Source organism: Carex rostrata, chromosome 18 (assembly GCF_964058835.1).
Source record: "Carex rostrata chromosome 18, lpCarRost1.2, whole genome shotgun sequence".
NCBI lineage: Eukaryota > Viridiplantae > Streptophyta > Magnoliopsida > Poales > Cyperaceae > Carex > Carex rostrata.
In genome coordinates this window covers 5417933-5521955 of record NC_135935.1, presented here as the reverse complement: position 1 = coordinate 5521955, position 104023 = coordinate 5417933, and the positions used below count along the sequence as shown (strand labels likewise).

Here is a 104023-nt window from a genome sequence, read left to right as displayed (position 1 = left end):
ATTAGAACCTGGTGGAAGTAGGAGCCGAGGTAGGCTCTTACGAAATATCTTTTTCTTACAAAAAATAGAGATAATACCAAATGACGACTAATCAATTGAGTCCTCGTTCTAATCATTTCTAGATGGATATTTGATCTCTTTCAAGTTTAAAGCCTTCAAAACGCCAACTAAATGTATTTAATGAATCGTTTTTTTTTTTTTTTTAAATCTTGACAGTGACTGTTAAATACAGATGCACTAAATACTAACATTTAACTCATTTAGCAATCTTAAATTTAAATTGGGGATATGTTCTATGCCTTTTTGTACTGTTGTGTTTCCATGTAGCAAATCTGATTCATTTGACAAATAATTAGTTTACCATCGAATAAACTAGAAAAAATATATAACAGTGTTTTATCGATACTTGATACAACTTGTATCTAAATTATATATCGAATCGAGAAATTTACAAAGTGCCCTTTTATCGATACTTGATACAACTTGTATCTAAATTATATATCGAATCGAGAAATTTACAAAGTGCCCTTTCTTTTTTATGAGTATTTTGGGCTATGGAATTGTGTTTTGATTATCTCTCCTTCTTATTAAGGAGCTTAATGTCTGTTTTTTTTTCGGAATGATACTCAGCCGTTGAATTTTCAGATCGCACGTAGATGAATTTTCCAAATTACGAGCTTCAACACTTAGGTATGCACTGGTCGCGCCGCATATGATCCCAGTGTGGCACCACATATGATCCCAGTGCCCGTAGACCGCGCGCCGCACCCGTGGAACGCGCCTCTGAACTACGCACGGCACCTGCGGACCGAGCCTGTGCACCGCGCACCATTTTTCTTTTTTTTCTGCTGAAGGCGGGATTTTGTTGGTGCCAAAATTCTTACCACTACACTAGAGTTCACATGTGTTATCTTGTAGATAATTATAGTATTTAACTATTTTTCACTACAAATTTGATTTAAATTATCTCTCCTCCTTATTAAGGAGCTTAATGATTTCTACTACATAATTTGCTCCCGTTGATGTGCACGGACATGATTACTAGTATTCTTTTATGTCTTTAAATTTATTACCTTCAATACCCAAAGAAAGGTTTGTTGCAAGCGCACAACCTATCGATGTAGTACTTAGAGTGTCGAACCACAAGGAGTACGTTTAGATACTATTATTAAACTGTAACAATTAATTTCAGGAAATGAAATAAAGTAAAGTAAAATTGGGGGGTTTTGTTCTATCAATCATAAAGTTGGGTTCAATACCCGAAGAAAGGAGTTTTAAAACAATAAATAAGAATAAAAACAAGTAAAATAAATGTTGGTTTGCTTCCAAGTTTAGGAGATCTAGGGGCATTCGGTCTACAATCCCTTGATAATTTTATCTATTTAATATTGTTTAAATTCATGTATGATTTGATGAGGTTTCTAACCTAAATTGTTAAAAATGGTCACTTTCGTGAATTAATAACGTGCCTAGATAGTTTCGGACTTCACCGTCGTTCATCATCCTAGCTATCTAGACCCATTAAGCTCTTGTTAGCCTATTTCAACTAATTATTGATACAAGTATTTGTTAATGTAATAATCTAGAAGTCAATAATACGATAAATTATCATAAAGTTTTGTTCATGAATTGAATGTTTATATCATTTTGTTGCCTTGAGTATTATTGCATTTATGGATCATTTCGAGTTCATGACTGAAATTGTGAAACTCCATAATATAGATGATATATACTCTTAAAAGGTCACTGACCAAGGTAATTAGCAGGAACACTAATTACCGCTATAAGGTTAGTATGTAGATTAAAAGATGGTTAAACAAACCACCTCACACGAGATGTCATTTTAATCACATAGATACATGTTCTAGGAACATGGTATTTGACAGACCCCGAATGAGACATTAAATAGAATTGTGTTCGTGTCATTTATGTTTTCATTCAGTGTCACGTTCTAAAGTATGAGGTATTTATCGTTCCCACTGAGAAATATGTATGTGTGATTGCTATCTACCGCTGTCCGTAAAAAACAGTCATAACGGTAGCATTTCCATATGTATAGCTGAGCTGAGGAAGTGATAGTCTGCCAAGAATACTATTTGTCCCTCGTATCTTTATACGAGCTATAGCATCACTGGGCCCCTTGGTAGAGTTAGATTATCTGCATGCGGTATAATTACAAGAGTAATTATATTTGATAATCTACTCAAGATCAAGAAAAGATTCAGTTAGCAAGGATGACACACATCTACCTTGAAACTGATCTGATATCTATGAGACAGAAGAACAGACACAAGTAAATAGTTTACTGGATCGTGATATTGTACAGTACAGCATCATCTGTGTAATTGGATGGTCATGATGTGTTGCCAGATACCACTCATGATTATAGAAGTTAAAACAATTTTAACTCTGTTTACCAACATAACACAGATCCTATTGGCTCACACCATATAGGAGCTACTAGGAGAATCTTACTGATTAATTATAAATTGATTATAATTAATATTAAGATGGTTATAATTAATTATACGTGATATAATTAAATTATAAATGTCATTTAGAATGACAAGCAGAAACAACGGTTAATTTATAAACGTACACGTTACGTTGTATAAAAGTTACTGAACAACAACCGAAAAGAAATATAATTGTCTATGACAATTATATATATTTGATTTGGATTTTAATTTGTTAATTATGGATTTGAATTATGGGTTTAAAAGCCCAAAAATAATCAAAGCCTTAATTAAAATTAAAAGCCCAAAGTCAAAGCCCAAAGTCAAAGCCCAAAATCAAAGCCTTTTACTATTCATGCCTTAATGGGCCAAGGGCAAAATGATCATTTCACACCTATGCCACCTTGCATGACACCTTAGGGTGTAGAAGCATGAAGAAGAGTGTGGAAGGGGTATTTTGGTCATTTCACATATTAAAGCGTGAGGTGTCAAGGTATTTTGGTAAATAGATTTGTTTTGAGGGGTATTTTGGTCTTTTACGAACCTCCTCAAAACACTATAAATAGAGGGGTGAGGGTAGAGAGAAAACTTACTAATTCACGTGTTAATCTGATTACTTCGTTAATCGGTTTTTCTCTCTTCCCCGATTTCGTTTATTACGAGATTCGAAAAAATATATTGTTGCAAACTCTATGGTATTTCTTGTTTTTCTTTTAAGTGAAACGGAATAACTTGGAGTCTTAAATATATTTAATCTGTCCCTATTTCGGTGAATAGTGTTTCTGCAGAATTTCGCGGTTTATAGTATTTCTGGCAGAAGAAATAAACCGCTCTCCGGTTAGTCCTGGTGGATAACCGATAGAGGTATCACACGTGTGATACTCCGAGTCGATTCCTTCCCTGGTGTAGCTCTTCTCGCTCGGTCTGCATTCCAACTGTGATTTGGAAACAAGGTATAAACATGTTATATTAATCTATTTAATTGATAAATAGATTTAAAGCTTTAGAAAATCAATTATGGAGTAGATCTGTAAATAGGATTAAATGGATCTTCCTGATTCATTTAATCCGTAGCTTAAAGTAGATGTAAAAATTTTTGTTTTACTCTTTCCGCACCTTAAGCTAAATCAATGGGTTTGAATCGTCAAAAACCCAACAGTATTTGGGTAAGGTGGGTTAATGTTCCTCGAATTTTAGGTGTTGTCACCGTCCTAAAGGGATATTTAACAATCTTTTGCACACAAAATACATATCAATACTTAGTCAATCTAGGTGTCCCAAGTAGGGGTTTGACTTCACTTTCGTTCATCACCAAACTCTAACCCTTAATTTCTATAGTTCCAGATATGGATATCAAAGTACGGTCGCTTCTAATCCAAATCCTAAGGTATTTGTGTTCATAATTTGGTACTTTCCTCTCATCCTAACTTCTTTGGATCATTTGCATAACAAAGCGATTCCAAAGCGGGACTACTGCGATTTTAAGTACTAAACTATGTAATCAACACAAATGATAAATCACAGAAATTAACAATCATAATAAAAACAAATAACCGAATAAGATACAATTAAACAAGTTCATACATTGACCTAAACCCCTAGAGAGAGATTTACTCCCTCGTAGAGAGATCCATTACAAAAATTGGCAAAAATAAGAAGAAATAGAATAAAGAAATGATTACACCCTTTATCGAATTAAAAACCTCAATCTTGTCGAAAATCTTGGAAAGATCTTCTCCTTCTCCTTCCTAGAAAAGCCTCCGGAACTCTGAGAATTGCTACAGATTTATCGCAGTATTTTATGGAAATGGACATGCACCAAGGGTGAGAGAGAGATGAGTTGTGTGTTTGAATGGGAATGAACCTCATCTTTTATAGCCAAGGGCTATGACCAATTAGGATGCTAGGAAGTGAAGTTAGTGGGTGCTATATTTGGATTGTTTCTCATATTGTCTTGTCCACATTTGACTGTCAAAGCACGTCCTTGGTGCGCTAAAAATAGAAACCATGTTGAAAACGTGTAATTTTGGCTGTCTGCGGGTCCAGTGCGTCCACACTGGTGGTGAGTGCGGATGGATGACCCACATTGGATCCAATCTTTCCTTTTTTTAACTCTTGCAATTTCTGCGAAAATATCCTTAGTGCGTTCGCACTGGATTTTAGTGCGGGTGGATCACCCGTATAGGATGATTTTCTATGTTGTTCCAAAGTTCTTGAAATCGGTTTAAGTCTTGAGTGCGGATGGATAACCTACACTGGAGAATGAGTGCGGACGCATTACGCTCGGACTTTTTCTTCTGAGGCTCTGTGATGCTGGAAATTTGGCTAAGTGCTGAGTGTGTCCGCATTGGTGGTAAGTGCCGATGGATGATTCGCACTAAGAGTCTTTTTCTTTATTTTTCATCTTTTCATGCATTTTAAAGTCAAACAACTGCAGTAACTTGATTCTAGGTGTATTCTAATCACTTTTTATTCAAAATACATGATATTTGGTATTGCTTTTATAATAAAATCTAGATCGAATGTGTATATATTTTATACTTATCACTTTTCAAAACATAGAACAAAATATCCTCCTTCCAAAATTCTTAACAAATGCTCTTGTGGACCCCATTTGTTTCCTCTCTTTCCATTCCTCTCCCTTCTCCCTATTTACTCTCATCTATTATTTACTTATGTAAACTTTACAATTGTGATTTTATTTAAGTTTTGAATAACTTTTATTTTTTTATGTGTATCAATGATTTAGAATAAAAAATTAAGTGTGCAATTTTATTTGCTAAAATCAGAAAGTATAGTATATATTAGTGTATATGTAGAATATTTTTAACATATGAGTCTTTTAAAAAATATCATAAGCCATTGGTATTAACTTATTTTATAAAATCTAACATATAAATATTTTTAACATGCGACATTTTACCTAGTTTATTCGGTATAAAATTTCATATTCATGGCTTTCACAATTATAAGAATTTTATCAATCACATGTTAAGAATAATTTAGTGAGATACTTATGCTTCAATAAAAATATACTAATTATGTATATGACATAATCTTAAGAAATTAAGAAATAAATAACCAATGCAAAAAAATTTGAGTTCGAATACTATAACAATGAGTGGTGTAGACGGTTTGGGATATATTTTTTACGCCTTCGAAGTGTATATCTGGTCCGATTAATTACCATATTCAGCAAAGTTTAGTTTTTAATTTTTCACTGTAATGTATTTACTGGCGAGTCGTATTACTTCCATTTTAATTGATTCAAAGCTGTTGGCATTATTTCTTGCATTGGTTATTTATATTCTTAATTTTTTAAGATTATGTCGTATACATAATAAGTATATTTTTATTGAAGCATAAGTATCTCACTAAATTATTTTTAACATGTGATAGATAAAATTCTTATAATTGTGAAAACCAGAAATATGAAATTTTAGGCCGAATAAACTAAATAAGATGTCGTATGTTAAAAATATTTATATGTTAGATTTTATAAAATAAGTTAATATCATGTTTCTAGTACGTGTCTTTTTTATAGAGAGGTATAATCTATCCTAATTTGTATTTAGACCCATCACCGTCTATAACAATGCCCTACCTGATATGAAACTTTTATTGATAAACTTTGTATTATAAAATAATTATAAAAACTATAGATTTTTTTTTTTTTTAGCTCACGTCAATCGTCCATCCTGCCCAACTACCAATTCAGACTCATTAAAAATCAATTATATTTTGAATATTTATTGGAATTTAAGAACTAACTTTTCACGATTAATTATTCCCAAACCAAATATCAAGAAGAGAAAAAGGTTGCACAATTACCCCAATTATGATTATTTAGGCAATTTTAAAAGTAATATTAAAAAAATATTACTGTCCTATTTAACTCGGCAGAGATTACAAATATCTTGTTTTTTTTTTAAAACTTGGTAGTAGCCACCAAGGTTCGTGAGGAGGAATCGAACTCTCGACCTTTAGATATAACAACTCTATGACATTTTTCAAGCCAATTATGTTACCTCCCATTTCTCGAGATTACAAAGATGTTGAAATCCAACTCTCTTCAAAGATGTTATCTAAAAAATACTCTTTTTTTCAAGGATGACCTTTGGTCGTAATTTTATTTAGCAAAAGTAAGATCAAAATTTGCGATTTTTATAACTCAGAAAAGTAAAAGTCAGTAATTATAAGTGAAATCTTTAGTCTAGTGCGCACTAGATGCCGTGTTTAGGGGTGGCAACGAGCTGGCTCAGTCTGGATTAGGCCCTGGCTCAACTCGTTAATTATGGACCGAGCTGGATTTAGGACATCCTTGAAATCGTGACAAGTTAGTACAAGTTGGTTCATGAGCTAACTAGCTGGCTCGCTAGATTTGGCTTGATCTTGTTTTAAAAAGAAAATAAATTCTACAAATTTTTTAAATCGAGCTGAACTGAGTTGGACCGAACTAGACAGTATAAAATGCACACACAACTATAACAAATTCATTAATTGATGCCTAGCCGAACTAGCTACGAGCTGATGAGCAAGCTAGGTCCCATCTTGAATTCGTTAATTTTGAACCGAACGAATCAAGAGTGAGTCACGATCAAGTCACGAGCTACGATGTTTTTCAGTTTTTTGCCACTCCTAGACGCGTTATATTTACTACGAATACAATAACTTGTTTTTATTGGATTCGATTTCGAATCTAATTTGAGTTTGAACTGTTATATTCGGTTTTTGACTAATTCAGGCTCGATATGGGTTCGGGTTTTATTGGAGGTAATTTTTTTCATCTAGTGTTCTTCTTACTCTATTAAGATTAAGAATTCCAATGAATAAATAAATTTTTCCTTTTTAATACTGAATACTCAATATTAAAAACAAAAAAAAAATCGAGTTCGAAGTGGATTTTGCATAAAATCATTCAGATTACTTGGGATTTTCTTTTATTTTATTTTTTGAACTTGTTATACGATCGATATCATAATCTTGAGTTTTTTTGTTGCTGACCTAAAATAATCTCTTTCTAGACCATTCAGTATAATATTTATAGGTTTACCTGTATTTTTTTGCATAAATATCTGCAATTGTGTTACAAAAATTCAAACATATATTGGCAAAAGGTCCATGTTTGATCCTCGACTCATTTCTCAAGTTCAGGTTCATCCCTATCCTTTGGACGAGTTAATGTGGTGGGATCACGGGTGTCCACATCATCGTCGGGCTCAGTGGCAGTGGTCAGATCTCATGATATCATTGCAAAGGCGAGAGAGAAAAGAATTTGTCGTTGTGGCAACAAAAATAAGTTCAATAGAATTTCAATAGGTAGAACGTCTCGACACAAACTCTCCGGTGATATCGAATGAGTGAGTTCATCACTAGCACCGAGAAATTCCTTACAGAGGCTAGAGGAGAAACCTTTCTCTTTGCACTTCCAGAAAACCGTTCAATTAGGAGAGAAAATGAATAAATGAAAATAATAAAATAATAAACTTAAGAAACTAAGCAGCTAGGGTAGAATGGTAAAAAAAAAAATAGAGACTTTTTTGGGCTCTAAAAAGACACTAAAAAGTCAATTATCTAATTAAGGAGAGAAGATACTCGCCTTAAATTTTTGGTTTAAGGAGAAACCTTAAGCTTGTTTAAGATAGTGTTGTTTAGTTTAATTAAAGAGTTAAAAAATTATAGGAAGCTAAAACTGAGGTGTCGAAACGTATACAATAGTTTGATTATTTTTTAATTCCATTAGAGCATCTCCATCCCAGTAACTCAAATGAGTTTCTAAATAACTGTTAATCATTTTTTAGAAATTATGATATGTAAGATTTATAACTCTCATATCTCTGAAATTAAGTTTGGAATTTTTGTTAAGCCACGTCAGCAATAAATTAAAAATTAGAAGTAATTTGAGCTAATTATTTGACCATCATAGAGTTTATAAATAGTTTCTTATTTTTGTATAATTTTTAAATAAAAAATCTAATCCGTTAAAAACTCTCACAAGTCGACCGGGTAGATATAAAACCTGATCTGTTTGTATCTATGTTAATTATAAAATAATTCATATCACTAAGTAATAATATTCTTTTTACATCCGAACTGTCGAATCAGAATGCAGAGATATTAAAAGTGTATTTTAAAAAAAAAATTGACTGATGCAATCAAGGCTAAGATATTAAAAGTGTTTTTTTAAAAAAAAAAAAACTTGATTGATGCAGTCAAGGCTAAGATATTAAAAGGGAAACAGAGTAGGTCCGATGGACATCGGATCTACTTTGGTTCTAATGAGTTCACTCACCGTTGGATTGACTTTAGGATTCGCGCCAAAACTTTTGCGTCTACTTTAATATTCGTGCGCACAAATTCTGAAATAAATTAGACGGCATATCTGCCCATTGAAACCAAATTAGATCCGACGGGCATCGGACCTACACCTTTCTCTGTTAAAAGTGTCATGTGCATTCCACTCGAACTGGATTGATTGATCGAGATTATGATAGAGCACGATCCGGATCTAAAACAGAACTATTCTGTTACCTCAGACGATATGGACTCATTATAAAATGCTCAAAGTCCCTGCGGCAGTCAGCCGGAAGGTCGCGATTCGACCACGGCTTTCTTCGTTGGAAAGACGCACAAGCTTCTCTCCTTCCCCCTCTAAAAAAAGACTTCCCAAATTCGCGCCTCTAATTTTACTTCCTCTTTCGTCAATTGTTTCGCCAAATCATTTATAGTTTATACATCCCGTGCGTAGCTAGGCTTGCTACAGCCTTAAATTGCAATTCAAACCGCAGTTTCCGAATTCAAGCATTCTTTTCTCCGTCAATTTCGAGCACCGTTGTTTATGCGAAAGTCCCGTGTTTTACAATGCCTCCTTTTCTTTCCTCTTGCAAGGCCTGTATGAGGCTGTTATCTGGCAAAAATTGCGGCGTGCAATTGAAAGAAGGATTAGGGTTAGGGTTATTGCGGAGAGGAGGAGAGGTCGGAGTTAGATTGGATCGGTTCTCCCATTCTAGGGTTTTGAGTAGCCGTGTTAGAACTGGAGGTGTTGATTTTGGTAATTCGATTGGTACAACGAAGGAGATTGAACATAATGCTGGAAATTTACAAAGGAATTCTCAAATTAGGAGATTTCTTGGATGTGGAGATGGAGATGAGGGCAGTGTTCTATCAAAGACTTATGAAGAGAAGCGTGTAATTGGGTATGCGACAACTCTTTTTCCTTCTTCCAAATAGATCTTTTGGCTTGTAGATGCATTCCTGTAGGGGAAAAAACAAACAAAAAGTTATCAAATCTCGCATATTTATCCTTGAAACGCTTGTGGTACAGTTAATAGTAGGTTTTCTAGTTTTGCATTTTATGAAGAGTAAATTACAGAATAATCCCAGAAGTATCACCCTTGTTTTATTTTCAACTTTCCAATGTCTCAAAATCCCCAATCTTTTATTGTACCTTACTGATACCACTGTGCTATAATTTGAAAAATCGGATTGCGTCTTTTTCTACTAAAATGACACCAGGGGCTGAATGGCATGCACCTGAATATTCCAGGACTAGAAGGAAGCTTATAGAGTTGGCCACTGCTAATAAGGATTGTTTATGTAATACCAACATATATGATGCAATTTAAGCTCCAATACTAACATATATCATGCAAATTAATGCTCCAATAACAGGTACGCTCCTGAGCAACTGTTTGCAGTTGTAGAGGCAGTTGATTTGTATGAGGATTTTGTGCCTTGGTGCCAGCGTTCAAGAATACTTAGGCGAAATGAGGATGGATCATTTGATGCAGAATTGGAAATAGGTTTTAAACTTCTGGTTGAGAGTTATATCTCTCATGTAGAAATGGAGAAGCCCAAGTACATCAAGGTTATTTGTTCATTACATTTCTTGAGTTCATTAATTTCCAAAATTTTTGGCTAGCAATTACTCTGCCTATTTTGAGAAGGTGATTTGAGGCATTAATTTTGCTCAATTCGATCTCTAATCCCCAATGTAATTAAGCCACAAACTAACTTCACATAGACCCTTTACAAAGAAATCCAAACCAGTGCTCAAATGTCATGGCCTAAATACATATAACTACCTTACCAGTAATAAAATTGCGGCTGTTATTTGCGCAATTTTTGTCTCTTAGTTCATTGATTTATCTTTTTCTAAAAGAAGGATTAAGAATATATAAGATTAGCTTGGCTCGTATTCTAGCGGGAGCCACTCCTGTTTGGGATTTTTTTTTTCCTTTTTCTCCTGGAACTTTTTTGGATTATAATTATGAAGAAATTTTACGATAATATTTAGTGTTTCTTCAGGTTAATATTTTATTTAAGCTTTTTCTGGCTGGTTGTCATGTTTCTAAAGTTGTAAATGATTAGTCACTGTTTCTAAGACCAAAATGCTCTTAATGTGTTGTTGGAAAACTTGTTTTAAATTCAGAAGAAACCAGTTATTTGAGAGAGATTCTTTGGTCACAAAATTTTGGAAGTTGTGGTCTTCCTGGATGCCTTTTTACATGCTGTATAATTTTTATCTTGGGTTAATTTTCTATTTACCCTAAAAAAATTCTTTGGTATCCTATTTACCCTTACACTTCTATAATATTTAATATATCCCTTAATTATATTTATATTTTTTTATATTTAACCATACAGTTAATTATCAATAGTTTAAGTATTGTTAGAATTTATATTTTCCAATTATACCCTTGCTCTTAACTCTCAAATTATTTATTTCCTTCTCTCTGCACTCCGATCAACATCTTCCCTCTGGAACAAGAAGGAAGCTCAGCTACCCCTCCTTGGATTGTCTTAGAAACATTTTGCACAGGGATAATTGCTCCCAGTTTCCTCTTTCCATGGTCATGACCTTCATGTACATTTCCTTCTAGAACTTTTAGAAACGAGAAATGATCGAAGAACTCTATCCTCCTAGAAGGCTAAAATGCATATATCTTGGGATTGGGTTCTTAAATTTGAACTTAATCTCCATTTCTCTCTGTTTGTCTCTCTATCTGTTTCTCTATTTCTTTCTTTTTTTTGTCCTAGGACTATGTCTCTATGCTATGCAAAAAAAGGAGAGATATCAACTCTTAACAAGAGTGGACATTTTATTCTTTATTATTTTAACCAGAGATTTAACTATGGTTATATTCAGAATTATTGTGTAATGGGTAAAGAGGAAAGACTTTTAAGAGTTAAGAGACAAATTAGATATATTTAACTGTTTAGGGGAATATAAGATATTAGAGAAGTCGATAAGGGTATACAGAAAATTAACCTTTTTATCTTGTATGGAAGCTCGCTCATATATATATTAACTCACACACACACACACACACACATTATAATAAAGCTAATATATCTTTATGTTTTTTTTTTTATTGTTTTCAGACAACTGCATCACAGAGTAATCTTTTTGATCACCTGATAAATATATGGGAATTTAATCCGGGTCCAATTCCCGGCACATGTGACCTTCATTTCTTTGTGGATTTTAAATTTGAATCACCACTGTACCGTCAGGTAAATTTATCATTGTTATTCTCACTTTATTTTTTGTCTCTGTTGTGTTCATTTCTTACTATTACATTGTTTGCTTGTTCGTGTCGTATGTGGACCAAACATCTGGGTGTGGCATGTTATTCCAGTATCGCATAGTGCCCTGTGGTAAAATTATCCTACTTATTAGTTGGGTTCAAAACATATTAGTACATGCATTGTCTTTTTCTTTGGTTTCAAAGAATAATTACTTTTTTGGCTTAAGTTTAAAAGATAAAATATGCGAATCTAGAGTTTTCATTTTTTTTTTTTTTAAATTGGCCTGCCCATTCCTATAGTAGAATAAAAAATTGTTTCTATTAAGACCCCTTTTTGTTCAATTAAACTCCTGCCTATTATGTTTTGTTGAATTAGACCTAGCATCAGTTGCCTAATAAAATGTCTTGCAATTTTATTTCTGAACAAGTCCCTACACTTTTGGTGTCTGAAAAAGCTTTACCTGCTTTCAGACTTGAAATCGTCAAATTGGTGACACAAATTTTTGTTTGTAACTACACCTTATTCAATTCACCCTTGATTGTGTCAGCTGGCAATAGAAAGCTGTAGGGCTATTAATAAGGCTTAGAGGATCTTGTTATGAGTTACTTGCTGTAAGACTCAATTGTATCGTTGGTGTGCTTGAGGACAAAACATCACCATTCGATGAAAACCATTTAAAAGGAGCTCAATAAATAATAGAAATCGTAGGGACTTCAATACAAAACTCCATTTCTGCCTGCTGGAGTCCATCTGCCAGAGTAGTGAATTTGGGTGCCCCCCTGGTACTTCCGGAGGAGGGTACAATTACTAAATCCAGACCATTCTTTTAACTCTCGCATGAATCTCAAAACAGACTCTCTTGTTCTTTCCTAATTGTACCCTCTGGTACCTGAGAGGATCAGATTCCAGAGTAGTAACATATCACTTTGCTTCGTGATTCATAATTTATCTTATATGATTGTCTCAGTCAAAATTTATAACGACCTTATTATATTTTGCAATTTTATTATAATTAGTTTCTTTTGTTTGTATGTCTTACTTGGTTGTGGGTTTCAATGACAGGTGGCCTCAATGTTTTTTAAAGATGTTGTCTCACGGCTTGTCGGTTCCTTTGATGATCGCTGTCAAAGAATCTATGGCCCAGCGAAACCTGTTATTGAGCAAACCTATGGTAAGAGCAGCCAAAGATGATTCTCACACTTTTCTAAGCATAACAGGATCTGTATGACCAAACAGTTCATTCGCATTCTCTCTTATTTCTCTTTGTTCGATTAGTGTGGATTATATCCCACCATATTGGAACCTGACTGGATCTCATGTCCCTGGTTATTTTTTTTTTATTATTTTTTCTTAGGAGAATTGTCTTGGAATTTGGTTGGCGGGAAATTTTTTGAAGTTATTTTGTCATAGAAATAAAATATGTGCTCTGTTTATGATTGATTCAATTGGCATGTGAAAATTGGGCCTCGGAATTTTTTTTTTCTTCCTTTTGGATTCAAAGCCCGTAGGCAATAAAGGGGTAATTGTTGTCGACTAACAAAGTGTACCCAACCAACCCAAACGTAATGGAGAAAAACAGGAGTTCGGATCTCCTAAAGTAACCTAATTTTGAGTTAAATCGGACCGTCAGATTCGAAGCGGATTGACTCGGATTTGACGGTCCGGATCTAAACTCAAAAATTGGAATACTTTCGGGGAAACGAGTCTGGTTTGAAAAATCATTTGTTTCCCGCGAGCATCCTTTCTAAGATAATTATTGATATAATACTGATTAGTCAAGTGTTAAGTAAACTATTTAACGAGAATGATGATAACAAAGATGACGTCTATAAAAATTTCTCCTATAGTAATTCATTAACATTTGCTCTTAATTTTCTATATACCTCTTATTATGCACTAATATTGTTTCTAAAAAAGGAAATCATTAAAAGAAGTGGAATGGCAGCTTATGAAAAAACAGATCATATTAAACCAAAAAAATAGAGTTTGAACATGGTGGGGTTTTTGCCCAAATAGCTTTGGACAAAGTCTTATCCAAAGTCTGATCTAAACCGTTCAATTTGTATCAAAATTCATATAAATATTTAGATTCAAGGAGCCATTTAAATTTATTAGGGTTTTAATATGTTTGCACAAATCTCAATGCAAATCAGACGTTTAATCTTGACTTTAAATAAGGCTTTATTCAAAGCCCTTTAACAAAACCCAATCAGTCGAATACAGAATTAGTATACTCTTAAAAGTATTCCAAATAGTCTTTGGAATCCGAACAGTTCGACCAAAATTCAAATCAATCTAGTCCAAATTATAATTCAAAAAAATCAAGGAACCTTTTTAATAATCGTATTGATACTGTCCAAATTATGTTAGTATCGAATCATGAAATACACTCTTTTATTTTATTTTATTTTTGAACTAAAAGTTAAAGGTCAAGATACATAATTATTTCCCTTGTATTATTATTTTTTTAAATAAATTTTTAATTTAGACTTATAATAAGATCGTTGATTGACGAAACGGGTCCATAAGGTTTTCTCCTTTACTATCTCAAATTTTCAGTTTATAAAGTCGGCCGGAAAATATTGTTTGGTGTCTTTTCGGAACCAGTATTATTATGCTTTGAGATTCGTGCAGATATGATTTGAACGGTCCGGATTTTCCACAGTTCTAAACTCAAAATTTGAGATAGCTCAGGTATGCGAATTTTATGTTAACTCAAAATTCTCCCGGACCTCAATGAATTCACATCCCCTCAGTCGGCCTGAGTACAATTAAATCGGACGGTCTCTTTTGAACATAGCACGAATCTCAAAGCACAAATAATACTGCCCCTGCGCCATCCCGAGCAAGTATCGAACTCGCATCCTCTGAGATATCTCATATTTTGCGTGACTTTTTGGAAAATCTCAAACGTTCAAATATGTTCTACACGAATCTCAAAACTCAAATAATACTGGCCCCTGCCCCCATCCCCGAATAGGCACTGGACACGTCGGTCACGCAAAATATGAGATATCTCAGAGGATACACAGTCGCAAGTATCGACGTCAATGCTCTCAAGTCTCAAGTCTTAAACCTTCGTATCCAGACGAACCCATTAATCAATGAAAAGAGGTTGTGAGGTTCCATCTATTCGCTTCCGCGTCTAAATCAATGAAACGAGAAACCCTTACCTATGAACAATTTCTACGTCAATGGGCGAGCCAAGTTCTACCTTACTTGTCCCCACGCGACCTGGCCTCAGCCGCCTGTGCTTGCCGTACTCTCAGCCGCATCGCTGCGAGCGTCACCTCGCGCCGAACCGCTGACGCAGCTCGCGGCCTTGAGCGTTATCAGATCCCGTTTCTCGACAGCACCATCTCTCCTGACCCTTATTCCCACTTCATCTACACTCGTCATACCATCATTTCTTCCCCTCCTCCTCAATCGTGGGGAGGTGAAGCATCAAAAGGAATTGCGACAGATCGTGAGAGATTGCAAGGTTCGAGCTCGTGTTTTGGTGGGATTGAGGTGGGATGTGACTGTGATAGCTGTAAGGAAGGGAGATGTTCTTGCTGGAGCGGTATGGAATTGGGGGTTTTCAAAGAATGCGGAGAGAGTTGCAGATGTGGTTTGATGTGTGAGAACAGAAGAACTCAAGCAGGGATCAGAATTAGGTTAAAAATTGTTAGAAATGAGAGGAAAGGATGGGGCCTTCATGCTATTGAGGCTATAAGGAAAGGAGATTTTGTTTGTGAATATGCTGGTACAATATTTCTTCATCAGTTCCATTTTATACATATTTCTTTAGCTATGTGTATTAATGAGTAGAATTAGGGTGTTCTTAAGTTCACCAAGAGGCTTGGTGAACTCAAGTCTAAAACCCATCGAATCAGCTTTAAATGACGAATCTGAGCCGTTGAAACGTGCCTACTTTACCTGTGATGTGTGTCTACATGTAAAAAAAAAAAAAATTTGAAATTAATTTTGTACATAGTCAAGTGGTAATAAAAAAAAGTTCAAAAAATGAATGCATTAAAATTAATTTATTAACCTTCTAATTTTGTAATTTTGACCGCTTGACTTTATACTAAATTAATTCGAATGTTTAAAATTCTCACATGTAGATGCATCACTCGTAAGGTAGGCAGGTTTTAACAGTTCAGATTCGTCATTTGAAGGAGAGTTGACGTGTTTAGACTTGAGTTCACCAAGGGACTTGGTGAACTTAAGAACACCCTAGTTCTACTCTGTGTATTAAGTATGATCAATTGCCAATCTATTGAACTTTCTTATTGACCAAGCACTTATCATGTGCGCCCTCCATTATGGAATTCAAGTACTATATGAAATTAGTTTATTGATTATTTACTGCATGCCCTTGAAAAAAATTGAAGAAGAACATCCTGACATCTTATCGCATCATATCAAGGATGAAAAGGAGAGTACCCTTTATGTTTCCTGAGATATAGCGATTATGTACTATAGGGTTTGGAGGTGTACATAATGTATTCTTGTCCCTATTTCGATGTTTCGGGCCCGTATGAAACTAGTCCTGCTTATTGTCTCTTAAAATAACAATTACCATCTTTTGTAGGGGAATATCTGACAACAGAAGAAGCAAGGATTCGACTAAAGACCTATGATGAACTTTCCTCAAAAGGAAGAATTTCACCAGCTCTTCTAGTAGTGAGAGAGCACCTTCCCTCTGGTAAGGTGTGCCTAAGAATAAATATTGATGCGACCAAAATTGGAAACGTGTCACGGTTTATTAACCACTCCTGCGATGGTGGCAATCTAAAGGCAGTTTTGGTTAGAAATTCTGGGTCACTGCTTCCGAGGCTTTGTTTCTTTGCATCAATGGATATATCAGAAGATGAAGAGCTTAGTTTTAGCTATGGTGAGTCGAAAATCAAAGAAAATGGGCTTCCTTGCTTTTGTGGAAGTGCCAATTGTTTAGGTGTCCTTCCTTCAGAGGAAACTTGAGACGAACTGTATGAATTCTTCTTCTTCAAAGCCTTTATTCCCAAACAAGTTGGGGTAGGCTAGAAATGAAACCCAACCGGAATCAGCAACACGGGGACTTCCCAAGAGGTCACCCATCCTAGTACTACTTCTGTCCAATTTGTGAGGGTTTCATTTCCATAAAGAGGCTGTTTTTTTACCACTGGCTCGCCAAGCCTATCACGAACCCTTCTCCTTTTCCTGGCTTGGGATAGGCTGCTGACGAACTGTATGAATTGATTCAAATTTTTAATTCTGGTCATGTTTATGCTGACAAAACTTGAGACCGATCTGTATGAATTGATTAATATTTTTTATCATTTTGTTTCATCTCTTATTTTAAGTATGTCATGTCAAAATGATCGACTTTATATTAGATCTTTAGCATGAAGTGGCTACTTAGGACATACAATAAGAGAAAGTTGATAACTCTGGTAATAATGTTATTTGCCGGAAACATAATAGTTAGGGTATACAGTCACTGTTAATTAATTGCTTATATATTTTTTTTTATTAAAGAAGCATGTATGTATACCTCCATTTTTTTTTTACATTTGAAGCACTTGGGGGTTTTATTGTTTGTGGTGCTCCTTTTCTTTTCTATTTATGTGGTAAAGCTATCAAATTTGATTCCTCTTCTTCTTCAGACAGCTTCAGCTCTTCTGTGATGGGAAGATCAAAGGCAGGTGTCAATAAGCTAAGATTAGTTGCATTATTTGATGCAGAGGTGGTGTTTGAGTAAGACGATGGTATGAAAACAAACTTCTGAGAGTTTTGGTGGGACCCCGCCATGGCCAGTCGGCTGTGTATCAGTTGAGACTGCACAATTGAGAGCTCAGCTTGGAGCAACGTCACCTTGGTTCATATAAACAATAAGTTAGCAAAGGATAGGTAAGCTGGTAAACAGGTCCAATAAATTGAATGCGTATCCTCTGTATTAACTCAAAAGATAATTTTTGAGTTAATGATTCTCAACCGTCTGATTTTAAACGGAGCCAATCCAGTTTATGCCTATAACATAGAGATGCATTAACTCAAAAGATGGTCGAGATGCATTAACTCAAAAGATTTATTAATATTAGTGCGGATCTAGTTGGCACAAATCTTAAAACAAATTAGATGGTCGAGATGCATTAACTCAAAAGATTCCCTTTTGAGTTAATGCAGAGGATACAAATTCCAATAAATTGTGTAATGAGTCTTTATACTGCCTTTATAATTATATTGTTAGCATGCATGAACAATCACAAGCATCGGAATGAATTGTGATGATAATTTATGTAACTTCTTTAATATCAAAGTCCCTTCTGTTTCAGCCGTGATTATTACAAAACCATTTATTCTCTGATTTAAAAAGTACAGAGAAGACCTCTCTAAGTGTTTTAACCAAATGCAAGAATATATTAATTATTTTGAACAGAATGAAGATGTCATGTTATGCAAATAAAGGAACAAAGGATTCCAACTTAGAAAAGCTGTAGTCAGCTTGTGTCTCTACTTTCTTTCTCATTCAGTTGAATTACAATCCAATTAAAGGTGCATATTCAGAATATTACAAGACATATATATTATACAGAGAGAAACCTGGTGCTGGAGGGCCAGCACAGCAGCGACGCATCCATACACCGGGTCTGCTAGCCGTGCCTGTGCCTCATAGCATATTGTCATAACTGCCTCCGCTCGACGTGCTACTGGGACTCGTGCCAGCATCTTAGCCGCATTGCTGGCCCCGAACACTCTGTGCACAGATGCGAAACGGGCTGCACCTCCCTGTTCTGCCAGGAAGTGCGGAGCAAACACACAATCTGCCATGCATTTTCGCCGGAGAAACTTGCACGCGCCACATGGAGAGGAGGACCCCTTAGGGTCCATTGTCAGGTGAGAGAAGGGGAGAGAGAAAGAGTGTTTGTGGTGAAGTTGGTTTTAAGTAGAGTGATTGGGAAGATACATGCAAGACTTATGCTTCCCGCTGCTCCAGGGATTCACACCATGAGAGCTGAGCTTGGCAAAGGATGTTTGGTGTGGTGTTTTTGCTGCAGTGAATCGTATAATAGGTATATAATTCTCTCTGGTTTGTCAATGCCTAATAGCAGTTGTATCCTTTTTGGTGCAGCAGATCGTTGTTCATAGTTTAATTATAAATTTAGTTATTTACTATTATGCGCGTGTGATTTTTTTTTTTTTTCCTTTTTTTACAAAACATTATTTCTTGAGTTTAGTTTGACAAGTACATTCCAAACTTATGATCAATCAATCATTTAACCAATTCCGACACGAAATCTGACTATCATTTTTAACTATTTAATAGAAAATAATAATAAATTTTCTATACTTCGTATGTTTTCTATTTTTACATGTGTACTATTTTATAAGAACAATCATTTAATTTAAAAAACGATGAAATCTAATATAAGTTTTACTCTTCCTCGTGTGATTTTAAATTTATAACATATTGTATTTCATGGCATGTGATGGAATATCAAGTGATATCCAAATTTTACGAAAATAATACACTACTTATTTGTAAGATTGACAACGTGTCTATGAATTTTACTTAATTTACGAAAAATGTTATAAATTTTATAATGTGTTGTCCACCAATCCTATCTTTCTCAAAAACTTGTGGAAGTAGCAAAATGTTTTGTTTCATTTCCAATAGTTGAAAAGAATTCAGAGATAAATTATTCATTATTTTTTATTTTTAAAGAAAAGTCATTGAACAATAGCATTATGATCGATAACATAAATTTAACAAAAATAAAGATTAGAAATATTATAATTATAACAGCGGATAAAATATTTATAGTAGAGCACGGGCTTTTTAAATAGGGAAAATTTCCCTAAATATTTATTAGTAGAGGAACATTTTTTATACAAATTAATTTAAGATTAGATTTTTCTTAAAATCATATTTTTTTTCTTAAACTTTTGCAGAGGCTGCGAAGTTGTGAGGAAAAATCGAACTCTCGACTTTTAGGTAACCAACAATTATAAGACTTATTTCCTAGTCCTTAAAATAAAATATTAATTATAACAATGTTAGTTTGTATTTTACTAGTAACTTACATGGTTACCAAAATGATTGATAGCCACATATGCCATAATTAAAAGAGGGGGAAATATTCTTGTCATTCATAATTTGTAGTGAATCACGTATTAAATATATTTTGCAATTTCAAATTTAAACATGAAATCTATATAAATTTCTATCAAATATAAAGTCTGAATAATATTAATTACAAATGTCCCGATTATCTCACTCCTCTGTCATGCCACAGCGAAATAATATATTTTGTTATGTGATTCCTCTGACAAAACAAATCATATAATTTTCGATTTTAATTTTTCAATTGGCAGCCGCTGTCAAATTTTCAAAAAAAAAGAAGTTAAAAAAATCAACATTTACAATTTAACCACATCATTGTATTTTTGCAAATTCTTAATACTAATTAAAACTAAAACAAAATCAAAATGCCACGATCTTCTACGTAAGTATAGAGAAAACAATATAGATCATATCTAACTGTTTTATTTTGATATTTAAGTTTTAAATTTTAAATTATTTTAATTTATAAAAAAATGAAAACAAGGCTCCTTTTTTATTTCACAAGAGAAAATTTAAATTTGTAATCTATAAATCATAGCTCAATTAAATGATAGAAAAAAAAATGCAATAGCTGGCCAACAGAACTACAGAACTTAAAAATACCTCCAAAAAAAATTGAAAATTGCACCTTTTTTTCCTCAGTAGACTATTTATTAACCATCGGATCAGATCCCCACCGATAGACGAGTACGCATCGTCTGCATTAACGCAAAAGAGCATCTTTTGAGTTGATGCATCTCGGCCGTCTGATTTTAATCGGAGCCAATCCGGTCACAGCCTACAATTCAGGGTTCCTTTAATATTAGTGCGGATCTAGTGAGCACGAATCTTGAAGGTAATCGAACGGTCCAGATGCATAAACTCAAAAGATTCTTTTTTGAGTTAATGCAGAGGATGCGGGGTCTTTTTTAAGAGCATCTTTTGAGTTGATGCATCTCGAACGTCTGATTTTAATCGGAGCCAATCTGGTCACATCCTATAATTCAGGGTCCCTTTAATATTAGTGCGGATCTAGTCAGCACGAATCTTCAAGCGAATCGGACAGTTCAGATGCATAGACTCAAAAGATTCTTGTTTGAGTTAATGCAGAGGATACGAGTTCTGAACGCATCTGGCCATCTCCTTCCTCCTCAATTACCGAAACAAAACTTCGCTACCCCCAAATCTCTCTTGCGAATTGCGATCATTAATCCCAGCCTCCTTTGAAGAATCGCTAAAAGATCAGATCTGAAGAATCAGTTAGTCACAGATAAGCTACAAGGAAGAATCGGCGTAATTGGCACGGTGAGTCTCTCAGATCAAGCGTTTCTCACCCAAAACGCGTCCAGTCTGTTCTCAAATTCACCATATGACCGGATCGTGGGCTGTTAGTAGATTTTTTAAACCATGGTAGCAACAATTGATTATTGCTTGGTACGATAGAAGATCCTAATTTTAAGTAAGCCAATGCTCCTTCTTTGGTCGTGAGAACAGCTAAATTTTGAACTGAATCTCTTTAGTTATTGTTATCTCCCTGGGAAATGCATTTTTATTTTTTATTTTGTTGATTATATTAACATTCTTTCAGTTTTGAATTTTAGTGATATTCTATGTTTCTGTTTCTATTACCTCAATCATGCAGGTGCTGTAATATCTCTTGCCAATTTCTTCTCTAGAGAGGAAAAAAATAAAGAAAAAATGGTGAAGCTGACAATGATAGCACGTGTCACTGATGGCCTACCATTGGCTGAAGGTTTGGATGATGGCCGCGACCTAAAAGATGCAGATTTCTATAAACAACAAGCCAAGCTTTTGTTCAAGAATCTTTCTAAGGGGCAAAATGATGCTTCCAGGATGTCTATTGAAACCGGTCCCTACTTTTTTCAGTAATGTTTTGCTCTTAGCCTTTCAATTCATTTTATTTATATTACTTTTAGCCCGGTATTGTGATAGGCGTGGCGAGCCAATGTAAAATACAGCCTTTTTATGGAAATGAAACCCTCATGGAGGTTTTGTGACTCTGGTTGGGTTTCATTACTAGCATACCCAAAATTGTTTGGAACTAACTTCTTTCTTGTTGTTGTTGTACTTTTAGCCCGGTCTTGTCTGATTGAGATTTTGGTTTTCTGATAATAATGTGGTATATGGGACTAAAATCCCATGATCAGTATAGTATGAATTTTTTAATGGACCATCACTGTATTTGATTTGTTTTCTGGTGCAAATTAGTGCTTTTGTTGCTTCCTTTTACATACTTCTACCGAACTGATGAGCATTTACTTTTGTCCTTGACTTGACAGTTATATAATTGAAGGGCGTGTATGCTATCTTACAATGTGCGACCGCTCTTATCCAAAGAAGCTTGCCTTTCAGTACCTGGAGGATCTCAAAAATGAATTTGAGAAAGTAAATGGCAGTCAGATAGAAACCGCAGCAAGGCCATATGCCTTCATTAAGTTCGGTAATTTATTAGGAAAACAAAACTCTACTTACTGTTTCATTACTAGATTTTTACACATTAAACCAAATTTTCACTTGCTTGTTGAAAAGTTAGATGCATTCTAATTGCTTTTTTGCATTATTTCTTAGTCAAGGCTATTTTAGATTTTTTTAAATGTAAGGAATAAATCCATCCAAACTGGTACTGAACCTGTGAGGTTTTGCTTCCACTTATGAGCATATACCGGCTAAAATTGCTACCCTTCGCATTTTACTTTGTAATTTTGTTCTCTTCTTTCTTGCTTTTGTGAAGATACCTTTATACAGAAGACAAGGAAGCTGTATTTGGATACAAGAACACAGAGGAATATGGCAAAGTTGAATGATGAACTTTATGAAGTTCACCAAATTATGACCCGTAACGTGCAAGAAGTTCTTGGAGTTGGTGAAAAACTAGATCGTGAGTTGATCTCTTCCCTGTAAAATAAGCAGTAATACATTTGGTACATGAAATTTCTTTTATGCAATTTGTCACTAGTAGCCATCCCTTTTGAGAACTTCTTAAATCCCAGTGAGAGGAAAAATGCTCTTTTATTCAAGGTGCAAATATATTTTTAAAAACGTTCTTTTGTTGAAGGTGCATATATATTTTTAAGCTGTAGATTTATTTGATTGATTATAGATGCGTTACTTTGTTCTAAGCTATTTTTAAGCTAATAAGAGGTTGTTTTCATGCAAATTCCTTTTATTCCATATATCTTTTACATCTGTTTTAATTTCATGTACGCATCATGTCTAAGATTTTAACTTTATATAAAAATTGTTTCCAGAGGTGAGTGAAATGTCAAGTAGGCTGACATCAGAATCTCGCATATATGCTGACAAGGCTAAGGATCTCAACAGACAGGTGAGTTCTCGTGTAGTAAAGAAGTGTTCTGTCACTAGTATCTTTTATACAAGTGAAAAAAGTATCCCGTCTTCTGTGGAAACTTCAAATTGTATGAGATATTACCCTTTGAAATAACAAATATCAGGTATATTTCCACAAATTTTTGTGAAATGTCGCAAATATCCTAAAAAAACTTTGGAAATTGTACCTGCACAGCTTGCTAAAATTTTCTTTGACAAATTATGGAGGGCAAATGGAACACTTCTGAAAAAAGATGAGTAGGAGGTGCATGGTAGATATATCCCTAGCAGCTTTGTAGTTTGACCTTTGATTTGGTGATTTGAGCTTCCAAAATTCACATCTTAAGTGTCAATCAATTAACCTTTTGATTTCTCATATACCTGATTCTGGAAGATGCTAAATTCCGTCTACTGTTACCATAATATAGATTTAACTCTTCTCCTTTACTTGTTTTCATGTAGGCATTGATCAGGAAGTGGGCCCCCGTGGCAATCGTGCTAGGGGTGGTCATGATTCTCTTCTGGTTAAAAGCCAAGATTTGGTGATCGATCTTTCTTCCCCCGGGCAGCATCAATGACGGACTTTAAAATTTAGATCTCGAATGCTTGTTGGTGCTTTTCATTGGCAGTAATGAGGTGTTTTTGCTCGTAGATTCAGTATTATATTCTCTTCTCATTTTGAGAAATGAAGATTCTTTTGTTATAGTTTACTGTATTGAGTTCATCTAATTAGACTCGTCCCAATATGAACAGTTGAACCCATTGGAATTTTGGTGCTTTATTAATGGTAAATTGTGATCATATATAGAGGCGGTATCAATAACAAATTTCTTTGACAGCCACAGGACGGTCAAAATGATTATTAGAATAAAAAAAAATAATATTATAGATATCAGATGAAGTTAGTATGTTAAGTATAATTTAAAAAATTGATAATTTCGATGTAGTATGTTTAGTATAATTTAAAAATTGATTAGTTGTCATCGATCAGTTTGAAAATTTAGAAGCTTCTTATTGACACGTGTTAGTGTCTAGTGACCAAATAATTTTTATATGACAATAAATTTTAGCGACAATTATCTACGTATAGATAAATAACTATTTATGATTTCATTTTTGTTTAATTTGACGATTATCGCCTTATCGGTTGTGACCATTATATATTACTCAGAAGTTCGGATGTTAATAATGAGATGTAAAGTCAACTCGAGTTGAACTATATAGAAAACTCTAAACCCTAAATCGTAAACTATTAGACAGCTGTCTCCTCCAATGATATAGTATGAACAGCTGGAACCTTTTTGAGTGCTTTTTAAAAAGCACTCCGGATCTGCAACAACTATCAATGGCTGTCTCCTCAAATAACTAAAGAAACTCAACTGCCAAGCTGCTCAAGCGTCAAGCCCAATATTTCTCAAGCTGGGACGGGACCGATTATTATTATTATTTTTTTTTTCAGCTTAGCGAAATTTGTAGTTTAGATTAGCGATGATTAATCCGGACGGAAATGTTTGTACCGTCTGTGTCGTTTTACCTATATTTCGATTTCACCTTAAAACAACATCCTTTTCCGATATTTTTTGGTTTTATTTTCGATTAAGAGTAATGAATTCACATCCCTTCTTACCTGGCCGAGTACAATTAAATCGGACGAATCTCAAAGCACAAATAATACCGCCCCCTCCATCCTGAACAGGCACCGGCTGATATTAAATCTGGGCCGTCCGTTTTAATTTTTTTGAGTCAGGTACCTGGGAGGATACGGATCCAAGACTAATGGTGTTATGATGTAGTATAAATTTTGATGTGCAGTTGGTTACTTCTGCATTTATTACTCCCAGCACACATCTGCATGATCGTGGAGAGAGAATTCAAAACTTGATTGTCATGCAAAAACTACTGATGCAAAAAGATCGGTCATTTTTTGCATGACTAAAGAATATTCTACTTGTAATTTTCTTTTGAGAGCGGCAGCCAGAGGCAACGAGTTCCTCGTGTGTTCATAGTTCGTACATTCATGAAAGAAGCTCCGGATTCGTTCGCCGTATCGACGAATTACGGAAGGAACCAGTCAAGCCAGTCAAAAATTTTCAACCGTCCGATTTGGATTTTATAGTTCTAATTAAAAATTTTAGTGACGGTCCAGATTCCGAGACCAGTGAGAGTATTCCTCTGAAGTAGCTCAATATTTGAATTTATATCCGGACCAATCCGGCCCGAGTTAGAATTCGGAGACTTTAATATTCGTGTCAGAACAAATCTGACGGTCCAGATCTAAACGTAAAATTTGAGTTACTTTAGGTGATATGAATTCACTCGGAGAAACCCCTTCGTATTTTTTTGTTCCCTTCGAAAAGTTTAAATGACCGGTAAACCTCAGTAGCTCTTCTCCTCTCGACTTGCGAGATAAAAAAGGGATCCGTATCCGCTGTTTTTCTTCTAGAAAAGGCAAGAAAAGAGAGAATAGCTGGGGGAGAGCAGAGATTTGAAGAGCACCGATCTCATTCCATAAAAAAAAAAAACGAGTTAAGGAGACTGTGACTGTGATCATTTAGCTCTGTAGTTGACACCATGAACAAGACGATATTACAGGAACTTTGCCAGAAACGGCGGTGGGAACTGCCGCAGTACACAAACCGGAGGGTGGAGACCGGCCGCGAACCCCGCTTCGTCGCCACTGTGACAGTTAACGGCTTGGTGTTCGAATCGCCGGACGCCGAGTCTATTTCAGTCAAGGAAGCGCAAAACAAGGCCGCTACGGTCGCCTTTGAAGCACTTTCCGCCTCTCCAGCGGTCGACGCTGTCCCCTCGCCGCTTCTGCTTCCGGCGGTTGAGTCTCTCTCGCCTCGATCATCAACCACCGGTGAGATGAGAGCGTACGATTTTGTTATACTTCTAATTCTTTTATTTGCAGTGCTGTGGGAATAATAGATCGGAGTTGGAGTTCAACGAATTGGAATAATTTGTTTTTGTTGTTTTGTTGGGAAAGTGTAACTTCGTTCTGAATTGGGGATTTCTAATATTGATTAAGAGGATTGAAATCTGAAGTTGGTAAAGAAATAACTTTAAACACATTCCCAATTTCAGTAGCATTGGATACAAATTGGTATGAAGTATGAACTAACAAGATGCAAAGTGTTTCAATATAAAGATGACAATAAAAATGTGTACAGCAAACCTCCCAATTTATCAAAGTTTGTAAAAAAATTGGGGTTCAACATGCAAAACGTCATAATTTGTTTGCAATTGTATTCTGACACACTAAAAAATAATTCTCTAGTTTAGTATATGATATAGTTGTGTCTTTTCAGCATTTTTTTATTTGTTTTGTTTTGAAAATGAATTAAGGTAAAATATACTGTCAAAAGGAAACAAATTTTTGTAATTGACTATTTGAGGTTCATAAGAGAGATGAGAGAGGTATGCAATAAAATTACTAGAGAAATGCTTTTTAGTTGTGTTTGTTTCAAACTTACAAGGGCTAAGAAGAGATTTTCCCGAGTATTATCTTAGGGCTGAAACGAAAAGAGGGAAAACATAGCAAAATGAGATAGGATAGTGGATGGTCGTTATATCTAGTGTTTCTTTTTTTAAAATGTTTACCGGTATGTATATTTTTCTCGGTAAAAAGGATAATGCTTCTTAGAGTGCAGTGTGGTGTGCCGACGGTGAGTGAGATGTGTTACCAGATAAGCATGACTTGGACAATGAAGCATTATATGCTATCTATAGGATAAGGCCATTTTCCAACCTTATTCTTGCTGAGTAATACCTTTTGTTTTTTATAAAATATGAAATTAATTATTGAATGTGCTGTGCACCTTTTCTGCATAAGTTAATTTCATTAGTGCTGAATGGTCTATAATTTACTTTCAAAACAGTCATTGGTCTTCTCCGTTTTCATTTTTGTATTAAATTACAGTCTTGCAGTTTTTATGTTATTTTATTGAGTTATTTATGTTAAACTGTACATTACTTTCTATAGAGAGCAATGCAACTTACAAGAGCCAGCTCCTGGTTTATGCACAAAGGAGAAGTAAACAGCTACCAGAATATACTACTGTACGTGTCGGCTCACCTCATGCACCTCAATTCAAGGCTGCTGTTGTAATTGATGGGCTAACTTTTGAGTGCCCACACTTTTTTAAAACGGTGAGAGAGGCTGAGCATGCGGCAGCTGAGGTTGCGCTGGCAAATTTGCCAAAAGAGGAAAGTTCCCCACATAATTTACAGGTTTGTTTTATATTGGATTTGGCTAAAATTCCAATTGTTTTGCTAACTTTGCAAATTGGAGACTTTATTTTAAATATATTTGGAAACACCAGATCTCAAGCTTGCACTAACAGTCACTATTGATATATTTGCAAACAAAACGGAACAATTTGTTGAGCCAATAAGGTCTAGGGATATATTTATTCATTTTTCACTTGGATTTATCGTTGGTCCTAAAATGAAAATAACCTAGACATGTTGGTCTTTCTGTTACCCAGATATGCCTCTAAAGCCTCCGTATCTATATCTGATACAGTATCATATACCATTAGCACGTAATAATATCAAATATGCCAACATGGCATATGCATTAAAATAAACTATTTTGACCGAGTGTGTGGATACGCGTATCCACACATGGACATCTGCAGAAACACAGCCTCAGGGAATTTCCTTCTGCTGAGAGTGAGTTTCCAGTAAGGGGACCTTGTTTTATATAAGAGAGAGAGAGCGCTTCATTCTTTTTCTTGGGGACTTGTGGGACAAAGCGACTGATGGTATTATGGTAAAAACCGGACTACCTTTTAACCAGAAAATGGAGGGTCACACGGCACACTGCATGGTCACGTGGTGCAAGTAATGTAACGTGTATAGAAAAAATTAAACCCATGCCTATCTATATATTAATAATCAATGATTCTTTTCTACGCAGTGCACTGTCACATGGCACATGCACATGTCCTCATAAAACCAGACTTTTCTTTCTCTATTTTATTTTTTGTAGAAAAACAAGTAACAGACAGGTTGATTAACTTAAATATTTCATGTGTAAGAAACAATGAGTACGATATGCGTGTTCCTAAAACAAATAAAAAAAATTGGAAATTATGTGTACAAGTATAAAAGTTGATAAAATAATATTTACCAAAAACGTATCTTATTTTAAGTTTTAAAAAAAATGGTGTATCATCGTATCATTATCACATTGGATACAATATCCATACCCATATCCGTGCAACATCTATTGGTATTTACCATTTGTTGGAAGTGCAAGAAATATTGGATGCTATTGCAATGCACCAAATTTTTTGGTATATTTCTCAGACTGTCCCAAGTATAAATATTATCTGTCAAGTTCCTGTTATTCCTCCAATCTGTTCTTGACTGTGGTTAGTGACCAAGATATTTCCTGATTCAATTGTATTATTTCCTTCTGTGTTGCACGGATATGCATACAGGTATCACAGTTGATTTGGATATGACAACAATTTCCAAAATCTCAAGATATGATATTTTTTATATATTTTGTTTTCTTAGAGAGCTGTGAATACATGTGTTGAAGATTAAGCCACAGAAAATCTGGCCATGAATATCTTGTGAAATCTGACCGGAATTGGGAACTTCTTGCGTTGGATAGTGGGTCTAATACTATTCTTTCATTAGTGGGCTCATCAGTAGCCTGTGCTGAAAACAAAGTATTCAAAAAAATTTGGGTGGGAGTGAAGAAACAAGTGTACCTCACTGAAACCAGAAGTAAAAAAAATATTCAAGTATAAATACACCCAGTGAGGGTATCAGATACTCTTGGCAGTATCCTTCTCATCATTTTTTCTAAAAGAATAAAATAAATCCAATGGCTTCGATTTCTTCTCTGAAACCCTGGCAGTATTTTCCTTATCTAGTATTCCAACAATTAAGAATTTTTGTTTCATTAACTTATTATTTTTATTGTTTTTCTCCAGGATGAGTTGACGGTCCCATATAAGACCCTTCTACAAGAGTATACGCAGAAAAGTAAACAACTCCTTCCAGTTTACACAACTGTCAAGGACCCTGATAGTTCACTGATTCTCTTTTTATCAACGGTGGAAGTATGTGGTAGGACATTTATAGGAGTTGCTGCCAAGACCAAGAAACAAGCCGAGGCGAGTGCTGCTAAAGTCGCTTTCGATCATTTCAATGAGCGTAAGTGACATTAAATGAAGAAAAATAAATATTTGTGTGCAAAAAGTCGATCTTCATCTGTATCCTTGCAAAATTAGAAATATTGGAAGATGTTGGAGATTATTTTGGAGAGTGCATAAGATAAGGGGTATGTGATACTTTTGTGAGTGTAGAAGTTATACCTTGTCTGAAAGATTCATAAAAATCCTCTTTATTAGATTCATGCTCCTCTTTGTATTGCTCTATTATGCCATATTGTTGCTAACATTGAGGTGGCATAAATTTGTTTCAGGAAAACAAAGTCCAGGTTCTTCTTGTGGTTCAGCGAATCTTCCCATGAATGACGCACATAGTTCTTGTTCCCCTAATATGAAAACAAAGCTTACTGTTCCACCTGTTTCTCTGTCTCCACCCATTCTGACAAAAGATCAAGTTCTACCTGGTAATTGTCATGGTTTTCTGAGTTTAATTACACGTAGCAAGGTACACACATGTCCAATGAGCAATTCAACAACTAATATGCATGGTTAAGGTATTGACTGTAGTTGGTTTGTGAAATTTCCAAAGTAAAAATAAATAGGTATGCATGTGCAGAAGCACTGTTATTTGAAAACACAAGCACAAATAAAATCAATTTGTAGCAACTAAGGCCAAAAGCAGGTCATTGCCAACTAGGTATCAAACAGTTTTGCACATACTACATGCTGGAGCAGTAACCAAGAAAAGATTGGAATAAATTTGCATAACAGCAAGCCGATAGATAAAGATAAATAAACAACGATTAACTTTTAAATTATTGTTGTAATCAGGAAATCAAACATCAGCTGCCCAAGAATCCGAGCCACTTCTTGCCAATCCTAAAAGTGAACAAATGGAGGTCACCAAAGACTGCAACTTGGATCCTGCTGCTCAGTCAAACCTGGGACTGACCACTGACTCAGTCTCCTCTGAGGAGCCCGTGTTGGCAGCAACCAAGGACAATGGTAACGAAGGGATCGAACAACCACTGCTGTGCAACAAAATCCAAGTGTACCCCCACAATCCTGGTTCAGCAGTCCCACCTGGTGCAATCTCTCTCCCTTTTAGTGACAAGACATGGGTGGCTGTCAGCTTAGATTTCCTGTAACATGGTAGGTTGAAATATTGTTTCTTTGCTTATTATACTATCTGCTCAAATACCTGGTATGAGCTCTAGTAATGACTGATGGCCTTGTGAAAAAACTGTCTATGAACTTGCGTTTGTTTTTTTTTTTTTTTTGAGGTGAAAAAACTGTCTGTGACGGATTATAAAATGATTTAGTGGAATTAAAAATAATTTATCAGCAATATAATAAAGAAGAGAAATTTTAGAAAAAATATATTTGATTCAACTACTCTCCATGTCATATCATTTTCTCCTTATATAACATATTACATCCAATAGATATCATTTTCTCCTTATATAACATATTACATGCAATATTGGGAATATTATAACATTAATTGCAACATAGAAAAATATACAAACATAAATATTATAGAAATCATAAATTACTTGGGCAATGGAAAAGGCTATTAATACTATCTTGGAAATGCAAAGACTATTAATACTATCTTGGAAATGCAACTCATTATAACATCTTGGAAACATCTTCAAGTGGGTCCCCTCTTCATTAGCAGCAAAACATTTCAACAAATTTTTGGATCAGGATTATCGGTTGAAATGAAATGATACAGAAAAACATAATACACATTATTTTTTTTTGGAGGAGGGTTAAAATGCACCCTTCCTTTTGTGCTCTAACGTGCACTCTCTCCTCATATCTTCATTTTCAAAGTTCAAATAGTCGATTCGAACCTTCCAACGTGTTCTTCATATTAAAATGTGCTTGGAGACCAAATTTTACATTTTTTGAAATTTTTTTACTATTTTTTCAGAATTTTTGAAAATCATCACTTTCAAATTTAGTATATGAACTACATCATTTTTTGAGTGATTAAGGGTGCATTTAGTATATAAACTACATCATTTATTTTACTTTCAAATTTGTCTAAATTCATCATTTTTACTTTCAATTGAATTTATTTTCATTTTTTGTGCCTTCATCATGCCTCTATTTTTAAAAACTATAATAACTCAAAATTTAAATCTTAAAATTTAAAATAAAATTGTTAGATATGAACTACATCATTTTATCTATGCACGTGTAAAAAATTATGGCATTTCAACTTTGTTTTGGTTGTCATCTTAAGCTTGTAAAAATATATACTAATATGAATAATTTTTAGACGTTGATTTTTCAACTTATTAATTCATATAAAAGCAGAATCAAAATATGATAATTTTTTATTGATACATAAAAAAAATAATATAGATTACATCTAACGATTTTATTTTGATATTTAAGTTACAAATTTTGAATTATATAAGTTTTTAAAAGTAAAAATATGATAGAAGAAAAATAAAATAAAGACATTTGAACTATCCTCGAGAGTCGAGATATATATATAATTTTGAGCAAAGACACTCATTCCTTTATGGTTGGTGGCGGTTTCTAAGTGGTAATGATAGTCTCCAGTACGTATTGAACAACTGCTGCTGTTCTTTTCCGAGGAAAGTGGTCCCACGGGGTCGTTCGTTCATTGCTTCATTATGCCTCAACAGCTAACAGGAAATGCCAAAATGGAGTCGTACAGTACACGACAGAATGGAGAGGAGACAGAGTCGCTGACTGCGCTTGACACTTGGCGCTCAAAGACCGAGCTTGGTGACGAACACTAATCAACAGGTGGCAGAGTAACGGCTCTATATATTCTGTTTGACCGTAATTACCTACTCTCACCGCACCGAATTCGTATCCTCTGAGATATCTCAAACTTTGCGTGACTTTATGGAAAATTCCGACCGTTTAAATACGTTCTGCGCGAATCTCAAAGCACACATAATACTGAGTTACTGACCCCCTACATCACTCCGAATAGGCACCGGACATGTCGGTCACGCAAAAGTTGAGATTTCTCAGAGGATACGCACCCCACCGCACCGGATCCATATCCACCCAGGTACTTGACTCAACACAATTGAAATGGACGGCCCAGATTTACTCTCAGCCAGTCCTTACTCGGGATGACAGAGGGAGCAGTATTATTTGTGCTTTGAGATTCGTGCCAAGTTAGAAAGACAATTTTGGATCATCCGATTCAATTGTACTGAGTCCGTAACCTGAGAGGATGTGAATTCACTCTCACCTCCCCTTAAATTTCCCACTTGAAGTTGAAGCGTCCGAGCTCTCCAAGTAAATCTCTCTCTGGAGTTCTCATCTCGCCATTGGAAAGGTATATTGATCTTTACTTTCACATTCATTTTTTTTTAAAAGCTTGGCAGATGCTGCCTGTTCAAGATGATCTTAATTAGAGCATCTACATCCTAACAACATAAGTGAGCTTTTAAATATTTGTTAACAACTTTTTATAAATTAAGATCTCTAAATTTTTTTTAACTCTTATATCTCTGAAATTGATTTTAAATTTTCTATTAAGCTACATCAGTAATAAATTAAAAAGAAGAAATAATTTGAGCAAGTCATTTAGCCAGCATAAAGTTTATAAACAGTTTCTTAATAATAAATTTTCTTGCATAATTTCTAAATAAGAAACTCTTCCACATTTCTAAAACTGAATTAGAAATTACCACATCAGATTAGAAACTCTTATAATACCAGAGATGCAGATGCTCTTACACACACTCACTCACTCTCTAGCTCTTCTTCACCTCTGTTTTTTTTCGAGATAGGTTTAATTTTAAAATTCAACTGATCTCTATAAGAACTTCAAGGTACGGAATTCGCCCTTTAAGTTTTAGCAAATCTACCCTCATTCTTTAAAAATAACTACTTAATCTTTATGTCAAAAAAAATGGTAATTTGGTCACTTTTTACAACAATTTTCTAGATCATATATATATTTTTTTATTGCATAATTTCTGGTGTAGCCAGAAAAAAAGACCGCTTGTTTAGAGAGATCAAGACACGAGCACTTATACGTCTGTTCTAACTGGGTATGATAAAAGCTAGGGAAAATTAGTTCTATGCCACCCCAAAATACTTAAATTAGAAAAATGCCACCTCAAACTTTCTCTTTTGCTAAATGCCATCCCAAATCACATTTATTAAGAAAAATGCCACAAATACTATATTAATCTATAATTTTAACTTAACAATTTACAGTATACATGAACGGACGGAAATAGCCTTGATCTTCATCTCTTCTAACGCGAGGTATTTGCTGAGTTTCCTCTGTTTTTTTTTTCTAAACACTAATGAAACCTGGTTCATTATTCTCCATCTTCCCGTCTCCCACTTTTCTTTCTCGCACCAAAAACAAAGGAGAAACTCACCTTCGCATGGTCACAGTCCACTGGCGGTGCTCTCCTCTTCACTTTATCCCTGCTCGATCCCACCAGTGGTTCTCTCCTCGTGCCTACTCCGAGACACCCCTTCAAATCTCCTCTCTTAGCGTTGCCTTCTCCACCGACACCCACTCCTCTCCTTCTCCAGCGACAATCGCCAAGACTAGGGATTCTGTAAGCTCTCTCCCTTAGAAGTTGTTCTCTCTAATTTTCTTAGAATTCGTACCAAAAACTTCTAATTTCGGAATGGTTTGCTAAAATTTTGTTGAAATTGGTTTGATATTTAATCTTACGTTTCTGGTAGTTGGTGGTTGGTGGTGCTCAATTTAGACTAGTGTTCAATTTTTACTGATGTTGAAGATTTCTTCTTTTCATGTTGCTGATTAGACCATATTATTTAGCTAACTTTTTTGTTGATTCAAATTAAAATTGTCATTAATTTAACCTAATGATGTATTAACTATTCTCAAGAACAAGTTTTGTAACTAACAAGCAACTCTCCATTCTTCCGTTTTCTCAATTTTCACCAAATTCCAGATTCTTTGATCTCCAATCAACTCAATTTGAGTTCGATTAGCTGCTGGAATCTAAGATCATAGCATATACACAGACTCAAAGATTATTGGACAGATTCAAAGTTTATTCAAGAGGGAAGATATATGAGTGAAAGTCAGTGGGATTCAATGTTTATTCAAATATAAGAGGGCAGATATATGAGGGCAGATATAATGGCCGAATGGATCATTCAGGAAGCCAAGCTGTGGAACAAGTACTGTAGGGGTAATGGTACCGGCCGAGTTGTCACTGCTACAGCGACTGGTACCAACGGAGTTGTCACTGGTACATGAATAACAGGTGCTATCTTGTTGGAAGTTTTATTTCCTGTTTTTTGAGGGGTCTAAGGTGATATGAGGTGTTTCTTGTAAACGGTTGTAATTAGACCCGTTAAGCTTTTAATATAGTCCTGGCAGTGAAGACGAAGAGAGGAGACAGTATGGCGGAGACGAAGAGAGGAGACGAACAGAATTCCCCAAATGTATATAATCGGACCCACTAAGGTTTAGGTTGAGGGTATTTTTGGAATATATGAAAATACTACTCAAAATACAACATATTTTGTTTATTTTTTTATTACAAATATATAATAATTTGTGTATTGTGGCATTTTTCTTAATAAATGTGATTTGGGGTGGCATTTAGCAAAAAAGAAAATTTGGAGTGGCATTTTTCTAATTTAAGCATTTTGGGGTGGCATGGAACCAATTTTCCCTAAAAGCTATGTTGCTGCACCAAAAACTAAAGTCTTAACTCAAGTATAAATTAAATACAATAGTTATTAGTATATTTCATAAGATACACTAGTACAATGGCAAAGGGTTTTAGGTCCGAACCAAATGAAAATGGGTTCGAAACATGCAAGGAGCAAACAATTTGGGAATTCAAATCTAGCGTGTCGGGCGCAAATCGTTGCAAATTAACCTGGCATATCGATCGGGGTGTATCGAGGTGTATCGAAGACCGTATCAGGAGGTATAGGATATGCTACATAAGTCGATTTCGTTTATGTATCGGGCGTGTATCGAAGATCATATCGGGAGATATAGAATACACTACATAAGTCGATATCAGATACGTACGTATCAGTATCATATCGAGCGTGCACCGCTATCCGATACGTGTCCGCTACAGATACAAATCCTATATTAAAGTATCAAAATAACATAGAATAAAAGTTATCAGCAAGATCCAAAGTCTAGTAGTTTTTCTACAAACAAGTTGCAACAATTAGAAATGGGAAAAATAATTAATGATCCACAAAATCTTTAATTTTCTCAAAAAAATTATTGATTAAAAAAAATGCAAACATTTATGTTTGAAACCATTTACAAATCTGTTTCGCAAACAATGCCGACGGGAATATTTGAAGTAATATTTAGATTTTAAATGTATATTAAGTCATAAAAAAAGATGAATGCAATTATGCAAGCAGTCGAACATCTTAAATAAACGAACCTTTTCTATAAAATTATATTTCCTTCCTATCAAAAGCAATTATACTTCTTAAGAGATAGAGGTAAAGTCAGACTTTTAAACTATGAAAATCAAACACATAATGAAAATCAATCATATATTAAGAATGAGATCAATTTACTCTAAATTATATAAAAAGTGGTACATAAATACAAAAAAAATAAAAAAAATAGAGGTCAATTACTCAATTGACCCCATTCATCCCATTTAACTCGGTCTCTATCTGTTAAGACTTAACCCTACTTGTGAGAAATTATTAGACATCTTTAATGGGTAATTAATTAATTTACTTGTTAACAAGGCCAGGTTACTTGATGTTACTCGGCAAGCATGGATAAGCAGTTTGAGTCTCCATATAAGAAACAAAGGCCAACTGGTCCAAACACAAGTGATCAAAATCCATCTGGTACTTTCCTTGCTTTTCTGACAGTACATTTATTCACTTAAGGCATGCAGGTCATAGTAGTACTAATTTCTAGCGTTATTTAATATATAAACATGACATATAAATTGTACATTTGGAGCATATTCAAGTAAACCCCATTGATATATTAACAGTCTAACAGAATTGACCACATTGAATAACTAGAAAATGAGACGTAAAAAGAGAAAATACACCCTCATATATTTAGTATCTGTATCCTCCCAGGTATCTGACTCAACACAATTGAAACAGACGGTCCAGATTTACTCTCAGCCGGTGTGTGTTCGGGATGATATAGGGGGCAGTATTATTTGTGCTTTGAGATTCGTACCAAGTTAAAAAGAACAATTTTGAATGGTCCGATTCAATTCTACTCAGTCCGGTAACCTGAGGGGATGTGAATTCCATATATTTACTGCATTTTTTTTCAAATATTCAGGAAACAACATCTCTGCTTCTGAATATTCTGGCAAGGCTCTTTCGGGCATTCCTACAACTAAGCCAATCCGACTGACCGTGGAGGCACTTAACCTCTGTGATGCACCTATGCTACCGGGGATGGGATCGGGACTACATCAGGATCGCATCCAAGTGCTTCCGCGCCAACAACCCATCATGGTGCTGCCCCCCAACGCAACCTTTCTCCCGTTTACCGACAACAAGTGGGTGGCCGTCAGCCTTCCTAGGCAGTAGGTATGCTTGTAAGAAGATATGTTAATTACCAGTAGATGTCTTGTTTAATAATATTTGATTTATGAAAAGATTAGTATAATATGTTAATTACCAGTATATGCAGCATTACCTGGAGAGTTTGGTTTGGACTTTGTGGTGGCTGTTTGAGATGATCTTCTTATGAGTGTTTCTTTCCCCTTGCATGAATGCATGGTTTTAATTTGTTTTATTACGGGTAGAATTGGTTTCTGTTTTGGGTACTTTATGTTAGTTTAATTAAGGGGTTGGAGCAGCTGTTATTCTGTTGTTTAATTAAATGGTATATTAGTATATTAGCTAGCTAGACAGTTGTACTGATTTAAGTTTGATCTTATGCTTAAATTAAGTGGATATTGCATGACTTGGTGATTTTCATTTTCATTATAATTATTTTCTGTTCTTTCTGCCGTATTAGAATTTAGAAGTCTTTGATCCCCGTATTAGTAGTTCATTGGAGCTTAATTTGTAGAACATGTAAAATGTAAATTTTTTTTTTTTTTCCTTTTTTCTCAATGAGAGAGTTGGAGTTCAAACCATTCAACACCTTTTTCAAACTTATGTTATAACAAGTTTACAACAAATGATTTCTCCTATTCAGATAACCTCCGGCATCTGAGACATGTACATTTACCACTAGACCAAAAATTAGTTCTTAATATATTTTTTTTGACATAAGAATTTCGGTTAACTCCAAACATTTATCTTTGTTAGATATTTTTTGTGAACATTAATTGAATCTATATCTCTTTTTAAAAATATAATTAAAGTTTAGATCATCATTTTAAAAATATAATTAAAGGTTTAGGAGATGTGGATGCTAATTAACGCAAAGTAATAATTAAGGGAGCAAAACTAGGGTGTTATGTGCTCACCAAGAGGGATTGGTGAGCACACCTCCAAAAAACGATCGGATTGACTTCAAACTGTGAATTCAAACCGTTAAAGTCCATATACTTTGTAAGTGATGCATATGCATGCAAAATTTATAAATACATGCACTTTTATATACTTCTGAACACATCGTTCAAAAACTATACATAATATATCAAATATTTAAAAATAAAATTAAAGTTCGAGATGCACAAAAAAGTTCTATCTTATCATCTTACTAATCTTCAACAATATAATCTCATGCCTACGGGTTTCTCTCTCTCTAAAAAAAAGTTCTATCTTATCATCGTTCTAAGTTTTGTTTGTATTTTGAAGTTTTGTTTTACTTGTTCAATATAAGAAAGGAGAAAGTTTAGAGTTTGCAATGTAGGGTATAATTATCAATTTAATTTTTAAGATAATTAAATAAAATACTTAATAATAAAAAAGAAATATCATATAAAATGTTAAGTTTTAGTAAGCTATTGAATATTATGGTGTTTTTATGGAAAAATTGACTATTTTAGAAGTTTTACATGGATCCGTATTTCCCAGGTACCTGAGGTGCAAGTGATGAATCTGGACCGTTCATTTCACTTGGCACGAATATCAAAGCAGACCACAACCTCAACAGCAACCGGTTTGTCTTTGACGTGAATGGGATTAATCTGGACCATCCATTTATGTCAATTGCACCTCAGCTACCTGGCGGACACGGACTCTTTTACATGGGCTGAAACTTGGGCTTAAATGGGCTCGTATGATGCTCATTCAAAATCCGATCCGCGACGCCGCTAAGTCGCAGACTAAGCGGGAAGAGGCAGTGGCATGCCTTCGTTCTTTCTCAGAGTGACCTTTACCAAACCTCTCTTCGCATCCATATCCGAGTAAGCTCCCATGGAGATCGACTCAAATCTGACCTCTCTTCTCCAAACCCTAACAATGGCGGACCCCTTGACTGCTTCTAGATCCTGGGAATCCATCCCCTCCGAGGGCGGCTTGTTTCGACCCGCAAACGTCCCCACCAACTCTGGCGATCCGATCCACCAACCATCTTCGGTTACTGTAGGTTTTACAATGCTTTCAGTTATTTTATACAATTATGCTAATCTCAGATAGATTTACATATTAATTTTACTCTTTTGTAGGAATCTGCGCTGGTTCATCTGGCTTTACATGCCTTGCAGGGTGTGAAGGCATCGCTAGTGGAGCTTGAAGAAATATCAGATACATTTTGTTCAATTCCAGCTGATAGAACTAATAGAAGCATTCCTAATCTATGGTGCCGTGGCTCAAGTACCAGTGCACTGGGCCACTTACTCAGATCCATTCACTCAACGGGTTTGAAAGTCTTTTTCCTTCAAGAGTTCATAAATTTCTACCTTTACCCCACCAAAAATGAAAATGAGGGTAAATCCCCTTTTAGCCTAGTCAACCAGGCATTCACAGTATCGATAAGTAAGCTTCTAGAAGGATACCTTTGTGCATTGAACTCCTTGTCAGCATCGGTTGAGTTGCGGCGATCAAGCAATCAAAATCATTGTTCTGATATAAGCCTGTTGGAGGTTTATTTGCATACAGAGGAATCAAGGAGATTGGTGGAATCAATTGGAAATATATGTTTTCCTAACCGTTTGGGTCTTGATTTGGCTAGAGAGGATTTGAATACAGAAACTGTCATGGATTTCCATAAATTTTTTAAGGGGGGCAAGCTTCTTTCTTATTTGTATGTGCAGCTCCGAGTAAGCTATCTTCTTCATTATGTGTTGCTACAACTTTTATTCTATTTTATTTTTACTGAGGACTGCAATTTTAGCTGGCATAATATTGTATGTATCAGCTTTGGGTTCTCTTTATCTTTCAATAGGTTGTTGGCCATAAAATATAATATAAAGCATCATACAACTTTGTCTCAATTTTTATTTTGACAGAAAATAAGTGCAAGGAAAATAGACCGTGGGTCAATAAAATTATGCATCTAAACAATTTCTTTCTATTATACACTATGAGACTTTAGATGGTCAGGATTCTCGAGAAAGATGTTTTTTGAAGTATTTTGCTAAGTAAACTCAGAGACTGAAGCTGTTTTTTTTCTCTTTATATTTGTAATTTTCTGATGATTTAAATTCTAGGATGCTGATCCTGTGCACTACGGACTCCTGAAATATCTCTTTGTCCGAGCTTTTGAACCATATTGGGAGTTTATTAAGTCATGGATCTACCAAGCTAATTTAAACGATCCTTATGAGGAGTTTTTTCTAGCTTGGTCAGATGGTGTAGCTGTCTCCAATTCTTTTCCAGCTTCAGAGGATGAATTTTCACAATTTGTCAAGGTATCCTTTGATTTCTTAAAATTTTGGCCTCCCTTGTCAAGTTAGATATATGGATGACCATAATATTAGAACATCACACATACATAAAACACCCCTGATAAATGACAAGTATTTATATTACAAGTTTACACACACGTGCACATGCCGCTCTCCTGTCTTCAAGAGCACATAGCCCTCCCTCTCATATTCATCAGTTGCCTACAGAGAACCAGTGAGCACAGAGGCTGTTTGGGAGTGGTTCTCAGTTGTGTGGGTTTGGGTTGGGGGGGTTGGGGGCGGGATTACAGAAGATGTTTAGTGTCTGTATATCATTTTATCTGCTTCTATAAATGTATTCATGATTCAATGAATCTTCCATGTCCTTGCAATAAAAAAGATTTATCACAAAGTTTGCATCTCAAGTACCATTATAGTAAGCAGTGCTTGTGGGGTTTACTGTTGCAGGCTTCAGTGACACTTATTTTTGTCGGCTTTCAACTTTTAACTTTGTTTTTTCTAATGAAATATAACCACAAAAAAATTCTTAGGAAAGGAGTAATGTACCTCTACCTTGCTTTTTGGGTGATGTTTCTGGGCCAATACTCTGCACTGGTGAACAGCTTCATGTTCTTGTTAAGCTTCTCAGTTTCTGTAACTTCTCCTTTGCTGAAAAAGGGCCAAATTCAGAGAGTATTCTTCCTTGTTGGTTTAGTGGGACCTACAGTCAAAACTCTTCATTTCTGCTGAATTCACTAATTTTCTCAGAAAAGAGCATTGAGACATTGGTTTCAAAAAGGGAAGCTTTGTACAAGACCTTGATGGAGAAACTTCAAGACATACAATTAAAATTTGATGTCCGTTTTAAATGGGTAAGACTTTTGTTCCTTTGTTTATGTTTTGTGGATATAGTTAAGTATTGGGTTTTAGCACCACACCACTTATGACTGGCATCAGAAAGAAATAAGTTTTTTTGCCATTTCGTTTAGCTTATGCATTTCTGGGGTTTTATTATTATCTTAGAATGTTCTTTATAATGCTCTGTTATTTAATTTGATCTACTTCATTTTATTTTACAAAAATGGTCAACTGGTTTCAATACATTATCATTAAATCTAGTCTAAAGACTATGTATTCTAATAAAACTGTGGTTACTAATATTCCCTTTCAGACCAAGCATGGTTCTCAGCACAGGATTCGAGACACTCATTATTCAAATTCTGACTCAATGGATATGGAAGCAGATCTGAATATGTAAATTTCTTTATTATTAAAGGGCATCTACTTCTGCATTTACTACATTTAATGATCTAGACATAGGCAATTATACTCTTTTGCATAATCTGCCTTTTTTACAGCTAAAATTCCGTGATATATAAAGGTAGCGCCTAATATTTCTCACATTTGCATCCAATATCATCTTTTTGGTTTACTGCAAACTGCACCCTACCTGTATGTTACTGTGATGGAAAAGCAATTTTTTTTCTCCTTTTAATGTATACCTTTTCTCTAAAGTCCAATCTAAATAAAATCAAACAACCAGGGCCTACGTTGCATTCAAAGTAACCAAATGCTAGTTGGATACCAATTTGTTTCTGTCAAGATGACAAAACCATGGGCAATCTAGTCATTTTCCCTTACTTTTGGCCTTCAATATTGGGTGCTATTTGCAGATAACCAAAAAGCTGTAAAGTGTTTGTTGTAAATTTGATATGTTCTTTGTGGAATTAAAAGTGAATGTTTTTATTCTTTTGGCAAATAGAAACCCTAGAAAATAGCCTCCCATAATTGTGAGTTCCATGACTATCATACTACAAGGGTTTGGCAGAACTTGCTGTTTTTTAAAGGGACTGACTTGACACCTCTAAAAATCTAATGGCAACAAAAGGAGTGATACTATATAATAGCAGCAAAGCATAAAACTCAACTCACAGATGCATATAGAAGAAGTATCAAGAATATCTTTTTCACCCATTGGCCTTTGCCCATCTTGTTGAAAAAATTGCCTATCCATCCATCCTTCCTCATTTTTGCTTTATTTCGGAAGACATTCCTCACTTTTTCTTTATTAGACGAGGAAGAACGAATGGGTAGCTTAGCTACTTTTCTACTGGAGGGATCCTAACAATGTAGTTGCTATATCTCATATTATAGTGGTATGCTAGATATATCTTGTTTTTGAGTGATATAGGTGATATTGTGAGATTTTGCCTTAATACAAGTAAAATTTCTTCCTTTAAAAATGTGAAATGTATCGCACAGTGCAATTGCTTTTCTTTTTCTCCGTATATCTTAACCAGCTATGAAAATTTTGTAAAATATTTTGTACTGTAAAGTGTAAACCTTGAGGTGGCACCAACTTGCCCTTATTGATTTATTTATTTTTTACTTTATTGTAATAAAAGTTCATCCCAAAAGTCATGTAGGTGCAGAAAATAATGATGCTACTTACACATCTGATGAATCGTTGAACGGAGAACAACTTGAGAAAGCCTCCATGTTTTCTTCGTCGTATGATTCTGAAGAAGAAGAGAAAGAAGAAGAAGAAGAAGAACTTGCTGCTCTTGATGTCTCCATTTCATCTCCAAAGTGCGCAAATGCTTATGAAAGGCTTTTCTCTTCACAAATATCTTCAAACTTGGACGATCAAGCTGTACATGTTAACGATTTCATCCAAGAAAATAGGGAGCATGAAGAGCTGCATCATGAGATTGGTGCAATTAGTGACTCTCTGATAGAGAATGAACAAAATTTTAGTTGCTGGCCACTTGGATCGCTTCTGAAAAACCCTTTTGTTTCTAATAGGATTTGTTTAGTACTAGAAGAAGTGCAATCAATTGTGGATAAAAGTGAGCCAATTTTAAGTGAAGGTTTTGAACCATTTCTAGTCATGGATGGGTTACATGGAGTCCAATCCGAGGGCAAATCGAGTTTTATGGGTAGAAACTATAACCTAGGTGCTAACCCCATTCTAACAAAAGCCATATTGCCTCATAATGATGCATCTGGAGATGAAATGTGCATAAGAAAGCAAGGATTCCTTGGTTCTTTCTTTAACTTTTCTTCCGTGATAACTCCATCTGGCAACTTTTCCGAGAAGTTCTCCAGTGTCACAGATAGTTCTTTAATGAAAAAACCTTTGGCTGTAACATATCCTACTGAGGCGAAGCACCTTCTCAAAGCTAATGTGAGAAGTTGTACTAAAACAGAGCTTAATTCATGGCCATCAAGAGAAGTACAAATGAAAGAGAGTGCCAGGCTTGATGTGTCTGGTGGGGCCCGGTGGACAGGATCGTTGGGTTATTCGAGTAAAGATGTAGAACGTACTGACGATGGCGACTGCTGGTATGGTTCAGATCCTGCATGTGAGATGCCACTTGATTTAGTTATGTATAAATGCATCGTGCAAGAAGTTTTGCTTCAGTATCCTTTAAATTCGGAATAATTTATATATATAAATCTGCCAAAGGATCATAATATAATTTATATCTTACACAAGGAGAAATATCTGATATGTGTTCTCTGAAACATGAAATGTCTTGTGGCCCTCTTATAATTTAATTAGAAGTTCAAAATTACGTCTCCTCCATCATTTATACAAAGACAAGGAAGTTGGTTGGGCATGTTTTCCAATAATTGGGAAGAGTACACATAGAGGACACTTTCATGTTTTTAAGGTTGTGCCTAATATTTTTTGCATATTCTCATTTTGTAGGGTGTAAGTTATATTTGAACACTTTGCAGGGTTATATAAAATAGCCACTTTAGGATATTATGGCCTTTTTTTCCTTTCCCCTTTCCCCTTCCATAACTCTTTTTAAATGTCACAAGTCTAGCTGTTGCTGGTACAGTACAGGAGAATAATTTTAGAGTTCTTTATTTGCCAAAATTTATTCCTTTATTTATACTATAGCTTGAACTGAAAATGCTTAGAAGGCTTTACAGATTGAGTTGGCCAAAACTTGTTATATTTTCGAACTTCTCCTTAATCCAGAATAGATACAAGTATGTTAGCAGTTTTACCATAAAATTGCTAAAGGAGGGGTTTGATCTGGGTGACCATTTCCTGGCACTCAGGCGCTACCATTTTATGGAAACGGCTGATTGGGCTGATAATTTAGTTGCTTCTCTTTTTAATCAGGTTCTTTTTCTCATAATTTATTGTAAACCTTGGGAATTGTCACTACCATAGAATCTGGTTTCATCACAGGATTGTGGCAGTCATATAATTTAATATGTAAAAACTAGCCACTGTGATTCCATGAGCAAGTGAAAAAACTAATGACCCCGAGAAAAAAAAAATCAGAACTTAGAATCCTTGATGAAACTGTTTCAACATCAGTATGTTTGAAGTCTGAATCCATCTCTACTCACATTCATTTTTTTTATTGTAGAGATGGTCTAATATACAAGTTGAGCGGAATATAGCAGAGGTGCAAGGGCTCCTTGACTTAGCTTTGAAGAGATCTTCATGTGAATCAGATCCATACAGGGAGAGGCTTTTTGTATACTTTAAAGAAGAAGATAAAGTTTCCTTCTCAGGATTTGCATCTGGTATTACCCTGTTCTTTCGGGTTATTATTTGTTATTTTATTTTTACAGAATCAATTCCACATATGACCATACATGAACAAAGTGCTTAGATCCGGCAAAAATGTGGTTCTTTTGGATCAGGGCAGGCTTTTGTTGGGTCCAATAGTTTGGTTCAGGCTTGTATTGTTTTTATATGGGCCAGTTGGGCCCGATCAATTTACTTTGGTTTGGGTTTTGGTCTTTACCTTTTCAAACTTCTCGGGATAGGTTTCCTTTCGGTCCTATTCCATCCACTTTTTTCACATTGATTTGGGGCATGTCTATAATTGAATTATTATGAGCATTTGCCTGCAGTTGCAAGCATTGTTGGGTTGTATCCCCATAAATATTTCCTTTGATAACCACTTTGATATACATAATTAAATTTTGTACAAAAAAAGTTTTTGCAAATAGGACATTTGGTTGGTGCAAATGCATTAGAAAAATTGCGTGGACTATCAGGAAACATGCATGAATTGTATCTCTGATTTAGATTTAAGTTAACATTTTAGCAATCTTTTTAACTGGCAGGTCTTCACATATTTGACTGTGTAATGCTGGGATTTAGGGTGGATTGGCCTGTTACTATTGTTATTACTCAGGAGGCTTTGAAAATATATGCTGATATATTTGGTTATCTGAGCCAAATCAGATTCTCTTTATATTCATTGACTCAGACATGGCGTTCTTTGAAGGTGTGCTTCTTCTCCTCCAATTTTTTAACATGGTATTTTTTGAAAATAAAATAAAAAGAGAAACCACTACTTCGTCCTCTTGACAGGAGAGGAGCCTGCGTTTTTTGTGCATTTGTAAAAAAAAAAAAGAAAAAAAGAAGAAGACACCATTAACTCTGCAGTGCAGTGCTTTTTATGAATTATGGGAAAGGGTGGTCTTTTCTTAATAATAACACGTAGGAGAATATGTTAGGTGCGGGTGTTATCTGCATGTGCTGATAGATATTTAGGTGCCTTTTTCGAAATTATTATTATAGTACCTTATCTTTCCCTTTTTCTCAAGTCCTTTTTGTTAACCTTTTGCTCAATTTTTTTCTTATCAATTATCAGTGGAGGTAAAATACCCTTGGACTTATTGATAAATTGAAATATTAACTAATCAAGATCAAATTCATGGGACATGTTGATAAATTGAAATATCAACTAACCAAAATCAAATTCCATTAGTGTACACCTTTTGGACTCAGACTAAGAACAGATAGTCAAGGTTACTTTCTGTTGTTGTTGCCTTGTTGGTACTGAAAAAACCCTTAAAGGTTACTTCCATAATAGAATTTTGATACTTTTTAAGATGATTTGATTTCTTCATGTAGTAATGATCAGTCCTTCTCTTATAGGATCTCGATAAAGATAATAGGAGTCGCAGTGCGATGAAAGAGTTAAATTCCTTTCTCAGAGTTAGGTATACTGTTTGTTTATCTTTGTTCGTTAATTGGTTATTCAATTTATATTATTAAAGATTATACATTATTATTTTGTACAAGCATATTTTCAATTGGAACCAATAGGTGGTATTCAGTGAGTGAAGCAAATCATTATTTCTGAATTTTTCATCTGGAGTATTCGTTTATGATTTATTTTTTATATTATGATTTTTGTTTTAGGCAAAAAATAAGCCACTTTGTGTCAACACTACAACAATATGTGCATTCTCATTTGTCAGATGTATCATGGTGCCGTTTTCAGCATTCCCTCAAGCACCAGGTTTCAGTTTCATTATAATAGCATTGACTTGACTTTATGTATTCCTTTATTAATTGAGAGTTGGTTTTCAGGCAAAAGACATGCTGGACTTGGGAACTATGCACATGTCATATCTTCGAGAAGCAGTGCACATGTCAGTTTCTTTCAGTTATTGATTTTACAATCGTTAACAACCTAATCATACCACACCGATGAGGGTCTGCATGATGGTGCTTATGTTTGAAAATTGTTCCCGAGTACCTTTTTTCCTTTTCGCCTTGTTTGTCCTGAATATATGGCAATATACTTGCATTATGGATCATTAAAAGGTTTACTATATTTAAAAAAAATTACAAAAATTATTATTACCTTTAAGAGAGATACTGTGCAAAGAAGATATGGTAAAAAGAGGTACATTTGATAGAAACTCTATCTCAGTCGGTTGAGTGTGATGCACAGCACTGGCATCAAAAAGCCAAAAGGGAGAAATTACGAGAAGTAGATATGCAAAATCATTTATTTAAATGCAGCATCATGAATTGTGATGTACTTTTTGTTTCAGATGCTTCTTGTCGGTTGAGACAAAACCTGTAGCTTCTATCATCAGAAACATTTTGCAGTGTGCAATTGACTTGAGGTCATGTTTTACTAGAGCGGGCTCCTGTTCAGATACACTTACCTTGCATTCCCTTGTAAATTTCCCAGAGGTAAGCATCTTTCCCTGGATATCACTACCTCACTGGTACAGGCTGGTATCAACCTATTGGATGCTTAAACCTCTGTGTGTGTGAAGTTTTGGTAAAACTAGTCAAAACTGCCAAGTTCAGTTGGTAAAATTTTGACCCAGTTGACATGCTGAAAATGTTTGGAAGTTAATCACTCAAAACCCCACCAAGTGGTGCCAATTAGACAGCCAACCCTAATCCTAATCCTGAATTACCTGAAATCAAGATGACCCATCAAGATTTGAGAAGTTCAAAAGAGTCTCGATCTTCTGTTCATATGAAAAGTCAAGCTGACCCGACCCATTCTGAGATGACTTGAAACTCGTGTCAATCTGAAACCAGATGACCCAAAATCTTATCTGAGAAGACCCAAAACCTAAAAATGATCTGAAGCCGGACAACCGAAAGCCCAACCTACCTGAATCCAGGCAATCTGAAACTTGAAATTGTCCAAAGCCAGAGACTTGAAATCCGACCCAGGATGATCCGAAACCCGGAAATAATGTGAAGCCAGACAACCTGAAACCCAGCCTGACTTGACCCGCTCAACTGCTGCTTCTCTCACTTTACTGACCTTGAGAGTTGAGGCCTATCTGGTCCGAGAATAATGTAACTGTTGGCAAATCAAATTTTTGGATGAACCAAAATTTACCCAATATACTCACTGAAACAGATCTCAGAATAGAGTGTTATTTCTCCGGCCGAATGGATCAAGGTCTGAAATTCAGGGATTTAAGTTCAGATGTTGATATTGCTTCGGTATCTTATTGGCAGTGGAAATTTTGTTAGCCTCAGTCGGTTACATAATTTGCGTAATATTTTTTTCTAAAAATACAAGAAGGGTGCATGATAGCAAATATAATACAGGGTGTGAGCTAGCTTCCTAGCGAAGTACTCAAGTTCTGTGGGCTACTGGGCTATACCAACCAATCTAGTGGAATATGTTTTGTTATATATGCTTGAAATTGTGGTGATGTTTCAGTTTCATAAGGAACTAAAAGTATGGTGAAATTGGATTCTGGTTGATGTTGACCCGAATACAAAATTGACCTACCGTCTTTACATCTGTATTTTAATAATGTTTTTTTTCATATATTTTGTTGCCTTTTGGCTTTATAATCATATCAAAGGCTTTTTTTTCTCTAAAATTTTTGCAACCTGTATTCCTAAATTATGCAGGTCTCTGCTATTAACAAGAGATTTGAAAGCCACTTGAAAGATCTACACCTCTTGTACATTAATTCACCAAAGCATGGGGAGCTAAGTCTCTGGCGATTCTGGGGCTATTTGAACTACAACAACTATTATTCGTTTGCGACGTTCCCATTTTGATGTGGTTGTATGGTTATTAAAGAGTTGCAAAAGAGGGCTCTTGATCTGTACCATATGGTAGAACATTTGGCAGCGTTTTGGCATGGCAAACACATCTCTTGTGCCAAGCTTGTATAGTTGGTTTTATGTTGTTTGTACGGAGCACATCCTCAGATTATTAGTTCTTGGGACATTGATTGGTGATGACAAAAGGATTGGAGTGATGGTTAGTTTCGTTGCGAACTTTTTCGAGCATTATGCTTAATTACAAAATTTTGAATCTTCATAACAAAGCTCATTGTAGAGATTTTCACCGGTTCATTCAAGTTTATTGTGTAGGCACGATTCAAATTGACAATTGTCTTTTCCTTTACTTTTGGGTTGAGCGAATGTATTATGGATCTCAAGGAACATGTATGTATCCATATCTCTCAAGTCTCAACACTTACGTTCTGCCTATAAAAAAAGTTGTTTAACGAATTCAAATTTTTATGATTTTGCTGTTTCTTTCAGAAGCTACGAATATTTCCTAGTTCTATAGAATTCCGGACAGAAGAATTTCTGCGTCAGTGCGGCATGGTTAATAGGTAATGAAATTCATGAAATTAACCTTTCAACAAAAAATTCATAAAATTATCTTTATTTCTTTCTGTGCCAAATGAACAGTCGTTGCGCTGTTGCTTTAACACCTGATTGATGGCTCCGCAGTTAATCACACTAGTTAGTTAGAAGCGTTTGATCGGCATTTCCTCAAGTAGCAAATGAAATCCATAAATAGAGTTATTAGAACCAAAGAGGAAAAACAAAAATTATCTTTAATTTTTTTTTTGTGCCAAATGAACGGTGATGTGTATGATATCTGATGCAAATTTAATCACACTAGGCACTAATATTATGCAAGTGGACGGGGAGATTTTATGGAATTTCAAAAGGAATCAATATTAGATATTTAATGTTGTACACTGCTAAGTCAAACAAACTAGGCTGGAAACACAATTTAGCAAAGTCATGCGCCAACCTAAACGCGAACAGTGCTAGTACGACACGACATGATAACTACATAACAATATCGGGCTAACCGGACAATTTTTTATCTATAGAAAATATTAAAAAAAGGACAGAGAAACATAAGGAATATTAATAAATTTTTCGATATTAATCCATCGATTCTAATCAGTTGTTGATTTTATTTTCTTTGTTAACCTGATAGCCACTATCAGGATTTAAAAAAAAATATTATTTTCTTTGTTAAAATATAAAATATTTAGAAAAATAGATGGAGTATCTTAAAATTTATATATATTAGAAAGATTCTATTTATTTTCTTAAAATTATATATTTTAATTGAGAGAAAAAAAAGGGTTCGGATTGGTGAGATTAGTACCAATTCTAACATTGAATTTTTTGGATCGGTAAAATTAGTACCGATCGTTTTACCAATAAAAAAAAAATATATAGTCTTTCTTTTTTATTATTTTCTATAGAAAAAATTGTCCTTTCTAAATTCCATCAAAATCTCACTCAAATTCTTCTAAAACTCCAAAACAATCAGATCACATATCAATATAGAGAATCTAAACTTTATGGTATATAATATTGAGAAGATTTTGGTAGAAGATTTAGAAAAAAATTTATATTTTTATTGACTGTTGTTTAGGAAAGTGTTTTGAGATCTGTTTGAAAGATAAACAACACGCAATAAAAAAAAAAAAATCCTAAACCTTCCACTCAATTCAAAACACTTTTTTAAACAGAATTCAATAAAACTTTTGTAAATCTTATGCTAGAATATTCACACTGAGTTCGCCAAAAACCTCCGACAAAATTTCCAAAAAAACAGCTTGAAATCATTACTGTCTAAAAATTAGTCAAGACGAGTCATAACAAGCACATAGCACAAATGCGGAATCATCTATTCTGTCAAGTATCAACCTCGTTAAAACTCAAATTTATATAAAATTCACATTTAACTAAATAAAATATACAAATTTAAATTCGTACACAGTTCAAACAACGCTAATTAAATTATGTGTAAATTTTGTTAAGTGTGAATCACTTACAATTTGGAACTTGTGCATCATTCATACTAGTAGATCTTTTGAGCATAGATAGAGGCATAGTGACAAATAAATTATTCGGATTCGGTTCGGCGATGTCAAAAATTTGTGATTCGGGAATAATTTAGGCATAATATGAGAATGATTTGGAATTATCCAGATCAGAGATCTCAGTCCGGAAAGAGAGCAAAAAAAATCCCAAAAAAATATTTTGCAAAAAATTTGGGAAAAATTTGCGAATTATTCGGGTTTAATTCGGTCAAAGTTCGATCAACCGAATAATTCGGCATTCAGCTCGACATCACAAAAAAAAAGAATTATTCAAGTTTAATTCGAATTTAATTCGCGAATCTCGTAACTATGGATAGAGGCGACAATAGATTGATCATGTAGAATTCGCATCGGATTGGATAGATGTGAGTTTGTTTTGGCTTCAACTCATTATGTGGGAATATTGTGCTATTTATGAGTGCAGTCTGAAAATTTTATTAGAGGTAGGCAAAAAAGTTTATTGGTGCAACTGGTGGGTTAATGTGGTTATTCAATGGTAGGCGATAACTCGATTATTATTTGTACATAACTTTTTTTTTATTAATGAAATTGTCAGCTTTATGCTGATTTTCAAAAAAAAAAAGGTAGATTATACGTAGGTTTATACCAGGTTTGCAAAATCCAGAGATAGATAGTTTGAATTCGGATTATCTGATTAGTATTCAAATTAATTTAGCTCGAGATGTACGGAGTTTATTTTACATTCGTGCGGATTATAATTGGTTCAGATTTAAACATAATATATATTATGTTACCTTATTCATGTTTTAATGATGGGAGAGTTAAGAACAAAAGTGCTCTTTGTCAGCAAAATCATCTCAAAAAAGCATTGATTTATAAAACAAGGGAACCAGCTCAAAAGAATGATCAGCATTCAAATTTCAACATGCATCGATTTCAGGAAAAACTAAAACATTATATATTGGAAAAAAAAAAAGTTATAAAGGTCTGAAGAGTAGAATTATAAAATATCGGAAACACAAAAAATCAAGAAAAGTCCAACCTTTCAGTCAAAACAAAATGTTCAACTAAATTTTCAACACTAAAAAATAATAAATCTCAAGTAAAAGATGAACTTTGAAAAAACAGCCTTTAAAAATTTGACCTTTAGCTTTTTAAAAATTTTACGAAAATCCTAAAGGGCTTTGCCAGTAACAATGGAATTCGTATCCTCTGAGATGTCTCAAACTTTGCGTGACTTTATGCAAAATCCGAACCGTTTAAATACGTTCTGCACGAATCTCAAAGCACCATAATACTGATCCCCTAGCCCCTACATCACGCCCGAATAGGCACCGGACACGTCGGTCACGCAAAAGTTGAGATATCTCAGAGGATACGAACTCGTAACAATGGTCATAAAAACTTCCAGTTTCCGTGAAAACTGGAGAGAAACTGTGGTAAAAAAAAAGTCTTGTACAGTCTTCAAGGCATAGTTTTTACTTTTTATAAAATCAGCTTCATTAATTACCATCCGGATTCTCTATGGATTTGAAAGAACGGAAAAATGCAGTCGAATTATTCAGACAGTGACCCATAAACTTTATAAAAGATTAGCAACAAGTAAAGTAGTAAACTTTAGAATAGATTCTCTCAAGAAAAGGAAGCTACTAAATAAATCAATGCTACTAATTAATTAAACCATGGTCCACCCCGAATCCATATCCTCTGAGCTAACAGAATATTTCTATTTGAATCAGAGCCGTCCGATCGGAATCCGTACCAATCCGATCTAAAGTGGAGCGCACAGGACGCTTTAATAATCGTGCAAATTTTGATTGGACGGTCCAGGTTCAAACAAAAATATTCTATTACCTTAGGTGATAGTTTCCGTGATACGACTTTGGTCCACCCGTCGGTCACACGACACACGATATGTCTGTCTCGCTTTTCCAGGAATCAGCTTTAACAGACTCCTGTCAGTAATTTTTAAAGGGAGAACTTTTTGTCCAAAAGACTTTGGACAAAGCCTTATTCAACGTTATGTCCTACATCGTCCGATCTGCATCAAAATTTGCGCAAACGATTTATATTATCAGAGTTTATCCATTCGCAAGGATCTTAACGCAGATCGTACGGTTTAGAAAGGATTTGGATGAAAACTATCCATAGAAAATGTGGACAAAATCTAATCTCTTTTATAATCCGTCAATAAAGAATTTCGCTTGATTTTCTCTCTCTCGCACTCTCCAGTGTGCACTCTTTGATTTTCAATTTAGTAATTTACAGTAGAAGCTGAAGCTCACTGTAAAAAAATAGTGTAAAGTTCGCTGAGTGGCATTCACTATCGGCGGTTGGTAAGCTTCTTCGATTTAATCTTCTCTCGATAAATCATCGCGAGTGCGCATTGTCGTTCTTTTAATGTTGGTTCAGCTTGGAATGGTAGTCTAGTAGATCTGACCGATGCAAGAAACCTCCTCAAATGCTTACTTTTTATTGTCGTCTTCCCCTTGTTTTTACATAATCACAGAATTTTTAACATTTTTTTGTGCATTTTGTGAGTGTCCTATATTTCACTCGGTTGAGTTATTCGCAACTTCAAATGAAACCCATTTTGAGCAGAAGAGGAGCGGTAAAGCAATTCCTTTATTAAATTGTACTTTGGTTAAATATAATAAGGCAATACGTCAACGGAAAGAATAAAGTTGACCACCTCTGCATTGATCCATGTTCATAATTTATATATGTGAATCTATTTATATTAGTTTATACCCTTGTGTATTATTTTACCTGGATTAGGTTTTAATCCACAATACATTGTTCTTATTAGCTCTCTCATGGTGTTATTTCTTGTAATATTTTATTCAATCCAATTTTTTTAGTTCTTCTGACATTTCTTACTTACAAAGACTATGATGATTGCTTATGTTGATCAATGAATTTTGCAGCTCTTTCATTGATATAAGATTGGCATAGAAAGGTTAAACTTCTTATTTTTTTGATACAGTGCACAGTCTTTTCTTGTAATTTAACCTGCCTGGCTCCTTGAGTTCACTTAGTTGTTTTAGTTTTGTATGCAAGTTAAACGGATAGAATTACCTCAAAGAAAATTGCAAAAATGTAAAAGAAAAAAAAATAAGACAGTCAAAACAATTTCAACAGATTTAAGTGTAGTTACATACATAAAGCTCATTTCAGTATTTCAAAATCTATCAATCATATTCGTTCTTTTAGTTTTGGTAACTGAGTATGCCTTTAGTAGCTCATTTTAGTATTTCAAAATCATCTATTGTTCATATACTTGTTCTTCAGTTTGTTAACAGTTCCTCTCTTGTTATAACTTTTGTAGAAATCTAAAAATGAACATCTGTCGGATTTGTTTACTCTTATTATGTTGGGCTACGATTGGAGAAGCTGAGTATATGAGATACAAAGATGCAAATCAAACCACAAATGCGAGAATTGAAGATCTGCTAAAGAGAATGACTTTGGCCGAAAAGATAGGCCAAATGACACAAATCGAGCGCGAGGTGGCATCTGCTGATGTCATGAAAAATTACTTCATAGGTACCATTGGTCTAAATTTTTTTTTTTTTTTTTTAAATGTTCGAATAAATGGAGAAGGCTCCAAGGGTGGAGCCAAAAACTGAAATTTTGGGGGTGGGGGGTGTGATTGAATAAGCTAGTCCAGTTTGATTTTAATTTTATGAGGGGGCCAAAGAGCATTTTTACTAGGGTCTGACAGGACAAAGAGAATTTCTCTCAATTTATAAGGGGAGCTCTGCCCTTGGAGGTTCAGAAGTCCCGTATTGTCAGCCTTATTTTCCAATTTAATATTTCATAGCTGTCTAATTATATGTATGTGTGTATGTGTAAACTGTAACGGTCCATAAAGTGTTGAAGCATACATGTTCTGCCATGTTAATAATCATTGAGTAGTCCTATGAGTATGTTTGTATTGGTAGATACTGGTGAGGGATACAAAAAGAAAATAAAAACAATCAGCATGCGTCAATAAAGCCAACCTGACCTAAACTTAGTTTTTCCTATGTTTCTTGGCTCTAATCAACCTAATATTTCCAAAAATGGATCGAAATTGCTAAATTTGAAGTATTGATTGGTTATGAGTATGTTCTATTTTTTATATCACCGCATAGTGATAGATTGAGAGATGTCAGTTAATATTAGAGTGTAACATTTTTATGTGAACAAGGAGTTGTAAGTCACCACAAACAGTTCAGGGTCAGTCCTGAACGCAACCTGAAAGCTGGTCAAGAAACTTGACACAAATCTACCCACTTAAGTGTTTACGGTTTAATGAGATTGAGTCCACAATTGCCAGGTCTCTGGTCCCTACCAGATTGACATGTGTCATGAGAACCCATCCCACAAGAATTATTTTTCATGTTTGATACCCTGTCAGGAACGTACTAATGGTTTCATCCTTCCGTTGGTATAGGTAGCATATTGAGTGGTGGTGGTAGTGTGCCAGGCCCTCAGGCATCAGCTAAAGATTGGGTCAAAATGGTCAATGAATTTCAGAAAGGGGCTTTGTCAACTCGGCTTGGAATACCAATGATTTATGGTATTGATGCTGTTCATGGAAACAACAATGTCTATAAGGCCACCATATTTCCCCATAATGTCGGGCTTGGTGCCACCAGGCAAGTCCTTTTTATTAGGGTTATTTATGAACATGCCTCCAATGTAATTTTCTCACCATTTATTTGTTTTTTCATTAAGAGCTTGTCCAGCAATGAGGCGGTATAGTTGATAATGGAGGTTAGATTAGAGCAATAGGCTTTTATTATGGACTATTCCAATTGCTTTTAGCAAGCATGGAATAACGGAAGATTGAAATTGAGCCTACAACGTACAACCCACGTGGAAAAGGGCACTCTTCCAGCATTTACACCATCCCGCCCCCCATATCCCCCGCCTCCCGCAATAGAATAGACCAATAGGGAGGGACTGGTGCAATCACAACGGTCTTGGCTGCAAATATTTGGTGCCACAACTCCCAGCTCTTCCTCTATGCCCTTGCTCACCAAACAAGTCCTTAGGATTTTGCTTAGTAATATATAGATGCTTTATTTTGCTAACATAGCAGTTGAGATTGATTTTTCTAACTATAAAAAGCTTATAGGGATCCAGAACTTGTTAAGAAAATAGGTGTGGCAACAGCACTTGAAGTAAGAGCAACCGGCATCCAATATGCCTTTGCACCTTGTATTGCAGTAAGCCCTGGTGCACTAATATTAATGCAATTTGAATAATTGCAAAAGTTTGTAATTGTAATAATATGATAGGAGACCTTTCTGGTGCTGTATTGCAGGTTTGTAGAGACCCAAGGTGGGGAAGGTGCTATGAGAGCTATAGTGAAAACCATACAATTGTTCAACAAATGACTGACATAATTTTAGGCCTTCAAGGAGATTTACCAGTCAACTTCAGCAAGGGTGCACCTTATGTTGGTGGGAAGTAAGGTTTCTTAGTTTCTATGTACGATCTTACGTCTAACTTAAAATGCCTGTGGCCTCTTGATGTTTGATATTTCTCTTTAAACCCCTTCAAATCAAGTCTAATTCAGTTTTATTTTGAATATTTTATATTTTTCTCACTCTTTTGTGTTTAATCAACCAGTTTTTTTAAAAGGTATAGCAGATAGACTAGCACGGTTTTATCATTTTAAAGTGTGTTTCTAGTGCTCATCCGAGATATCACTTACATCTGATTTTATTGTACGTCCTGCAAAATAGCTCTCTATTTTTTTTTTAAAATCCAAAATAGCTGTCTATATTCAAAGGGTAAGAGAAAGTCATTTCTAACACTAGTATTAATTTGAGTATTTTTTTTTATTTGCGATTGATAAGCTGAACTTTTAATCTCTCATTAATAAACTAAATTGACCAAAATATCCTTTTACGAATAAAAAAGATTTTTTTTTTTTAAATCTCTCATACTTGAACCTTTTATAGGATGTATATTACAATTGGATGTACACGAAATGTTGGATGCGCACTAGAAAAATCCTATTTTAAATTCTTAACGTCTTTAATGAAATCATTCATCCAACTTGATGAAAAAGAGATTTGACAAAGGAAAAAGAGTGAACATAATTCTTTGGTCACTGGATTTGGGGAATGCTGTAGACACCTGTCAGTTAGTCACCATTACTATTCAAGTTTTTTGCTTAAGATAATATTTAATTGTCATCTTTTGTACTTCAATGAAATTTATCATCTAAATACCAAGAAGTTGCTGTAATTAGTAAACTGACCCATCGATGGCAGTAGTTGATTCTGTAATTTTGATTGAAAGGGACAAAGTGGCGGCATGTGCAAAGCATTACGTAGGAGATGGTGGGACCCACAGCGGTATCAATGAAAACAACACAATAATTGATTTACATGGGCTAATGAGCATTCATATGCCGGCTTACTACAATTCAGTTCTCAAAGGTGTCTCGACTGTGATGGTGTCATATTCTAGCTGGAATGGGGTCAAGATGCATGCGAATTATGATATGGTCACTCAGTACCTCAAGAACAAGCTTCGTTTTAGGGTCTGTTCTGTTTTACTTTTAAGTTCTGAACAATTAATCATTGTAGCCATCTTTGTCCTCGTTATCATTTTCCAAAAAAAAAAAATTGTAATTACATACTGTAATCAAAGTGTGATAATGTGCTTGTCAGTTCAGTATTGCTTTACTGCAATTACTGGTTCGGCATTTGGCAACTCATTTTGGCTCATTTTCAGTATTTTGGATTTCTTGGGTTATAATTGAGAGGCAAATTGGGTTCAACTTTAGCAACCTTTTGGGTTCTTTTATACTTAACTGCACACCTGGTGGTTCCGACCAACTGGGATGAAGTAAGGGTTTGTCCAAGCTTGTACCTGTCGGTAATTGAGGCTCAACTCATTTTTGGTGGAATTTTGAATTCGGGCGTCCAGTTATGTCACCAGGCAGAAATGCTGGTATCTAGCAGAAAATGTTTTAGTATACATCATTAAAATTATCGTAAATTATTTTGTAACTTTCAAATGTTGTAGGGATTTGTGATATCAGACTGGCAGGGAATAGATAGAATTACTTCTCCAGCTGGATCGAACTATACTTACTCCGTGCAGGCTGGAGTGAATGCTGGTATTGACATGGTACATAAAGCAATTTAGTATGCTTATTGATTAGCATAGTCACCTTTGAAATGCTTTTTTGTTTAGGAAATCTTCAAGCCAGAAAAATCTGTACCTAAGAGTTTATTTTTTTCACAGTAGGATGGGTATAAAAAAGATTAAATGTGTGCATGTCTACTGCTGATAAGCAAACTTGGTTTTATCTTCGTACTTGTGCTCATCTCTGAAGAATCTGTTCCTTAATAATACATTAATTTGAATAATTGAAAATGACACAGGTGATGGTGCCATACAACTATACAGTGTTCATTGACGATCTGACATCTCTTGTCAACAAAAGTGCGGTCTCCATGAGCCGAATTGATGATGCTGTGAGAAGAATCTTACGTGTGAAATTTACCATGGGTCTTTTTGAAAATCCTTTGGCTGACCTTACTTATTCTGATCAGCTTGGAAAAAAGGTACTCTACTGAAGTAAAAATTGTCGGCGACAGAGTAAAATTAAAATAAAATAATTTTTGTTTGAACAACTGATGTATTACTATTATTATTAAAGAAATTGAGCATGTACTTCTAATTATTTTGCACATTTCATCCAGTATTTTCAAGTGTACAAGCAGATCCCAACAGTCAGGGAGAGTTTAAATCTGGGAATAAAGTATTACCAACTTGTGCAAATTCATGTGTCAGCATCGAAACTTGTTACTTGATTTTAGTTCAGATTGGGCTCAAAACAACAAGGCTTGTAAAGAGACAAATTCCAATCAAGAAATCATGAAAGATTGGGATCATAGTTGCAACCATGAAAGAGTTCTCCTACTAATTGTCTTTAAATGGAACAGGAACACAGAGAATTGGCACAGGAAGCTGTGAGAAAATCACTAGTGTTGTTAAAAAATGGAAACTCTTCTAACAAACCATTTCTGCCTTTGCCTAAGAAAGCCACAAAGATACTTGTAACTGGGACCCATGCTGACAACCTGGGTTATCAATGTGGTGGTTGGACAATTCAGTGGCAAGGAGATAGTGGTGATATCACAGTTGGTAAGTTCTGCTAATGAATTTATCTTACTCTTAGCTCAGATAATTTTCATTAAATGACCATTTAGTTTGAGGAAAATTTGATTTTTGCCCCTCAAGTATTGCATTTGGTTCAATCAAGCCCTTGAATTTTGGGAGTAGTTGAACCATGGAAAAGTTCAAGAGCTTGTTTGAACCTTGTGCACTAGTAGCGGGGTTCGATGGAATATAAGAAAAGGTTAAGGGACTAAACTGAACCAAATGCAATAGTTGAAATTGCCAAAAACAAATTTCATGAATTCAATGTCATAATGCTTATTCTCTTTGCATGTAGGGACTACAATCCTAAGTGCCATAAAGTCAACTGTGGATCCCTCAACTAGTGTGGTTTACTCTGACAACCCTGACTCAACCCTCATGAAAGAAAATAATTTTGCATATGCCATCGTAGTAGTTGGTGAGCCGCCATACACCGAGACGGCTGGAGACAACCTGAACAACCTCACAATCCTTGACCCTGGGCCTGCCACAATTGAGACTGTTTGTAGCAAGGTTAAGTGTGTGGTCATTGTTGTGTCAGGTCGACCTATTGTACTGGAGCCTTATGTTCCATTAATGGAGGCCCTTGTGGCAGCATGGTTGCCTGGGACTGAAGGTCAGGGAGTCGCTGATGTGCTTTTCGGGGATTATGGGTTCACGGGTCGGTTGCCAAGGACATGGTTTAAGAGGGTCGAACAGCTGCCCATGAATATTGGGGACCCACATTATGACCCATTGTTCGCATTTGACTTTGGGTTGACCACCAAGCAGGGGCAAGCTGGGTAAAACTATGTTTTTTCCATTCTTGTCTTTATTAATTTACTTATTTGCAATTTTTTGTTGGGTTAATTTTCAATACAAAGGAGTCTCGATAGTCGTGCATTTGCATGTACAAGATTGCAAGTAATTCCTGAAAGGAAAAATTATCCATCTCCAGTATTTTTATAGGTACAATGCAAATAACAGTTATGTGTGGCCATGCTACAAACAACATTGAAGTCCTGAACATCTCATCCTATTTGAACCGAATACAATATCTCCTTATTTTATTTTATTTTCTTTTGAAAAGCATCAATTTCATTATCTTGTAATTTTGATTTTCCACAGGTATTCTGCTGTAAATGGTGCTCACAGAAAGGTCATTGATAGAACATTTTTCCTAGTCCTCGGCTTGGTTGTTGCTTCAGTTCTATGATCAGAGGACTTATTGTTTTGTAACTTTAGGATAGTTTTCTTGTTTAGAAAGAGTACTATATATATGCCACAATTGACAAGAGTAAAACAGGAGGTTATATCCAGGTCATTGGATTATGTTGTTAATTGGTACTTTAGCATTAATTATTTTGTTTAAGTGTTGCATTTCCTCCAATTTCCTGATGAGGAGTTGTTTGTTTTAGTTCAAATTACCTTTTCTATTTTGGTTGTCCAAGGGGTATTTGAAAGATATTAATTTGAGCTGATCTGTTAACGTTATAACATCAATCTTGGATTTATGTGAATTAGCTCACTATTGGTTCAGTTCGTTCAATCTTGATCAAAATATGAAATGAACTTTAATTTGTATGAATTGTGCCTGCTGTGATTACTGCAACTAGGCTTCCACTTAGACTTTGCCTCGAATTGGACCTACTATCACATGAACTTTACTTGAATTGTGTTATAGACCACCAAATTTGGTGGAAAAATACACTAATATTGGGCTTCAATTGCAAGCCTGGTGCCTTTAACTGTTATTCGGACACAACTGCATGTAGCTGAAAGTTACATGGAACTAATTGGACAGCAAACTTACTTTTTCCATGTATTGGTTATGGCAGTTGATAATATTTGATAAATATCTGTTGATTATGATTATTTTATAGTTTGAAATGAGACCTGATTTGATTAAATACATCAATAGATGCATATGACGTAATGGAAATTCATTACATTGTAAAAAAAAAGTAAAGGAAGTATATAATATATATAATAGAAATTACATTGCTCGTTTCAGATTTTGTCTAGGGTTCATTTCTTTTATTTTTTCTTTTGAAAGTTAATAGTTATCACGAATTTTTAGAACCAAAGTTTCCAATTTTGTACTGAATGAAAAATATGTAAAAATTTATGGGTAATAGTTACCACGAGTGAGGCTATGCTTTTCTCCAATGCGCATATAAGTTTGTGCTATGATCCATATCCTCGTTTTTAAAGTTAAAACAAGTGATTCGAATTGTTCAACACAATCTTCATATGAATACATACATAGAGACCAAATTTGACATTTTTTTTTAAATTAACTATATTTGATAGGTTGAAATAACCTCTGAATCATTCGAAAATAGTGATTTTTAATCTATTTAAAAATAGTAGAAAAATTCTAAAAATAAAAAGTTAGGTTTGTACGTACACTTTTTATATGAAAATTATATTGATAAGTTCAAATCAAATATTAAAAAATTGAGATATAAATCCATAACATGAACCAATCCTTGAGTTATAATAATATGAGTAGAACTAGGGTGCTCTTAAGCTCACCAAAGTTTTGGTGAGCTTAACTCTAAAACTCATCAAATCGATTTCAAATGACAAATCTGAACCGTTGAAACCCGCCTACCTTACATGTGATGCATCTACATGTGAAATTTTTAAACATTCGAATTAATTTAGTATAAAGTCAAGCAGTCAAAATTAGAAGGTTAATAAATTAATTTTAGTGCATTCATTTTTTGAACGTTTTTGACCGCTTGACTTTATACTAAATTAATTCTAATGTTTAAAAATTTCACATGTACATGCATCACACGTAAGGTAGACGGGTTTCAACTGTTCGGATTCGTCATTTGAAATTGATTTGATGAATTTTAGAGTTAAACTCACCAAAACTTTGGTAAGCTTAAGAGCACCCTAGTTCTACTCTAATAATATCACTTTTCATAAAATAATATAATGGACAACTGGGCTTTTCTGGTCCGATCCTAACGGCCGGACCGGCCTGTTAGTTCTACCCAGGAGAAAGAGACGATTGCTTTCCAGTTTACCATCTCATTCCACCCCATCCGAATAAGGTCCTTCGGCTCCATCTTCGGACAAATGGCGTGCTCCTCTCTCACTCAGCCTCTACCCCCATTGCGCGCGGTTCGTTCACCGCTCACCACAACTTATCCTTCTCTCACCTCCCACTATTTTTCTCTCTTATTCTCGTCGTCGAATCGACCTTCTTCTCGGCTTGGCTCCTCCCCTGCTTGTCCCTCCCACCGAGCGGTGACCGCACCGCTCGCATTCCTTGACGCTGGAGCAAGGCCTCTGATTGATACACAGACGCTTATCGTCTCTTGTGCTGTTATCGCTGCTATTTCTCTCTCTCTTTTTCTCGGTCTCAAGGTTATTTCTCTGGAATAATATCTATCATATAAATGTTTGAAGAAAATCATAATCAAACAGAAGCAATCAAGTAATTAACTACAAGTTCAACATTTACAGATTGTGTGGTTATTTGTTCAGATATTATATCATTTTGAAAATGGCAGCCGTATACTCCAATTTTCAAACTTCATTTTTTGAGGGTTGAACCAAATTGTCAAGTGCTTAATTTCCCTCTATTTACTTTTGTTCAGGGGGATCCAGTGCCATGCCAGAGGTGTGCTGGAAATGGTAAACTGAATTTTTTCCCCTAAGTTTAATTGTAAGTGCTGGAAGTACGTTTGGATGAAACAAGGAATAGAGTTAATCTCAAGTTTGAGAATGGTAGCTAAACCAACTTTTGGTTGGGTCAGTAGAATAGTGAGCTAACCCATATAAGACAAACAAAGAATAGTGGGTTAGTGCTATTCTTGCCCCATCCATATGCACCCGCACTCTAAGAGGATGTTGTTTTCTGCAATATTGTACGACTAAGAGGATGCTAATAGAAATAACTTGATCAAGACCTGATACATATATATGTATTATGACATGTTTTATGTAATATGTTTATTAATTTCCCTGCTCTAAAAAGGTGTGGATATGTTTCATTCCCTTGCATCAACCTAATTAAAGCCATGTTGAAATTATACATGAAATATGGAGAAGTAGAAAAAAAAAATCAACCAATTTAAAGTGAGTATTAACATGTAATTAACAATCCAATATTTGTAATGTAGGTGGTACTAAGTGTGTTTTTTGTACTGATGGTAAAATGAGGTTGGAGACTGGATTGGTCAACTGTCGAGTTTGCAAAGGAGCAGGTATAATTTCCCACACCATTTTTTTTTTTCATTTTAGCCTGCACATAAATAAATTACATTACTCTTGGGGCATTTCTAGTCTGAACTGATTTTAGCTGAGAATTGACATTTGTAACATGTTTGTATAAATGGAAAAGGTTTTGATTAAGAATAACTGAGCTTTGTGTTACTAATTTGTGTCTATGTGGGGTGAGGAGCACACAGCATGAAGTTCGTTTGGCCTTTTAATGGGTAAAGATATTGACAGAGCTATTTTGGCTTCACCCAGTGCCCGACAGAGACAAAAGGAAAAAGTATATGACTAATGCGCTGCATGGAGCCAACTAAGCCCTGTCAATATCTTTGTCCCTTTTAATGATGCGGAGATTTTACTATTTGTTTATTGTCTAATTATTTTTTAAAAACAGACTGTAATTTCTCTCAAAAGTGGACAGAGTACTGTGAGAAGATTTTTACCATCAAATGGATGTTTATTGGTACCATAAAGACCGTGCTATTTAAATTAATCTATTACTCTTTCTTTAGTTTTGCCTCTTTATTGATCTATTATGTCCAAAGATTGTTAATTTTTTTGAATTTTATTTCAGGGTTGATTTTATGTAAGAAGTGTGGAGGTTCAGGATATTCGAGACGCTTGTAATTCTTGCTTTTGAGAACAAAATTATTTGGCACACTTGGCCAATCATTTATCAACGAAGGACATTCAAATTTCAATTATAACAAGCATCAGTTGAAATGCTTTTACGGGTGTCAGCAATTATTAGGTAAAAAAAGAATATTAGATGTAAACAACATGTATATGAAATTCTCCTTTCAAGTGAATAGTTAAACTTCTTTTGTATACTAGTCCGTCTTTGAACAATACTTGAGTTAAATAGTATCGAAAAGGTTATCTACACCATTATTTTTTTCATTGAAAAAGAAAATGTACATGGTCTATTTTGAGCTTTTGGAATAGAAGATATCTCTTGTAGCTTCACAATGAGGCAACAAATTCTCTCTTGAAAAAAACTCCACTAATTTGATGAATATGTTGTGCAAGGACATTGGTTCATTTTTTTTTTTTTTGAAGTTGGATGTAAGCTATTTAACTATTTAATAACATTATTATTATAATAAAGAATTTTCTCTCATCCGGATTTTGAATTTATGACCTTCCACATAGAGACTGTATCTTTGTTACTAGATCAAATACTAGTTCTTGATATATGTTCATTTTGAAAAGATATGGTGAACTAGGATGTTTTTAAGTTCATCCAGCTCCTTGGTGAACTCAAGTCTAAAATCCATCGAATCGGCTTCAAATGACGAATTTGAACTGTTGAAACCCGCCTACTTTATGAGTGATGTGTCTACATGTAAAAAATTTAAATTTTGAAATTAATTTTGCATAGAGTCAAGTGGATAAAAAACATTCAAAAAATAAATGTATTAAAATTAATTTACTAACCTTCTAATTTTGACCGCTTGATTTTATACTAAATTAATTCGAATGTTTAAAATTTTTCACATGCAGACGCATCAAGGTATGTGGGTTTCAACGGTTCGAATTTGTCATTTGAAGCCGATTTAATAAATTTTAAACTTGAGTTCACCAAAAAACTTGGTGAACTTAAGAACACCCTGGTTCTACTCAATTACTTGTATCAGAAATCAGCTATGAGGAACGTTAAATTCATTTGTAAATTTGAATAGTAGATGGGTGTTTTTGTACCTCTAAATTTTCTTTTGCAAAAACCGTCTCCACTGTAAAAAGGTAAGCGCACTGATACAAAAGCTAAAATTTTAAGATTCCATTGAGTAGAAGTAAATGGCAACATCCTTTTAGCTTTTACATCACAAAATCATAAAAGTTTCCTTCCATTAAAAGCAATTTTTAAAAAATAGGAAACAATCCTAATTTACTTTCTCTATTACACATGTTCCTTCCCTTTAAAACTCATTTAAATCTTATTAAATATTATTTCCCTAATTTCTCTATTTTCTTAGATCGGTTGCATGATTCGTGAAGTACCACCATTTTAATTGCAAAATTCTTTTATGGTTATTGTCTTCTCTCCTAAAAAAAACTAATAAGATTGAAAAAATAAACAATTAAGGGAAGAAATTGATTGGTGAAAATAAAGGAAATAAATGATGATACGAATAGTAAATATGTCATTTATTTTTGTTGATATATTAACTATTAGATATTGTCATTGCTTTTATTTTTCATCTTTTATATTATTTTTGCCTCTTAGCATTCTTTCAGATTTCATATTCTCAAGTTCCGACTCAACAATGTAATTCAAAATGTTTTATTACTTTTATTTTTCAAACAGTTTTAAATTATTTATTTTTATTAATTGTGTATGGAAGTTTTATTTTTATTAAATATTTGTAGACAAAATTAATTAAACTTTATGGACTATATTTTGCAAATACAAAATTATACTGGCAAAGGATAGTTGCAATAACAAAATTACAGTATTAGCTTCGATTCAGATATTTTTTATAATTTGATCCGAAGATGAGATAATTTTTTTTGAATTACTCGATTTTAAGTACGAAATTAGTGAAAATTTACTTAATAGTGTTAGAGTATTTTAATCAACTAAAAGATACATATTTTACTCAACATTTTATGTTTTGTTTATTAATTAAGTGGACAAAATAATAGTTTTTGTGCAACTAAGGAAAAAATGATACTTTCTTTAATCTTTTAGAAACAGATCTGGTATGTGATTCTCAATCTTTCTATTTGAATTACATCTTGAAATTGTTTTTTTTTTTATTTAAATCTTGAAATTTTTGTTACTTTACTAAGAATATAACTTTTCTAATAAATGCCGGCGGGCCCACAAAAAGATAAATTTTCTAATTTGAAAGGTTTGGAATACAACCTTAAATTGATTTCCTTCTCTGAAAGAGAATAATATGGTAAAAAAAAAAATTTTCTCTCACCAAATCTCAATAGGAATTAAAAATTGACATGTTAAAATTTGCACCCGGAAAAACTAATTAATCCTACTAGTTTTAGATTCTTTGATAAATTTCAGCTTTAGTTGAATAGAAATATTTTGGAACACACTGGATCTATTCCGAAATTACTGTTTACGTGGGAAAAAAAAATTCACTTAGATAAATTTTTTTTTTCCGACATAAACAGTAAAAACCAGTTCAAAAATTTTGCATTCCTATTCCTATATGCACGCCTCACAGGCCCTTATTAAGTTCAATAGACAATAATAGATCTTTCAAAAAATAAAAAAATGACGATGTAGGTGTAGGTGTCTGCTTAATAAATTCAGTTATTTTTTTTTTGTTCGTTTAGTAGACCGCTGTTCGAAATTTTTTTATATGTAGAAATTAAGAAAAACGAAAAGAGAGAAACAGAAAGAGTACATAATTTTTTGATTGGTAGAAAGATCGGTAAAATTTCTACCAATTCTAAAAATTAAAAAGTTTGAATCGGTAGGAATAATACAGATCTAAACCAATTTATATTTATTTCCTTTAAAAAATTTCTATTAAAGTATAAAAAGTTTTTACAAAAATAGATAGAGTATCTTAAAATCTATAAATAATAGAAATATTTCATCTATTTTTTGAATTTTTTTTTTTACATTTGACTAGAAATTTAATATAAGACTTATCTCTATCTATGCATTAGATTAAAAAGAAAAAGAAAAATTAAGTTTAGATCCGTAAAATTCATACCGATCTTTCTATCAATCTAAAATACAATATACTCTTTTTTTTCTCTCTCTTCCTTTTTTTTTTTTTCTTAATCTCTACAGATAAAAACTTCCCCTGGCCCCTGCTGTTCGGTCAGGAAATAACTAAAACAGTATTTTTAGTTGACTGTTCTTCCAAACAACGATCAAAATTCTTGACCAGATCTAACAAATGTGCGTGCGACTTTTGACTAAACTGGTAAAACGCATTAAAAAAAAAAAGATCCCGTTTCAGATCGTTAACTTTTAAAGAGGGAAAATAAATAAATTATTTAGTACATACGAGGAAACTATTTGATTAAAAATTGGAGGTGTTAGTTGCAAAACCGCTCCACCGAAAAAAAAGCCAGAAAGAGACAGTTATGCTTTCCCTTCTTCTCTCTTCCTCCGTTCTCTCTCTCCAACCGATCCCTCGTTTCACAATGGATTCTCACGCTTTTTCTCTCACTAATAAAAACCCTTACCCTAGCTTAGGTTAACTTGCTTCCTATCGAAGGTACTATCTTTTTTCCTTCGATAAGTTTATTTATAAATTTTTATAATTTCGTTTAAACCATTGGCATCTAAAAGTTGGTTATCCATGAAGTATTTTACAAGCTTGAGATATTCTTCTATAATAATATTGTATTGAATCTGGATTCGTTTCGGGAATTCAGGGTTGTAATTTGTTTGTAAAGCCACCTATACATTATATTCTGATGCCCTCCTATTTTTGTTGGTACTGATTAGGTTTCTCATGCCTTATTATTGCTTTTATTTGCCTCTGCTTGTATGCTATAATTGTATGTAAAGGTAGGTGCTTTTTTGCTATGTTGGCCGTAATTAAAGGATGCTAATATTAGAACAGACTATTGTTAGGTTTTTGGACGTCTCTAATATTACCAATCTTAAAAATCAAGCTGAGATAAGAAAATTTGAGATGGAGAAGATGGAGAATCAGCATTCATCGGCTGTGGCTTTTGTTGAGGGAGGAACTCAAGATGCGTGTGAAGATAATTGCAGCATTTGCCTTGAACCGTTTTGTAATAGTGATCCTTCTACGGTATTGATCCAAACTAAAGTTTTGTATCTTGTGATGTATTTCAATTTTTCGTCTGTTGTGTCCAGTTCTGATTGGTTGATTTTGTTCGTTCTTATTTGGTCAGGTGACTAGTTGCAATCACGACTTTCATTTGCAATGCATTCTTGAATGGTAACTTCTTTTTCATTTCCTTTTTTTTTATTCTGTAATATGTTTTCAATTATCTTTATCATTTAAAATCAATTTATGGTGAGAACTTTGTTAGCATTGAACTTTCTATGTTTACAAGAACAAGAGTTCTGTGTAGTATTAGCCCAAACAATCATTGACTTAATTTCTTCTTGAAGTTACAAAATAGCAATTCCAATTTAGTGAAAGACAAAGGAAGAGTATCTTCTACTAAAGTTAGTTTATGTCGATGTAGGTGCTAACCTTAGTTGATTTAATATTAGAGTATCTTCTCCTAAATGTTGTTTACAAATTGATGCAGGTGCCAACGTAGTTCTCAATGCCCCATGTGTTGGCAGCCAATCTGCATGAAGGATTCTACAAGGTTTCTAGCTAGCTAATTCTCTCTCTCTCATCTCTAAATCGTATGCCATCTTTCTTTGGAACCAAATGACTTGGACTAGTACTAATCAAAAGGCCAGATATGGAAATGAGGCTTGAGCATAACTTTTCCCATTGAAATCCAGACTCAAAATTTCCTTCTCACAAGGCCATTACCAAGGTTGGTTGTTGGTCAAATTTTTACTTGTTTAACATGTTTATTTTTCTCTCTCTTCCTCTTTTGCTTGACAGCCAAATGCTCCTTGAAGTAGTAGAAAAAGAGAGAATTGTGAGGGGCAACCGATTTCGCCAACCTGTTTATCGCCATCCTGCGCTTCCTGGTTCAGAATTTGAGCAGGTATGTTTGTACAATATAGATCCTAGTTTTGATAAATCACAGACCTTCAATAGTTACAGCTTGTTTTGCATTTATTTCAGTTGGAAGCCAGTGTAGAATCTGTTGACCTGTCTGAGATGGAACGATTGGCGGCAGCAGCCATCACTGATATGGCATATGAGTTTGCTGGAAGAGAGAGAGTATCTAACAGCAACAGGCTTATGAATAGTGGCAGTTTTTCAGCTCCAGTTTCACCAGAAAATGCGGTTGCTACCAGTAGTAGAGCTACAACCGGAGAAGTTGGGCAGCAGGTCCCACCACCCCAATTGAACCCATCAAATCCAGCTTCGGTTCAGACTTCTCCATCACTTAGTATAGGTGCTTCTGGCAACAACATTGGGGGATCTAATAACAGGTATGTTAGTTTATTCTCCTATTGTTTGTTCAAGTTTCAACCAGAACTTGTATGAGGATTTAAGGACCTTAATTAACAGGTAGAAAGGCAATAACAGAAGTGAACGACATTTTGTAGTCAGTAATTCCAGCATTAATGAAATCTTGTTTACTATAACTTATATATGTTTCTTGTTTTATATTTGCTTCAGGAACTCATCTGGAAGGCCAACATCCGGCAGCAATGAGACCGCAGGCCCCTCTGAGTTGCAAGGTTTCTCTGAATCTTTCAAGTCACGTCTCAATGCAGCCTCAAGCAGGTAATAAATCAACAAAAGAGGCACCTACAGGATGTGTGTGAATTTCTTTCCAAACTTTGACCAAATGATGCAATGTTCTTACTTTTTACTTTTAGGTAGTTTGTGTTTTACATGCAGCATTTTTTTTTTTTTGAAGAATTGTGATTATTTCTGATATTGCATCCAAGTCTCCAAATATTAAGGTTATTTACTGATGCCACCAGAACCATTATAAAATGGTTAATTCAATATAAAATGTAATATTATTGCCTCATATACAATATGTTAATTTAGTCGATTTATAAATGTCCTTGTAAAGAAGAAAATTGTTGCAATATGTAGTTAAGATAATGCTAACCTGCAAATACCTTATAAACAGTTGTTACTTATTTTAATAGTAGTTTACTTTGCAATTCTCTTGCTTGGGGTGTAATCTCCTGTTAGCTGTTGCAAGTAAGCCCGAGGTTTTGTTTATCATGATGCATGCAAGGGGCAATTTTGGGTGTTGTTTGTGAGTGCTAAAAAACTTGCTGCTATATTCGAGAAAAACCCTTTTGAGAGTTTTCAGGTTAAGAGTTCACTGTTCACCTAAAACGTATGGTAGCCTGACCTAATTTAAGAAGTACAACTACAATATGCAAACCTAAACCCCTCTCCCATGTGGACAAGAAAGGGATACACAAAAGTACAATATAATAAAAAAAAACAAGCAAGAAAAGAACCAAGATCGTGAAGCAAGATATAGGGTTTTTAGTTGTTGTTTGTTATAATTATTTTGAATGTAACATTCTTTTTCCTCAACAAGTATAGGTATAGAGAATCGATTAGGAAGAATACAAGGGGATGGAAAGAGCGGCTATTTTCTCGAAATGTCACCTTATCTGACCTTGGCTCAGAGGTCAAGAAAGAGGTGAGTAATGGAATAGCAAATGTTTCACGCATGATGCAACGACTTGAGGCAAAGGACAACAGCTATGTAAATGAAATTGGAAGGAACAAGAATAGTGCGGATGGTTTGTCTAATACTAACCCTAATCCAAGCATAAGGTTGCATCTATCTAGAGTGGCTGCTTCTGACAGTTCATCTTCATCTCCTTTTCCGAGTAATGCCAGTTCGTCTAATGCACGTGTTGCAAGTTCGAGTTCAAAATAAGGTTATCTTTTATAGGTACTAATTGGATGATTGTCCTTGCCTCTGAATTTATATTTGAGAACAGACATGTTTTTATAGCAGTACATGCTCCAGGAAGAGACTAAACTGGAAATATGTAAAATTTTATCTTAAGGCTCAAAATGTCGTAGATGCCCTATGCCCCCAAACATATGATATATCCTTACATTGTTTTTATAAACATGCACCCAATAATTTCTTTCGTATAATTTCATGATGATGAGAGAGGTGAAGGGGTAGTTTTGGTATTTTTGAAATGGGATTTTTTTTTTAGGTGATGGGGGTTTTACCTGACATGACTGGTAACTTGCTGGTTCAAGGCTTTCAAGGTTATTTTTGGTTATTTTTTATTTGTTGTAAACTGGAATTTTTATTTTAGGTTTTGTACTTGTGTTTTCAGGTTGTAATAATACTAATTATAGAAGATGCAATTGAAGATTGAGGTGGCTTAAAAATTAATTTTTATCTCGGCTTGGTGAATCGGCAATAGGTTATGTGACATTTGATTTGAATTGAAACTTCGTATAAATTGTTTGAGAGAGCAGCGGCCGACTTTATTAAGTACTGGCCGCTCACATATAGGAGTTGAATGTATCTCCATTATAAAGAAAGTATGTTTGCTGCAAACTTACAGAAACAATTGTGTAACACGGGACGACGTGGTTTGCTAGTTTTGTAAGAGGTTGATTCCCTTGAAGAATATGATAGAGAAGCGTATTACATTTTAATATGTTGAAATTTGATTGCAAATATGCATTCGTGCATTTTTCAATAATGTGCCATAGCACTATACTGATGTGATTGTTGTTGTTACATCTCTTACTTGCACAAACCAAATCTAAATGTGCAATCTAATTTCTTTCTTTTTTACTTATAAAATTGTATTGCCTCGTTTAAGACCTGCCTCCATAAAATAAATAAGAGAATTGATTCCACTCACTCGGGAAAAAAAAATCGTCCAGATTTTGTTCACTAGGATTCATATTTTTATTTTCGTTCGATAAAGAACTTTGTATATTTAAAAAGTGAATGACAAACTTTTCTGAGCGTTAGCTATTACTCTCAATAAATAATATCAACAGTTCTATGCTACAAGCTGGAAGCAATGGTTTCCTGGTTAGTGTATGCAAGGCCTAATACTAACAATTTAGTATAGCCTTTATTTAAATTGCACTGCATGATCAGTTTTGAACAACTTTTCAATGTGGATTTTTTACTCCTAAAACAATGTCAGGTGCTAAATATTGTTCTCATGGACCGGATCTCTTACTATTTTCTTAATTCTTTTTTGTTCACTGTACTGGTCTTCTGCAATGAATTGGTGTTACGGAAGGCTGCAATTTGAGTGAGGCTATTGTAATATATAACGGATCGACATGTGCTACGGATTTATATCTCTACTTTCATTGTTCAAACAGTCGATCTGAATAATTAAACATGATTTCTATATAAATATGTAATTGGAGATTGAATTTTACAATTTTTAGAATCTTTTTACTATTTATTTCAAATAGGTAGAAAATCACTGCTTTTGGATGGTTCAGAATTTTTATTTCAAGCAATTTTCGACCTATCTAATTAAATAATAAAATATTCTAAAAATTAATTTGGTATCCAAGTAAATTTTCATCTAGATATGGATTCATAGCACAGATCAATCCATAATATGCATGTTACCATAGCCTCACACTACAAAATTAGCTTATGATTCATCTGAGTTTGATTTGAATCTAGCTCGAGTTCAATTCATTCGATTATATTTTTGATTAACTCTAACTCAAGCTAAGTTAGAAATTATTTGAATTAGTCGTCCGAATTTAATTCAAATAACTTAATGTAATTAAATAAACTTTTAGATATAATTTTATTTTTATTTTCGAATTTTATTATAAGACAGGATAAACTATTGGTAATTAAAAAAAAAGTATAAAGAAAAAAACCACTATCTGAAATAATATAAAAATAAATGCAAAAAAGTTAATAATGGAGCCCGTTTCAAGTTCAAATTCAATTCGAGTTCGAATTAGTACAAAATAGCTTAATTGGTTTCCAATCTGAATTCAACTCAGGTATAAATTATAATTAAATCAAGCTAAAGCTGGACGAATGCCTACAGCCCTACTTTTATGGTTGGATAAATAACTGTTTGAAAACAAATGATGCTTCAATGATCATTATTATTATTCAATGAAAGAGAATGTTTCAAGAGAAAGGTACATACAAGCTCAAACTTCTGCAAGGGCAGAAGACACTAAGCACTGAACAAAAATCACCACCGAGCTACCTACACATGGATACTGCTACCTTATTAATTGCCTTTATAACCTAAAAGACCAAAAGATGTATAATTCCTCAAAAAGAACAGACAAAAACAGACCAACATTCAACAAAGATGATGCCACTCAAAAGGTCCATAACCATAAACCGACAAAATTTCTTCAGACATCCTTGATCTTGTCAGCAAAATCTGAATACTCATATTTTTTACCTTCCTTCCTCTCTTCCTCATTCACTGGAAAAGATAAAACACGGCGGATCCTGTCCTCCCTCTCTTCTCCAGGAGAAGAAAGGAACCCAAACAGGCTGTTTGTTATCTTCTCAGCTCCCTCCATGATTCTATCGACTCCCTCCATGATCTCTGTCATCTTCTCAACTCCCCCGATGGCATTATCTAGTTCTTGCATGAGATTTCTGTCCCAATTTCCTGAACTGGAACTTGAGCTTTGTTCTGCTGAAATATCTAACCCATGGTACCAGTGCTCGTTCATATCATGTTCTGTGATTTCAGTCTGGGAATCAATCATTTCTGTGGGCCTAGAACAAAGAGAAAGGAATGGTAGCACAAAGATTAGATTAAAAACATATTAAACAAATAAAAAATTAGAAGAGATCTGTCAATAATGGAGTACCTTGCGCAGAACTGGTGCATAAGTTTCAGAACCTAAGATTAGTAACTACAAAGATGGCTAAGTGTAATTTCCCAACATTTTCCTATATAGTTGAAAATATATGTATATCACAGGTCACATTGAGAGTACTTGAACATTTTCATATTCAAAGTTATAGTAGCAGATGAATTTAACAGATTAATATCAATAGTTAATTTCATGCGTACCCCTTCAAAATGTCAAAATAACATATACACCCAAAGCAAGTAAAATATTTACAAAACATAAAAATCTTAGTACTCTCCCCCAATATTCCTGAAGCATCTGAAAATACCAATCCATTTCTAACTGTTTTGTTTTATAACACATGTTCTAAATTAGCACACGAGATATTTCTCCCGGGGGATCTTTTTTTTCTTGCAAGGGTTCTTCTTATTTTGAATTTCGGTAGAAAAATACACGAAACCAATACTAATTCACTAAGATCGTCATCTCAACCCCATTATCTCCTTTCAAAATATTAAAAACGGGGTAGAATATTTTAAATCTAGTACCTCCCAATGCAATCGCGCAAAGTCTGTACAGTCTTCTCGCACCTATAAACGCGCTTTCCAGGTTCGACCTCTTCGGGGGCGCAACGCTGCCTGATAATCTGTCTCGTCACGCATCCGCAGTCATTCTCAGTAGCCATTGATCTAGGTTTACGCTCTCTCTCAGAACTATTGATTCTTGGAGTGGAAGCGAACGGCGAGAGGTAAAGAAATCAGCAAGGCGAGGCAAATAACTTGGGAAGAAAAATTCAAGAAGATGAGAAACCAGATGCTTCGAGAAAAAACAGCAGCGGGCCAATACAGGCCGTCCGTGCGAGTGACACTGACGCGATAAATCAAGCGAGTGCCGAGTGCGTATCCTCTGAGATATCTCATATTTTGCATGACTTTATCGGTAATCCCAACCGTGAAATACGTTTTGCACGAATGTTAAAGCTCTAATAATAGTGGTCCCCGCTCTATTCTCGAATAGGCAGCGGACACGTTTATCACGCAAAATATGAGATATCTCAGATATCTCAGAGGATGAGAATTTAACAGGTATTGCACCGCAGGGTTAGTAAATCTGGACCGTTCAACCTAGCACGAATTTTAAAGGAAATCTCTACAGTTTAAATAAGCATTTGATTGAGTTCGGTATACTGAGAATAAATCTACACCGTAAAGTTATGTGCTCCGCCATACAATACCACAGAGGATACAGTCCTTAATATTTAGCTAGTGTGGGGAATTCACATTCAGTGCAATACTTGAGATGCAATCAATAGACCCGGACCGTTTTTTTTAATCTGATACGAATCTCAAAATGTATTTCTTATAGTTTTTACTTTTTATTAGCATTGAATTGAGTTGTGGCTCGGCTGAGATTAATCCGGACCGTCCATTTTATTATTGCACTGCCACACTGGGACACGCTGGGCCGTAATAAATTATTTGCTCCCGTGCTAGTTTTAAAAATTTCTAGTTTTAATGGTACGGATAACATGTTTTATTTTGTTAATACTATGGATAAAAATATCATCAAAAATGTACCCCGTTTGTTACAATTACAAATGACAAGGTGGGAGACTGAATCATTTCTATGATGTTTAAAATTTTAATCATATATATAAGAGTTTAATTAATCATTCATTTCTAAGCATGTATTAATTTTCTCATTTCATCATGTAGTCTATAAAAGACAAAAAAAAATATAGAATGAGACTATGTACTATGCATAATGCATATTGGTCCTACTATGAATCAAATCAATCAATACCTCCATTATCCAAATTCAACAGTCTTCATAGAAAATGTACTTCTTCTAGATACAAATTTTATATTTTTTATCTTTTAGGTAGGTAGAAAATCACTTTATAAGATTCTAGCCTCACTCAAAAATTAATATAATTACTGTGGAGTGTGGAACAAGATCTTTAATAACAACCATCTATCTTAGGCTCGAGCAAGGCCTTTATTCCAAATCAACAGGAAGAATAACGTGCAATCCACACTCTAGCCTCGAGGAAGGAATAAGGCATCAAAGGCCTTGCTCGAGGCTGAGATAGAATTGCACGTTATTCTTCTGATACACTTTTTCCTTTCTTTTTGATTTGATACAATAATATTGTAATTATGGATTTTGTTGAGAACATCTTTTGGATGCAAAAAGAGGTGTTACTGGATTATATATTCTGTAACATTTTTTTTAGAAAAAATGAGAGTCATGCTCTCATGTTATTTCATTAAATGTCTGTAACATTTTAATTTTTGTTATTGTATTAAAATTTATTTCATGACGAAATTTGATTTATAGATTTCATCTGAACGTAAAATAGATGATTAATTTGAAGGTACAAAATGTGGGTATAAGAAAGAGGAATCAGATCAATGTAGAAGCAAATGAGAGAGGAGATTTGGTGCCAACTATTAACAATTATTTTTTGTCGAATAAGGTGAGATGAGCTGGGCATAATTGGAAGGACGGGTGAATAAATTACCAATACTAACTTTTGTAAATTTTTTTTTTTTAAAGGATACAATAAAAATTTCAATTCACATAATAAAGACTTAGCCTTAGGGGTGCAAACGGATCGGATAGTGGTAAAACCATATCCGTATCCGTTTTTATTTTCCGAATACGGATACGGATATCCGCTTTTTATAATAGTGAATAACATAATTTTTTTCATAATTCATATTAAATTATATAATATATATCTACTATTCGGATACAGATAATTAAAATTCAAAATCATACTCGTATCTGTATCCGCACGGATATTCGGATATCAGATATCCGTATTAAATTTTCGGATACGGAGTCGGATAATATCCAACCCATTTGCACCCCTACTTAGCCTTCTTTCTTCAACACTTCCGCCCATCAGCCATTTGTCTTGATACCAAAGGCTGAAGTTTTTAAATATACTCTCGATCTAAAAAATATAAACCAAAAAACCATTAATTTTTCAAATAGGAAATCACAATTTTCCTATTTGCGTCAAATTCCTTCGAGCTTGCCTCGACTCTTTACTCAGATGCGCTGAAGTGGGCTAGTGTGATCAAATTGATAACGTACATGATGAGTCTGATATCTATGTACGGTACGTTGGCGATGAGACTTTGTTTCAGAGTGTTAAGAACGCTGCTATCATTGGTTAGGCGCTCGACTAAGGTGTACATACATTAGGCCAAGCCGCAGACCCGGACCAGCTTACTCAAGATGCTGAGGTGTAGTATTATTTAAATGCCTAATTGGTGAACTTTTTTTTTCAAAATTCTTGATTAACTAATTTCTAAGTTACTAAAGGATGAGCCTATTCACAATGACAAAGTACCATATTACAACATCTTGGCAGATTTTGACACTGCGGGTGACGGACTGTATTCTCAGGATTACAGTTTGACTCAGACAATACAACCTGCATATCAACTAGGCTATGTTCAGAAAAAGCCCATCCCAGAGTTTCCTAGAGCCTCCACACAGCAGAGCACATATTATCCCGGCGCATACCCTTCGCTCGATAATCCGATTGTGTTGCAGGCATGATTATTTAGTCGGCAAACATCTAGACAGATTCAGGCTTTCGGTCCAGGAGTCCAAAAGTCCAGTAGACATCTGATCCTCAGTTAGAGATTGAGGAGGTTCATGAGGAGGACGATGACTCAGATACTAACGAGATGCCACTCTCTAGACGGGGTAGGGGGTTGGGGAAGAGAAATGCGAGGAAATTATTTAGTCCAGATCCGTAGGCATTTGATTTATAGTTTGTTAGATATTTTATGAGATAATGTGACCTATTTATTTTTATCGAACATTAGATGTTTTTGTTTTATTTGGACAGACTCTAATTATTTAGTTATTTATTTTGTTGCTTTGTTTTTTTTGTTGATTATATTATTATTTCTTCGTATACAAATGACATTTCAAACGAACGATATCTTACAAATAAACGACAGATTTAGAACTTTGATCTGACAAACAAACAATATTTTAAAAATAATCAACATATTCAATAAACAACATTTTAAACAAAATTAATAACAATTAAACATAATAACTAAGATATATATAAAAAAAACCAAATAAACATTATGTTTAAAAAAAAAGAGAGGCCACAATTACCTCAAGAATAGAGCCGCAATTTTTTATTGCAGTCCGGATAAATATTGAATTCTGAAAAATTAATGGACTTTTTTTTTTTTTTAGACGGAGAGTGTATTTAAAAATTTCGACGCCAAAGGAGAAAGGTGATACACATTCAATAAATAGGGTCATTTTGACCGTTTTTTTTTTTGTCAAAATACCATTGGATTTGTATTTAAAAAAGCAGAAATTCAAGCTGCTGTGCACCAAAAACGATTGTATAATCACTAAATTGACCCCACTTTATTTTATATATTTTTTTACGATTGACTCCCATATTTTTCTCAAGAAAATATATAAAAAATCAAAATAGTATACATCGTTTAATTGCATGTATATTTTTCTCTCATAAAGAATGATCCTGCCTCCTCTCTGCTGGGGGTCCGGATCCCCTAAAGTAACCCAGCTTTGGGGTTTTGAATCGAGACCGTACGATTCAAATTCATCGCTCGATATTGTTTCGGAATTCGGATTCGTTGTTCGGGATGTGTGCGCTTTACTTCGGATGGATTATCACGGATTCAAATCGGATGGTTCCGATCTAAAACTCAAAAATTGAGTTACTTCACTGTATCTTAATTTTTTGATTTAAAAAAAAATGTGCCAATTTTGCTGTAACATTTGTTGGCACAAAATAAACTTCGGCAGCGGATCGGTCCTAGAGTAAAAACATCACATCATGATCATGTTTCTTGGATCCAATCCTCAAAACATGAAGCTGATGCAAGTGCTTACGTCACCACAATTAGTATTTTCTTTTAAAGTCAAAGTAAACTCACCAGGAATTAATTGTAGTTTAATCAATAGATGCATCAGCAACCCTTCTAGCGTTAGTGTATTTAAGATCTCCATTGCATAGGTTACAAACAACAGCAAAAACACACAACAATGTCAACTAAGGTGGATAAGATTATGTTGATCGGCGGATGGGCGGGCCCGTTTGTTATGAGGGTCCGTATCGCACTACACTTGAAAGGAATCAGTTATGAAATGTTGCAAGAGACAGTTGGAAAGAAGAGCGACCTCTTGCTTGCATCGAACCCGGTTTACAAGAAGATACCTGTTCTGATCCACAATGGCACACCCATATGCGAATCCATGATCATCGTTGAGTACATTGCTGAAACATGGACTTCTGTTGGGACACCTATTCTCCCATCTGATCAATATACAATTAATCTACAGATTGCAGTTTCTTATTTTACAAATATTACAAGATATCTATTACTGATCTTGATCAATCTACAGATTGTGAGAGATCTTGATCAATATTTTTAATATCTTCAATAAGATGGAAACGAATTTGAGATTAACGTTATATGCTTAGAATTTGTTCCGTTTACACCCCTAGCATCTGGTCGTTCGATAAATGAACGAATACAGAGTTACTAATTTAAATATTTCAAAGTGTTATATTTTTTATCCAAATAGCATCGAACCTTGTTTTCATATGTTATGTTTACAATCAATTTTAATATATTCATCACCAAATTTCAATTTTACTTCAAATTATACAAGTAATAAATTTTGAATAAAGTAAATAGGAGCAATTTCAGATATACCCTTCAAAAAAACCTAAGAACTTCAAATTTTGCCTTGAATAAAATATCAGAAAGTTCAGTTTGTAATGGAAATTAAAAGATGTTTTAAATAATTATATTGAAATCATAAATTAAAAAAAAATACAAATTAATATCCTGTACTTCTTTTTGAAAATTATGAAATTATTTGCTTCACATGTGAAAGATATGATTGGATATGAACTTACAAAATAATTGCTACAAACTAGTTCATGTTTAAAATGTGAAATTTGATGTTCTGTATAGTATAATTACCTTAGAAGTCGTATCCGTTTGTTGGGTGGATATTTCGACAGTTTTTATCTAATGCATTTTCTCAATGCTAGATGACTAAACCAATAAAATTTTGGTGAAACAGAATCGCATCCTCTTATTTATATACATCTTCTTTTCCAGTACAAGAATGACAGACAATACACTGATAAGTGATAACTAATATGGAGCCAAGCAAAACCAGTAAAATTGCAGGCAAAACAAACTGTATAAACTTGTAGCATATATGTAAAGGATGAAAAGAGTTCACTGGTACGACAATTATCAATGAAAATTTTAGATAATAAATTGAACAAAGTTCACTAGGCAGCAGCGGCTCTCATCAGCAGTGCTGCGAACTCAACCAGCTTGTCAGCCACTAGCATAATTTATTTCACAGTGGAGGAGAAAAAGGAGTCCTACGAGCTTGGCCAACGCGAGTCACTTCTAAGCGTGCAGTTGATGAATTTAGTTGTTGAAGCATCTCCTAAATTAGGCTTCATTTTATGCAATTATCTCTTTGATTTAGTTGTTGAGGCATATATTGGTGGTGCTTTATTTGAACACATTCATGTCTGTGTTTAATAAATAGTTGTGAGCTATCAATTGAAGTATAATTAGTTATTAGAGTCCATCTCTTTACATTGAGAAAGATAGTCTGTCGAAAGTGAAGTATACCAAATTTTATACTTATACAAGATTTAGTGATGATATTAAGATAAAAAAAAATTAGACATCGGTACATTGAATTACTCATCCTGATTTTTATTTATTTAAGTTTGGCATTGATTTTTACTCAAGAGTCAATTTTTTTTCATATAAGGTTGGATTTATAGTAATTTATATTTTTCTAATTCGACTTGGTACGGATATGGTATGCTTTCTATAGGACTGAAGATAGCAAGCAGGTAGTGAACACTATGTATTTCTATGTTCTTGGGTCTATTGTATGTTTACGTAATTCTATGTTTTATGGAGGGGCTATTTGTAATTTGTTTTTTTGCTTGTCAATTTTGTTTATGTACAGTTTTTAATGTGGAGTGTTTCATGAAGAAATGTACACTAACAAAAAGCATCGTCAAGTGCTTTAATAAGACATTGGAAGTCTTATGTAAAGTGAAATCATTTTCTTCTATATAACAAACTTTTCAATTCTTTTCTATATAATAGACTTTTCTATTTTTACCTCTTTGCCCTTGGAGAATTTGGAGAAAAAATGTTATTAACTTATAAAATATCGGTTGCAGGAAATTGGTTAATATTCTTTCAGATTCTGCAATATCTGGAAAAAAAACCAGAAAGTGTCGTACCTAGATTCCTCTCTGATATACCTGGTGTGATCATCACTGGAGCCACTCGAGCCATTTTGTGATATGTTTTATTTAGTTTTGCTTCACTGTTTTTTGAAGTCTTGAGTCAATACATAGCTACTTTGAGTTGGTTTTACTTAGCTGTGTAAAATATATAGGATATTTCATTTAACTTTGGATCAGTACAAATAATTGTCGAAGGAGAGGGGACTTTTGATTCAAAGTTTGTATAGAGATTTCATGAAACAATGATGCAATTTTTTTTTAAGTTTGTATAATAGAAATGTGTTGAACATCATGTGTACATTTTTTGATATTCAAAACTGTTAAGTGTACTGTAATTTTTTTATTCAAAGCTGTTAAATTTACTGTAATATTTTTTTATTCAAAGTTGTCTAGTTTAAATATCATAGGGCACATTATGACAATAGTAATGCAAGAGTACAACGTTGTGTAAAATTCACAAAAAAAAAACTTGATTAATTTGATGCCAACATCAATCAAACCAGTAACAAACTCTTGCATTTTTTTATCCAAAGAGAGGAATTGAAACCTATAATTATGTACCATGTGGTAATTTTATCAAAATATCCTCAAAATATGATAAATGACAAAAAAAAAGATAAAATACATTTTCTATAACAAAAAGAGAGGGTTCTAATTTCTACACTTGTAAGCCCATCAGCATATATCTAAAAGAGAGCTTTCTAAGTCATATAACAAAAAGTAAATAGCACTATCTATTAAAATACACTAGTAATTTTATAATATTATCCTTATCATTATCTATTAGATACAAAAGTTTCATGTTCTAATTGAATTGTCATCTTCTTTCATTGAAGTCTTTCATAAGTATTGCTAGAAGATGGATAAACATATCCGGGAGCAATTATATCCTACATTAAAGAATAGCATTGCAAGTATAAAAAAAATTTAAAAGCTGTAAGGGTTACATGGATAAAATAAAAACTATAGTTTGCAAAGAATAAAAATAGACAAAATACCATCGGACTAAAAGTTGTAGTTTGCAAAGGATAAAATGGTAAATGTTGAACATTACTTGGATCAACCTACAACAATATAAAGCACTTGAATGTTTAATTTTTATAAACAAAACCATGTAAGTCTTACATGCATCATAGTGACACTCACCATCAAAAGGTTGGTGAAACTAGGTATAACTTCATTGGTAGGTGTTCGTTGGGCATTATCCCACATTCCTTTCCTCTATCTAAATTAGGAGTTGAATCTAGTACATCTAATGCCTATATAAAATGTCAAGAGTCAATACAAAAAATTAATAAATGATGACATATAAGTAAGCTTTTGTTATTATCAATTTACCTTATTAATGGTGGATGACATTTCACTTGAAGATGCATAATTCTTTTGGAGCTGTTTCTTACTAGTTTTCTTGACATTGTTCTTGGGGAGATTTTCAATCCAACCCTTGTGCCGTTTTCCAACCTTTCTCTCATTTCTTTTTTTTTTAAACAAATTGGGTTTTGAGTGTGCACAATAGGAGTTACTGAGGTATTGCAAATATTTTCGGATGTCTCTGAAATGTTTTGTATTTTCTCTATAATTTGTTTCTCAACTTGATCCAAGACACCATCTAGAAAGGCCGTTGTATGTTCATATGCAAATGCATATGCTGGATTTTGGTGAACTTTCTACAAATATCTTGATTGCGTCGAGATGAATCTATTTTTGTATCAATGACAATTGTTCCTTTATTGTCACACACAACACAAACTCTTGCTTCACGGGTCCACCTCTCTAACACATACTTTTCGGGCACCAACTTGATATTCATTGTGTCAAGTACCTTTAATGCATGGCTACACAATACACCCCACCTCTCAAACTTTTTGCAACTACACAAAACTGTTTCCTCAATTGCATTCCAAGAGACTCTGCAACACTTCGCATGAGTATCAACTTCACCTACTCCATGAATCGTAACAATGTAATGATTTTCTATTGGCCCTTCAATTTCAACCACCATTGACATTTCATACTCTGATTGGAACATGTCAAAATTTTTATGTGTGTAGCATTTGCTCATTTGGATAAGAATAGGAACATTCATCTTAATATTTAGTACTTTCCTCCTATACTCATATTCCGATTTAACTTCCTTTTCTCGCTTGTCAGCCACCACCCTCTCAAAATGCCTCAAGAATCGAACAAGATCCATGTCTGACCATAAATATTCCTTTAAAACTCTATTGAGGCTTTCACTTAATTGTGTGCTTCGAATCCCCAAGCTGAAATAATTTTTCATGTAACAATATGTCTATTTTTTCTTTGATTTATAAATGAAAGGGAACCAAGTTCCTCCCAACTTGCTCTCTAAATCTTTGAACTTCTCCTCAAATTCTATTTCATTTTCATACTTGTAAACACAATCTCTAAAAAGGCCAACATAATCATTTCTCTCATCATTGTAACGAAGTAAGTGTGTGGCTGCATTTTGCATTACGTGCCATGTACATAACCCGTGTGTTACATTCGGCATCACATTGGCAATAGCTACACCCACCATTGTGGCATCTTGATCAGTAAAGATACTCTTGGGTTGTTTGCTACTACGGGCTTTAAGAAATGTGTCAAATACCCATTTAAAGGACTCAATGGTTTGGTCTTATAAGAGTACTGCACCAAATATCACGGTTTCTCTAAAATGATTAAGGCCAACAAAAACACCAAATGGTCTGGATTCCTTATTTGTGCCATGTGTTGTATCAAAAATAACCACGTCTCCAAATTGTGTATAATCTATTATCATTTGTGCATCGGCCCAAAATATATTGTCAATCTCTTGTTTATCGTCTACTTGCTCGGTATGCTGAAAAGAAGGGTTATGACTAACTTGGTCGCAAAAATAACTTAAAATAGCAACTGCCTCACCATGAACAAGAGTTGCTTTACGCTTATCCCTCAAATAATTGTTTATATCAGTGCGAGTATGATCAAGATTTTGCATACCTAATAAGCTGAAATTGTATCTATTGAAACCTAGGGTTAGGTATGTAAATTAAGCCAAGTTTTGATTAAATTAGGTTTAATTAGGTTAGAAATGTCCAAAAGTTCAAGTTACTGTCCTAGTTATGTTTGTTTTACAGGTAATCAAGTGTTTGGAGCTTAACGAAGCAAAACGGGTGAGTTAGCACGAAGATTGGAGCAACTGCCAACATCCATTGCGGCCCGCAACCAAACAAGTCAGAGCTTTCATTTCTGCACAGTCATTGCGGCCCGCAATGACCTATCCAGATTTCTTTGTGCAGTCTGTTAACTGCCTTCATTCATTGCGGCCCGCAATAAGTCGGTTCAGAGCTCGAATTTGCTATTTTTAGTTAGTTATTTCTAGGTTTTAGAGAGGGGTATAAAAGGGGACCTGTAGAACAGATTGAGTACGGTTTTTTAGGCAGAATTTCTAGTTTTGAACTAGGAAAAGCAAGGAAAAGCAATGAAGAGAGAAGAAGGAAGGAGAGAACACCATTGATCAACCGGTTTTATTAATTTCTTTCCTTTAGAACTCTTTTACTCTTTTGATTTCATTTGTGGTTTAGCCATGACTGGTTAAAGGATTTTCTAGGGTTGATTAGGGCTGTACTTGAAACTTTTGTTATGATTTAGTTGGTTTTATTCTATATGTTCTTGTTCTTTGTTATGATCTATTCTTTATTTTAATTGATTGTTAAGACTTAATCGAAATCGCATGAAATCTTAGGATTTGGTATTTGCAATTGAGAAATTGAATATTAGGTCCAGACCATAAAGAATAGGGTATTTGATAGGCTAAGTACCGAGAGGTGACGCTTGTCTTATACGGACTTCACCTAATAGTTTAGAAAATTGTGCCAAGTACCGAGAGGTGAAAGATAGTTTTCTAGATCAATTGGGACAGTAAGAACTTAATGACTTTAGATTAGAGTAGCCAAGTACCGAGAGGTGACGTTTATTCTAATTTAAAGATGGTATTAATATAGAGATATCACTTTGTACCTACAACATCCAACTGTGCCTTCATAAATATAAGAACAAAATCTACAAACCAATTAATCGTAACACTAGTGGATAGGAACCCTAAGAAATCCTAATTTCTCATACTTGTTAAAAATCATATTTTGCTTTAAAAACTTTAGTTTAATTCAGTTTAATCGCAATCAAACCAACCTTTGAACAAACAAAAAACTTTTTTTACTTTCTTTTACTAAATTAAATTGTTAGGTTAGACTTTAATATTCCAACTTGTCCCTGTGGAGACGATCCCTAAGTACTACTCGACAAGGTTGTACACTTGCAACCGAATTGAGCGTAAATTAGGATTTACTACTTGTATTGTAATAATCACATAAATACCACCAACTTGGCAACCTATCAACTCATGTGCTTCCTTTTGTCGAATTCCAGAATCGTTTGCAAGGTCGATATCAATAGTAGCAATTTCAGTTACCTACAAATTGTCATCATAGGAACAATTTCAGTTACCTACAAATTCATTTCAGCTATATATGCTTTACTAAATTGTTATCATTATTTCTTACATCCAAAAAATACAATTGGAAAAAAAATATGCTTACTTTTCGCTGACACGGCAAGAGATAACAAGCTTGTGGCAATTGCAAGACATGGCTGTGCTCATTAATAAATTATGTAACCTCATATTTGTATGATTTTCTAACCAATTTCAGAATCAAACTACACGGGCAACCAGTTCGTGTTTGAAGTCGAGGACACTTGGTTTGATCATCACGCTTATCCTTGGAATGAAAACCCTGATTTGAACATACAAATTTTGTTGAAGTTGTTTTGCCATCTTAATGCCTTCAATTATTGTAGTACTTTCTAGTATTAAAACCTGTTTTTTCAGCATATTTGTTCTAAAACAACCATCTTTCTTCAATTGTATCAAATTGGATTCCTATCTGAGGAATCCACCCTGTATCTCCATTTAGATCCATGCTAACTACAAATTGTGCAAGAAGACATAATTAAAATGATATTAATAATTAAATAGGGTATTACACCAATATATGCTAAAATACTATTAACTTTCTTGAATTGGCTTTCTACAGGCACTTGCTTCTCATCAGTAACTAATAAATTCTAAAGCTCTTTACACATAGTAGTAAACATATTTTGAGTGGAGATACAAAATCTACCTAAAGAATGATAATATCAATTAAAGGTATAGGATAATAAAAACCAAAGAACGATAATAGAAATATATTTATGGTATTAGGTATTAGCTGATAAGAAATCATGTGTCAGGTACGAAATCAAATTTCTATTACCGTTTAATTCCACACATATGACCCCTTTTTTAATCCTTATTTAATTTACTTCAATTTAGTGTTTTAGTCACTCTTTAGAACCAAACTTATCTATCTAAAGAATTTTTTAACTCAAAAAAGGGCATTGTACCTCAAAGAAGAGAGGAGAATATCGTGCTATCAGCCTTCATAAACTAGGAAAGAGGAATAAGACAAGACTAACAAGAAGTTATCAAATCAGATGGACAAACTCTCTAAAGAAATGCTTTATCTTCGAAATACATCCCTCGAAACTCATCTAATATTCAGAACTGTCCTCTCCAACTTGCTTCATAACTGAAATTAGGCGGGATTAGATGATGAAGCTTTTTTGTTTGGCGGGAGAACATTTCAACCTTCGCACCTTCGCGAAAAGTGACTTGATCTCATTCCAGCCGACTATTTATTTTATTTCATGCATATGGCTTCCAGCTAATTTCCTATTTCAATCGAATTCAATTGAATACAGAGAAGCGGAGGAGTCAATATTACGGGCAGAGTGTTTGGGCAAGCCTTGATTAAAACTAAATCGTAGATGAATTTAAACGATGGGGATTTTTAACTCAAAAATTGCATTAATGCAGAGGATATGGATTCCTCCGACCATGGGACCAAACCAGGAACTTTCTCTTCATCTAGAAACTTGATTCCGACTATTTTCTCCAGTGTCTTTATCCATCCCAAGTGTGATCCAATCGCAATATCTAAGCATCCAATGTTATTTCCTGCAAAGTTTTTCCAAAGTTGCACTTCGAAAAGGCTTCTTCAAGTAGGTGGAGGTTTGTAGCCATTTTGTTGACCTCTACTTCGGCTTTTGGAGTTTCTTTCATTATTGCCTTTAATTTTAGACTCATGAAGCTGATGATATAGCATAGTTAGAACTTAGAATTCAGTGAAATTTATATTTTTTTTTAATCAGTTTGATAACAACAGTGAACATTTGCAAAAAAATGTACTAATACAACACTCCAATTAAAGGTGTTTGGAGCACTCTAGTAATGTCTCTATATGACAAGAGAAGAGGGTAGTTGCAACCCTAATACGACATTCCAATTGAAAGTCTTTGCAGCACTCTAGTAGTGTCTCCAGATAACAACATAAAATGATAGTTGTAACCCTAATAAAACACTCCAATTGAAGGTGTTTAGAGCACTCTAGTAGTGTCACCAGATGACAAGATAATAGTGCATTTACAACCCTAATACAACACTCCAATTGAGGGTGTTTGGAGCACTCTAGTAGTGCCTGTATCTGTCAAGATAATAGTGCATTTGCATCCCTAATACAACACTCCAATTGAAGGCGTTTGGAGCATTCTAGTAGTGTCTCCAGATGACAAGATAATAGGGCATTTACAATCCATATACAACACTCCAATTGAAGGTGTTTGGAGTACTCTAGAAGTGTCTCTATATAGCAAGAGAAGAGTGTATTTGCAACTCTAATATAACACTCCAATTGAAGGTGTTTGGAGCACTCTAGTAATGTCTATATATGGCAAGAGAAGAGGGTAGTTGCAACCTGAATACAACACTTCAACTAAAAGTCTTTGCAGTACTCTAGTAATGTCTTCATATGACTACATAAGATGGTAGTTGTAACCCTAATAAAACAATCCAATTGAAGGTGTTTGGAGCACATAGTAATGTCTCAATATGGCAACATAAGAGGGTAGTTGTAACCCTAATACAACACTCCAATTAAATGCCCTATTATATTGCCATATAGAGACACTACTAGAGATACCCAAACGCCTTCAATTAGAGTGTTGTATTAGGGTTGTAAATGCCCTATTATCTTGCCATATAGAGACACTACAAAAGTGCTCCAAACACATTCAATTGGAGTGTTAAATTAGGGTTGGAAATGCCCTATTATCTTGCCATATAGCGACACTAGTTGAGTGCTCCAAACACCTTCAATTGGAGAGTTGTATTAGCGTCGTAAATGCCCAATTATCATGCCATCTTGAGACACTACTAGAGTGCTCCAAACACCTTTAATTGGAGTGTTTTATTAGGGTTGTAAATGCCATATTATCTGAGGCACTACAAGCAACCACCTTCAATTGGAGTGTTAAATTTAGGTTATAAATGCCCTATTATCTTACAATATGGAGACACTAGTAGAATGCTCCAAACACCTTCAATTGGAGTGTTGTATGCGGGTTGTAAATGTCCTATTATCTTTCCATATAGAGACACTAATAGAGTTCTCCAAACATCTTCAATTGAACTGATGTATTAGGGTTGTAAATACACTATTATATTGCCATATAGCAACACTACTAGAGTGCTCCAAACACATTCAATTGCAGTGTTGAATTAGAGTTGTAAATGCCATATTATCTAGCCATATAAGGACACCTCTAGAGTTCTCCAAACACCTTCAATTTAAGTGTTGCATTAGGGTTTTAAATACCATACTATCTTGCCATATAGGGACAACACTAGAGTCCTCCAAACACCTTCAATTGGAGAGTTGTATTAGGGTTGTAAATGCCCTATTATCTTGCTATCTTGAGACACTACTATAGTGCTCCAAACACCTTCAATTGGAGTGTTATATTATGGTTGTAAATGCCCTATTATCTTGTTATCTGGAGACACTACTAGTGTGCTCCAAACATCTTCAATTGGCGTGTTAAATTAAGGTTGAAAATGCCCTATCATCTTGCCATCTAGCGACACTACTTGAGTGCTCCAAACACCTTTAATTTGAGAGTTGTATTAGGGTAGTAAATGCCCAATTATCTTGCCATCTTGAGACACTACTAGACTGCTCCAAACACCTTTAATTGGAGTATATTAGGGTTGTAAATGCCCTATTATCTTACAATATGGAGACACTACTAGAATGCTCCAAACATCTTCAATTGGAGTGTTGTATTAGGGTTTTAAATGCTCTATTATCTTGCCATATAGAGACACTAATAGAGTTGTCCAAACACATTTAATTACAGTTTTGTATTAGGGTTATAAATGCCCTATTATCTTGCCATATAGAGATACTACTAGAGATAACCAAACGCCTTCCATTGGAGTGTTGTATTAGGGTTGTAAATGTCATATTATCTTGCCATATAGGCACACTACTAGAGTACTTCAAACACCTACAATTGGAGTGTTGTATTAGGGAGTGAAATGCTATATTATCGTACCATCTAGAGACACTACTAGAGTGCTCCAAACACCTTTAATTGAAGTGTTGTATTAGGCTTATAAATGCCATATTATCTTGCTATCTGGAGACACTACTAGAGTGCTCCAAGCACCTTCAATTGGTGAGTTAAATTAGGGTTGGAAATCCCCTATTATCTTGCCATATAGCGACACTACTTGAGTGCTCCAAACACCTCCCAATTCGAGAGTTGTATTAGGGTTGTAAATGCCCAATTATCTTTCCATCTAAAGACACTTCAAGAGTGCTCCAAAAACCTTTAATTGGAGTGTTTTATTAGGGTTGTAAATGCCCTATTATCTTGTCATATAGAGCCACTACAAGAGTGCTCCAACCACATTCAATTGGAGTGTAAAATTAGGGTTGTAAATGCCATATTTTCTTGCAATCTGGGAACACAATTAGAATGCCCCAACCACCTTCAATTGGAGTGATGGGTTGCAAACACCATCAATTGGAGTGTAAATGCCCTATTATCTAGCCATCTGGAGACACTACTAGAGTGGTCCAAACACCATGAATTGGAGTGTTATAATAGGGTTGCAACAACCCTTTTCTCTTGCCATAAAGAGACACTACAAGAGTGCTCCAAACACCTTCAATTGGAGTGCTAAATTAGAGATGTAAATACCCTATTATCTTATCATATAAGAACACTACTTGAGTGCTCCAAACACCTTCAATAGGAGAGTTGTATTAGGATTGCAAATGCCCTATTATCTTGCAATAAGCAGACCCTACTAGAGAGCTCCAAACATCTTTAATTGGAGTGTTGTATTAGGGTTGTAAATGCTTTATTATCTTGCCAAATAGGGACACTACAAGAGTGCTTCAAACACTTTTAATTGGAGTGCTAAATGCCCTATTATCTTTCCATATATGGGGACTACTAGAGTGCTCCAAACACCTTCAATTGGACTGTTGTATTAGGATTTTAAAAGCCCTATTATCATGCCAAATGGAGACACTACCAGAGCGCTCCAAACACCATCAATTGGAGTTTTGTATTAAGGTTGTAAATGCCCTATTATCTTGTCATATGGAAACACGTCTAGAGTTCTCCACACACCTTCAATAGGAGTGTTGTATTCGGGTTGTACATGCCCTATTATCTTGCCATATTGAGACACTACAACAGAGCTCCAAACACCTTTAATTGGAGTATTGTATTAGGGTTCTAAATGCCCTATTATCTTGCCATATAGAGACACTACAAGAGTGCTCCAAACATATTCAATTGGTGAGTTGTATTAGGGTTGTAAACACCCAATTATCTTGTAATATGGAAACACGTTTAGAGTGCTCCACACACCTTCAATTGGAGTGTTGTATTAGGGTTGTAATTGCCCTATTATCTTGCCATATAGAGATATTATAAGAGTGCTCCGAATAATTTTAATTGGAGTGCAAAATTAGGTACACAATATGCCAACTATATACAGCCAAAAAAAATGGTAAGAAATCTCCCGCTGGATGTCAGGACCATGTGCTAGGGTGTATGTGCGGCTCGCTCAGGTCATGAATTCGAACATATAAGAGAATCTTTCCAGTATCAAGGAGCAGTACTGATGAATAGGAAAGTAACATTTAGGTATATAAAAGCCCTATTATCTTGCCATATAGAGACACTACTAGAGTCTTCCAAACATATTCAATTGGAGAGTTGTATTAGGGTTGTAAATACCCTATTATCTTGTTATATAGGGACACTACAGGAGTGCTCCCAACAATTTTAATAGGAGTGTTATATTATGGTTGTAAATGCCCTATTTTCTTGCCATATAGGGACACTATTAGAGTGCCCCAAACACCATCAATTTGAGAGTTGTATTAGAGTTGTATTAGGAGTTGTATTAAGGGTGTAAATGCCCTATTATCTTATCATATGGAAACACGTCGAGAGTTCTCCACACACCTTCAATAGGAGTGTTGTATTCGTGTTGTACATGCCCTATTATCTTGTCATATAGGGACATTACAATAGTGCTCCAAACATCTTCAATTGGAGAGTTGTAATACGGTTATCAATGCCCTATTATCTTGCCATCTAGAGACAGTACTAGAGAACTCCTAACACCTTCAGTGTTGTATAAGGGTTGCAAACACCATATTATCTTGCCAACTGGAGACACTACTAGAGTGCCACAAACACCATCAATTGGAGTGTTGTCCTCGGTTGTAAGAGCCCTATTATCTTGCCACATAGAGACACTACTAGAGTGCTCCAAACACCTTCAATTGGAGTTTTGTATTAGGGTTGTAAATGCCCTATTATCTTGCCATCTGGAGATGCTACTAGAGTCCTCCAAACACCTTCAATTGGTGAGTTAAATTAGGGTTGGAAATGCCCTATTATCTTGCCATATAGCAACACTACTTGAGTGCTTCAAACACCTTTAATTGGAGTGTTTTGTTAAAGTTGTAAATACCATATTATCTTGTCATATAGGAACATTACAAGAGTGCTCCAACTACCATGAATTGGAGTGTTGTATTAGGGTTCTAAATGCCCTATTATCTTGCCATATAGAGACACTACTAGAGTCTTCCAAACATATTCAATTGGAGAGTTGTATTAGGGTTGTAAATACCCTATTATCTTGTTATATAGGGACACTACAGGAGTGCTCCCAACAATTTTAATAGGAGTGTTATATTATGGTTGTAAATGCCCTATTTTCTTGCCATATAGGGACACTATTAGAGTGCCCCAAACACCATCAATTTGAGAGTTGTATTAGAGTTGTATTAGGAGTTGTATTAAGGGTGTAAATGCCCTATTATCTTGTCATATGGAAACACGTCTAGAGTTCTCCACACACCTTCAATAGGAGTGTTGTATTCGTGTTGTACATGCCCTATTATCTTGTCATATAGGGACATACAATAGTGCTCCAAACATCTTCAATTGGAGAGTTGTAATACGGTTATCAATGCCCTATTATCTTGCCATCTGGAGACAGTACTAGAGAACTCCTAACACCTTCAGTGTTGTATAAGGGTTGCAAACACCATATTATCTTGCCAATTGGAGACACTACTAGAGTGCCATAAACACCATCAATTGGAGTGTTGTCCTCGGTTGTAAGAGCCCTATTATCTTGCCACACAGAGACACTACTAGAGTGCTCCAAACACCATCAATTGGAGTATTGTATTAGGGTTGTAAATGCCCTATATCTTGCCATCTGGAGATGCTACTAGAGTCCTCCTAACACCTTCAATTGGTGAGTTAAATTAGGGTTGGAAATACCCTATTATCTTGCCATATAGCAACACTACTTGAGTGCTCCAAACACCTTTAATTGGAGTGTTTTGTTAAAGTTGTAAATACCATATTATCTTGTCATATAGGGACACTACAAGAGTGCTCCAACTACCATGAATTGGACTGTTGTATTAGGGTTTTAAATGCCCTATTATCTTGCCATATAGAGACACTATAAGAGTTCTCCAAACACCTTCAATTGGAGACTTGTATTCGGGTTGTAAATGAACTATTAACCTGCAATTTGGAGACACTACTAGAGAAATCCAAACACATTCAATTGGAGTGTTGTACTCGTGTTGCAAATGCCTTATTATCTTGCCATATAGAGACACTTCAATAGTACTCCAAACCCCTTTAATTGGAGACTTGTATTAGGGTTGTAAATGCCCTATTATCTGGCAATCTAGAGACACTACTAGAGAGCTCCATACACCTTCAATTGGAGTATTGTCTTCAGGTTGTAAAAGCTCTATTTCCTTGCCATTTGGAGACACTATTAGAGTTCTCCAAACACCATTAATTGGAGTGTTATATTAGGATTCTAAATGCCCTATTATCTTTTCGTATAGAGAGACTACAAGAGTGCTCCAAACACCTTCAATTGGAGACTTGTATTGGTGTTGTAATTGCCCTATTATCTTGCTATCTTGAGACACTACTATAGTGCTCCAAACACCTTCAATTGGAGTGTTATATTATGGTTGTAAATACCCTATTATCTTGTCATCTGGAGACACTACTAGTGTGCTCCAAACATCTTCAATTGGCGTGTTAAATTAAGGTTGAAAATGCCCTATCATCTTGCCATATAGCGACACTACTAGAGTGCTCCAAACACCTTCAATTGGAGAGTTGTATGGGTGTTGTAATTGCCCTATTATCTTGCCATTTCGAGACACTCCCAGAGAGCTCCAAACACCTTCAATCGGAGTGTTCTATTCGGGTTGTAAATGCCCAATTATCTTGCCATCTGGAGAGACTACTAGAGTGCTCGAAACATCTTTCATTGGAGTGTTGTATTATGGTTCTAAATGCCCTATTATCTTTCCATACAGAGACACTACAAGAGTGCTCCAAACACCTTCGATTGGAGAGTTGTATTCGGGTTGTAAATGCCCTATTATCTTGCCATGTAAAGACAATACAAGAGTGCTTCAAACACCTTTAATTGGAGTGTTGTATTCGGGTTATAAATGCCCTATTATCTTGCCATATAGAGATACTACAAGATTGCTCCAAACACCTTCAATTGGAGTGTTGTACTCGTGTTGCAAATGCCCTCTTATCTTGCCATATAGAGACACTACACACCATCAATTGAGGTATTGTATTAGGGTTGTAAATGCCCTATTATCTTGCCATCTGGAGACGCTACTAGAGTTCTTCAAACACCTTCCACTGGAGTGTTCTATTGGGGTTGTAAATATCTTGCCATCTGGAGACGCTACTAGAGTTCTTCAAACGCCTTCCATTGGAATGTTATATTGGCGTTGCAAATGCCCTATTATCTTGCCATTTGGAGACACTACTAGAGAGCTCCAAAAACCTTCAATTGGGGAGTTGTATGGGTGCTGTATTTGCCCAATTATCTTGCCATTTGGAGACACTACTAGAGAGCTCCAAATACCTTCAATTCGAGTTGTATTCGGGTTGTAAATGCCTAATTATCTTGCCATCTGGAGACACTACTAGAGTGCTCCAAACATATTTAATTGGAGTGTTGTATTATGGTTCTAAATGCCCTATTATTTTGCCATATAGAGACACTACAAGTGTGCTCCAAACACCTTCAATTGGAGAGTTGTATTCGGGTTGTAAATACCCTATTATCTTGCAATCTGGAGACACTACTATGGACCTCGAAACACCTTAAATTGGAGTGTTGTACTAGTGTTGCAAATGCTCTCTTATCTTGCCATATAGAGACACTATTAGAGTGCTCCAAACACCATCAATTGAGATATTGTATTAGGGTTGTAAATGCCCTATTATCTTGCCATATGGAGACACTACTAGAGTTCTCCAAACACCTTGAATTGGTGTGTTGTATTAGGGTTGTAAATGTCCTATTATCTTGCCATATAGCGACACTACTAGAGTGCTCCAAACACCTTCAATTGGAGAGTTGTTTGGGTGTTGTAATTGCCCTATTATCTTGCCATATGGAAAAACTACTAGAGAGCTCCAAACACATTCAATTGGAGTGTTGTATTGGCGTTGTAAATGCCCAATTATGTTGCCAGATAGAGACACTTCAGTAGTGCTGCAAACTCCTTTAATTGGAGACTTGTATTAGGGTTGTAAATGCCCAATTATCTTGCAATCTGGAGACACTACAAAAGGGCCCCTAACATCTTAAATTGGAGAGTTCTATTTGGGTTGTAAATACCCTATTATCTTGCTATTTGGAGACACTACTAGAGTTCTACAAACACCATGAATTGGAGTGTCGTATAAGGGTTTTAATTGCCTTATTATCTTGAAAATATTGGTACACTACTAGAGTGCTCCAAACACCTTCAATTGGAGACTTGTATTGGTGTTGTAATTGCCCTATTATCCTGCTATCTGGAGACACTATTAGAGTGCTCAAAACACCTTTAATTGGAGTGTTGTATTAGGGTTGTAAATGCCATATTATCTTGCCATATACACTACAAGAGAGCTCAAAACACCTTTAATTGGAGTGTTGTATTAGGGTTCTAAATGCCGTATTATCTTGCCATATGGAGACACTACAAGAGTGCTCCAAACACCTTCAATTGGTGTGTTGTACATGTGTTGCAAATGCCCTATTATCTTGCCATATAGAGACACTACAAGATTGCTCCCAACAACTTCAATTGGAGAATTGTATTCGGGTTGTAAATGCCCTATTATCTTGCAATTTGGAGACACTACTAGAGACCTCCAAACACATTCAATTGGATTGTTGTATGGGTGTTGTAATTGCACTGTTATCTTGCCATTTGGGGACACTACTAGAGTGCTCCAAACACCATTAATTGGTGTGTTATATTAGGATTCTAAATGCCCTTTTATATTGACATATAGCGATACTACTAGAGTGCTCCAAACACCTTCAATTAGAGAGTTGTATGGGTGTTGTAATTGTCCTATTATCTTGTAATTTGGAGACACTACTAGAGTTCTCCAAACACCTATAATTGGAGTGTTGTATTAGGATTCTAAAAGCACTATTATCTTGTCATATAGAGCCACTACAAGAGTGCTCCAATAACCTTCAATTGGAGAGTTGTATTCAGGTTGTAAATGCCATATTATCTAGCAATCTGGAGAGACTACTACAAAGCTCCAAACACCTTTAACTGGAGTGTTGTACTCGTGTTGCAAATGTCCAATTATCTTGCCATATAGAGACACTTCAATAGTGCTGCAAATTCCTTTAATTGGAGACTTGTATTAGGGTTGTAAATGCCCAATTATCTTGCAATCTGGAGAAACTACTACAGAGCAGCAAACACCTTCAATTGGAGTGTTGTATTAGGGTTGTAAATGCCCAATTATCTTGCAATATAGAGACACTTGAATAGCGCTGCAAACTCCTTTAATTGTAGACTTTTATTAGGGTTGGAAATGCTCTATTATCTTGCAATCTGGAGACACTAGAATTGTGGTCCTAACATCTTAAATTGGAGATTTCTATTAGGGTTGTAAATGCCCTACTATCTTGCCATTTGGAGATACTACTAGAGTTCTCCAAACACCATGAATTGGAGTGTCGTATAAGGGTTGTAAATGCCCTATTCTCTTGCCATATAGGGACACTACTAGAGTGCTCCAAACACCTTCAATTGGAAACTTGTATTGGTGATGTAATTGCCCAATTATCTTGCTATCTGGAGACACTATTAGAGAGCTCCAAACACCTTCAAATTTAGTGTTGTATTAGGGTTGTAAATGCCCTATTATCTTGCCATATGGAGACACTACTAGAGTTCTCCAAACACCTTGAATTGTTGTGTTGTATTAGGGTTGTAAATGTCCTATTATCTTGCCATATAGCGACACTAGTAGAGTGCTCCAAACGCCTTCAATTGGAGAGTTATTTGGGTGTTGTAATTGCCCTATTATCTTGCCATATGGAGAAACTACTTGAGAGCTCCAAACACCTTCAATTGGAGTGTTGTATTCGCGTTGTAAATGCCCAATTATGTTGCTATATAGAGACACTTTAGTAGTGTTGTAAACTCCTTTAATTGGAGACTTGTATTAGGGTTGTAAATGCCCAATTATCTTGCAATCTGGAGACACTACAAAAGGGCCCCTAACATCTTAAATTGGAGAGTTCTATTTGGGTGGTCAATACCCTATTATCTTGCCATTTGGAGACACTACTAGAGTTCTACAAACACCATGAATTGGAGTGTCGTATAAGGGTTGTAATTGCCTTATTATCTTGCCATATTGGGACACTACTAGAGTGCTCCAAACACCTTCAATTGGAGACTTGTATTGGTGTTGTAATTGCCCTATTATCTTGCTACCTGGAGACACTATTAGAGTGCTGACAATACCTTTAGTTGGAGTCTTGTATTAGGGTTGTAAATGCCCTATTATCTTGCCCTATAGAGACACTACAAGAGAGCTCTAAACACCTTCAATTGGAGAGTTGTATGCGGGTTGTAAACGTCCTATTATCTTGTAATTTGGAGACACTACTAGAGAGCTCCAAACACCTTCAATTGGAGTGTTGTACTGGTGTTGCAATGCCCTATTATCTTGCCATCTGCAGACACTATTAGAGTTTTCCAAACATCTATAATTGGAGTGTTGTATTAGGGTTCTAAAAGCCCTATTATCTTGCAATTTGGAGACACTACTAGAGACCTCAAAACACATTCAATTGGATTGTTGTATGGGTGTTGTAATTGCCCCATTATCTTGCCGTTTGGAGACACTACTAGACAGCTCCAAACACCTTCAATTGGAGTGTTGTATTTGAGTTGTAAATGCCCTGTTATCTTGCCATTTTGGGACACTACTAGAGTGCTCCAAACACCATTAATTGGAGTGTTATATTAGGATTCTAAATGCCCTATTATCCTGACATATAGCGACACTACTAGAGTGCTCCAAACACGTTCAATTAGAGAGTTGTATGGGTGTTGTAATTGTCCTATTATCTTGTAATTTGGAGACACTACTAGAGAGCTCCAAACACCTTCAATTGGACTGTTGTACTGGTGTTGCAAATGCCCTATTATCTTGCCATCTAGAGACACACCTAGAGTTCTCCAAACACCTATAATTGGAGTGTTGTGTTAGGGTTCTAAAAGCACTATTATCTTGTCATATAGAGCCACTACAAGAGTGCTCCAACAACCTTCAATTGGAGAGTTGTATTCAGGTTGTAAATGCCATATTATCTAGCAACCTGGAGACACTACTAGAGAGCTCCAAACACCTTCAACTGGAGTGTTGTACTCGTGTTGCAAATGTCCAATTATCTTGCCATATAGAGACACTTCAATAGTGCTGCAAATTCCTTTAATTGGAGACTTGTATTAGGGTTGTAAATGCCCAATTATATCGCAATCTGGAGACACTACAATAGGTCTCCGAACAACTTAAATTGGAGAGTTCTATTAGGGTTGTAAATACCCTATTATCTTGCTATTTGGAGACACTACTAGAGTTCTCCAAACACCATGAATTGGAGTGTCGTATAAGGGTTGTAAATGCCCTATTCTCTTGCCATATAGGGACACTACTAGAGTGCTCCGAACACCTTCAATTGGAAACTTGTATTGGTGTTGTAATTGCCTTATTATCTTGCTATCTGGAGACACTATTAGAGAGCACCAAACACCTTCAAATTTAGTGTTGTATTCGGGTTGTAAATGCCCTATTATTTTGCTATCTGGAGACACTACTAGAGTGCCCAAAACACCTTTAATTGGAGTGTTGTATTATGGTTCTAAATTCCGTATTATCTTGCCATATAGAGACACTACAAGAGTGCTCCAAACACCTTCAATTGGAGAGTTGTATTCGGGTTATAAATGCCCTATTATCTTGCAATTTGGAGACACTACTAGAGACCTTCAAAAACCTTCAATTGGAGAGTTGTATGGGTGTTGTAATTGCCCTATTATCTTGCCATTTGGAGACACTACTAGAGAGCTCGAAACATCTTTCATTGGAGTGGTGTATTATGGTTCTAAATGCCCTATTATCTTTCCATATAGAGACACTACAAGAGTGCTCCAAACACCTTCGATTGGAGAGTTGTATTCGGGTTGTAAATGCCCTATTATCTTGCCATGTAGAGACACTACAAGAGTGCTCCAAACACCTTTAATTGGAGTGTTGTATTCGGGTTGTAAATGCCCTATTATCTTGCCATATAGAGACACTACTAGAGTGCTCCAAACACCCTCAATTGGAGAGTTGTATTCAGGATGTAAATGCCATATTATCTAGCAATCTGGAGACACTACTAGAGAGCTCCAATCACCTTCAACTGGAGTGTTGTACTCGTGTTGCCAATGTCCAATTATCTTGCCATATAGAGACACTTCAATAGTGCTGCAAACTCCTTTAATTGGAGACTTGTATTTGGGTTGTAATTGCCATATTATCTTGCCATTTGGAGACATTACCAGAGAGCTCGAAACACCTTCAATTGGAGTGTTGTATTCGGGTTGTAAATGCCCTATTATCTTGCCATATAGAGACACTACAAGATTGCTCCAAACACCTTCAATTGGAGTGTTGTACTCGTTTTGCAAAATGCCCTCTTATCTTGCCATATAGAGACACTACTAGAGACCTCCAAACACCTTCAATTAAAGAGTTGTATGGTTCTTGCAATCTGGAGACACTACTAGGAAGCTCCAAACACCTTGAATTGGAGTGTTGTATTAGGGTTGTAATTGTCCTATTATGTTGCCATCTGGAGAAACTACTACAGAGCAGCAAACACCTTCAATTGGAGTGTTGTATTCGAGTTGTAAATGCCCAATTATCTTGCAATATAGAGACACTTCAATAGTGCTGCAAACTCCTTTAATTGTAGACTTTTATTAGGGTTGGAAATGCCCTATTATCTTGCAATCTGGAGACACTACAATTGTGGTCCTAACATCTTAAATTGGAGATTTCTATTCGGGTTGTAAATGCCCTACTATCTTGCCATTTGGAGATACTACTAGAGTTCTCCAAACACCATGAATTGGAGTGTCGTATAAGGGTTGTAAATGCCCTATTCACTTGCCATATAGGGACACTACTAGAGTGCTCTAAACACCTTCAATTGGAAACTTGTATTGGTGATGTAATTTCCCAATAATCTTGCTATCTGGAGACACTATTAGAGAGCTCCAAACACCTTCAAATTTAGTGTTGTATTAGGGTTGTAAATGCCCTATTATCTTGCCATATGGAGACACTACTAGAGTTCTCCAAACACCTTGAATTGTTGTGTTGTATTAGGGTTGTAAATGTCCTATTTTCTTGTCATGTAGCGACACTAGTAGAGTGCTCCAAACGCCTTCAATTGGAGAGTTGTTTGGGTGTTGTAATTGCCCTATTATCTTGCCATATGGAGAAACTACTTGAGAGCTCCAAACACCTTTAATTGGAGTGTTGTATTCGCGTTGCAAATGACCAATTATGTTGCCATATAGAGACACTTTAGTAGTGCTGTAAACTCCTTTAATTGGAGACTTGTATTAGGGTTGTAAATGCCCAATTATCCTGCAATCTGGAGACACTACAAAACGGCCCCTAACATCTTAAATTGGAGAGTTCTATTTGAGTTGTAAATACCCTATTATCTTGCCATTTGGAGACACTACTAGAGTTTTACAAACATCATGAATTGGAGTGTCGTATAAGGGTTGTAATTGCCTTATTATCTTGTCATATTGGGACACTACTAGAGTGCTCCAAACACCTTCAATTGGAGACTTGTATTGGTATTGTAATTGCTCTATTGTCTTGCTACCTGGATACACTACTAGAGTGCTCCAAACACCATTAATTGGTGTGTTATATTAGGATTCTAAATGCTCTTTTATCTTGACATATAGCGACACTACTAGAGTGCTCCAAACACCTTCAATTAGAGAGTTGTATGGGTGTTGTAATTGTCCTATTATCTTGTAATTTGGAGACACTACTAGGGAGCTCCAAACACCTTCAATTGGAGTGTTGTACTGGTGTTGCAAATGCCCTATTACCTTGCCATCTAGAAACACTACTAGAGTTCTCCAAACACCTATAATTGGAGTGTTGTCTTAGGGTTCTAAAAGCACTATTATCTTGTCATATAGAGCCACTACAAGAGTGCTCCAACAACCTTCAATTGGAGAGTTGTATTCAGGTTGTAAATGCCATATTATCTAGCAATCTGGAGACACTACTACAGAGCTCCAAACACCTTCAACTGGATTATTGTACTCGTGTTGCAAATGTCCAATTATCTTGCCATATAGAGACACTTCAATAGTGCTGCAAATTACTTTAATTGGAGACTTGTATTAGGGTTGTAAATGCCCAATTATCTTGCAATCTGGAGACACTACAATAGGGCTCCTAACAACTTAAATTGGAGAGTTCTATTAGGGTTGTAAATACCCTATTATCTTGTCATTTGGAGACACTACTAGAGTTCTCCAAACACCATGAATTTGAGTGTCGTATAAGGGATGTAAATGCCCTATTCTCTTGCCATATAGGGACACTACTAGAGTGCTCCAAACACCTTCAATTGGAAACTTGTATTGGTGATGTAATTGCCCTATTATCTTGCTATCTTGAGACACTATTAGAGAGCTCGAAACACCTTCAAATTTAGTGTTGTATTTGGGTTGTAATGCCCTATTATTTTGCCATCTGGAGACACTTCTAGAGTGCTCAAAACACCTTTAATTGGAGTGTTGTGTTATGTTTCTAAATGCCGTATCATCTTGCCATATAGAGACACTACTAGAGTGTTCGAAACACCTTCAATTGGTGTGTTGTACACGTGTTGCAAATGACCTATTATCTTGCCATATAGAGACACTACAAGAGTGCTCCAAACACCTTCAATTGGAGAGTTGTTTTCGGGTTATAAATGCCCTATTATCTTGCAATTTGGAGACACTACTAGAGACCTCCAAACACATTCAATTGGATTGTTGTATGGGTGTTGTAATTGCCCTATTATCTTGCCATTTGGAGACACTACTAGAGAGCTCCAAACACCTTCAATTGGAGTGTTGTATTCGGGTTGTAAATGCCCTGTTATCTTGCCATTTGGGGACACTACTAGAGTGCTCCAAACACCATTAATTGGTGTGTTATATTAGGATTCTAAATGCCCTTTTATCTTGACATATAGCGACACTACTAGAGTGCTCCAAACACCTTCAATTAGAGAGTTGTATGGGTGTTGTAATTGTCCTATTATCTTGTAATTTGGAGACACTACTAGAGAGCTCCAAACACCTTCAATTGGAGAGTTGTATGGGTGTTGTAATTGCCCTATTATTATCTTGCCATTTGGAGACACTACTAGAGAGCTCCAAACACCTTCAATTGGAGTGTTGTATTCGGGTTGTAAATGCCCAATTATCTTGCCATCTGGAGACACTAATAGAGTGCTCCAAACATCTTTAATTGGAGTGTTCTATTATGGTTCTAAATGTCCTATTATCTAGCCATATAGAGACACTACAAGAGTGCTCCAAACACCTTCAATTGGATAGTTGTATTCGGGTTGTAAATGCCCTATTATCTTGGAATCTGGAGACACTACTATAGACCTCGAAACACCTTCAATTGGAGTTTTGTACTCGTGTTGCAAATGCCCTCTTATCTTGCCTGATAGAGACACTACTAGAATGCTCCAAACACCTTCAATTGGAGAGTTGTAAGGGTGTTGTAATTGCCCTATTATCTTGTCATCTGGAGAAACTACTAGAGAGCTGCAAACACCTTCAATTTGAGTGTTGTATTCGGGTTGTAAATGCTTAATTATCTTTCCATATTGAGACACTTCAATAGTGCTGCAAATTCCTTTAATTGGAGGCTTGTATTAGGGTTGTAAATGTCCTATTATCTTGCAATCTGGAGACACTACAATAGGGCTCCTAACATCTTAAATTTGAGAGTTCTATTTGGGTTGTAAATACCCTATTATCTTGTCATTTGGAGACACTACTAGAGTTCTCCAAACACCATGAATCGGAGTGTATCATAAGGGTTGTAAATGCCCCATTGTCTTGCCATATAGGGACACTACTAGAGTGCTCCAGACACCTTCAGTTGGAGACTTGTATTGGTGTTGTAATTGCCCTATTATCTTGTTATCTGGAGACACTATTAGAGAGCTCCAAACACCTTCAAATGGAGTGTTGTATTCGGGTTGTAAATGCCTTATTATCTTGTCATCTTGAGACACTACAAGAGTGCTCAAAACACCTTTAATTGGAGTGTTGTATTAGGGTTATAAATGCCGTATTATCTTGCCATATAGAGACACTACAAGAGTGCTCCAAACACCTTCAATTGGTGTGTTGTACACGTGTTGCAAATGCCCTATTATCTTGCCATATATTGACACTACAAGAGTGCTCAAAATACCTTTAATTGGAGTGTTGTATTAGTATTGCAAATGCCCTATTATCTTGCCATATAGAGACATTACAAGAGTGCTCCAAACACCTTCAATTGGTGTATTGTACACGTGTTGCAAATACCCCATTTGTTGGATGGATATTTCCACTAGTTTTGTCTGATTCATTTTCTCAGTGCCAGATGACTAAATCAACAAAATTTTAACGGTGGCTTCTGATTTTACTGTTTTGTTAAGCCACCGTTGGATCAGCGATTTACAAAGTGGCTTAATAAATAGTAAAAAAAGTCAGAAAAATGAAAAATTTGGTCTCCAAGCACAATTTAATATGGAGAACAACTTGAACGGTTCGGATCGACATTTTGAACTTTGAAAATTGAAAAACAAACTAGTAGCACCAAAGCTCGGGAACTACCACTTTGATCTTAGCCAACCTCTGATTTTATTGTTTTGTTAAGCCACTGTTGAATCAATAATTTTCAAATTGGCTTAATAAATAATAAAAAAATTCAGAAAAATGTAAAATTTGGTCTCCAAGCACACATTAATATGGAGAACATGATGAACGGTTCGGATCAACGTTTTAGATTTTGAAATTTTAAATTTGGACCGTATGCATATCGGGCCATATGCATACGAATGCACATTAGTCACTCTCTCTCTCTCTCTCTCTCTCTCTCTCTCTTTCTTTCTCTCTCTCTCTCTCTCTCTTTCTTTCTCTCTCTCTCTCTCTCTATATATATATATATAGAGGCTGGCTAAGCTCAAAACGTTTTTTCCTAAACCCAGGAACAAACAACTCTGTTTTCTAATTTTCAAAGTCCAAACAGTCGATCCAAACCATTAGATGTTCAATCTATATTAAAATGTGCTTAAAGACCAAATTTTACATTTTTTGGATTTTTTTTTACTATTTATTAAGA

The 104023-nt window shown here is 35.0% G+C and overlaps 9 protein-coding genes, 1 long non-coding RNA gene and 1 pseudogene across 24 annotated transcripts; 8 read left to right on the top strand and 3 right to left on the bottom strand.

Annotated features, from left to right (window-relative positions):
* The first annotated feature begins 8933 nt into the window (after positions 1-8933).
* On the top strand, positions 8934-13366 carry LOC144569488 (Polyketide cyclase / dehydrase and lipid transport protein). 2 transcript variants are annotated; one of them, XM_078319861.1, is made up of 4 exons: positions 8934-9652; positions 10128-10323; positions 11841-11972; positions 13050-13366. In XM_078319861.1, exons 1-4 carry the CDS (start codon positions 9318-9320, stop codon positions 13176-13178), a joined length of 792 nt encoding a protein of 263 aa, XP_078175987.1. In that variant the 5' UTR covers positions 8934-9317; the 3' UTR covers positions 13179-13366. The 2 variants fall into 2 exon arrangements, with proteins under 2 accessions (XP_078175987.1, XP_078175988.1); XM_078319862.1 differs by lacking the exon at positions 11841-11972 and having other exon boundaries at positions 9034-9652.
* Positions 13367-15074: 1708 nt separating this feature from the next.
* SDG20 (SET domain protein 20) lies at positions 15075-19130 on the top strand. Of its 3 annotated transcripts, XR_013516036.1 has the most exons (4): positions 15075-15732; positions 16564-16866; positions 17618-17861; positions 18547-19130. XR_013516036.1 is itself a non-coding variant. In XM_078319582.1 (3 exons), the coding sequence occupies exons 1-3, from the start codon at positions 15141-15143 to the stop codon at positions 17710-17712; spliced, it is 912 nt and encodes a 303-aa protein (XP_078175708.1). In that variant the 5' UTR covers positions 15075-15140; the 3' UTR covers positions 17713-17861. The 3 variants fall into 3 exon arrangements, 2 of the variants coding, with proteins under 2 accessions (XP_078175708.1, XP_078175707.1); XM_078319582.1 differs by lacking the exon at positions 18547-19130 and having other exon boundaries at positions 17696-17861; XM_078319581.1 differs by lacking the exon at positions 18547-19130 and having other exon boundaries at positions 16564-16960; positions 17618-17721.
* A 2047-nt stretch (positions 19131-21177) lies between these two features.
* On the top strand, positions 21178-24241 carry SEC22 (Synaptobrevin family protein). Of its 2 annotated transcripts, none has more exons than XM_078319583.1 (6): positions 21178-21360; positions 21698-21941; positions 22356-22516; positions 22808-22954; positions 23325-23401; positions 23866-24241. In XM_078319583.1, the coding sequence occupies exons 2-6, from the start codon at positions 21754-21756 to the stop codon at positions 23947-23949; spliced, it is 657 nt and encodes a 218-aa protein (XP_078175709.1). In that variant the 5' UTR covers positions 21178-21360; positions 21698-21753; the 3' UTR covers positions 23950-24241. The 2 variants fall into 2 exon arrangements, with proteins under 2 accessions (XP_078175709.1, XP_078175710.1); XM_078319584.1 differs by having other exon boundaries at positions 21185-21514.
* Positions 24242-25850: 1609 nt separating this feature from the next.
* On the top strand, positions 25851-30811 carry LOC144569301 (double-stranded RNA-binding protein 1-like). The gene is made up of 5 exons (XM_078319580.1): positions 25851-26266; positions 27389-27636; positions 29358-29580; positions 29852-30001; positions 30369-30811. Exons 1-5 carry the CDS (start codon positions 25975-25977, stop codon positions 30683-30685), a joined length of 1230 nt encoding a protein of 409 aa, XP_078175706.1. The 5' UTR covers positions 25851-25974; the 3' UTR covers positions 30686-30811.
* A 7974-nt stretch (positions 30812-38785) lies between these two features.
* Positions 38786-48933, top strand: LOC144569399 (Spc97 / Spc98 family of spindle pole body (SBP) component). Of its 2 annotated transcripts, none has more exons than XM_078319729.1 (14): positions 38786-39047; positions 39131-39724; positions 40115-40315; positions 40843-41163; positions 41463-41545; positions 42710-43714; positions 44291-44432; positions 44686-44845; positions 45395-45558; positions 46215-46279; positions 46482-46581; positions 46653-46714; positions 47123-47267; positions 48465-48933. In XM_078319729.1, exons 1-14 carry the CDS (start codon positions 38880-38882, stop codon positions 48615-48617), a joined length of 3363 nt encoding a protein of 1120 aa, XP_078175855.1. In that variant the 5' UTR covers positions 38786-38879; the 3' UTR covers positions 48618-48933. The 2 variants fall into 2 exon arrangements, 1 of the variants encoding a protein (XP_078175855.1); XR_013516048.1 differs by having other exon boundaries at positions 38831-39047; positions 44686-44865.
* A 3962-nt stretch (positions 48934-52895) lies between these two features.
* On the top strand, positions 52896-60199 carry LOC144569298 (uncharacterized). Of its 5 annotated transcripts, XM_078319571.1 has the most exons (12): positions 52896-53276; positions 53593-53624; positions 53994-54211; positions 55104-55308; positions 55791-55881; positions 55980-56125; positions 56966-57209; positions 57698-57802; positions 58060-58242; positions 58624-58825; positions 59136-59622; positions 59948-60199. In XM_078319571.1, the coding sequence occupies exons 3-12, from the start codon at positions 54004-54006 to the stop codon at positions 60033-60035; spliced, it is 1959 nt and encodes a 652-aa protein (XP_078175697.1). In that variant the 5' UTR covers positions 52896-53276; positions 53593-53624; positions 53994-54003; the 3' UTR covers positions 60036-60199. The 5 variants fall into 5 exon arrangements, with proteins under 5 accessions (XP_078175697.1, XP_078175698.1, XP_078175696.1 ...); XM_078319572.1 differs by lacking the exon at positions 53593-53624; XM_078319570.1 differs by having other exon boundaries at positions 53593-54211.
* A 1587-nt stretch (positions 60200-61786) lies between these two features.
* LOC144569427 (thylakoid lumenal P17.1 protein) lies at positions 61787-63888 on the top strand. Of its 2 annotated transcripts, none has more exons than XM_078319776.1 (4): positions 61787-62203; positions 62437-62473; positions 62962-63045; positions 63633-63888. In XM_078319776.1, the coding sequence occupies exons 1-4, from the start codon at positions 61913-61915 to the stop codon at positions 63683-63685; spliced, it is 465 nt and encodes a 154-aa protein (XP_078175902.1). In that variant the 5' UTR covers positions 61787-61912; the 3' UTR covers positions 63686-63888. The 2 variants fall into 2 exon arrangements, with proteins under 2 accessions (XP_078175902.1, XP_078175901.1); XM_078319775.1 differs by having other exon boundaries at positions 61839-62203; positions 63453-63888.
* Positions 63889-67061: 3173 nt separating this feature from the next.
* Positions 67062-71282, top strand: LOC144569296 (E3 ubiquitin-protein ligase RHF2A-like). Of its 4 annotated transcripts, none has more exons than XM_078319565.1 (9): positions 67062-67257; positions 67661-67803; positions 67907-67953; positions 68273-68335; positions 68584-68689; positions 68770-69083; positions 69274-69381; positions 70171-70528; positions 70932-71282. In XM_078319565.1, the coding sequence occupies exons 2-8, from the start codon at positions 67681-67683 to the stop codon at positions 70511-70513; spliced, it is 1104 nt and encodes a 367-aa protein (XP_078175691.1). In that variant the 5' UTR covers positions 67062-67257; positions 67661-67680; the 3' UTR covers positions 70514-70528; positions 70932-71282. The 4 variants fall into 4 exon arrangements, with proteins under 4 accessions (XP_078175691.1, XP_078175690.1, XP_078175693.1 ...); XM_078319564.1 differs by having other exon boundaries at positions 67104-67257; positions 67609-67803; XM_078319567.1 differs by having other exon boundaries at positions 67110-67257; positions 67609-67803; positions 70171-70514.
* A 1406-nt stretch (positions 71283-72688) lies between these two features.
* On the bottom strand, positions 72689-74233 carry LOC144569840 (Mal d 1-associated protein). The gene is made up of 2 exons (XM_078320311.1): positions 73974-74233; positions 72689-73345 (listed from the first exon to the last, which is right to left on the bottom strand). Exons 1-2 carry the CDS (start codon positions 74108-74110, stop codon positions 72970-72972), a joined length of 513 nt encoding a protein of 170 aa, XP_078176437.1. The 5' UTR covers positions 74111-74233; the 3' UTR covers positions 72689-72969.
* Positions 74234-81412: 7179 nt separating this feature from the next.
* On the bottom strand, positions 81413-82250 carry LOC144569640 (uncharacterized). Its single transcript, XR_013516113.1, has 3 exons — positions 82085-82250; positions 81893-82005; positions 81413-81810 (listed from the first exon to the last, which is right to left on the bottom strand). It is a non-coding gene; the product is annotated as an uncharacterized LOC144569640 (long non-coding RNA).
* A 10-nt stretch (positions 82251-82260) lies between these two features.
* LOC144569639 (protein FAR1-RELATED SEQUENCE 5-like) lies at positions 82261-85192 on the bottom strand (annotated as a pseudogene). Its single transcript, XR_013516112.1, has 2 exons — positions 85109-85192; positions 82261-83731 (listed from the first exon to the last, which is right to left on the bottom strand). The product of XR_013516112.1 is annotated as a protein FAR1-RELATED SEQUENCE 5-like (transcript).
* Between the last annotated feature and the right edge of the window lie 18831 nt (positions 85193-104023).

What these genes read in the sequence shown, in the direction of transcription:
- LOC144569488 (XM_078319861.1), top strand. Translation starts at nt 9,318, where the DNA reads ATGCCTCCTTTTCTTTCCTCTTGCAAGGCCTGTATGAGGCTGTTATCT. An exon ending in AGAAGCCCAAGTACATCAAG is followed by an intron (nt 10,324 to 11,840) that starts GTTATTTGTTCA and finishes TATTGTTTTCAG; the next exon opens with ACAACTGCATCACAGAGTAA. An exon ending in AATCACCACTGTACCGTCAG is followed by an intron (nt 11,973 to 13,049) that starts GTAAATTTATCA and finishes TTTCAATGACAG; the next exon opens with GTGGCCTCAATGTTTTTTAA.
- SDG20 (XM_078319581.1), top strand. Translation starts at nt 15,141, where the DNA reads ATGAAACGAGAAACCCTTACCTATGAACAATTTCTACGTCAATGGGCG. An exon ending in TTTTGTTTGTGAATATGCTG is followed by an intron (nt 15,733 to 16,563) that starts GTACAATATTTC and finishes CATCTTTTGTAG; the next exon opens with GGGAATATCTGACAACAGAA.
- SEC22 (XM_078319583.1), top strand. Translation starts at nt 21,754, where the DNA reads ATGGTGAAGCTGACAATGATAGCACGTGTCACTGATGGCCTACCATTG. An exon ending in AGTTGGTGAAAAACTAGATC is followed by an intron (nt 22,955 to 23,324) that starts GTGAGTTGATCT and finishes AATTGTTTCCAG; the next exon opens with AGGTGAGTGAAATGTCAAGT. An exon ending in CTAAGGATCTCAACAGACAG is followed by an intron (nt 23,402 to 23,865) that starts GTGAGTTCTCGT and finishes GTTTTCATGTAG; the next exon opens with GCATTGATCAGGAAGTGGGC.
- LOC144569301 (XM_078319580.1), top strand. Translation starts at nt 25,975, where the DNA reads ATGAACAAGACGATATTACAGGAACTTTGCCAGAAACGGCGGTGGGAA. An exon ending in GCCTCGATCATCAACCACCG is followed by an intron (nt 26,267 to 27,388) that starts GTGAGATGAGAG and finishes TACTTTCTATAG; the next exon opens with AGAGCAATGCAACTTACAAG. An exon ending in TTTCGATCATTTCAATGAGC is followed by an intron (nt 29,581 to 29,851) that starts GTAAGTGACATT and finishes AATTTGTTTCAG; the next exon opens with GAAAACAAAGTCCAGGTTCT.
- LOC144569399 (XM_078319729.1), top strand. Translation starts at nt 38,880, where the DNA reads ATGGAGATCGACTCAAATCTGACCTCTCTTCTCCAAACCCTAACAATG. An exon ending in AATTTTCACAATTTGTCAAG is followed by an intron (nt 40,316 to 40,842) that starts GTATCCTTTGAT and finishes AAAAATTCTTAG; the next exon opens with GAAAGGAGTAATGTACCTCT. An exon ending in TTGCTTCTCTTTTTAATCAG is followed by an intron (nt 44,433 to 44,685) that starts GTTCTTTTTCTC and finishes TTTTTATTGTAG; the next exon opens with AGATGGTCTAATATACAAGT.
- LOC144569298 (XM_078319572.1), top strand. Translation starts at nt 54,004, where the DNA reads ATGAACATCTGTCGGATTTGTTTACTCTTATTATGTTGGGCTACGATT. An exon ending in GTCGGGCTTGGTGCCACCAG is followed by an intron (nt 55,309 to 55,790) that starts GCAAGTCCTTTT and finishes AAAAGCTTATAG; the next exon opens with GGATCCAGAACTTGTTAAGA. An exon ending in ACCAAGCAGGGGCAAGCTGG is followed by an intron (nt 59,623 to 59,947) that starts GTAAAACTATGT and finishes GATTTTCCACAG; the next exon opens with GTATTCTGCTGTAAATGGTG.
- LOC144569427 (XM_078319775.1), top strand. Translation starts at nt 61,913, where the DNA reads ATGGCGTGCTCCTCTCTCACTCAGCCTCTACCCCCATTGCGCGCGGTT. An exon ending in CTCTTTTTCTCGGTCTCAAG is followed by an intron (nt 62,204 to 62,436) that starts GTTATTTCTCTG and finishes ACTTTTGTTCAG; the next exon opens with GGGGATCCAGTGCCATGCCA. An exon ending in CCAGAGGTGTGCTGGAAATG is followed by an intron (nt 62,474 to 62,961) that starts GTAAACTGAATT and finishes TTTGTAATGTAG; the next exon opens with GTGGTACTAAGTGTGTTTTT.
- LOC144569296 (XM_078319565.1), top strand. Translation starts at nt 67,681, where the DNA reads ATGGAGAAGATGGAGAATCAGCATTCATCGGCTGTGGCTTTTGTTGAG. An exon ending in TTGCAATGCATTCTTGAATG is followed by an intron (nt 67,954 to 68,272) that starts GTAACTTCTTTT and finishes AAATTGATGCAG; the next exon opens with GTGCCAACGTAGTTCTCAAT. An exon ending in TGCATGAAGGATTCTACAAG is followed by an intron (nt 68,336 to 68,583) that starts GTTTCTAGCTAG and finishes TTTGCTTGACAG; the next exon opens with CCAAATGCTCCTTGAAGTAG.
- LOC144569840 (XM_078320311.1), bottom strand. Translation starts at nt 74,110, where the DNA reads ATGGCTACTGAGAATGACTGCGGATGCGTGACGAGACAGATTATCAGG. An exon ending in TTGCGCGATTGCATTGGGAG is followed by an intron (nt 73,346 to 73,973) that starts GTACTAGATTTA and finishes TCTTTGTTCTAG; the next exon opens with GCCCACAGAAATGATTGATT.